This window comes from Sander lucioperca, chromosome 10, assembly GCF_008315115.2.
Source record: "Sander lucioperca isolate FBNREF2018 chromosome 10, SLUC_FBN_1.2, whole genome shotgun sequence".
NCBI classification, from domain to species: Eukaryota; Metazoa; Chordata; class Actinopteri; order Perciformes; family Percidae; genus Sander; species Sander lucioperca.
In genome coordinates this window covers 7,844,637-7,958,441 of record NC_050182.1, presented here as the reverse complement: position 1 = coordinate 7,958,441, position 113,805 = coordinate 7,844,637, and the positions used below count along the sequence as shown (strand labels likewise).

General features: G+C 40.9%; 4 protein-coding genes and 2 long non-coding RNA genes across 8 annotated transcripts; 1 reads left to right on the top strand and 5 right to left on the bottom strand.

The window, feature by feature from the left end:
• Positions 1 to 5,516: 5,516 nt before the first annotated feature.
• On the bottom strand, positions 5,517 to 23,005 carry bves (blood vessel epicardial substance). Of its 2 annotated transcripts, none has more exons than XM_031313066.2 (8): positions 22,877 to 23,005; positions 19,242 to 19,494; positions 14,730 to 14,854; positions 11,640 to 11,827; positions 11,024 to 11,132; positions 9,649 to 9,816; positions 9,376 to 9,517; positions 5,517 to 6,331 (listed from the first exon to the last, which is right to left on the bottom strand). In XM_031313066.2, exons 2-8 carry the CDS (start codon positions 19,468 to 19,470, stop codon positions 6,207 to 6,209), a joined length of 1,086 nt encoding a protein of 361 aa, XP_031168926.1. In that variant the 5' UTR covers positions 19,471 to 19,494; positions 22,877 to 23,005; the 3' UTR covers positions 5,517 to 6,206. The 2 variants fall into 2 exon arrangements, with proteins under 2 accessions (XP_031168926.1, XP_031168927.1); XM_031313067.2 differs by lacking the exon at positions 5,517 to 6,331 and adding an exon at positions 6,938 to 7,312.
• LOC118496089 lies at positions 18,471 to 18,985 on the bottom strand. The gene is made up of 2 exons (XR_004898564.1): positions 18,874 to 18,985; positions 18,471 to 18,823 (listed from the first exon to the last, which is right to left on the bottom strand). It is a non-coding gene; the product is annotated as an uncharacterized LOC118496089 (long non-coding RNA).
• Positions 23,006 to 24,573: 1,568 nt separating the features above from the next.
• popdc3 (popeye domain containing 3) lies at positions 24,574 to 34,208 on the bottom strand. Its single transcript, XM_031313075.2, has 3 exons — positions 33,529 to 34,208; positions 28,893 to 29,001; positions 24,574 to 25,788 (listed from the first exon to the last, which is right to left on the bottom strand). Exons 1-3 carry the CDS (start codon positions 34,032 to 34,034, stop codon positions 25,516 to 25,518), a joined length of 888 nt encoding a protein of 295 aa, XP_031168935.1. The 5' UTR covers positions 34,035 to 34,208; the 3' UTR covers positions 24,574 to 25,515.
• Positions 34,209 to 40,281: 6,073 nt separating this feature from the next.
• LOC118496088 lies at positions 40,282 to 50,820 on the bottom strand. The gene is made up of 3 exons (XR_004898563.1): positions 50,810 to 50,820; positions 43,219 to 43,223; positions 40,282 to 40,373 (listed from the first exon to the last, which is right to left on the bottom strand). It is a non-coding gene; the product is annotated as an uncharacterized LOC118496088 (long non-coding RNA).
• A 7,851-nt stretch (positions 50,821 to 58,671) lies between these two features.
• LOC116059812 (syntaxin-12-like) lies at positions 58,672 to 80,224 on the bottom strand. 2 transcript variants are annotated; one of them, XM_036006312.1, is made up of 11 exons: positions 79,937 to 80,224; positions 75,966 to 76,124; positions 75,381 to 75,450; positions 75,155 to 75,254; positions 65,380 to 65,517; positions 65,161 to 65,204; positions 62,433 to 62,538; positions 62,265 to 62,337; positions 62,094 to 62,176; positions 59,407 to 59,548; positions 58,672 to 59,372 (listed from the first exon to the last, which is right to left on the bottom strand). In XM_036006312.1, the coding sequence occupies exons 2-10, from the start codon at positions 76,063 to 76,065 to the stop codon at positions 59,456 to 59,458; spliced, it is 807 nt and encodes a 268-aa protein (XP_035862205.1). In that variant the 5' UTR covers positions 76,066 to 76,124; positions 79,937 to 80,224; the 3' UTR covers positions 58,672 to 59,372; positions 59,407 to 59,455. The 2 variants fall into 2 exon arrangements, with proteins under 2 accessions (XP_035862205.1, XP_035862206.1); XM_036006313.1 differs by having other exon boundaries at positions 58,672 to 59,548; positions 75,966 to 76,123.
• A 25,128-nt stretch (positions 80,225 to 105,352) lies between these two features.
• LOC118496109 (retrovirus-related Pol polyprotein from transposon opus) lies at positions 105,353 to 111,596 on the top strand. Its single transcript, XM_036006372.1, has one exon. It carries the CDS (start codon positions 107,724 to 107,726, stop codon positions 111,594 to 111,596), a length of 3,873 nt encoding a protein of 1,290 aa, XP_035862265.1. The 5' UTR covers positions 105,353 to 107,723.
• The last annotated feature ends 2,209 nt before the right edge of the window (positions 111,597 to 113,805 follow it).

Here is a 113,805-nt window from a genome sequence, read left to right as displayed (position 1 = left end):
AGTCTTAATACATCCATGGGTCCACCGTGATACAGGGTTCTCTTAATAATTAAGAGAACATCTAAATCTATTATGCGGATCGACTTTTGACCTATTCATGTCAAACCACTTTTGGTGAACTCAACTAACTCCCCTACACGTTGCACAAAGCTTCTTTTCTCAAAAAAACATCCTTTGATTTTTTTTAAATATTTTTTTTAATTATTTTTATTATTTATTTTATCTTTGTAGACCCAATTTGACTCATGCAGAAGATGGTTCCAAGATCTCTACACTCCAGCAACCGGAATGGTACATGTTCCAGAAGAATTGTTTCAATGTACACTGTGTGAAAAACAATAAATAACTAGAACTGCGAGCAGTTATGACAGGGTCGTGAGTAGCCCCCGACGACCCGGGGAGCGCGCGAAAGTGGGACCCAAAGCGTAACGGTGAGGAGGCAAACGTCAGTAAATATCGACATGTGTGAGCCGCAAGGTCTGTGGTACGTTGCCGTTGCAAATATCCCATTAACATTGATTGAGTAGAGGGGCCGAAAATGGTCTACGTTGTAAGGCCTGGATACCCGACCCGAGCCCGACGGGTCCCGACGGGTCCCGACGGTACCCGATGGGCCGGACCGGGTTCGGACAGATATTTAGAAATGATGGTCGGGTTCGGGCCGGGCTCGGTCACATCAGCGTGATAAGGCATTTGTTGTAAAATGGTGCTGCGGCTCCTTTAAGAGAGCTCAATGTGTGTGTAAAGTGGGCAGAAGAGAGATAGAGAAAGAGGAAGCAGACGTGTAGATGTGACCGGAGCAGAGTTGGTGGAATAAGTTTAAGTTTTGTACACAGTGTGTGCGGTGTCCGAAATAAACCCCAGACTGAAAACCAAGTTCATTCATCTGCTCACCAGAAACGGGATTTTAACCCGTTATATAACGTCGGCCCTGGAGGTAACGAGTCTCCCCTGGTTTTCTGATCACGGTCGGAATCGAAGCGATCAGGAAAGGTTAACACATTGAACATTTGAAATTAAACAGCTTATTAACGTGAGCTTGTTGCCCCGTGTGCGCTGATGCGCTCATCTGTTGACATTTCCGAATGCCTTCCAGTTGCTTAATAAAAGCTTTCCACACAAACAAACGTACATGTGTCATTAGTATGAGAAAAAAAACAACGAGATTTTAACTGTGTCGGGCTCGGGCCGGGCTCGGACATAAATATCATAATGCCTGACGGGCTCGGGTCGGGTTCGGTCACGGCTCTGTCGGGCTCGGGCCAGGTTCGGACGGAAAAATTCGGCCCGATCCAGGCTCTACTACGTTGGCTACAGCGCCCCTTAATGGCAGATCTTCTTAAAATGTGTGGGGGACCCCCAGAGGGTCATGGCAAACTAGGATCTAAAGTTTCGTGTTGGTAGCATTTATTTTGGTTGAGATATGTTAGAGTTGGTGTTTTCATAGTTACCTACACAAATTTGTTTGTGCGTAATTTGCGCAATTTTTGTCTAATAAAAGTTCTACATAATTGAAGGATGGGTTTTTTGAGAAAAGAAGCTTTGTGCAATGTGTAGCTGAGTTCACCTGAGTTAGCTGAGTTCACCAAAAGTGGTTTGACATGAATAGGTGAAAAGGTCAATCCGCATAATAGATTTATAGCATTTTTTTACATAAAAAAATATTTATAAAATCAAAGGATGGGTTTTTTGAAAAAAGAAGCTTTGTGTTATGTGTAGGGGAGTTAGCTGAGTTCATCAGAAGTATTTTGACATGAATAGGTCAAAATGGCAAGCTGCATAATAGATTTATAGCATTTTTTTACATTAAAAAATATTAAAAAAAAATTAAAGGATGAGTTTTTGGAGAAAAGAAGCTTTGTGTTATGTGTAGGGGGGTTAGCTGAGTTCATCAGAAGTATTTTGACATGAATAGGTTAATATGGCAAGCCGCCTAATAGATTTTTCGAATGTGTCGAATATCCAATGTCCAATATAAAACCAACTTTACCACGGTGCTGATACTCAGGATGGAGAACATGTTGGCTCAGAGATGAAGACTGGGTGTTGAAGAACTCCCATTATCTTCATGGGCAGGCTGTCTGTATAAGTCAGGTCATCTGGGCCTTTGACTGTACTGTGAAGTTACCAAACTATGCAGACTCAGAGATACCATAGTGCAGGAGGCTCTCCACTACCGCAGGATAGAACAGAAGCTGGGTGAAGTTCTCTTTTTTCTTTATAACCCAAGCAAAAAAAAAAAAAAAGGTTGAGAGCATATTTCTCTCACTGCAATCAAAAACCAAGATTCTCTTTTTGCATCTCAAAAAGATTTGATTTTGAATCAAAAAGTTTTGCTTGTAAGTCAAAAAGTTGTTTTTTTAAGATTGTTTTTTGGGGCATTTTTAGGCTTTTGTTTTCACAGGACAGATGAAGACATGAAAGGGGAGAGATAGAGGGGGAATGACATGCAGCAAAGGCCCGCAGGTCAGAGTCGAACCCGCGGGCGCTGGGTCAAGGAGTAGGCCTAAACCCTCCTCTACATATGTGTGCCCGCTCTACCAACTGAGCTATCCCTGCCACAAATGAAAAAGTTTTGAGTGAAAAAGTTTTGTTTGCAAGTCCAAACGTTTTGAGTCTAAAGTTTTGCTAGTCAAAAACATAGACTGTATATAGAATGGACCAACAGATCCCGTGTCTCTGGACGGAGACCATTGAAGGCCTTTAGAAGCACTTTTCCGGTGATGGCTGAGCGTTACTGCGCAGCCTCCAACTGAGAGAGACGACTTAAAAGTGACGTGAGCAACGTGTCTGAAAGTTGGAAGTCTTCTGGTAGCTGTGCCAAGAGAAATCTCAATCATTCCCAATCTTGCAGAGACGGAGAGTGTAGCTATATGTAAGGAGATAACATAGGCACAGGCTAATTATTGCTAACTAAAATGCTAGTTAACATTAGTAATTAAACTTAAACAGCGAATGTAAGTCGAAACTGCCTGTGAGCTTCTCCTGTACCATACGGTATTCCTCTACTATGCGACAGTAAGTCGCGTGGTTATGACACAATCGTTAGCCTATTTTTATAAAAACGTCTGCTACGGAGCCATAACGTGAAGTACAAGGTAATGGAGCCTTTTACACATTGTCGTGTTTCTTTAGAAATAAACAATGGACAAATAAAGTCTTTAACGCTTCAGATGTAAAGTTATTCGCTGTCAAAGTGACGTCAAAATGAATGGCAGTCAATGGGATGCTAACATCGGGTGATCACTTTGTAGCATCAAAATGGCGCCATAGGAGGTTCGAGCTCTGAAGCGAAGCTTACCCCCTTGGTCAAAAATGGCTTGGATCAGAGTTTCTATTGGTGGGTTTGACTGGGCATGGCCACACCCACGTTCAAGCGCTGCAACCAATACATACTGTACATGGCTGCAGCTCTGGTAGGCGGCATCCAGTATCTTCACCCAAAGCTACACTTGACCTCCCGGCCTTCTTGGTAAAGACCGGGGATCAGACATATTCTGTCTTGTGTCTGATTCTGATTCCAGATACTGACACATATTTTTCATAAATGTGTAGTACTAAAGAAACTGACCTGGGGACTAGTTTGTCATCCATTTGGCTGAATGTTTTCTAAAACAAGTCTTCTAGGCTGAATAAGAGATACATTACCTATTATTTAAAATGGATGCCTTCACACTGGATCTCTGGGTCGATGTTAATAAGCAACAACTTTACTGTAATAAACCAAGCTTGGATGGCACATTATGGCCACAGGGGGGCACTCCACTCCTACAAATACAGGAAACATCACACCCTAACTCACTAACAATTCAGTTCTAACTCAAAGGTTAGACTAATCTGGACAGGCAAAAAACTGAGTGAGATAACCACTGGTAACATATATTTAATGGGTTACAACAGCAAAGTCACAATAATAACTGAATCCAAAGCTTAAACATACAGCATTTCATATTACATTTCACAGACATTTCACTCAAAATCTTTATTTAACAACCAAAGTGCACTAATTCTGTTCAAATCCCCACTAACTAAGATTCAATTGTGAAAGTTGTTACACGTATTGTTGCTAAAACAGGAAAAATGCTTGATGGATGTGGGTTTGCATCAATGCTGAACAGTTACCGGTATGTTTTACCGAAACACATTCAAGAATTTGTATCATTCTCTTTTGAGAGTTAAGTGGAAGTAAAGTGAAATACAGGATTTCTAGACAAATTTTGCTATAGATATTTGAGTATTTAAAGCTGCACTAATCAATATTTTTACACTACCAATAAATGTAATGTGAACAGTGTTACTCTTTATGATGAACCCGCAGAAAAATTATTCCAACCCTGCAGTTCCTCTCAGCTCTACAGAGCTCTCCAGCCCCCAATTTTATTGTTTGGTTCAGTCTTAAGCCGCTTTCCGACCGGAGGGATTTTTGCAGTTCCTAGAACATAAAATTCCTAGAACCCTTTTTTTCTCGTGTTCCGACTGGACCAATTTGGGGATTTTTAAGTCCCTCTGGCCGCAGTTCCTGTAACTCTTTCAGCTCCTACTTCAGGGCAGGGTCTTTTCTCTTTTCCCTTTTCAGCATAGGAACCTAGGTCAACGAGGGTCAGGTGTCCGGTACAGACAGACCAACAACGGGACAATTTTAACATTTTCACCATCTTATTCATCACTAATTTCACTTCTGACAACGTTTTAGGCGAGAAATTAACTGTTTAGATTTCGATAGGCAGTCTTGCGAAAATTGATGCCAAATTGACAATTTGCTTCAAAGTTTTCGGAGTTGAGAAGCTCCATGTAGTGAGGCGACAGCCAGCAGGCGCCTGGCCCGGCCGCTAGCTCGTCGCTCGGCCAGTCATGCTCAGAGACTTCGCTGTAAGCTGGAGGTCTCTCAGACCGCTCTCGTAAATAAGAGGCTTTTATTTCGCCGTTGACGGTTCGTTTGTTTAAATATCACAACACAGGTCCGTCATAAGATTAACGGGAACCTGTGGTTAACTGTCTTTTTGGAGTTAAACTCCACAAGCGTGTCCTGTGGGCTTGACCAAACTTGCAGGCCAGCCATCACTCACACACACAGTCACACACACACACACACACACAAACACAGTCACACACACACACACACACACACACACACACACACACAGTCACACACACACACAGCAGGCAGAGGCGGGGGAGAGAGAGATACCCGTTTCTCTTCGGGATACTTGTTTAAATTATGACAAATATGCTATATACGTTAGATTTAGTATTTAGTTCATACTTTTTTTGGTGTATTTGTTTTCTGATTTTAACACTATAACGCTATAAATATAAATATATTATTGCGTCACTCCCTTACCCCTCCTACCAGTCCCTATGGCCACTTGGCTAGTGCGAATGCAAATGGAAAAAACGGTTTTGGGGGAGAGTAGCTAGTAGATCTGTTTAGAAGTTTACTTTTCCTATAACTATGTTCTTGTAACTACTTGGTCGGAAAACGGCTTTAGCTTTGTTTTTAACAGGCACCTGATTTAAGTTCAAACGCTCTAAAAACACACTAGACTGCTGCTGTACCTCCTAAGACCGAAACAGCAGAAAGACACAGTTAGCAACTACTTGGTATAAATAACATTACTGGAACATTTAGCATCCAAAAAGCCGGATAATGTTCTCAGGGGTTGGTGGAGACCAAAACAGAGCTAAATGAGAGTGAATTCTAGACTATCAGACATTCATATGTTGAACACAAACACCACGTCATTTTGATAATGTTGCTATGTGTCTGTTGGATGGGCAAGTGTTTTACATGTTCGTTATAACAACTTTGTAAGAGGGTAATATGTCAGTTATGTGTGTTAACAACCTGTTCTGCTTCTCACAAGTGGTCAAACAAATCGATTAGTACCGCTTTTAAAATAAATGTTAATAACATATCAACCAATATTTCTTTTTTTTATAATTTTTTTTAAAGAATTGTGACCAAGATATGTAACATTTTACAGTGTAAAACTAAACTTGTCAGTGCTGTCTGGTGGGCAAACTATGTAATGGAGACACTGTTTCTAAATGACAGCATATAGACAGACATTATTTACCTAGGAAAACGGCACAGCTGATAATGTCGGCCATGCCAATGTATCAATCAGGCTCTGGACGTTAGGTTGCTAAACAGACCTACTGTGCATAATATGCATTTGATCTTGTGTATTCTCTTCCCATGCTGGCTACACTTCCTTAGTGGAAGTGCTGGACATACGGCGAGACTTGGAGGGCGCAGGTTCTTCAAAAACGTCATCCTCCATGCCTTCTTCTATGGGCTTCATCTTTGAGGTTTTAGTGCCAGGGGATTCTAAAAAAAAATGAAAGAATCTGAACTGAATCAATTCAAAAATTTGAATGAACTCTATCTCACAGGTGTCCACTATTGTTAATTCATCAATAATTTTCTCCATTTTTTAATTCTTTGTTCACCGTAGACTAGAGGCAAGACAAACACATTTTCTTCAAGAATTCAAGAAAACATGGGGTGAGTAATTGATATAAAAATGATCATTTTTGAGTATTTCTTCAAGTTCATTGTGCCAGGACTACTTTTATTTAGACACAGTTCAATGTGTCTGTATGTTAAAAGTATCCTGCTTTGAAAAAAATGTAGTTTGATGATATGGAAATGTACGTTGTGGTTTCTATTTGATGACACAATTTAGACATTATGAGGTTCGGAACTTTGCTGGGAGAACATTTTAGTAACTGTACAAAAGTAACTTGATAGGAGTTTAACACTGATAAACCGAGAAACTGCAAAGCAGAAGCAAGTGGAAATAATTAGTGAATGAAAACAGTATAGTAGAGAAAGTGAGAGCGGCAGAGTGCAGATGAAATTAGTGCTGTGGAAATGTACATTAAAATAAAACAAGACAACAGGTAAGCATGGAGGGCGTTATATTATTATATCATAATATAATATTTTGTTTGTCCTGCATTTTGGTAATCAGTATTGGTTGATTAGGATGGGAGCACTGTAATTTCCATGTTTTTATGGATGAATAAATTGAACCTCTGAAGTAATAGGCCACATTCATGATACAATAAAACGCACAAATGGGATGGGTGCTGGATCAACACAATAGCATAGAAAGGACAAACTGATCTGCACACCAAATAGCTCCATTTAACTGCTAGTGACGTTTCGAGCCCACGTCTTCTGTTTGTTCTTTTTACACATTCTTGGTACACCAACATGTCTAATCATTTTGAGGTTAGGGAAATAAACCAATGGAATACTCTCCTGTAAACTGGTCTGCTGAAAGGCACTCATGGTTACAGTAACCTGGAAACACATTAAAACATCCTATTACATGGCTTAGTTGAATACTTGATTCTGATTTGTCAATCATCTGTCATATATGTGTGTGTGTATCCTTGTATGAATGAGTGTCTAGAGTTGCATGTATTCTAATGTGCCTAAGCAGCTGCTGAACTGTTTGGTGGGTTTATGAGGACTATGGTTAACTGCTCCTCAGATCTCTGCAGGGTAAATCCAGACAGCTAGCTAGACTATCTGTCCAATCTGAGTTTTCTGTTGCACGACTACAACGATCTTTGAATGTACACGTTCCACCAAAACAAGTTCCTTCCCTAAGCTATTTTGGAGCGGCACCGCCCAAGACGATTATGATTGGTTTAAAGAAATGCCAATAAATAACAGCATGTTTTTCTCCCATCCCGGAGTGCTGTGTGGACTCACCAGACCCTTCTCCGCAGCGCTGTGGAGGAAGGTCTGGCAATGAGAGACTATTCCAACAATAACATGTCTTTTAAAAGATCTTATGTGTAGATCTCACACCTACACATTACAAAATAACGTTAATAAACGTATATTCTATACCGTGATATTTAATATAGGACCGTAATAGACCTCTCTCTCTCTGCACCACTAAACAATTAGCCCCTTAGCAAGCAAGAAAGCTAGCTTACCAGCCAGCCGGCCAGCCTCTAAATTAGTAAAATGTAAAAACGTAATGTTTAATTCACACGCTCTTGTCACATCGTAGGAAAGCACATTGCTATCTCCAGATGAGAATTTTGTTTGGCTAATTTTCTGTAACCAGTGTATGATGAAGGCATATTGGGTGGGTGAAATTAGCAAGCTAAAGTTAGCTAACAAGGCAGCAGCCGGCCGTTCGGTCTCTCCGCTCCTCTCCCACTGTAGGGAGACGGATCTGACGGTCTGGTTAGCCATCTCCCTGTGTCCGCTGTCTTCCCGGCAGAGAGTGAAGCAGAAGGACCGTAGGCTCTGTTCAGTTCTGCTGCTGATCGAGCAAACGCTGTTTGTTGTGAGTAGCATAGCAACGTTATCCGGTTTCCCTTATTGAATGGCAAAAAGATTACCGCCGCCTGTTGGAGAGTTATTTGCTCTCACGCAGGCGCAGAACGTACGAGGTACTTGGCCGTCGGCTGTAGTCTCTGCGGTGTGTTACAGGGCTAATTTTTGATCAAGATAAAGGTGATGTCTGGCGTCGTCGCCACTAGTCCCCGGCCTTTGGCTTGGTGTGTCAGGGCCTTTAGACTTTGGTGGACTATTTTTTAAATCAATAAAATTGTTTTTAAATCAATATTTGTGCTCATATGGCGCTCCTATCGCTGATCAGTGAATCACAAAGGGAGAGAGAGGGCAGATGAAACAGGGAGCGCTAACAGCGCTAATGGCAACAGTGCTAATAGAGCATTAGTTAGCTCCATGGTTAGCTCACTCACGGGGGCAACTTGGCCTCCGCCAGAGAGCTTTGCTCATCAGCGGCAAAGTTAACCGTCCCGCCCGGGACGCAGGCTTCATCAGTGGGTAACTTGTGTATGAGTAGACGTGTAATAAGCGGGATAATGTAGAGTGAGACAATCATTGATTTATCAGTTACTTGTGCAATATATGTTATTTATTCACTGATGCAACTTATATTCACACTGTGCTTTATGTTCATACTGCACTTTATTTATGTTGACACTGTACTTTATGTTCACACTACAATTGCATTTGTACAATCAATTCTTTTAGCAACATAATCTTTTAACCCAATCTTACTTTTTAACCTAATCTTACTTTACTTCTACTTAACATTTTTATTTCTTGCACTGTAGCTATGTTACTTTACATTACCTTATACACTTATTGACTAGCACTTTTCTTACTCTTACTTTTACCTTGAATCTGATGTGAGCAACTGCAACTAAACAATTTCCCTGAGGGGATCAATAAAGTATTCTGATTCTGACTATTGCAAATGGTCCCCTTCAGGCTGATTCAAGTCCTGCATCACCCTGTCTGTGTTCTAATTTGCAATAATTACCGGCTCACTCTGCATTATCCCTTACTTGTTGGGTGATAATGTGACTTACGGAGCGATGATCCAGCCGATCCTCCTCGTAGGATCTGGTTCAGGACATCATCAGTGTCGCTAGTGCTCGCCATGCTGTTCCTCATCTGTGTCATCGACAGTTGAGAGCACAGGCTGGGCTGACGTTCCATCTTCTTCACTGCCTGGAACACATCCACCAATAAGCATTGTTGTAGTTGTCATGCATTAAGGTATTGATGTGTTGATACTTCCAGTGTTTGTGCCACTAAAAAGCTTTTTTTTTATTATAGTTTGACAGCAGAACTGGACCCACCTTGTCACTGAGTGTGGGATCATTCAGAGAATACAGTTTGTTGGTGATGTCTTTGCCAATAAGGTACCGGAACACCTCATTGAGGAAAGTATCTGACTCCAGGAAGTAGGTGAGCCTCTCTCGAGACCAACACAGGAACTTACAGTTCTCCTCTGCCACGATAGTCACCTGTCAATCAAACACAACATTTGTTTTTCAGGAAATAAGGATCGTATGATCTATCCATTAAACAGAAGGAACAGCTGGTCCAAACTCTCACCCATTATTCATTTCACCACTGCAGTCATTAAGGAGATGACAAGGCAGGTAGGTTTTTATTTATTTACGTTTCTATTTATTTAAAGCTAGAGTGTGCAACTATTTCATATTAATGAGCGTCCATTACATTCATACAAATTAGTTTATACAAAGCTAATTTTCATCCGTTACTGCAAAACCTCAGACGACGACAGACGGAAGCCGGCTTATTATCTGAAGTTTATACGCAACCATGGCAATGGTACACATAAAAATGGCTGCTGCTCTGACTACTGCTACGTTAATTTGAATGGAAATGGCCTTTCTATCCATTTTATTTCTATAGACGCGGTTCATGTCACTGCTGAGAAGTGACAGCAGCAGCATTCCGTTTTGGAGACAAAGAGGACATAAAAACTACAAGATAAATGACCTCTTCTGACGAGTCCACCATGTTTTTAAATCCACCGTTTTCTCCTTGAGCTACTAGCAACTGGTGGGGGAGGGGTGGTGTGCGTTCAGGCTTGAGTCATGTGGACAGTGTGGTTGTCATTAACTTTGAATTCCTCATGGGAGCGACAGAAACTACGCACTATAGAGTGTTTAATCCCCAAGGCAATTTAGCTACGAAGGCACAAAAGGGGTTCGTTTCAAAGTCAAAGTATCTTTATTAGTCTCCCTAAGGAGAAAGTTGTTTTGGACACTGGGAAAAATTGCTGCAAGAGTTACAACAGAGACACACAACAAGCACAGGGTTGAAACAATTAAAGGACAAGTGTACAGTAAACATATTGGCTACTCAAAGAGCTGTAAAAATTGCAAATTACAAATTACCATTTTCTATACTGCAAAAAAAAAGCCATCCTTCCTACATTCTTCTGTTCTCCCATACATGCCTTACAAACACTCATTCCTACTTCCATAAGCATCCATGCATTCAGTCATAAAAAACATTCATTTATCCATTCATAAATATCCATACATTCAGTTAAAAATGTGCATTCATTCCTCCATTCATATCCATACATACATTCAGTCACAGATATACATTAAAGAATTCATAGTCATAAGTTCATCGCTGCTCATTAATGAGCTTGACATTGTTTATTTCTTTTATCTATCTGATTTTCCTTGTTACCTGAAACTTCTCTCCTCTGTGCATCTCAGTGGATCTGAACTCTGGAGAGTCAATAAATGAATTGGTATAGATGTTGTGGAGGAAATGGCCTCGGTATGATACCTTCATCCTGTCACACAGAAACATCAAAGTCAAAACTCTGATTAATCTTAAAAAACACAAAAAAATGCAGTCTCTTTTATGTGATTTTAAGCCTTCTTCTTTTGTTAAAAAAGTGGCAGCCACTTGTATTGATTGGTGAAGCCCAGTTCCTCTTACAGCCATCTAGCCTAAGCCCTCAGTTACTCTCAGAATTACCCTAAAAGTCCCAAATTCACTATCAAAATTATTTGAAAAATAAATAAATAATACTACACTCTCAAATCCATCCAAGTCCATCTTAAATTCCAACATAACTGTCAAGATTATTCAAAATGTTCAAAATCCAGTCTTAACATTATTCAAATAGTTACAAATTCACTCTCAACATTAAAAGAATGACTGAAAGGATTCAGCTTTCACTGTGATTAGGTATTAGGGTATATTAAATGTAAACCTAGATGAATATTTGTAGGTTGATGTCAGAACTGATATTTTAGATTAAATCAGACAGTAGAGTCAAACAGACAGCACATACTTTCCTTTGAGGAGAATGCTGAGGCGTTCGTCCACAGACGTCTTGTCCTCGGCAGCGTAGGCCTGGCCTTTCTTCAGTGTCTGGATGGTGCAGAACTGTCCCGTGAGCCTCTGAAACAGAGCCTCCCGCACATGGAGGGGCTCAAACATCCGCTTGTAGACGGACCGCAGCTCCCTGTCGATCTTAATCTGACAGAGCAAAATCACAGCTTTAACTCATCTTTCAAATGAAACTCTAACATAAAAGGTCCTATGACATGCTGCTTTTTGGATGCTTTTATATAAGCCTTAGTGGTCCCCTAATACTGTATCTGAAGTCTCTTTTATATAGGCCTTAGGGGTCCCCTAATACTGTATCTGAAGTCTCTTTTATATAAGCTAGAGTCCCCTATAGTCAGAGTCTCTTTTATAGACCTTAGAGGTCCCCTAATACTGTATCTGAAGTCTCTTTTATATAGGCCTTAGTGGTCCCCTAATACTGTATCTGAAGTCTCTTTTATATAGACCTTAGAGGTCCCCTAATACTGTACAAGAAGTCTCTTTTATATAGACCTTAGAGGTCCCCTAATACTGTATCTGAAGTCTCTTTTATATAGACCTTAGAGGTCCCCTAATACTGGATCTGAAGTCTCTTTTATATAGACCTTAGTGGTCCCCTAATACTGGATCTGAAGTATCTTTTATATAGGCCTTAGTGGTCCCCTAATACTGTATCTGAAGTCTCTTTCCCGAAATTCAGCCTTGGTGCAGAATTACAATTACAATTGAATTGAATTGAATTGAATTGAATTGAATTGAATAGTGGTGGTTAGGCAAACAACTAGTGACAAACGGCAACATTAGAAAATTGACAAGCACATTCTTCAAATGGTAAGTTTCAAGATTAAAGGCTCATTTTGTTTTTTTCTTTTTAACCTGGACCCTATATTCCTGTGTTTTTGTTTCTGATGGGAACAACAATCTTTGACATTGGTCCAGTATTAAGCAAGACCGCTGCAGTCGGCAGTGGCGAAACAAGCTGCGATGTAATGTAAATGGTCAATCGCGCACCTTTCATTTACATCCACTAAAAGGGCTTGTTTTGCCACTAACAGGCTCAGATTGTCATTCTAAGTGTCAACATTATGGAAAGGATCCCTACAGAGGTTGACCTTTATGTTAAAGAGTAAGATCCTTTTTGTTTAACATTAAACTGCCCCAAAATCGCTATCGCCAAACCCACCAGACTCCATTTAAATAAACATGTAATTTTATTACCGTAAAACACACTACATTCAAAGTAGTCAAAGAAACAAAATAAAAAAATAAAAAAACGCCATCTTGGTTTATCCTTCCACTATTCCAACAATCACCACCCTTAATTTACCCATTTTAATGTGAAAATATGCTGGCTCTATACACGCTCAAAGAATTGTTAATTTACATGGAGTCTGATAGGCAATGGCAATTTCGCGGCTGTTCCTGGTTAAACAAAAACAAAATAGTCTATCTCTGTAGGGATCCTTTCCATAACAGGATCAGACTGAATACATCAGAATAAAAACAATCTAAGCTTGTCAGTGGCAAAATCAGCTACTTTTAGTGGACGGACATTGGCGATGCGCATTTGCCCCATATGAATACATTTCAACCCAGTTTGTGGCTGCCAACGTTCTCGTTCAGTACTAGACCAATTTCAGATATTTTTGTTCACATTAGTCACTTAGACATCATTGCGTGTGAAAATGGAGTCCAGGTTGAAAACTACAGAAATTACCCTTTAATGATTACTTACAGGTATGTCATTTATGCGCACAATCAGCCAACTCAACTGGAGAAACTAACCACTAGTTGTGGCAATGACTGATTGACTCTGACCTAATTACCAATAAGGGGTGCTGCAGCACAGGCTTTCCTACAGTAATGCTGTTGAATTGAGTTGGTGAATTGCAGTGACTCCTGTCTCATTATGAAAAGTCCTGGTCTGATTCTGTCAGCTCACTAGAAGCCCCTTACTTTCAGTAAATCCCCTGATGGCACCCATGGATTTTTTCTGCTTCTCATTACCATAAAGCAGGACCAAACCCAGGATATGCTGCTTGCTGCCTCAGACAGCCTTGAGAAACACTGAGGCTCATTAAGGAACACACTGTTCCCCCAGCACCTGGCGCAACTATTTCAGTTTATGCCAGGATCAGACTACACAAATTTAGCCCAATTTTGACCCGACAGACAAACGTTCAAAGTCGTGCCCGATAATGAGGGACGGGACCGACAAACGTGTGCCTTTACCTCTTGCAGTGTGACATAATCAAAGATAAGCGATCTAACGTCTGGGACGCAGAAAGTCTAGCATGTCAGAATTTTTTGTCTTTTTTTCCACCTAGTGTGACATGTTCTACGACGTGTTCCTTGGCATTGACCAATAGGAAGAGAGAGTGCTCTCTAGCGCACATACAGTATGTAAACATGGGGAAAAAGGAGAGACGCTACTGCTGCTGTCTGGTGGAGGAAAGATACACACAGTGCACAGTGCACTGCACGCTAGTGGGCTAGCCACTAGCAGTTATCTGTTTCTCTTCACTTTGACCACTGACAAGCAGAGAAAACAGGCTACACCCTCCTACAACCACGATGACTGCACCTGATTGGATGAACGCTACACGTGGGGCTCCCGGATTTCAAAACAGACCATAATGGCGGCTCGTTTGGAAAACAATCTTTTATTTTATGAACATTGTTCACTGAAACGTGTTTCTGAAAACATTTGAGCGAGAAATAGGCCATGCAGTTGCTCAATCTGTAGTTATTTCAGATCGACAACGGTCAGTTTAAAAGATTTTCGTGAGTTTTTGAGAGGCTGCTGCTCCTCCAAAGCGCCAACCTATGAACTTGCGTCGACCTATGAACTCGCGTGTGATCTTCACGACAGCATGCGATAATCGGTGTCATACACAGAATTTTTGGCAATATGTCTGTCTAGTCTGACATAGTGACTGTTGTTAAAGACAAACAAATGGTGTAGTCTGATCCTGGCAGTGAAACACTCCAACGGCCTGAATGTTAAGCGACGGTTAGAATGTGGATGAGGGCGTTCTGACGTAGAACTCACCGGCCTGCGCTTGTACAGGAGGAAGAACAAGTGCATGAAGTTGACCACCAGAAACACCACATTCCAAACCATCACATCCAGGTTGCACCTGTACAGAGTCGCCCACACAATGAAGAAACCACATCCTGTCAGGGTTCAAGACACAGAAAAAAAAGTGGATTTAGGTGAAGACATGTCTAGCACCATTGGAGATTTTAGACCCTTTTTAGGGGGGCTCAGGCCAATCGGAGGTGGTTGTGCCAGACTCCCGCCTTTGGCTGAGTCTCTGTCTAGTCTGTCAGAGGGAGAGCAGGAGTGCGGTTGTGAAGTTTAATGGTGGTAGTCCCCAGAGAAGAAGGTGGTAATTTCATGGCGCAGATTAGAAACCTAATTGAAACGTAAGCAACCGAAATGGCTGAATGTTAGAACATTGTGTCAAATTGGTCTTTATTACTGTGACTTTATAAAGTGTCAGGTTTAGTTCCATCATAGTGTTAATAGGGTCGGCTAATGGAATTACTGATTAAGCAGCCTTTTGCAAGGCAGTGTATCCATGTCTACATTCTCATTAGGGGCTGAGCCCCCTTAAAGGTCTGATCCTAGAATCGCCCCTGGGTAGCACTTGAAAGTCTAAAATTTAAAGTTGTATACTTCAGTCTAGTTTAATATCCATTCATAAAGACAGCATTTATAGCTACCGTGGTTGTAATTTCAAGAAGTTCAATTATCCTGCTGTGGGTTATTACTGCTTGCTTGTCCTATTGACCTAAAAACCATCAATAACCACAATTAAAAAAGATTCAATCCAGCATGGAGCACTGACATGAAAACAGACTACAACTACATAGACTTCGGTCACGGAAGGCTTGTATCATGTGGACGTGCCGACAGTTTTGTTGTCATTACTTAGAATTCCTCATGGGGGAGAGAGAAACTACGCACTATAGCTTTAAGCTCAACCTGCAAAAGTGCCTTTCATATACAACTTTCCAAGGTGAAAACACATCAAGTTAGATATGAATGTGTTCTCATGTCAATATGATTGTGACAAAACATTTTTTTTAATTGTTGAGAAGTTATCGACATGTGTTTTTTTTTACATATTAAATGGCAATAGAATAAAATACAAGTTGTGCACTGACAGGAAAATAAATCCAAATTTAGTTAGAGATACTATTAGCAAATGGGATTAATTCAAAAATTCATTCTGAATGTTATTCAACACTTTCTCCACACGGCTAAACTGGAAGAAAGGATTGTTGGGAAAATACTGAAGCCTAATTTATTTATTAATTTGTTGGCTTTTATTTCTCACATTGTAGAGTCATTCAGCTCCAGCTTATCATATGAACAGATATATTTGTCTATTTTATTAAAGGTGCTGTAGGTAGGATTGCGAAGATCCAGGACTTAGTCAAAACATTTCAACATCGACAACTTCTCAGTCCCTCCCCCCTTTCCGCTAAATCCCAAAACGGTCTCCTAAGCCCCTCCCCCCACAAGGGAGAATGAATGCATGTGCATGAGCAGTGATTGACATGCAGTTAGACACAGCCCCTCTGGCCCTGATTGGTGCATCTGAACAGGGAGCGGTGGATTTTTGCAAATCTCACTACAGGCTGTAGGTGGTGGCAGAGGAGCTGGATTTTTTTTTTATAACCTGCTATAAGTAGTTCTACTGGAACATAGGGTCAGTTTCAGCAAATATGACAGAAAGTTAGTTTTATAAGTCTTACCTACTGCACCTTTAATATAATTATGACCCATCTAGTCTTCGATAATGAATCACCCAAGATGTGTTTAAAGTTACCTTACAGGATAAACTATTGTAGCTCTGTTAGTTTACTTTTCCTCTTTCCTCTATCTGGTTATGTTTCTCTGTAAAACCCTCTGAGACGGTGCCAAAGTGTGATATAACCAAATGAACTGTCAAAATGTCCCATAAATCCGGCTGCTTCCTGTCTCTACTCTCCTTCCAAGCAGAAGATAAACATGTTGGAAGTGCTTTTTCCATCCCCCCCCCCGCCCCCCCCCATTCTCTCCTTCCTTTATCTTTCATTGTCAGAGCATTTTAGGGCCCCAGCACTGTTGAAGAGATCCTGCTTTGTGCAGGAGAGCTTTAAAAAAAAATTTTTTAAATGTCAACTAAACCAAATCCTTAACAAGCTTTACCAATACTTCTGATTCACTTCTCATTCAGTGGTGGAAGAAGTATTTAGATCCTTTACTAAAGTAAAAGTACTAATACCACACTGTAAAAATACTGATGCAAGTAAAAGTCCTGCACTGAAATTGTAACTCAAGCAAAAGTACGAGTTTCATCAGGAAAATGTACTTAAAAGTATTATAAGTAAAAGAAATACCCTCACATTTTAGAGCATCTGTGTGTTTAATGGTCTTATCCTTTCAGCTGGACTTGTAGGCCGTTATATTGTTGGCCAGTTTAATTTATAATAAAACATTAGATTTTATAAACTACATCTTAATTTGCAAAGTAACTAAAGCTGTCAGATTGAGCTAGTGGAGTAAAAAGTACAATATTTCTCTCTGAAATGTAGCGGAGTAGAAGTAGAAAGTGGCATGAAAAGAAAAGACTCAACTAAAGTACAAGTACCTCAACATTTGGACTTAAGTACAGTACTTGAGTAAATGTACTTAGTTACATTCCACCACTGTTGTGATTAGAGTATAGATCCGGGCCATATTTATTAAGCATCTCAAAGTGCTTCTCAAAGTTTAGTCTTAAGTGCTGAGAATTCATGAAATTACTATCAAACTTAAGTATAAAAGCAAGTTATCAAATTTCTTAACCCTTGTGTTGTCTTCCCGTCGACCAGGAAATTTTCTGTTTCTCTGGGTCAAAGTACAAACTTTTTTTTCAACGTTTTGGTCATCTTTTTTGACACGTTTGCAGCTTTTCCTGATATTTTTGTCACTTTTTTCGTCGTTTTGTCACTTTTCTCGATGTTTTTGAAGCTTTTGTCGATTCTTTCTGAGCTTTTTTTTTTTTTTATCTTTTCCTGACATTTTTGTCACGTTTTTCAACGTTCTTTTATCGTTTTTCTTCTTCAAATGTTATAAAATTGAAAAAAAAAAAAAAAGTGAACTGATCATTTATTTTACTCGTGAAGAGCGTTGTAGGGAACCATCCAAGTTATTTTTTTTCTGACAATTTGGTTGAAAGAAGCTTTTTGAAAATGGGTCAAATTTGACCCGAGGACAAGAATCACTCGTACTCTCCCAGTTATTTAAGGCAGCTCTAGAGGTCTCTCCAATGGTTAGGAGTTGCCAGTAGGAGCTTGTGATGGCACTGAGACAGAGACGTGCGCCAATCTTTCAGGAGAGGAAGAATGTTTTTGAAATGTTTGACGACGAGCAGTTAATCAAACGGTATGGTTTGGACAGAGCAGGCATAAAATATCATAACATCTAGGCTATGTATAGGCAGGTCAGTTAACAGCACACCAGTTTAAAATGTGGAATTAAGACCTGGTGGAAAACGTGTTTATCTTACACTTCCAATGTGTATATCATAATGTATTCTCTTGAAAAAAATGTATTGTTAAATGTGTGTTGAATGTAAACTCCTCTTAGGAATTCCACCAGCCAATGAGAATTTATCTGAGAACATTCTTAAATAAGGAACTCTGTTCAGTGATTGGTCCATGGCTATGGCGTCATCCAAAATCCCGTTTGTGGCACGGCAACGTGTCCTGAATCATCTCTAAGACTGACACTTAAGATATAGTCCCAAACTTCACCTAACCCTTGTGTTGTCTTCCCGTCAAAATTGAAAATCAACACTTTTGTTGACGCTTTTTATCGATGTTTTTAACTTTTTCTTACGTTTTTGTCCCTTTTTTCAACACTTTTGACACTTTTTTCAATGTTCGTCACTTTTTTTTTTACGTTTTCAACACTACGTAACAGTAACTTATTAACTTTAGTTTTACGCTTATTTTTGGAATTTATGGTCAATAAACCTCATTTATAGGCAAGTACACCTTTATTTTTGAATTAGAAAAGCAGAAATTAATTATTATTTAGACTAAAATTAAAGGAATGTATGTTGATGGATAATCACAGACTGGAATATGTCAACTTTTACTCTACTACTAAATTACTTCAATTTTGTTTTTTCAAATGCTATAAAAGTGAATAAAACACCCCAAGATTTGTACTTGCCAAAGAGCGTTGTGTGGAATCATCCATGTTATTTTGGGTAATTAAAATTGGGCAGTTAAAAAGAAAATTGATATAAGAATTTAGAAAACGGGTCAAATTTGTCCCTTGGACAACATGAGGGTTAAATTACGACTGAGATGCTTGATAACTAAGTTTTAAACGCAGCTTTGAGCCGAGAATTGTTTTTACTCTTAAGTCAATTCTTTGCAGTGATCTTGTGAGTCATTCTCGGAGGCTTGATCCATACGGGCCCTGTTGAGGCTGTGATAAATTTAGTTTTAGCCAATATTTCCAGCTACAGTGTTATCAGCACAGGAATGGCATCAGCAGGGGGCACTGTGGATAGACCTGTCATCAGGAGGAGGCGCAGCAGGATCATGTGCAGACCCAGGGTGGTAGGGATGACCAGACCAAGCAGCAGGGACAGGCTCCCCAGATGGAAGAGGAGGTGGTGGGCATGCTCCCACTCCTGGCACGTGGTGGCATTGAACTCCACCGTCGGGACTCCTGGAGTGGCCGAGGGGAAGGAGGGCAGCGTGGTGAAGAGGAGGGGGGGCAGCTCTGGGGTAGAAGACATCCTGCAGCACGGTCACCTTGAAAACTAGGGCACAGTTGGAGAAAATGTGAGTGGAGGATGATGAATTGCCCGGGGTGTATCGTTAACATGCTGGTCACAATGTATTTCTGCTCCTTTTGGAGAGAAAAAATACCTTCTTTTTTTGTTGCTCTATTAGGCTTATTCTCCCGTTAGCAAAGATGTTTGAAATAAAATGATACATGCTTATCAATTATGATATTTGCTACATTGGACAGCAAAGTAAGCCGAAAAAAACAACATCAGAGATATAAAGTTGTTATGGTAAACATGGTAGCAAACAGTTGCTTTGTAACCAGGGGTTGATGCATAGACTGTATAGGGCCTGACACGCCAAGCCGACGGCCAGAAACTAGTGGCGAAAAAGGCTGACTGTGGCGTCGCTTCTCGTTGGCCCTCGTCACCCTTGTCCTGGTCAAAACAATAGCACAGGAACACACCACACAGACTACAGCCGACGGCCAAGTACCTCGTACGTTTTGCGCCTGCGGGAGAGGAAATAACTCTATACCAGCAGGCAGCGGTAATCTATTCTTCATTCAAAAAGGGAAACTGGATAAAAACATTTGCTCAAATCTGCCGCAGCAGAACCGAACAGAGCCTTACGCTCCCTCTGTTTCACTACCCGCTGGGAAGACAGTGGACACCGGGAGAGGGCTAACCAGACTGTCCTTCTCCCGGTCAGTTCTCTCGGCAAAGAAGTCTCCCTACAGTGGGAGCGGAGTAGAGGGACCGACCGAACGTCCCGCTGCTGGCTCGTTAGCTAACATTAGCTTGATAATTCAAAAATGTCATCACTCATCTGGCGTTAGCAATGTGCTTTCCTACGATGTGACAAGCACGTGTGAATAAAACATTAATTTGTTACATTTGACTAATTTAGAGGCTGGCCGCCTGGCTGGTAAGCTAGCTTTCTTGCTAGCGGGCTAATTGTTTAGCGGTGCAGAGGGTGCAGAAAGAGAATTCTATTACGTTCTTTATATTAAATATCACAGTATAGGATATACGTTTATTAACGTTATTTTGTAATGTGTAGGTATGAGATCTACACATAAGATCTTTTAAAAGACATGTTATCTTTCGGGCCGATTCTTCGACTTTGAATCGGCCCAAAAAAAAGGCCAACAAAGGCAGCCCAACTTGGACTGATGGCCGGCGGTCGCCTTGGCGTCTCAAGCATAGACATTATATAAACTGGACCAACAGATCCCGTTGCTCTGGACGGAGACCAGTGAAGGATATTAGAAGCACTTTTCCGGTGAGCGCTGAGCGTTACTGCGCAGCCTCCAACTGAGAGAGACGATGTAAATGTGACGTGAGCAACGTGTCTGAAAGTTGTAAGTCTTCTGGTAGCTGTGCCAAGAGAAATCTCAATCATTCCCAATCTTGCAGAGACAGAGAGCGTAGGTATATGTAAGGAGATAACATAGGCACAGGGTAATTATTGCTAACTAAAATGCTAGTTAACATTAGTAATTAAACTTAAACAGCGAATGTAAGTCAAAGCTGCCTGCGAGCTTCTCCTGTACTATGTGGTAATTCCTCCACTATGCGACAGTAAGTCGCGTGGTTATGACACAATCATTTTTATAAAAACGTCTGCTACGGAGCCATAACGTGAGGTACAAGGTAATGGAGCCTTTTATACATTGTCGTGTTTCTTTAGAAATAAACAATGAACAAATAAAGTCTTTAAACGCTTCAGATGTAAAGTTATTCGCTCTCAAAGTGACGTCAAAATGAATGGCAGTCAATGGGATGCTAACGGCGGGTGAGTGCTTGTTAGCATCAAAATGGCGCCATAGGAGCTATGTGTTGTGAGGAGAGGCTTACCCCCTTGGTCTCAGGGCCTTCTAAGTGAAGCCAAAACATCTTGTTCGCCCCCTGGTGGCTAGCTGCTGTATATGTCATAAGCCCCCCTCCATGTTAGCGGATGGGACATGGGCCAAACTAAAAAAAATCAAGGTACGTGTCAAATGTTTTTTTTTTCCAAACATGTTTAAATGTCAAGTTAGGTAGTCATGTATGCCAATGTGTTTATTTTTCTGATAAGTTTGGTTTCAGTTATTTGAACGGTGTGAAACGTCATGATTGACAGCTGTGATTGGTCATGCAAGTGGATAAAAACATGGGCAAAGACGGTCAGGAAGATCCGCGCTGCTTTTGCTTAACGCTAAAGGGTTAGTCCGGATTCACCGAAGTCACACAACAACACACTCAAACCAACCGATTGAGGCAGCATTAAGACCAGCAACTAGCCGATCGAGGCAACAGTTAGACCAGCAACTCTCATGTTCTGCAAGGTAAAATGACTGTTTTTGTCAATGGAGTCTGGTTGCTTTGAAGAGAGCATAGATAATGGCTTCAGTTCCCTGTTGAAAAGGGCTGTATGACGGCAAGGTAAAGCGGTGAATATATTCTAAATAACTTAAATTGAAGGGATACTTGTCCGATTTGAAACCAGCTCTGTGTCCTGGCAGTGTGTAAGGCTTCCCTCTGTGGCACCAGCTATCAGTTCGCTAGTCTCACGTCTTATCTGAGATGCAGAGGTATACTTACTGTGCAAAGGAATAAGACGTCATAGTCCGTGGTATGTAATTCTTAAACCACAGCTATGAAACAATCACATTGCTTGATTTGAGCTACCCGTTTTATAAAAGAATATTGATTAGTGCAGCTTTAAGGAGTCTTCCTGCCCAAATACAATTGCTCTTTGTTGAGTGCATCTCAAGTTTTACCCACTGGACAACCACTATCTTTGTGGACAAGAACTCTACTTTACTCTTCTGTATTTATTCATTTAGCTGGTTTTCTTTATTTGATATATTTCATATTTTGTTGCCTTTGCCTTATTCATTTTTATGCAATTTGAATCGAATATACAGTACTTATTTTCTACTTGAATGTGTTTTGTGTCTGTCGGATTGCAGATACAAAAACAGTTATGTTGGCTTACATTTTTTAAAAACACTGTATTGAACAAAGAACAGTTCATGTCACAATGTCACATTACATCCTGTGATAATCTCACAATAGGCATGCACAAAAAAGCTCCTTTATAAAAATGGCTTTATCTGTTCTACTCTTAGATGAACTAAAGTAGGCTACAGGTGCTCACAGAATACAATCATTCATATTTTGTTATACAATGAAATAGTTTTACTTTCTTACTATAGCCTAAACAACATCACATTCTCCCAGTGTAACAGAATCAGCTGCTGTGTTTCTTCTCTGTCAGACTGATGTGCTCTTGCCCTGGGAGGGCTCTCATATAAAAATAGATGTGGGGGATAAACATGCAGTCTCCTCACGGGGATTTCTCACAGCAACAACTTTCCAACTGCGCGTCAAAGTAGCCTACCAAGAGGAAAAGGTTCTCATTACTTACCGATTCAGCAGCAGCCGGTGGTACAGCCTAGGAGGAGGAATGGGTTTTTGTGAAAGAGTTGAGACACTGCTGGTGACTGGAGGCTGGACACTCAGATGAGGTGGTGTGGGAAGGAGGAGGGCTCTACAACATGCGCCGCACATTCCACACAGCTGACAGGGAGAGACTAAAATGGGCAGGAAGGGGAGAGAAGTGCACTTGCAGGGACTGAGAGTTCCGAGAGGGGGAGACAGAGCACATATTCACCCCGTTTTCTTTAATGGGAAAATAGTGTCACAATACTCCACTAGCAAATCAGTCAATTTAATGATCCACCAATATAAGGAAAGGATTCTTTTGAAGTGCTTTTTTTCTCCCAAGTGGATATAAACATAGCACCGCCCTGATAGCATTAAAGAGAATCTACAAGAAAGAACATGGCCAGAATTACCCATGATTCTCTTAGCTTTGTGGACTAGTTGTTTCTTCCAGAGGGAGATCAGGTCCAGTGATCTTAGAGCAGGTGAGTAATGAGGCTATTCTTGCTTCTCACAGGCAACCCATAAAAGCTACATAAAATGTCCTCAGACATTAAAAGAGTTCAGCTTAGTGAACTCTTTTAATGTCTCTGAGGAAATTTGATGTAGCGTTTATCATTCCTTTATTGGAAGTCTTTTAACTTCCATCCTCGTCTTATGCAACATTTATTGACTTTTTTTTTTTTATTTTATTTTTTTATTTTTTACATATGTGGAGACTATTAAAGAAAGAAAGAGACAAGCATGTTTTTTTTGTTTTTTTAAAGAAGTCAATGTTTAAACTTTTTGGAGTGAATCAACCCAACTTCAGTTTTTTTTAACTCAAGATAGGAATGCAAACAAATCAACTGGATTATTTATTGGTTATATTTTTTATAGTCTTTGCATTTGAAGTTGTGCTAAAATGTTATGTACTTTAAACGCCTCAAATTTCTATAATTTAAAAAAAATGTATTATTATAGATTATTTTGTATGCAGCCTAAAATCCAAACCTTTTAAAATGTGTACTTTTGTTAACTCATAATATATCATATTTAATATATTCATAATAGGGCTGGGCGATATGGAGAAAATCAAATACCTCGATATCGATACCGCAATGATATTGTAGTGTTGACTACTGGTGCTTTCACAAAATATTTACACAATGAGACTTTTGATAAATAATCATCAGTAATGTGGATATAATGACTAAGTGGGTAAAGGCAAATAATAGAACAGTTACAACAGTCTGGTAAGTTCAGGAAATGACATCACTTATGTTATATTACGATATCCAAAATCTAAGACGATATCTAGTCTCACATCACGATATCGATATAATATCGATATATTACGCAGCTCTAATTCATAATGAATTATTGTATTCATATTTTAACAGACCTTTTAGTATATAAGGATTTAATCAATTTATAGTATTTTGACAAAATAAACAACTCAAGACCCACTTACTGAGCCATCTCCATGACAACTCAGCAAACTCCATCCAAAACAAAAAGAAAGAAAAAACTAGTGAATGAACTACTGTTGTCAAGAATGAACTTCCATGGTTAATTTCATGTATACTTTCTATGCCAGCCTGTAATATATTATTTATATTTTTCTGGGGGGGGGGGGCACACAACACACGTAGCATGTGGTTAAATTACTGACACTCCAAATAAGAAAAATCTACACAGTAAAATAAAGTATAATTTATTTGTACAGTCCAATATAGACACAATAAGCCTATTTACACATCTCCGTTTCACATCTGCACAATGTTACATTAACAATAGGCACTGATCTAATCTGTCAATAATACACACTACAGGACATCTGCAGCCTCCTGTTCATTTGACAAGGTTATACATTCATAATGTACTTAAACATCAAAAGTAGCTGCTTTTAATTGAAGCTTTTAATGGTTCTCTAAAAAACATAAAGTTGACAAAGCGTGGATGTTTAACAGGATAATCTGAGCCTAAAACCATTTCAATACACACAAACACTCACAAACTCTCCTCAGTTAAATTCTCTACGTTTTCTGTGGATAATGACGAATCAGCTCCTCAGTCAAAGCCTTAGGCGTTTTATTTTATTGTTGCGTGGCTGAGACTGACAACGCCAAAATGCGAGACGCCTGTCTGTGAAGTAGTAAAGATCTGTTGTGTTCTGCTCCAGTATATGATTGAAACCACACAGAGTCAAACAACAAATGAACTAAGCACACTATCATTTTTTGGGGTAAAAGTGCCTATAGGTGATTCAACCCACTTCCCTTTGCTGCGTGTCATCCCCTCCCCTTTCCTATCTATATACACTATCTAATAACAAAAAGCCCACAAAAAATAATCTTAAACAGCATTCTGGGCGCCCGGATAGCTCAGTTGGTAGAGCCGGCGCCCATATACAGTATAGAGGTTTAATCCTCGACGCAGCGGACCTCCTCGACGCAGCGGACCTGACATGCAGCAAATGACCTGCGGCCATTTGCTGCGTTTTTAATTGCACTGAAGTGACACTTAAATGCAAGATGCAAGCTAGGGCTCTTCATGTTTATGGCTTGGAGCAGTGTGTGCGTGTGCGTGTGCGTGTGCGTGTGCGTGTGCGTGTGTGTGTGCGTGTGTGTGTGCGTGCGTTCAGGCAGTCTTTGCCCCCTGCACCGGCACTTGCAGGAAGACATCTGCCTTTTCTAATTCGGTCCCTGGTATGTAACTCGGTAAGCGGAGATCATAGCGGTGCCCGGACTCGTCGTAAGCCTTGTCGTTGAGGGAGTACAGCTTCTCTGCAATGTCATTGCGCACAACCAGGGCAAAGATCTTAGCTATGTAGCGATGCTTGGCGAAAAGCAGATAGAGTTTCTTCCTCCTCCACGCCACGTATCGACAGGGGTTGTCAGCATGCAGGGTCACCTGTGGGGAATAACAACAGAAAGAATGAATGATAAAAGACAAGCTGGCATTTACAACGTGGAAGGTTGTAATAAACTGGAGGAATGTTTGAACCCAAAGTCAAAATGTATGACAAATACAGTTTGCCTTTAACTTTAAATTGCCATTTTAATAATCTACCTGCTGCTGATATAGAATTATTTGGCAGATGTATTGATATTCAATATATAGTGTTAATGGAATCAGGTTTTAAATATATCACAATTCATCAGGTAGGGCTGCTGCGATAACAGCAATATTGCTATACTGTTTACTGACAAGCCAACCACAGGGGATGGCAACTGCCACAGCCACTTTTGGTCATGTTTTTTGATGAGACCAGGCCCTTCTTGTTCTATTTTACACTCCAATGCGTGTGTAGAATGTTAAAATACATTTAAAACGAAAACAAGAGTTAGGGGTGTCATTTTCCCCCGAGTTGGGCTCTGTATTTGTTCTCCCGTCCCAGTGATCGGCATATCGGGTGATGTGATTGAACGTGCCCTATAACCGTGGAGCAACACTGACACACCCTCCTCGTCTTATGCACAGCTCTCTCTCTCTCTCTCTCTCTCTCTCTCTATTGCCAGACCTTCCTCCACAGCACTGCGGAGGAGGGTCTCGCAAGTCCACACAGATGGGAGAAAAACGTGCTCTGGTTTATTGGCATTTCTTTAAACCAATCGCAATCGTCTTGGGCGGTGCTAAGCACCGGACACACTGACGGTGCCTCTGCAAAATAGCCTCTGGAAGGAACTTGTTTTGGTGGAACGTGTACGTTCAAAAGTTGTTTTAGTCGTCCAACAGAAAACTCAGATTGGACAGATAGTCTAGTTAGCTGTCTGGATTTACCCTGCAGAGATCTGAGGAGCAGTTAACCATAGTCCTCAGAAATCCACCGGAGTTTAGATCACCATAGTGTAACTAACACGCAAATCCGCTTGTTTTGCTTACCTCATGTAGCACATGTTGCTAACGGTGTACAGCTAAAGGTTTTCTGGCAGACGCTTGTTTAGTTCAACATTACATGCATCAATCTGCATACCATATGGTAGATGGAGACAGCTTAGAGCCCAAAAAGACGCCGAGTTGGCTAATCTCCTCCTGAACAGGTAAGCATTAGCTTCAGGCTAATTTATCACGGCTACAAGGGACGGGCATTTTATGTCATTTCAACATTCGTGTACTCACATTGAATTATATAGCTAGAGTACCCGAGTTGGTTACTCGCAAAAACAAATTGAGACACAGCCAGTAAAGTGATCCCTAACCCTGCTAACTGCTAACGTTAGCAGAGGACCAGGCAAGCAGGCCACGGCTGTTTACAACGTGTAGCCTGTCAACGGTGAGTTATTTTAAGCCAAGAGAGGGGGGCTGTAAATCGGGAGGACCGTGACTTTGCAATGTGTTTAGTAGGGGTGTGCAAACTTGCGCGATTCAAAATCAATTTTTAAATTGTATGTCTACTGCAATCACATGGGAAAAGTAACTACATTTACATACTGTGAAATGTTTTTTTGAATCGAGAATCGTTTTTGAATCGAAAATCAATTTTGAATCGTAAGCCTAGAAATCAATTGAATCGTGACATTTTCTGAATCGTGCACCCCTAGTGCTTAGCGATTGTTGCCGTAATTCTAAGCCAATAAAGTGTGTTCAGTCGGGTGGAGAGGACGGGGAGGTTGTTGTGTTTTTAGCGCTTCCTGTAAATCTACGCCGAAAAAGTGTGTCTGTCAGTTGGGTACAGAGCTCCGCGTGAGCACGGGCTTTTATGTTAATGTCCGGACATTAACATAAAAGCACATATTTATGTCCACTGTGCTGTGGAGTAATGTCTGGCTATATGAGCGTCTAGAAAACATTGCTGTGGATGCTCCGGTCTCAGCCTGGCAACCAACGCGAACTTCGAGTCTGGGGAGGATGGGGCGGGGGAGACGACTCTCTCCAGTATTTTGAATTTGTACTAGGGATGTCCCGATCAGGTTTTTTTGTCCTCGAGTCCGAGTCCGAGTCATTTGATTTTGAGTATCTACCGATACCGAGTCCCGATCCGATACTTCTATAAAATATAAAAAAAAGAATAAAGAAGAGCGAAAAAACAGATCCAGGATGTTCCTTATTTTTTATTTAATTCACCTTATTTTAACATTCAACAACTCTGTTAACAAACAGAGCACTTCTGTTACATATCTCACAGTTTGCTATGGCAATGTTGTTGTCATCAACTTTATAATACCTCCAGACCGCAGACATACTCGCGCTTTCCGCTTCAAGCTGCTTCTGTGTTCTACTTTGCCGGCATTTAACCAATAGCGTCTCTGCAACAAAGTGATGTCATGCCGCACGCGTTGCTGTTTCTGTGTGGAGTCAAAAGGGTCTAACTCTGTGCCACCGCATAACTATAGATGTGTTAAAAAATAATGAGAATATATACATATATATCCGAGTCCTGATCGGGAGGTAACGTCCGATTCCGATTGAGTCTGAAACCACGTGATCGGGCCCGATTTCCGATCACGTGATCGGATCTGGACATCCCTAATTTGTACTGCAGTAACTATTTTAAACACTAGCTGTCAGTATTACATATTGCACCTTTAATACTGGACCAATTTTAAAGACTGTTGTTACCATAAGTCACGTAGACACAAATATTCGGAAAATAGGTTACAGGTTACCCTTTAAGTGCCCCAGCAGTGAGCCATTCCAGTGACCCACCATTCACAATACCAGGACCCTGGAAGTGGCTCACCTAAATAGAATACAACGTCATTATAAATGCTGTTAGTTTATGAAGTAAATAAATATCTATGAAGGTGTATGGCACAAAGAAATAAACTGAAAATATACTTGTTTTGGGTCTTTTCATGGAATTTGTTGTCAACAAGATGAATATAGAATGTGCTGTCCGAGCCTTATCTTTTAACTGCACATGATGATGGTCGTGATGATTTATGAACCTAAAATTGGGGTTACAGGCAGACAATCTTGAGCTTGTTGACACATGGTTCAGTGAATTGACATTCCTGAGTTATTAATGGATGACATGTTGTATTGCACATGCACATGACTTAAAAAAAAGGGACCTGGAATACACCCTCCTCTGATGGTCTGAGAGAGTCCCACTCAGGTGAATCCAGAAACTGGAAAGGGTAGATGTAGTGCAGAAACTCTCCATTAACTGTCACACGGATTCTGTAGGAGAATAGACGGACATTTTATATTAACTAATCCACTTCCCAATGGGAAACACTACAACATAGAGGGCAAATCAACTCACAGGACACAAACACTGCTGCTAAAACATTAAATCAGTGATACTGTATTACAGCAGGTGTCCTGCTTTTAACAGCTGAGGGAAAGCTGCTGTGACATCAGTGTGTGGGGTGTGTCTTATGGTACGTGTCCATATGGGCGTCGTTTTCACGGATGGGATCGCCCCGCTTCCTAGCATTGCACGCTAGTGGGCTTACCAGCAGTTTCTCTTCACTGACCTCTGACAAGCAACGAAAACAGCCTACACCCTCCTGCAACCGCGATGGCTGCACCTGATTGGACGAACGCGTCACGTGGGGCTGGCTGCTCCCGAATTTCAAAACAGAGCATAATGGCGGCTCGTTTGGAATATGATCTCTTATTTTGCGAAAACACATCGCCGGAACGTGTTTCTGAAAACATTTCAAGCGAGAAATCGGCAATTGCTCAATCTGTCTTTATTTCAGATCGACAAAGGTCAGTTTAAAAGATTTTCGTCAGCTTTTGAGAGGCGTCGAGCCGAGCTGGCCGCTTCTCATTTGCATAAAGTCGGCAGGATTCAACTTTATGCAAATGAGGAGCGGGAAGCATTGAAATGACGCTGACAATGGACACTAGAGCTGTCAAGCTCCCTCTATAATACCATTCGAATTCCATTTGATTTTTTTTTTTTATATTTCAATCATATTTGAATATTTAATGCTCAATTGCAGCCTGTTAAATAATATGTACTACATTACTCTGGCTTATGCATTGTCAATGCCACTATATACTATAAGCATGTGGTTGTTGTTACACATTCCGTCCACTAGAGGGACTTCTAACATCAGCCTGGCCTTGAGGGGACCTGCACGCAACTTTGTTTACATTCATTTTCCACCACGCACACAGCGACAAACACAAATCAACAGAGAACTCTGTAATGAAGCATTATCTAACAAGTGTATTGAAGCGGCTCTGTTGTAAAGGCTAACGGTTGCTCGGCTAGCACATGACACATGACATCATGATAGAAAGTACAGCCGAAACAATTTGTCATAAACTAGGTAAGTTACAAACGATGCTAACTGCATTAATAACCAAGCCAAACCGTGCTGTCACTACTAGGGAGTGTCAATAAAACGGCCCATTTCTGTGACGTCCTTTTGTGTTCTTTAACCCCCCAATATAGCACAAGTAGACTTTATAATTCACAACTACTTTTTTCCGTCAGATTGTTTATAGATCTCAACGTTTCCGACCGCACTTGAAGGCAGCTTCATTTCACGGAGAAAGAAAAGAGACGAGCGAAACAGATCGACGGTGCTTTGTTGTTTGGCAACATTCAGCTGTGATAAACTCCCGAGGGCTATTTCACAAAACCTAGATAGCGGATTAAGCCGGGATTTCCCTGTTATCCTGGATCACTTACATCCAGAAAGCAGAGGCACCTAAATTACCATGGAGATTTATTCTGTACAGCTAGCCTGCTCCTGATCAGGCTAACAGCCAGGATTTATTAATCCTGGAGCCTTTTCCGTTCACTCAGCAGTGCTTTTACCTTATTATTAGCCTGCATTAAAATAGGTAGGCCTTACATATTTCTGTTCAGTTAAATACTGTTATTATTTTAACATTGTGACCATTATTTTTTTTTTTAAATATTCATGTGACAGTCATTGGTGCTGTTATATTGCTGTATGAAGACTGCTGTTCATATTGCTGTTAGAACTTTGGTGAATATATTAGGCTACGGCAGTTGTTGAGATAATTAGAAAAGGCTGATCAAGTTGCAAATGTGTTTGAAATAAAGTCAGTGATGAAGGGCAGTAGGCCTATATACAGTCCTATGCACGTGTTTCTATAATGGTTCTAACAAAGGCAGACTGATCAGACACCAATCCATCTTTTAAGATGATTTCTTTCTTTTTTTTTTATTCTTCAACAATAAAGGATCATGTATATTACTCTTCCATGTGCATTTTATTTGCCATTCTTAGCACACAATGTGCGTTCTGTCCAGTGAACTGGGACTATAACTTGACCTATAACAACTGTAGGCTACTGTACATTCATGAAACAGGGAGAGGACACCTTAATGGTGTTGTCCTTTTGCTGGGGGAAGAATAACTGATGAATACTCTGTGTTACAGTCAGGGCCGGCGATTGCTATAGGCGAACTAGGCGATTGCCTAGGGCGTCAAATGTGTTGGTGGCGCCGTGTCGCCCTTAGGTCTACTTCTCATTAATAATAGAATTAGAACGACAAGCGAAATAAAACATGTTTATTAAACATGATCATCCTAGGGCGCCCCCTCAGCCACACGGAGCTCTGAAGCAGACCTGTGCGTCGCTTAGCATCCACTCTCGCTGTAAACATAGAGACAAGCAGCGGCACAGACCACGGAGCTGCTGCAGCGCGCCTTCCGTGGTCTGTGCAGCTTCAGCTTTATAAAGGACGCGCTCTGCTGTGGGCATGCTGCGGCAGATGTGTCCCGTTTGTGCTCTGTGTATTTCTGCAGTAGGTCTAGTTTCGGTTTCCCACCTCCGATGTAGAGCAGCGTACAGCCACTTCCCTAAACTTTGTCTCATTCAGAGACCAGAGACACAAACGGGGCTCTGTGTCTGTCAGACGGTCTGAGATCTACCGTATCAGCAGAGCAATCACGTAATGCACAGCAGACTATGATGCAGGTAGATTATTTTCTGAAATATCGTGATTTCATTCTTGTAATAGCCTATTATCACTTTATTTTTTCTCAAAATATCACGACTCCTCCAAATCACAGAGAGCACAGATGAGATATATTTTGAATGTGCACAAAGTTTAGAACATGAGCAGAAATCTTGCTCAAACACATCTAAAATATTACAGTCCATGGGTTTATTAATTCATTATAATGAATTCATGTATCACTAAGGTGAATAATTGTCATATGCACATTAAAGGAGGTTAATTCCCCAACAACAGATGTAAAAGAGGAGGGAAGAGTAAATGATGCTAGGCTACATGTGTGGTGACTCAGATATAATTAGAAAAGTCGATCTACAGGAGAATAAATAGATGAAAGCAATACAGAATGCCTGAGAGCCTTATTGTAATATATTCCATTATGTTTTTATATTTGAATTGTAATATATGTTTCTCTTTACATAAAGATATTTCCAGCATACATTGATTCAGAAAAATGTAATAATAGGTGCATAAAAATTCACCAGAATGCAGGAAAAGTGTTTAATGTTCAAAATTTTTAGGGGGAGGACCCCCAGACCCCCCCCCAATCATAGTCACCATGCACACAAATCTGGAAACAAAACACTGGCCTTTGGGTTGCCAGACCAGTTATGATTAGACCAAATGTTGGTGCCATCTAACTTACATGCAAGTAAAATCAACATACATTGGTACTCTAGCGCTGACACAGCACTGTGGAGATCTGGCACTGTGAGACTGGGGGGCGCAAAACTCAATCTCGCCTAGGGCAACCAAAGGGCTAGAGCCGGCCCTGGTTACCAGACGCGTAACTATCGGTAAAGCGGTGCTTACGGGCCCGGACCAATCAGGGGCCCGCATCACTGGAAGATATTGATTGACAGCCGGGGCCCCCTATCGCATTTTCATTACTCGTGACAATCCCAGCAGTCCCACGTGCAGCCACTGACCAAGCGGGAGTGAGAACGGGTCAAATTAATTTCCTTGTTTCTGATATGTGACTCGAACATCTCACATTTACCAACAAAACGTACAGCGAAAGACCGTGCAAAACATTTCGGACCGTCCTGCCAACCTGTAGACATTTTAACATCACTGTACGCTGTAACGATTTTTTCACTCTAAAGTCACTGAAAGCTGCTGTTTCAATATTGTCGGCTCTCTGCAGCTTTACTTTTTGTCTTAAATCCACCAGCCATTTTCATATTATACCAACATTTGCAGCATCCTGAGTCTTTTTGGTAAGGTTCCTAGAAAAGCTCAGCCCAGAGTAATGAATTAATTAATAGTAATAATTATTATTCTCCCCAAAACAAGTTTCCTGCCCTTGTGTGTTTTTTCATGTGTTACGGTGCGCATTAACCAGTGTTTTTTTGTTGTTGTTGTGGTGGTGCGCGTAGGCTACTCCTGATTTTGTCAGTCATCTCATCTCTTACATGCTGTGTCTCTATGATCCTATCCTGTCCTATTCATGGTAGCCTACTGGTGGACATTGCCCCATCATCACGTGCTGTAGTAGGGGGGCCCGCCTTGATAATCCTGCTTAGGGGCCCGGTGTTGGCTCGTTACGCCACTGCTGGTTACAGTCATGTTTACAGTGTGCATTTAGTTTATCACTTAATTATCTTCATAGTTACTAGATTTTAGAGTCCAATTTCTTCAGCGTCTCTCTTTTCTATGTCCATCTTTGTTAGGCCTATACCTTACAGGATGTGTAGGCTAAATGCAGTTTGGCCTAAGACACTATCAGGGGAGATGGAAGTTAAAGTTATCACCTGCCAGACAGGAGCACCGACAGCTTGTCAATAGCGGTTTTTCCCTCTATGGCGAAGCAGTGGTCCCTCTCTATGGTCTGGATGTCTCCGTCACAGCACGCCACTATCTTCCCAAAAAGTGTGAGCGACACTCCCAGTTTTTTAAACATACAGTTGTAAATCTCCTGGAATTCATTATCGAAGGAGACGCTTCTCAGACGATAGGAAACATGCAGGACTTGTCCCAAACACACCCCGAAGAGTGCGAAACTCCACAGGAAAGAGTCCGTTGTGCAGGAGTCCGACCATGCCCAAATAGTGGAGCAGAAGAAGCCCAGAGTCAGAAAGGTGAACAGGTAGAGGAGTCCATAAAAGCCGCTGCCGCCCATGAAGCCAAGGAAAAGGAAAATATTGGCGAGGTGGAACACGGAGCCCTCCGGGGTGCCTCTCCATTCCTCACATATCGGGTGCGCTGCCGCTACTGGTTCCGCCGTGAAATTCAGGGCTTCGAAATCCGGAGGCTCCATGTCTAACGTTACAAAAGTGAATAAAACTACCAGCACATTTCACACAAAGTCGTCCAGGGTCTCTCAGAGCCTATGGAGAGCTCCGAAAAATACTGCAAATACAGGGTAACGTTAACTCAAAGGCAACATGTCATCGAGCACCTGCTTGTGCGGGGAGGCAGCACTGTACTGTTAGTTAGCGGAGTTACGACCGGAAATAGCCTCAATAGAAAAAATAAAATGATACGGAGTTTTGTCGTCGGGGGAAAAGCTCGGACAGACTAGCTACATCTTGTGTAACCCGTGTTTCCCTAAATGCTTTGATGGATATTGTAATACTATTTATGGCTAAAATGCGAATAAAAATGTCTCTAGATTCCAAACTTAGGAATCGTTATTTAATTAAGGGGCCACAGGAGGAGTTTTGTGGCCCCTAACCTGAAAAGACGTGACCCTCCCCTCATCAGTAATAATTTTCCTTTGACCCTCCATAACAATATGAAAAAGAATACTGACCCTCCCCTCGCGTATAAGTTTGCACTTAGCAAAGCACTACAGATACCATTTGATTTTTACAGCCATGACATACAGGAGTTAACCTCTGCATTCTCATCTTACACATCACACTCCTCTGTTAGACGCTTAAATTCAACTAAAATGTAACGATGAACAATCAGTGTTGGACGTACAGTCTGTTGAGATGCCTCTCCAAACGCAGAAACCAAGCGCAGTCACACCATAAAACGTTAAGACACGTTGAGAAAAAAAGATCCCTATTTTGCCGTAATCCAATGACACGAAAAAAAAGTAATCCACAGCGATCAGTAGATCCACAAACAGAGTCACGGTGTATCCAGCAAGGCCGATACGAGCGTCACATTCACCAGCCAGCTCCAAACAGGTGAACGAGGCCTCTCCACTTCACCGTTTAAACAAAGTGGAATAAACGTATAAAAGTCCAAATCTACACAAAACATCAATTAGTAAGCTGACATCACATTTATATACATGGCATTTAGGAAACCTTTATTGCAAGGTTGGCACGGCAAGATGTCCAGACTAGTGCAACAGTAACTTTAGTTTTTTTGCGTCCTGCTGCTCCCATCGTCAGCCAGGTAATAATTTTCTTACCAAAGCAGTATATGAACTCTGATGTATTACCTATCACCATTTAGTTGTTTTGTGTTATTTAAGATATTTATAAAATATCTGGTCATGCCAGATGTAATTATTCCACTAATTTTTTAAACAATGCAATTACCTGTTTGAGCCACCAGGGGGCAGTGCTCCTCCTGCCCCCCCCAGCAAACTCCGCGTATGCGGTCAGACCATCTGCTAGGGGGCCGAGACTGAGAGCTACATGGATAAATATGCACCAAACAAGCCCCTTTGAAATTTTGCTCTTTTCATGAATAAAAAAGTCCAGACTAAAAAAAGTTGGATGACCCTCCCCTCAGCAGAAAATAAAAAGACATGACCCTCCCCTATTTTCCTCCGGTGGTCCATTCCATAAATACCGAACGGTCCCTTAAATGTAAAGCCTTTTTATTGCATTTAATCCAGACATTTGCTAAACACAGTCCATTGGCCAGTAGTAGTAGGCTATATAGCCTACAGAATATCTATTTTTGCTAGACGTAATGCTGGTTCTATTCAGAAGAAGGTCAGTACAGAAAAATGTTGGAGGGGCTCTATTCTATCTATTCCATCTATCTAATCTGTTTACGATACTCAAAATAACAACACTTTCATTTTGACAGTCCAAACGTCTCATTTCCGATACGTCTGTCTCTGTGTAGCTTGACACAGTAATAGCCTAAAACATGATCTAAATATGATAGCAGTAGTCCTCTTGGTCCTGGTGTCCAACTGATTCTAAATATGAAATGAGGAATGTGATGTGTGGTGAACAATAAAATTAAATGCCAATAAAATACATTTAGCCTATACTATTAATGTATTAATAGTCTACGTATTGAGTGGGTAGCAGTGCATCTGAGTCAGAGAGCAAGTGAACTGATTTCTCTTCATTATTCAGAATTGTGTTGTGTTATGTTAGAACGATGCTATTGTAGGTGTTATGAAAATGATCTTTTGTTTGATATTCTTGGACCAGAATAGCAGCAGCCCTCCCTCTGTGTGCCTGGTTAAGGTGAATTTGAGGATTTGCTGGATGGGGAGTGTAGGTGATATATTTGGGGCAGCAGAGAAGGAGAGAGAACCCCTGGGTGCATTTCACATCATGTCAGACACAAGGAGCTATTGCAGAGACATTTTGCATCAGGTCTTACACACTGCCTGCGTGACACTGCTAGAAATAGGACCGATGCCTATTTTTCATGCGACACGCAAGCGTGTCGGAAGCGTTTCCAGGCAAAATAGAATAGGAAAAGATGTTTATGTCATTTTGACACAAATACATATTAATAAATGACATGTTGATGTTTGAAAGTCTTAGGTTTTGACATAAATACAGATATAAATGTATTGAAAAAAAAAAAAAAACTTATATAGAAATATTCTGTAGCCTATTTTGCCGTCAATACTGCCAACGTTGTCTTTGCTGTAATCAAATCAGTCTATATTTATGTTTAACATGAAGTATACTGCTTGAGTGCAGTAAATCAATTGGAAACGTACATGTGTACAGACAAGGCTAGCAGCGTCAGACACGTTTCTGGTGTGTAAAGACAGAAAAATCCACACAGCTGCAACTGATACGCAACAGAAACGCCACACAGCCAGTGTGTAGCCGGCCTAAGGCTCATACAAAGGGATTCATCCTCATACATATCACCTGACACCTAACACCACTTTTTTTTTTTAGAGCAATTCCAACCTGGATAGTCTGTGTGTGTACAGTATGTGTGATTGTGTGCACAAATTTGTGTGCATTCGCGCTTTTACGTGTGGGTAAGCAGCCTGAGAGCTCAGATATAGCCACATATGACAAAGTGCCAATCAGCACCAATGTTGGTGTCTAGGGAATATGGCTATATTGTCATCTGCTGTTGGGAAGCAGATGTGTCCAATCACACACCACCTTCCCCAAAACACACTCCTGAGAGACAAACGGCAATAATTAATCTCCTTCAGAAGATGACCCGTTGTGTTATCTGCCAGTGCTCTTATTTTTAGCCGTCCCTGGATAGAACACTTACTCTTTTGGCAGGGATCCATTCTGGTGCCAAAAGGTCTCAGGTTCCAGCTCACAACTCACAGCTATCAGTGTGTGTTGAACTGTCCTGAACGACACACTAGAACCAGACTGACTAATTTCCAGCACTCCATTATTTTCAGCCCAGGAACAGTTAATCCAAATTTAATCCATGTGGATTAAGTAAAAAACCTGCGTTTAAACCAATAATTAGTTGTACACATTTTTTTTGCAATATAAAATAGTGCACCCACACTTTATCTCACCTATATGTGTTGAGTTTCATAACATTAACAATTAGATGTAAAGAGATTTGATGTTGCTATTTGGTGCTACAACAAAAATCAGGGAACACACCTTCAAAATACTACCTGCTCAACTGTGTTCCAAGATGGCGCCCTATTCATTTCAATGAAAGTTGGCCCCCGGGCTCATACACATACACCCCCAAATGTTCCCAACGATGTTCAAACCCAGAGAAATCTGTCATTTCAATAAATGACACGGACCATATCGTTTGGTTGCCTGTCAATAGCGTCAGTTTAACCTTTGACCCCTCTAGTTACTCCTGTTCTTTGTGAACAGATATATTTTAATCAGCAATGGTGGTTAACAATGAAAACAACAACTCCCATGATCCCACGTAACTTCATGACATCATGAAAACTACATGTTTATACCTATGGTTTTGATTGAGAGACCCCCAGCGTCACATAATTATATATTGTCCGTTTAAGGTATGTTTAAGGCGGGGGTTATCATGGGTTGGCCGCGGTCGGCGAGACAACACCACAGGGGCGAGTTTTGGACCTACTCTGGAAAAGGCCCATCTCGGATACCGCTCGATGCGGCTCCACGCGCGAAAACTAGTAAAGGAAATGCAACTCAGCGCAACATGGTTTGGCTCTGAAAGCGTGACATACATGGTGGCTGAAGAGGGACTTCAGTTGGGATTGAGGTGTGGGAAAATAAGATATGAAGTTGAAATCAGAGAGAAGTAGGCAGGAGTGGTGTTGAACTACTTATTATTCTGTCTTTTAAAGTTTTTTGAAAGTGTGAGGAAAAGGCAAACAGCTTAGGATAGGTGCACAGAAAGATGCTGTTTGTGAGGGTAATATCCTAAGCCGTTCCTCTTCTAACCAACCCCAACAAACATCCATCAAGAGGCATGACATGTACACCATAGAGGAGAATAGAAGCTCATTTACTCTTCATTTCCCACAATCAAGAGAGCCTCTGTTGTCTCTCGTCATACATTGAGGGGAAATCATTGTCACTTGCTGGCTGTCTGTTCATCAGCGATGCAGCGATCAATGCCAATAATGTGTGTGTGAGTCTTTATAACAGGACTTTAAAGACAGATAGACAGACGATGGGTTCAACCTTCCACAAAAGAGAAATGGAAAGTGGATTCACCCTCCTTTTATCCTCCCTGCATAATGAGAGAAGAGCAGACAGGCGATTTCTATCTGACCTTTTTTCTGTGTTACCCTAGAGATGTCTATTCTTTCAGGGAACAGACTTTCTCTACTCTAAAGGCCAGGGAAATAGATGAAGAAAAGGCTAACATTGTTACATGGACCTCAATGTGCTATTCAAACCACAAAAATTTCACAAGCTCAACATGTAAGAGACTATATTAAAGTTGTAATCATGTTTTGAGACAAACCAATGACTATGACTAAAACACATCTCTCTGGCAAAATAATAAATGAATGAAAGATTTGTGCCCCTAAGGGAATTTGATATACATGTATATTTATATAATTACTCTATTTGTTATTTTTTAGTTTAGCAGCCAGGTATTTATTTTTTTTATGGTACAGGTATATACTGAATCCACTATATAAAATTATTTGGTGCCAGTTGTGTGATTCTTTAACTTTTATAATCATCAAACATCATTTTTCATTTGTAAGATTTCTGGATCTTCTGATGAGTTAAAAAAGCAGAATATTTTATTTTAAATATAGTGGAGATGTAGGAAGTGACATGAGAAGAAAATACTCAATTAAAGTACAAGTATACCTCAAATGTGTACTATACACAGGGTTCATACGCATTGAAAACCAATACTTTTCCATGACCTTTTCATGACTTTTTGGCAAATTTCTATGACTATATATTCCTGAAAATGTCAGTCGACATTATACCATGGATGTATTAAGAGAACTGGATACAGTGTTCGGCGGGAAGCCCCGTACATTCCAATGAGAGTGCTCAAAAGCGCATAAAGCAAACATGGAGCTCAGATCTTCCGCATTGTTGGCAAGCCCCCAGGAAGAGCGTCAAGTCTAAAAGCCACCATGGTCCTAGTGGATAATGGTGGTACTGCACCCCATGGCCCAGAAAGACTTTTCACATAGACTTTGCATGGCGAAAGAAACGTCTATATTTCAGCGGATAATTTGTTTCTGGGTATATCAACTTACCAGCCCGAACACTGAAAGGGTCCTTGTTTAAAACGTTACGTTTTTAACATTTTTAACATTCACTAGAAGCAAATCCAGAATTATTAAATTTGTCATGATGAACGCGCATAGTGGACGCAAGCAGAGCCGCGGGACTGCGCCCGCCCGCTCACATGTCTGTTCTCCCGAGCTCATGTAGCTAGCTGTAATAATGGATATAGCTAATGGTTGTAATTCACCATGTGTTCTATTAATACGTCCATGGTATTATCTTATGAAGTGTAACGTCATTAGCGTTTCCCAAACTGGCGGGCTATCGGCTAGCTAGCTAGTTGCTAACATCAGGGGTAGCTAGCATGGCTGTATTAAGATCTATACATAGCTAGTTATATGCCTACATAACGTTACTATAGACATAGTGATTACATCGCCTTGGTTCTCTCTTATGATACATCCGAGGGTTGTATGCTGTAAAGTGTTGATTATAAAAAAGTTCAAACCATGCTTAATGTTATGAAAACAATGTCCCCTTGGTTTAAATGTACATAATGTACTCTGCAGCCAGATCTAATCAAATAACTACACTAATCAACATTTGACATGCCTCACCCCAACCAAACCTTCTAAAAATTGATTAAGTCACGACTGTCAATTTGCATACTGGAGAAAGACTTATTGTCCTCACAGGCAAGATAACTGTTGTCTTGGCATTTTGGGGAGCCACTCCCTGCTGGGCCAGACTGATTAGAACAAAGAAAATGCATATCTCTGTAAACTTGAATAGAATTGGCACTACCTTTGTCTGCATGAGAGTAAACCTGAATTCAGAGGTGTGTCCTAAATCCTGGGAGAGATGTCATTTGAGGAACCACCCTCAGCTCCTTAGGATACATTTGGAAACTTCACAATGATTCAAGACTGTTTGAATGTGTCTCCCGAAGGGGAGGCATGTTTTGCAGTCCACTGCTGGCAGTGTTTTATTGATGTATTGTTTTGTCATGTCACAAGTATGGGGTGCCGAATGTAAAAGTTCGGTTACAATTTTTTAGCTGATGAATTTTCAACATTTAGCTCACTTTCCTCACATTTAGTGCATTTTCCTCACATTTGAGACAGAAATCATATATATATATATATATATATATATATATATATATCTAAATCTAAATGTTAAATTTATATCCAAATGTTATATCTAAATCTAAATGTTAAATTTATATCTAAACGTTAAATCTAAATATTATATCTAAATCTTAAATATATATCTAAATATTATATCTAAATCTAAATCTTAAATATATATCTAAATGTTAAATGTTAAATCTAAATCTTAAATATATATCTAAATATTATATCTAAATCTAAATCTTAAATATATATCTAAATGTTAAATCTAAATGTTATATCTAAATGTGTCGCCAAGTGTAAAGCTAAATACTGCAGTGGCTTCAAATCGCGCTGCACCGCAAGTTTCAGTCAACACCAGTAGCTAAATACTGACTACAGTGGAGCTGTTCGACTAATGTTACTGGATTAAAACACATTTTGGTCAGTATTTTGTATTATTGACTTATATCACAGATATGTCTTAATATTTGTGTGTACTATAATGCGGTTGTTTTATTTGACTCATATCTCCTTGTGTGTTTAACGTTAGTTTGACTCATCCTTCACAAACAATCTAGCTAGCTCACACACTGCAGCCGACATGTCATCTGAACAGGCCTCGCAGCACTGTAACTAGCTAAGTTAGCTAGGTTTTGTAATGCGAGACTGAACAGCAGTACGCCTGTCACACTATAGCCACATGTAAGTAGTTTTCAATACTTTGGTGACATTACCGTATTTTATTAACCTGAATTATGTTGCTGTATTAGCTTGTGTAGGAGCTATCCGTTGCTAACGCTAATTTATCTTAAAAAGCAGAAACGTTAGCTAACTACTGCCAAGATATGATTTCACTAGAGACCAGAGAGGTGTTGTAAGACTCATCAAGTGTTGTCATGTGTTTACACTGTCTTAATGAAACCATATCTTGGCAGTAACATTAGTTAGCTACTGCTTTTTGACATAAATTAGCTAGCTAATGTTAGCGTTAGCAACGGATAGCTACTTTGCAAGCCAATAAAATATAGCCTTGGCAAACAGAATTAAGGTTAATAAAACACGATAACTATGTAACCAGTATTACAAACTTCTTACAAGTGGCTGGATTGTGACATTTTAGTTTTGTTCAGATGAATATGTTGGATGCATAGCTGGACTTTATCCATGCTGGGCTAATGTTAGATTGCTTGGGAAGGATGACGTTAGTCACACACGAGATATGTAATTCAAACAACGGTATTGTGATTAACACAACTATTAAGGCATGTCTGTAATATACCGGTCGGTCAATAATATAAAATACTGTAGATCAGTGCTTTCCAACCCTTCTGGTCTGAGGTTCCACCACAACCCTGTCATATAAACTCACATTCCCCGCCTATCAATTCCCAATGTGTTCACACTATTTATCATATTAAAGTGAATATTCTTACATTTTCATGCAATTGAACTGTAAACATTTAGGTTGGTTTGGTCAGAAATTCTACTAACTAGACCTTTTACTTGAAGTGTGGTTAATGTTTCAAAAGTCATCCATTACTTTTAGCTAATCATTTCAACTGTTAGCTAAGTCAGTAGGCCACTTTTAGCTATTATTTTTCTACCATTGATTACTTCGCTATATGTTTTAACATATGTGTTGAGCTGTTTTAGCTGATATATTGTTTTAAATCAATCATAATTCAATTATTATTTTGATTAGTTAAGCTGCTCCACAATCTTTCCAAGTACCCACTGGCTACAGCAGAGATACCCCTTGCTGGGGCATCATGGCAGGTGTTGTGTCAAAGACTGTTTCCCTGTAGATGTGTTTCCTGCTACTTGCGATCTAATTGGAGACAAACAGCCAATCAGAATTGACCTTTTGTGCAGCGCGATTTGAAGCCACTGCAGTGGGCGTGGTTTCCTTGGGGATTTGAATATTTTCTAAATATTTAGCTTTACACTTGGCGACACATTTAGATGATACATTTAGATTTAACATTTAACATTTAGATATATATTTAAGATTTAGATTTAGATATAATATTTAGATATATATTTAAAGTGCCCATATTATGAAAAAATCACTTTTTCTGGGATTTGGGGTGTTATGTTGTGTCTCTGGTGCTTCCACACACATACAAACTTTGAAAAAAATCCATCCATGCTGTTTAGAGTGAGATACAGTTTCTGAATGTGTCCTGCCTTCAGTCTCTGGGTGAGCTGTTCAAAATCGGCACGGCTTGTGACGTCACAAGCCGAAACGAGCAGGCTAACCGCAACCATTAGCTCGTAGCGTTAGCATGCTAACGCTAATGCTAACGCTAGCATGCTACCTCGTTCTCAATAGCAAAGCACTGCTACAACACACACAAGTTCATCATAATCTACAATCTACAATCAAAGATAGTACAGAAGAAGAAGAAGAAAAGAGGTCTCACTCTGTAGCTAAAACAGAGACCAGCTGAAAAGAGGATCTGCAGCAGTGAGAGAGAGCGGTGCAGTACAACAAAAATATGGTGTTTTTTGAAAATTAAACCATGTAAACCTATTCTGGAACAACCTTAAAATACAATTATGAACCTGAAAATGAGCATAATATGGCTGCTTTAAGATTTAGATTTAACATTTAGATATATATTTAAGATTTAGATATAATATTTAGATATATATTTAAGATTTAGATTTAGATAAAATATTTAGATTTAACATTTAACATTTAGATATAAATTTAACATTTAGATTTAGGTATAACATTTAGATTTAACATTTAACATTTAGATATATATTTAACATTTAGATTTAGCATTTAGATTTAGATATAATATTTAGATTTAACATTTAGATATATATTTAACATTTAGATTTAACATTTAGATTTAGATATAACATTTAGATTTAGATATAATATTTAGAAAATTAAATTAAACATTTAACATTTATATATATATATATATAATTTCTGTCTCAAATGTGAGGAAAATGCGCTAAATGTGAGGAAAGTGAGCTAAATGTTGAAAATTCATCAGCTAAAAAATTGTAACCAAACTTTTACATTCGGCACCCCATACACAAGACTGGTCTGATGTAATTCCTGAAGAGGAGGCATGTCATTCAGTCCGCTGTCAGCTGCAGTGCAACATTTGTTTTTGTCTTGTCATTTTCATCATGCTGTTTATTAAACCTTTTGCTTAAATCTTCATTTGGACCAAAGCCTCTTCTTCTTCAGAGATTTCAGTTATACGTAATTTCTCTACAAAAGCTTGTAACGTGGATGAGAGCTGAAGCCATGGATGAGCTCTGTTCACGAAACTGCAGGCTAACTGCTAGCGCTAGTTATTAGCTAGCTAGTAGCACAACATAATTATTAAATCTCCTTGGTTGTCTAGCTAAATACATCTATCGTTTATTTAGCTAAGCATGTCACTTGTACGAGACACGAGAGAGGAGCTCATGAACGCGCATGTTGCTACCGGTTGCTACGACAACACAAACATAGTTGCTAGTGGTGAACTCATGAACTCGTTGTTTTCATTGTCTAAAATATTCACTAACGTTAAACATTGTGTTTTCGTTGTTTCCGATCGTTTACATGCTTAGCTAAATAAACGATAGATGTATTTAGCTAGACAACCAAGGAGATTTAATAATTATGTCATGCTACTTGCTAGCTACTAACTAGCGCTAGCAGTTAGCCTGCAGTTTCGTGAACAAAGCTCATCCATGGCTTCATCCTTCATCGTAGAAGATTTAGTGAAACAATTTGTATCTTCTGAGGGTTCTGATCAACACGTTCCTATTCTTTCTGAAAATGTGCAGTCTAAATTTACATTCGAGAAATCAGAGAACTAGAAGTTATTGATATCATTATGACTCTGAACAATTTCAAAGCCAAGGATATTTATGGGCTCGATACTAGCTTTATAAAATCAAATAAGGAGGCGTTAGCACATCCAATCATGCATTTGGTTAATTTGTCTATCAAAAATTCAGTTGTCCCTAAGGCGTGGAAATTGGCCTCAGTTACCCCAGTATTCAAAGCTGGGGATAAATCTGACATAAATAATTACAGACCAATTAGCATTCCACCTATAATTTCTAAAGTCATTGAAAAATGGGTTACTAAACAAATTATTGAATTCCTTAGCAATAGCCAAACACCTTTACATTCTATGCAGTTTGGATTTCGGCTGCGACATTCAACCGAGACTGCATTGGCTATGTTTATGGAAAAAATCAAATGTTACTTAGATAAAAATGGATGTGTTGGTGCCGTATTCCTAGATTTAAAAAGAGCTTTTGACACCGTCAATCACAATGTCCTGCTATCTAAATTGTCCCATTTAGATTTTTCGGTTCAAGCTATTAATTGGTTTCATTCGTACCTGTCTCATAGAGAGCAATGTACTGTGGTGGGCGGGGTTAGTTCTGCTTATATGGGTTGTCCAGTAGGAGTCCCTCAAGGGTCCATACTGGGGCCCATTTTATTTTCATTATATATTAATGATTTACCTAAATACTGTTTACATGTTGATGTCCAGCTTTACGCCGACGATGCTGTAATTTTTACAAAAGCAAAAAATCCTGAGGAGGCAGCACGCGTCCTTTCACAGCTCTTACACATATACAAACATGGCTCAATAGATCTTGTCTTATTTTAAATGCAAAAAAGACTGTTTGTTTATATTTGTCGAAGCAACCTTATACTACTACACCATCTCAATCGGGGGTGTTTTTAGGCACAGAGGAGTTGGAAGTTGTTAATGAGTTTAAATATTTGGGGGTGATTATAGACTCCAAACTCTCTTTTAAAAATCATGTTAAAATGATATCCAAAAGAATTAAATTCAATCTTTTTAATTTTAAGCAAATTAGAGGATCTCTGTCAGATGCAGCTGCTCTGATGTTCCTTCACTCGATGATATTTTCACACATGAACTATTGCATCTCCAGCTGGTCTATGACGGGTTCTACTATCCTAAAACCAATTGAGCTTTTGTATAAAAAGGCACTCAAAACTCTAGATAAAAAACCTTATTCTTATCATCATTGCAAGATCTTAGAAAAATACAACTTATTAAGTTTTGATAATTTCTGTAAATTTTCCTCAATATGCTTAATTTATAAAGTACTACATGGCTTGGCGCCACCACCACTTCAAGAGTTTATTAAATACAGACAGACTCGGATTACTAGAGCTGTTGTAAACAAGGACTGTGAGGTTCCTTTTAAAAAAACCTCTTATAGCCATAATGCACTATCTATTAAAGGTAGTGCATTATGGAACACACTACCCCGAACTATAAGGGAATGTCCCACTCTGGCCACCTTTAAGAGCCAGGTAAAGGTGTGGCTCAGAGCTAACCAATTGTGCATCCACCTCTGACTGCATGCTGTACCGTATCAGCCCAGTAGAGCGTATTGGTGAATCGTGTCTCCGTTTTAACACTTACTAATGAATTGTTTAGTTTTCTTTCTGTTTTAACATCTATTAATGTGTTATCCTGTTTTTCTTCTCTTTTGTCCTGCTTTACCTAGTTTGATATAGCAAATGTTGCTGCTGTGTATTTATTGTTCTTTTTATTGTAATGGACTACAGATGGAAATTAGCTTTTGGGCTATAATCTGGCACTTTTTACGTGTACTTCTGTATATGTTCATCAAATGTGCATTGTCCTGAAATAATAAACAAACAAACAAATGAATCCACGTTACAGGCTTTGCAGCATACAGCCCTTGGATGTATCATAAGAGGGAACCAAGGCAATGTAATCACTATGTCTGTAGTAGCGTTATGTAGGCATATAGCTAGCTATGTAGCTATAGATCTTAATACAGCCATGCTAGCTACCCCTGATGTTAGCAACTAGCTAGCTAGCCGATAGCCCGCCAGTTTGGGAAATGCTAATGACGTTACATCCACGTAGCTAACAGGCTTTACAGCATACATACATCCCTCGGATGTATCATAACTTCATAAGATAATACCATGGACATATTAATAGAACACAATGGTTAATTACAACCATTAGCTATAGCCATTATTACAGCTAGCTACATGACCTCGGGAGAACAGTCATGTGAGCGGGCGGGCGCAGTCCCGCAGCTCTGCTCACGTCCATTATGCGCGTTCATCATGCCTAATTTAATAATTCTGGATTCGCTACTAGTGAATGTTAAAAATGTTAAAAACGTGACGTTTTAAACAAGGACCCTTTAATTGTTCAGGCTGGTAAGTTGATGTACCCCGAAACAAATGATCCGCTGAAATATAGACGTTTCTTTCGTCATGCAAAGTCTATGTGAAAAGTCTTTCTGGGCCACGGGGTGCAGTACCACCGTTATCCGCTAAGCCCATGGTAGCTTTTAGACATGGCGCTCTTCCTGGGGGCTTGCATTATACAATAAGAATAAAAATCTGTGTTAAAGTTTACCCTTAGAGGTTTAACAATAAAATTAATGACAACTTATGTGGTTCATAGTGGAAGTCGTAATATCGCGCCCCGAATAGAACGGTGAGGTTAGGACGACGTGAAATACATTTATTAATCACATATTATTATACTGTGTTAAAAAAAAAATTCCATGACTTTTCCAAAACTTTCTGGGTCTTTTTATGTTTCCCTACCCTATATACAGTAGTTAAGTCAGTCAGCGCCATCTAGGGTCCTGGCCAGGGCTAGTGGAGTATTATGGTAGATGCTAGATCGGATCCATAAGACGTGTCGACGTCACAGGACGTGCCTCGTGGCCCGCCTTTTTACAGTCGCCACAGCCAACCTGTCGCGCGCCAATGTGACGTCAAAATGACGTAGATCTCGCTGGCAGGTTGAATGCGCGACCAGAAGTCGTGCACCACTCTATTTCTTTCAGCGGCACACAACAAAGCGGAAACAGGATGGCATGGACGAGTTTGACGGCAACCGGATGCCAGGACTCACAGAGTGACTGCAAGTCTCTCTTGTAAACTTACTGGGTTAAGATGAGTTCTTTTATGGTGAATGAAAGGCTTGATCCGACCAAGTAGGTCATTGAATCAAATCGAAACATAGAGTATAAATAGTTACGGTGCTCCCATGACGTCACATTTGCGCGCGACAGGTTGGCTGCGGTGAGGATACTGGACGCCTTATTCTGCCTCTGATTGGCTTACCCTGGTATTCTTACCCCTACCCTAACCAATCCTCACTCAACATATTAATAATCTTTTTCATACAGAACGATGACTAAATAGCTGTTCAGATGGATTTATCGCTTCGGAATTGTTTGTGCAAAGTCTCCGAAAAGTCTTCCAGGCCAGATTACTTTACTTCTGGAAGGGCTACAAAGACACTTTGATGATGTGTTATAGTCCTTTATCTATCTATCTGAGTATGAGAGAGAGGATAGTGGATGCAAGAAACAATGAGGAGGCAGAAAGACAGGAGAAAGAAAAATGGGAGAGAAAAACACGGGCGTATGAAGAGCAATACAGAAAGCTGTGTGCGAGAGAGAGGAAGCGCGGGTTGAAAGGGAAAAGGAAGCGACAGAAAGACAGGAGCAGGAGAAGTGACTGAGGAAGGAGAGGGAGATAATTGAAAGAGAAAAGCAGCGTTTGGAGGAGTATTTAAAAAGAGAAAGAGAGAGGTGTGAAAAGATGGAGAGAAAGAACCAGGAGAAGGAGAGGAAAAGTTTTGGCCTGCTTTCAAGAATATACATTTGGTGGCTCAATTGCAAGATAGACCGCATTGCCAGAGAAATCCAATCAACTGTTGTGGATGAGCGCTACCTCCTCGTCCTCAATATCCACTTACAGCTGGTCATGGAATACATAAAGCCCATCCTGTCCGTCGCCTCAACGATCTACAACCTGGTTGAGAAAGTGAAGGCCAATAAGAATCAGTGCTACAGTGTTCGTGACCGGGTCAAAGCCCTGGAGCATGTGGTGAATTCCATCAGAACCCAGAAACAGGGACAATCCTCTTCTGACGTAGAAAGAACCCTCTAGGAACTCTCCACTAATCTGGAATCGGCAAAGCATCTCATCGAGAAATTCACTTCGTCCAACTGGGTGAAGCGCGTCCTGAAATCCGGCAGCAACAAAGACAGAACGATCTTCTTAATGATACCTCTCAGGTCCTGTCTTTAAATCTGGCCGTAGAACAGAGAGAAATGGTGTTTGACCAAAAGGTCCAGAGAGAAAGAAGACGAGGCGGGCAGGAAGGAGGACAAAACCGAGCTGGAGAGATAAGGAGCATCATAAGGTGATGCTTGAGAAACAAGAAGCCATGCAGAAAAAAAGTTGAATTAATCGGAGTCAACGTGGAAAAGGTTCTAGCGATCTTGATAAAGCCATGCATCACGTAAAGTAAAATCTAAAAAATCAAGTTAGCAGGTCTTCACTGTTTTTATTCAAGGACTACTAATAATGAAACATATATAACTTTTCAGTGAAAGCTTTTTTATTATCCTTTCTTTCCTCCTCCCCCTTCTCGTCTTCACTCCTATTCCCTCAGCCCCTTTCCCCACCTACTACCCTCTACCGCCAGACTTTACTCCTCTAAAATCAGGGTTAAAGTCTTGTGTGAACTGGGCATTATCTTCTGCCATCTATCTCCCATCCATCCTCTCTCCCTCCTCTTCTGAGGCAACATGGCAGCTTAGTGATTGGTACTGCAGCCTCACAAAAAGGAGAAGCAATGCTGGCTATGCTCCGGGTGATCCGGTTTCCTGCCTCACTTCAAAGACTTGCAGGTTCAACTAATGAAGTGTAGGGTTACTCCGGGTGATCCGGTTTTCCTGACACAACAGAAAAATGATTGAAATAAAACAAAAAAAAATCCCTTATCTGTCTATTTGTCTTTTAAAAATAGGATGTTTTTAAACTAACACAGTCCTCGACAGCAAAGGTTTTATATATTTACCTTTTTTTTCTGTAAAGCTGGTCTCTCATTTTCAACTTAACACTATGAAGTGGTTCTGGAGTCTGAAGGCTTTATTGCACTTTAGCTTGACTTTAGCTTATTCACCGTATCCTCCAGAGTTAGATAAGTCCATACATACCCTTCTCATCTCCGTGCGTGTCGTAACTCTGTAGGGCGAACTCACCACGGGGCTTCTCAGGTGCTGCGAGCAAATCACTCCGCCGGTTACCTCCAGCATATGTGCTAAGCGAGGCTAGCGGTGGTGGGTGCGTTCGACAGAGTTACGACACGCACGTAGATGAGAAGGGTATGTATGGACTTATCTAACTCTGGGGGATACAGTGAATAAGCTAAAGTCCCAATAAGTCGGCGTGTTCCTTTAAATAAACTTTAGACATTGGAATAGTTCAGCTTGTCAATGAAAAGATATGTATTTTAAGAAATATGTATTTAACTGAAATCGTTTGTCAAGATAAATCTTTGTCAATTTTAACTTTGATTCCATGATTTAAAGGTTAAACATTTCAATGAATAAAACGCCAACGCTAAAAAGCACTCAGGGCACATATTAATCAAGGCTGCGCAATTCTACTACTGTCTGTATCACTTTTTCTTTTTGTAAGGCAACTTACAAATATTAGGTCCGTTGAATGAATGTGAATTTTGTGATGTTTAATGTTTACAAGTAATGTTTACAGACCTAATAGTGTTTTTGAGAACTTCCTGTGTCTCAATCAGTGACCGCTCAAGAAGATGCATCAGCCATAAGTTTCGCTTTGTTTATGCTGTAGCAGCCCAGTCTCATGGCAGTTCGTTATTTCCGTGTGGTGAGCACGAATTTTAAAGTAATGTATTTCAATGGGAAGCATATTTCGTGATCACAGAACAGAACGATTATGGTAGCGAGTAGTATTGATAAGGCGAAAATCCGCGCAGGGAGGTTGCTCGGGGTGGTGGAACACAGGACTTTCACCCCCGGAGACCGGGGATCGTGTCCTGCGTGTTGCAGTTCCTTTCCCAGTTCTGTGGCCGGCGTGTGGCGTTTCATGTCCCCGTTGTTGCGTGCCACAGAGACTGCGGATCGTATCCCTGCACCCGGGGATCGCGTCCCGCGTGTGGCAGTCCCATTGTTGTCACTGGAGTGTGGCGTTTCACTTCCCCGCTGTGGCATTTCATTTCCCCGTTGTTGCATCCCCCAGAGCAACCCAGTGTCATGGCAGTTCGTGAAATGTACACAAAATAAATGAGAAAACCGTGACCTGTTCACAAATCAATAAATCAAAATAACGTGACCATTTTCACGAAATGGCATGAGACCGGGTTGGCTGTAGCCTAGCTACACGCTTGTCTCATTAGCCCGTTTGCTTAAAAAACATGTCTGGAGGACTAAAGAAGGGTCTAAAAGTTTTTGGATTATAGTGACACAATCGAGGCAGCTGATAAGGTAGGCCAATCTGTTGAACTTTTTGGGGTATGATCGATTGTGAGCTCTATGTGCGAGGAAGATAATAAGTGTAGGCTAGGTTCTTTCCGTGCATAATAATGTATACAATTTCCAGCCTGGTCGCTCAGAATCCCGTGAAATGATCACGAATTGTTAACAGCGCATTATGTGGTGGTGGCACGGAATGTGTGAAAAATCTGTGTGGCCACCACGGAAAACAATGCCAATGTAAACTCAATGAGAAGATGACGTAGCATTAAGAGCGACAACGGTAGCGAGTACTATCTAAGGCCGAAATTCCACGTAAGGAGGTTGGTTGGGGTGGTTGGTGGATGGGTCAAACACAGGACTTTCACCCAGGAGAGCGGGGTTCGAGACCGGGGTTTGTGTTCCGCATGTCAAGTTTCCTGAAGTTGCTTTCTTCTTTTCCGTCCCGTTCTTCCCACGTGTCACGGAACCATAAGCCCACCCACATCCTTTTCCTGAACCCAACCGTCCCGTTCTTCCTGCGTGTCACGGAACCGTAAACCCACCCATAACCTTTTCCTTAATTTAAGGGGCCGTGTTTATTTAACGGAATTCTTCCGTGGGCCCATCAAGGAATTTTCGGCGATCTGTGTTCATTTCACGGAATTCTTCCGTGGGCCCATCACGGAATGTTTTGCGATTCCGTGAAACTGCCACGGATTTTGAGTTAAGGAGCCGTGTTCATTTCACGGAATTCTGTGAGATCAGGTTGACAATTTCTTACTATTGCGAACTCTTGTTAGGGGAGGTCATTCATTTGGGTGCCACCTATGGCTTGAACAGATAGCCTGCTATGCCACCCGATGTAGCCTATTATTGTTAACAGTTTTTAATCAATGCAACTAACGTTATGTGTAAAGCGATGCACTATGAACCGTACCAAATTCAATTTATTATCCCGTCTGTTAAGACATGTCCACAATCTTTGACAATTCACGACGGAAGGTTTTGACTGAGTGTGTTAACATAAAATAATAAAAATAATAATAATAGTAATAATAATAATAATAATACAATCATGCAATAGACTATTTGTCCTTATCGCGAACCGTTGTGTAAGAGGGTCAATCGTGTTTGTGCTATGACGAACAGACCGCCTTATAGACTATTTTGGTACGGAAGGCACAGATGTGTCTGAGATAGACAAAAAAGTGAAAAATAAATGGAGATGGGCTTGGCTGTTGGAACTGGGGGAGAACGGCAAGCCATACAGCTCATGGTGTGAAAAAATGAAAATGCCAGGGGTTTGCTGCAAAAAAAATTGTAATATGGAAGCAATGGGAAAAAAGTTTTAGCACACCACCAGTCTGAAGATTGCTGCAGTAGAAAAGAACAGCAATGGTTAGTCGTGGGACGGTACTGAAATATTGTTTTGTTCATCAGAAAAAGAGAACACTCGCAATACTCCCTTTACTTTGCTGTTTGCATGTTGTTGTACATTAAAAACCAATAGGGTGTGATCGCAAAAGGGGTGCTATCTGTATAAGTAGATGTGAACACCTTATGACTTGGCCTGAAAAAAAGTTTACTCGAAAGATTTTTTTTCACTTTAATCCCTGAGATTACTCTTACTGTACGTACACACCGCTGCCGACTTGAGCTTCTAAAGATACCAGAAGTCATTCATTTTCAATGGAAGCTGCTTCTCTCAGCTGCAAGGAGCGTCAAATCTGTCGGCGTCGCGTTTTGGCCGTTTTGAGCGACCAGAGCGTCAATCAGAAAGTTGAAAGTAGGTCAACTTTATGGTAATGAGCTATGACGCAGTTCAGCGGCAAGCAGCAGCAACCAATCGGAATATAGACGTCCTTCGCGCTGGCTGATTCCAGAGAAACATACCATGTAAACTTTCGTTCCTACAAAAACATTAGTTCCGAGAAAAAGGAGGAAAAGCTCATCATCGCCGTTGCTGGGTTCCCTATCATTTATGATATTTGCGTATAGGGACCAGTTAACGTTACCTGCTGGTCACATCGTCTCTAAACAGTCCGCTCACGGTGAAGTCCTGCACGGATCAACAGCTGGCGGCTGCTCGCTCTGCCTGCATTCTGCTGCGGTTCAGTGGCTAATGAGCGAGTCAACTGCTAACAGACACCGCTGCGACCAACAACCAATACAAATTCTGTCATTATATATGTAATTTATAAAATGTTTCTAGTGTCAGTGTATTGGCCGTGCAGTGGCTGCTTGTGCTTTTTCCATGATCGAACATAGAATGCTACTACGTCAGAGCGGCCAAAGTGTCAAACAGCTTCCCCGTATTTTTTGACAAGCGTCCTTGACAGGGCGGCCAGAGCTTCTTTGCAGCTCGAGTCGGCGGCGGTGTGTACGTACAGTTACTGTTCTGGGCGGATCAAATATACAAATAATACAATGTTAGCTAACGTTATGCAGATTTTTAACCGGTGTTTGTGTCATTGCAGTGTGGGTTAGTAGTGTGCCATGCTGCCACTGCCATGCTTTATCACATCAGTGTTTCCCATACATTAACTTGACTATGGCGCCCCGCTAATTTGTCCTGCCACAGTTTGATAATGAACCAAAAATATTTTTAGGCTTCTCATAAAACCATTAGATATCGCTCATGTTTTGTGCCGTTGTTTCAGCAAAGTATCTCTCAGTCTAATCAGTAATATCACCCCAAATAAACACCAAAGAAGAAGTCTCCACGCCCGCCCGATGTTTGCATCGCAAGCACGCCATGCTTTCACACACACACACACACACACACACACACACACACACACACACACACACACACACACGGCGGAGGTTCACGGTTCCATCCAAAACACGATTCAAGTAAAAGCAAAACCTATTTGTCCGAAACTCACTGGCAACATCGTTTGTGGTAAGTAATGTTAACGTTAACTAACGTCACAGCATCCACTGCAGTTATTTACAAGTCAAGACACTATTTTATCAATGTACGTTACAACACAACAGCAAACAAATAACGTTAGCGTTACTGCAAGTTAATGTACTGTTGATAATTAATGTTAATGTTAACTGTGTTAGCTAACGACGTTAGCTGTCAGTCTCCTCTCCCCGTTTGTGTTGACTGACATTTCTGGTTGCTTGTCGTAAAAAACAATGTATGCGTTAACGTATGTTATGTTTAGTGTAACGTTATACAATGTTAGCTAATGTTAAAGGGAAGCTATGCCAATTTTTAACCGGTGTTTGTGTCATTGCAGTGTGGGTTAGTAGAGTGCCATGCTGCCCCTGCCACGCTTCATCACATCATTGTTTCCCATACATTAACCTGACTATGGCGCTCTGCTAATTTGTCCCGCCAGTTTTGATAATGAACCGAAAATATTTTTACGCTTCTCATAATACCATTAGAGATCACTCATTGTGTTTTGTGCTGTTGTTTCAGCAAAGTATCTCTCAGTCTAATCAGTAATGTCACCCCGAATAAACACCAAAGAAATCTCCACCCCTGCCCCAATGTACACAACGCAAGCACGCCACACACACACACACACACACACACACGCTGGAGGTTCACAGCTCCATTCAAGACAAGATTCAAGTAAAAGCAAAACCTATTTGTCCGAAACTCACTGCCAACATCGTTTGTGGTAAGTAAAGTAACGTTAACGTTAACTAACGTCACAGCATCCACTGCAGTTATTCATAAGTCAAGACAGTAATTTATCAATGTAACGGTACAACAGATAACGTTAGCGTTACTGCAAGTTAACGTACTGTTGATAATTAATGTTAATGTTAGTTGACGTGTTAGCTAACAACGTTAGCTGTCAGTCTCCTCTCCCCGTTTGTGTTGACTGACATTTCTGGTTGCTTGTCGTAAAAAACAATGTATGCGTTAATGTATGTTATGTTTAGCGTAACGTTATACAATGTTAGCTAACGTTAAAGGGAAGCTATGCCGATTTAACCGTTGTTTGTGTCATTGCAGTGTGGGTTAGTTGTGTTTAGCCTCCCTCCATTGCACTTAACGTTAACTAAGCTTCAAAGCTTCAAAAAAGTCTAAAAGTCGGGAGTTAGGACGAAGTGCATTGTGCAAAGAGTGGTTGCTATGGAGACTAAACACCGTCTCGCTGTTGCAGTCAAAGGGGTAAGCCTCTCCTCGGACCCATAGACTGTATATAAGAATGGACCAACAGATCCCGTTGCTCTGGACGGAGACCAGTGAAGGCCGTTAGAAGCACTTTTCCGGTGAACGCTGAGCGTTACTGCGCAGCCTCCAACTGAGAGAGACGATGTAAATGTGACGTGAGCAACGTGTTTGAAAGTTGGAAGTCTTCTGGTAGCTGTGCCAAGAGAAATCTCAATCATTCCCAATCTTGCAGAGACGGAGAGCGTAGGTATATGTAAGGAGATAACATAGGCACAGGCTAATTATTGCTCACTAAAATGCTAGTTAACATTAGTAATTGCACTTAAACAGCTAATGTGAGACGAAACTGCCTGCGCGTTTCTCCTGTACTATACGGTAATTCCTCTACTATGCGACAGTAAGTCGCGTGGTTATGACACAATCGTTAGCCTATTTTTACAAAAACGTCTGCTACGGAGCCATAACGTGAAGTACAAGGTAATGGAGCCTTTTATACATTGTCGTGTTTCTTTAGAAATAAACAATGGACAAATAAAGTCTTTAAACGCTTCAGATGTAAAGTTATTCGCTGTCAAAGTGGCTCCAAAATGAATGGCAGTCAATGGAATGCTAACGGGGGGTGATCGCTTTGTAGCATTAAAATGGCGCCATAGGAGGTTTGCGGTCCGAGGAGAAGCTTACCCCCTTGCTCGGACCGCGAACCTCCTATGGCGCCATTTTAATGCTACCAAGCCATCACCTCCCGTTAGCATCCTATTGACTGCCATTCATTTTGGCGCCGTTTAAAGACTCTATTTGTCCATTGTTTATTTCTAAAGAAACACGACAATGTATAAAAGGCTCCATTACCTTGTACCTCACGTTATGGCTCCGTAGCAGGCGTTTTTGTAAAAATAGGCTAACGACTGTGTCATAACCACGCGACTTACTGTCGCACAGTAGATAAATTACCGTACAGTACAGGAGAAGCGCTCAGGCAGTTTCGTCTCACATTAGCTGTTTAAGTGTAATTACTAATGTTACAAAAATTAGCCTGTGCCTATGTTATCTCCTTACATATACCTACGCTCTCCGTCCCTGCAAGATTGGGAATGATTGACATTTCTCTTGGCACAGCTACCAGAAGACTTACAACTTTCAGACACGTTGCTCACGTCACATTTACGTCGTCTCTCTCAGTTGGAGAGACTGCGCAGTAACGCTAAGCCATCACCGGAAAAGTGCTTCTAATATCCTTCACTGGTCTCCGTCCAGAGCAACGGGATCTGTTGGTCCATTCTATATACAGTCTATGGGCATTACCTTTAAAGGGGTCCTTTAACTAAACAAAGTTGTCCGTGAAGTTGCCCAATAAATATCTTGAATTAAATTGGGCAACTCCACAGACAACTTTGTAAGATACAGCATTTCAGTGACAAAATGTATCAAGTTTCTACGAAATTGTTTCTTAGAAATATATGGATGAAATAAATGATTGCCATTTACTAAAATAGACACATTTGGCCAAGGTATTTATGAACATTTTTATGCTCTTTTTTTATTATATAAAAGTTGTAATTTATTGAACCACGCTCGAGACAGTCACACCATAGGACAATTTTAAAATGTGGCTAAGAAATTAAAAAAATCTAATGACAAAGCAGTTTGTATAACAACAGGTCCTTGAAAAACAAAGAAATGGTTGACCATGTACTGAATTTTAAATCATGAAAACACTAATTATATTAATTTTTTTAAATCATGTGTGACAGTTAAATTGCCATGCCACTTCAACAACTCAGGTACGAATGGTTCATGAGAACAACCTGGTCAATTCTATCACCAAAAATATTCTGCATTGCCTGTATTACCTCCTGCCAATGGAAATGATTTGCCAACTCCATCAAATTGTTTTTACAGATATTTCTGTTTGGACCCAAGTGTTGGATCGACCAACTCACATTGTCATCTTTAGAACAATGGCGATAATAGAGTGGCTAAAATACTGACATGGGCATAATTGTGTGGATACGTCTTATCAGAATCAGTGCCGGATTAGTGTCCTGTAGGCCAAGTTTTATAAATGATCAAACAAAATGTGTCCTTTACCTTTCCAAAGCTGGATGGTTGTGATTGGCTGACACTAATAAAAGGCCCATGTGAGCGTGCTCAAAGTTCACGGCATCATGTTAAGTGATGAGTCATGGCAGCGGGGGTGCAGCAGAGCCGCTGGGACCTGATGACCTTACAGAGATGTTGAGGCCCACTCAGTGCTCCTCCACAGCCACAAGACGGCGTGTAACCAAGACAACCCCAATGTTAGCTTATTACATCCCACCACGCTCTCATCACTTGCTTATTTATTCTGTCCACACTCATGATGCTTAAGTGTCTCATTCAGACATTTTAGTGCCATATGCCATTTGAACATCTTGACGTTAACTCTGATGACTCCAGCACTGATGTAAATAGTTGCTAAATACCTACAGTACAATTTTTTTTTTAAAAGACACTGAAACCACTGCAGAGTGCAGTTTACAGTTGGTTACTTTTGAGTACACCCATATTACAATTACTGTAGAAGTATTTTTTATTACATCAATTCAAGCTCCACTTGGCCACATGTGCAATTCAGGACTGATTTAATTGGCACTTAAATAATCCAAGTGATTAGCTGAACTAAAGTACAAGAGGTGATGTAGACAAAATATGACTCACAAGTCTTTAAAACTTTCCTTTTTCATGGAAGAGGTAGACAAGAGCCAGACATATTTAATGTTGTGTAGCCTACAGTACAGAGCTTTACCTTCTGTAGATAATGCAGTAATCCTTCCTGTAAAAAAACTATTTTTTTTATCTACTGATGACATTTGTGTTTGAGCATTATTAAAGGGTTACTGTAGTTATTATGATACGACACATTAGTTTGCGGGGCTCAAAGAATTACAAAATAACTTTAAAAATCCAACAACATCCCAGTCTGTGATTAATGTGAATCACAGACGTTTTCCATGGAACTACTTTCTACTACAATCCCGATGAAAGCTGTTGACAGTTGTTAGCTTCCAGATCAAACAATTATGTTAATGTTGCATTATGTTTAAGTCCCTAGCAGCGTATGGTGCATACAATCCACAACAAATTACACTTTGTACAGGTTTACGAATCACTAAATATGGGAGCTTGACTTCTGATACTTTGATACTTGGTAGATTTTGATGGTAAAAATTCTGTACTTTTATGGGAGTACAAGTCTAAGCTGTATATTTCAATGTTTTTATCAGGTTTTACATCTTGGTGCTTCTTTGTACAGCACTTTGGTCAGCTTAAGCTATCTTTAAATGTGCTCAAGAAATAAACTTTACTGACTTATTTACTTACTTGCTATATTTCTGCTATAGTACTGCTACATGTACTAAAGAAGATGATGGCTTGGAGAACTTCTTCCAGTACTGGTCATTTCTAATCTCAGGTGAGCTGGTGCCTCTGTTGAACAGATCCTGCCGACTCTCAACATGCTTAGCTCGCCTCTGGTGGAAAAAACGAGACATGACACCTGCAGCACTTTATCAGGTGGAACTGTATTAAATTCTCTTTCAGGTGGGCAGATCCAGTGAAACAAACAGTTTACTAAGGACAGACATTCTGATCTGATAGGTGATATTTGTCTTTTAACATTCTTATAGGTAAGACACTCTTTATATCAGGAACACACTTCATATTTAAACAAGACAGGGTTACTTACTGTATATAAAATTGTGCAAGATTGCATTTGATGAGACAGTCCTAAAGAAGTGACAAAGGTTACATTGAAGAAAATTGTACTTTTTCTGCATTGGAATGTAGGGTTTATTTATCATACTCGGACTAATGCAACCCTAACCAGCACACACACACACACACACACACACACAATCATCCAAACATTCATAAGTTAGTGTTATTAGTAGCAGTAGTGGTAGCAGTAGTCATACATTGTCTCAGTGGAGTTTTAATGTCCCAAACTACAAGCAGAAATGCTGAATACTTGTCAATTTTAGACTAAAGAAATAAAAAAATCTTGATTATGAACACAAAATATTGGCAGATCTGTTATGTTGTTAGCCTTTAAAAACCCAAAACATATTCATGTTCCCACCATTTACCCCCAAATAAATACAGTACAATCCACATTCAGTTAAGCACAGTAACTGAGTAAAGGAAAGTCAAATTTTGCATTTTCTCTCTCTCTCTCTCTCTGTCTCTCTCTCTCTCTCTCACACCAACACCCACACAAACACACACACCTACACCTACACACACACACATACATACATGCTGGATGTCATGTGAAGGTGTGCTTTTCTTATTTGAGGGCTTGCCAGATGATGATGATGAGGATGATGAGCACCAGCGACAGCACCATGGCCAGCATGCACATCCTCTTACGGGACTTCCTCTGCACACAACAAAGTATCATGTCAGAGTTAACAGACAAAAAAGGAACTAAATCTTATCAGCGTTTTACATGACAGTGGTGTAGCACTGGCTGAGGACAGGATATCATATTGAACGTATTAATCCTCATATACCACATGAATCAATAAGGCTGATGTTATTCTACAGTATGAAATTATGAAGGAGAAGAGAGTCGGGTAGGAAAGAGCAACTCCTTCCCCCCGCAGCGTTTACAGCCTTTTCCATATCGATTCATAACTTTAGCATTAGGGCGAGTTTATAGTGAAAGCTATGCAGTCGTGGAGGACGTGAGGTTTCGGCATATGATTAAAGTAACGTTACTTGAGCAGCACTATAATATTCCCTGACATTTCAGCAACACAGTTAATCCCATAAACAAAACAGTATTTTTTAGAGATGGTCCGATACCATTTTTTGCTTCCCGATACTGATTCTGATACCTTGAACTTGCGTATCGGCCGATACCGAGTACCGATCCGATACCAGTGTGTCATATATTTTATTATGTTTAATAAAATATATGTTTTAGTGTATACTACTATCCCTGTATGGATGTGATATTATTTATCTTTGTTGTCAGCCTGGCTCAGGTTAAACATGAACAAACACAAACAATGAACGCCACAGAACTTTCTTTTATTATGCAGTTTGACAGTCCATTATAACGGAAAAAGAATATAAATAAACTACTTTAACGTAGATTTTCTTTAGGGCTTTATTACGTGGTATTGGATCGGTGCATAAACTCCAGTACTTCCCGATACCGATACCAGTGTTTTAGGCAGTATCGGAGCCGATAGCGATACTGGTATCGGTATCGGAACATCTTTAGTATTTTTCTTGCAGTGGAAAATGAAAATAGAATAAACAGAACAGTGTTGCTTGGAAAACAGTGTACAGTGTGTGTGTGTAGGTTACAGTCGCACTTTTCCTTTTCATTTAAAATCCAGCCATATTCCTTTCATTGTATTTAAAACACCATGTGAATATGTCCACTAAGAACAGACATGTTATAGGCTAAGGTTGTTTAAAAAAAGGTTGATGGTTGAGCCTACGCTTCAATTTATGTTGATGGCCTTGGTCTATAATGTGTCCATTTTTGAATAACAATAACAAAGCTGCATTCTTTTTTTTTTAAAGATTATTTTGTTTGGGGGCTTTTCCCTTTATTGTGTAGAGACAGTGGAAAGACATGAAAGGGGGAGAGAGATGGGGGATGACATGCAGCAAAGGGCAGCAGGTGGGATTCGAACCCCCACCGCTGCAGGACTCAACCAACATGGGGCGAATGCTCTTATTGGGTGAGCTAGCATAAAATTTGCAAACACTTAACTTTTTTACCAAATAAGTAAATGAAAAGCATGTTGAAATTGGCAATGTTATTTTTTTAAAAAGGCTACGTAATTTCCTTAAACAGCTGGACCCTGTAGTTTCTATAAAACGTTACATAAACAGTATGAAAGTGCATTTGTTGGGGACTATTTTCAGTGACGGATGAATTCACATTTGGTGCTCTAGTGAGTCTTTCCCATAGCAGGATGGTGTATGTGGAATTGAGTCAAAATAAACTACAGTGTGTGTGTTCATAGTAATGAAGGAACACGTCACCCAGCACATCAGTTAAGAGTTCTTGGACAACACACGTTTTCATCTAATTGTCAAGCGAATTTTAAGCTAGAATTTGAATTTGAGTTAGAAGCGTTTCCATCAACTGGTTTAGAGCGAATAAACTACATGTCACAAGTTGAAGTTACGAATGGTTGTAGATTGCAAACCGGCTTGCTAATTCAAAGAGTTTAGAAGCTAAGTTCTTTGGCTAAATGGAGAGAGGTAGCATTGTACAAGTTGGCCACCTGTGCAGAATACAGGGTTGTGGCAGAGACATTTGGTGTCAGCGAGACAACCGTTAAAGCTGTAGAACCAATTCGTCAATTTACCCGACGTGGCTGAGGCACAGGCGATAGTGCACCGCAACTCCACTACGCACCTTGTGCCACAAGCGTACGGCACACTGGATGGGACCCGTATCCCAATCCTTCACCCATCCGATAGATACCGGGACTATAGTCATGTGAGTTACATGTTCGCTGCGTCACAACTTACGCGGCAAAGCTGTTTCCATCTCCCATTTTGCGCGTTAACTCTTTTTCGAAAAAGGCAAAAACCACCTCAAGCGTAAAAACTTTTTTTCCAAATTTGAGGAAGTTTTTCCGAATTTTGTCGTTTCTATCAACATTTTATAATGCGATACTTCAAAATGCGCTTAAAAATACGTTGATGGAAACATGACGAGCTCTATGGCACAGAGAAATAAGATATATGAGGCTTTAACTGACACAATACTTGTTAGTATCAACTCATTGTTGGCATTTTCATGGAATGTAGAATATTGCCAGACTTTTTCTATAACATGCTTGAAAATATTGTGGATTCTTTATTATATTATGACTTGCATCTTTAGCTGGCTTTGCAAATGTATTCTCATGTTAGTGTTTCCATTATTTTGCACAGCCCTTCTATCTTACCTTGTAATGGGCTGCCTTCTGCAGCTGGACGGCCCCTCTGTCTACATGAACCTCAGCACTCTCCACATTGGCCTCAATGGTGTCTGTTAATCAGAACACACATGCACTCTCACATCTAAATGACGTGTAAAGGATCAACTCAATGTTAACCTTAAGTTTCTTGGGACTTACCAATCATCTCTCCTTGATCGTGGATCATCATAGCCAGGTCCTTGAAGATCTGGTTCACATCCATAATGTTGGCCTGGAGAGGACAGGAGCAGGAGAGTGAACTCGTGGACAGAACTTAACTTGACAGTGTGTTACAGTGTCCCTGCTTCTGTGGGATGGGGTTGGTACCTCCAGCTGTTTGATGTTAGTCTCTCTCTCCCTGATGATATCCAGGTCCTCCTCTGTGATGGTGGGCTCCTCAGTCTGAGTCTGGCTCTGGCCCCACTCATCTTCCCTACACAATCAAACAGTTCCAACTTTTATACTTTAACATTTAAAAGGCCAAGGTTAAAGTAAAACAAAAACACACACAAAAAAGTAACTCTACTCTGTTAAAGTAACAGAAGAAAAGACGCAATCAGTTGTTTTAGTTTTAGTAAAATAAGCAGGATAGCAGTTTTAAAATACATTTAAAAATGAGAATGAGAATGACATACTGTAGCCGAGGGTTATGAGTTGTTCCTATACTTACGAGGGTAATAAAATAATAACACAGAGGCTCCGTAGCCTGAACCAAGCCGACAAAACATCTTCCCCCCTTCTGCTCTTACCTTTCACATTAAAAGCCCTTTACTATAGATATCTCAATAACTATCTCATCAAGTATTTGGCAAAATCCAAAGTTATGTATTGGTTAGTCTGGCATTCCCAGACTTTCTTCACAGCGCTGCGGAGGAGGGTCTGACTAGTCCACACAGCATTCCGGGATGGGAGAAAAACGTGCTCTGGTTAATTGGCATTTCTTTAAACCAATCACAATCGTCTTGGGCGCCACTAGGCGCCGGACGGAGCAATGGTGCCTCTGCAAAATAGTCTCAGGAAGGAACTTGTTTTGGTGGAACATGTGTACGTTCAAAGGTTGTTTTAGTCGTGCAACAGAAAACTCAGATTGGACAGATAGTCTAGCTAGCTGTCTGGGTTTACCCTGCAAAGATCTGAGGAGCAGTTAACATAGTCCTCATAAATCCACCAGTTTAAAATGCCAACACGTCGTCAATATAGACTATGCATTGGTAGATGTCCCCTTTTTTGGAAATATTGGTTGGAAAAGGGAATTTTGGGGGATCAGTATCTCTGTGGCATATTGAAATCCTTTGAGGATGTGGTACAGCAATTTGGAATCCCTAGGTCTCAATTCTTCAGATATTTGCAACTTTGCCATCTGTTAGTGGGGACTTTTGGATCCAGTTCTTCAGCCCCGAAGGCACCAGAATGTTTAGATAAGGTGTTGATAAAATATGGAAAAGGCCATGAGGCTTCTGGGTATTATTCTATGCTTATGCAGAACCTGGGGAATGGAGCCTGGACAGTCCTTAAAAAGACATGGTAAAGGGATCTGAGTATGAACTGGATGATGAGGATTGGAACAGAATCTGTAGGAATATTAAAACTATGTCACGCAATGTGAGGGTGTGCCTCATTCAGTTCAAGATGATGCATCGCTTCTATTGGACTCCCTCCAGATTGTTTAGACTTGTTTTGAAAGTCACACCAAATTGTTGGTAAGACAGAAGACGGCCAATTACTTTATGTCCTTTTGACCTGTGATAAGGTCCAGGTATGTTTATGTTGCGAATTGTATGTTTTGTCATACAGCCTAAAATTGGCTAAATTACGTTTTTCTCTAAAAGAGACACTGAGCAGAGTACACATTTTGGTGCTAAAAATCTTTGTTTGCCCATTTTCTTTTCTTAGGTTACACTGTACTGTTGTCCGACAGACTACACAAGTGTGTATTGATATTTTATTTCTTTTTTTCTCGTCTTTATTGCATATTTAGTATTGAGATAATCCAAAAGCAACAGCAAGTATTGTTACGTTACTTTAATATTGTGATACTTGATTAGGTTAGTGACTACATTAATTTTTAACAAGTAATTAGTAATATAATAACACACCTTAACCTGACTTTTACTGTTTACCTGTGAAAGTACGTATTAAGATTCAATCAATCAATCAATCCTGAAGCCAGGTAGTTTTTTTCCAGCATACAGTAAGAGTACAGGTTGTACATGCCAAATGACAAAGCTGCCACATGTAGGGCGCTTTATGGGAGTTTGGGCGAGACAAGGTGCGAACTTTACTGTATCATACCATACCATACCATACCATACCATACTATACCATACCATACCATACCATACCATACCATACTATACCATACCATACCATACCATACCATACACAGAGAGTTGGGGGATCAATAGGGGCCCAACAGCAAAGCTTTGCCCTGAAGCCCACTAACAGGTTAATTCTGCAATGGTTGGTGCTAGAAATTAGAGCCTGAGCAATACTGTTGTTGTTTTTTTAAATACATTTGTTGTTACTAATGAATATTTAACAGTTTAAAATCCTCCATTTAAAGTTCAGTTTAAAAAGAGATCTTAAATTTGGTTAATAAAACATGGCAACTGAGACATATACAGTTCTGGCATTTTATAGTTATAGTAGTATATGGTGTCAGTGCTCTCTGGTGGACAGACTATGTAATGGACACACTGTTACTAAATGACCTCAAACATATCGTTGGCTTTCTGTACTGGCATTTATCATCACTTAGGTTGGCCAGTATATAGCTTATATTTCTACAACAGTCTAAAAGCTGATAATATTGGCAGAGCCAATGTATTGGTCTACTGGAAATGTCTCAGTGTAATGTGACATTTTATTTTTGGATACACAGAAAATATACCAGCAACGGTCCATGTGGTTGTTTGGTGGGGTCCATCCCAACAAAAGAGGAACATACTTTGGCCTTACTGTGGCTTTTTCACACCAAATTGCGTAAAGAACAGAATGGCGGATAGAGAATGGCCTGAAGGTATCATATTTCAAAAAACACTCTGAAGAAACTTACTTTTCGAATGTAACCAGCTGTTCATTCACATTGCCACCATCTCCCTGTAGACAATGACACAAAAAAGTTCAATCAACATCAGCTCTCTACTTACATCACTTTTCCATCAGGTGTGCAATAATATTAGAAGTAATTGAATGAATCACTATGTGTTTAATAGAAATGTTATTGGTTGTAAAGGCTCTACAGCCCTCGCCCAATGAAAAGCCTGGTAATCACCATGACTCTGGATCCAGCTCTAACTCTGGCCACTGACTCCTTCTCTTTCTCAGCGGCCCTCCGCTGCACCACCTGGAAGTTGTTGAGGGCTGCGGAGAAATCGCTCATCAGACGCTCCTTCTGCAGCTTTTGCTGCCTCTGGAGGAAAGAAGACAGGAGAGAATAAAAACCATTTAAATGTTTCTTGAATGTTGAATGTCGCAGACACCCAAATAGAAAAGGGCATTACGAATAATTTTCTGTGCGCATAGAAATCATTCTTCTCAACTTCTGTTTTTAAGATCGGGCATCCTCACTGTTTATTAAGTCATTCAACTACAGATTGCTTTATTTGTATACAGACCTCTAAACAAGATACTTCTGTGTTTCCCATACATACGTAGGTTCTACTTGGGCGCACCGCCCAGGTAAATTGAGACCCGCCCAGGTAGATACAATCCAAATTCAATTTTCTTTCCAAACAACGGTGTATTTTTTTTTTACAGCGCACACAGACCAGCTGCCTCCAGCCCCTCCCCCTCGTGCCACGTGCATGACAGCGTCAACGTTGCACTTGCTCAGAGTAGTGCTGTGCGATACTGCAATATTTGGTATCGATTAGAGCTGAAGATCTTTGCCTGAACCTGACGGGACCCGACGGGTCGAGTTCGGTTTTAATTTCTATAATTTTACACAGGCTCGGGCTTGCGCTCCGGGTTGCACGCGCGGTAAATGAGAGGTCAGGTGATAAGTTTCGATTAGCGCGAAAAATGGATGTTGAGGAAGTGAAAACGGAGGCTGGCCTCTGGCGATTACATCTTACATCGGTTTGGAAAACTTTTGACCACGTGCATAATGAGAATAATGAGCCAGTGGGTTAAGTGAAATGCAAAAGATGCGACATTCTGTTAAAGTACGACAGCAAAACGACGGGGAATTCGTCGCCGATAAAGCATGTTGATCGAAGCTGTTCAACACCTGCCAGTGCCCAGGATCAACCTACAATCACATCGTTTGTTACAGCATCAAAACCCATCCCTGCAAAGGTGAAACAAACGGTGACGGAGAAGTGTGTCAGCTTTTGCTGTAAAGACATTAGGCCTTTCAATGTCGTAAATGGCGAGGGGTTTGAAGAGCTGGCGCAAGAACTAATTAATGTCGGAGCTGCGTATGGGAGGGTTCCCATAAACTCTGTTATTCCCCGCCATGTGACAATTGCGAAGAGGTGCACTGACATGGCAGAAGAAAAGTACAGAAACTTAACACTTTGTTGAAGGATGGCACAGTCGCAATGACCACAGACATGTGGACAGAGGATTATCGGAAAACTATCATCACATGCATCAACAAAATCACATGCCATTTCATAAGTGAGGATATGGAACTGGTGAATAAAACCCTGACAACTACAATGTTCCCTTTGGAAGAGGCAAAGACGGGAGAAAATATCAGACAGGAGATACTGAAACTACTGTTGACAAAGTTTGGCCTTGACGCTTCCTCTCTCAGCATAATGGTATGTGTAGCTTTGCGGCCATACCAGAGATTGGACTGCATTGACCATGTCATTAATACAGTACTACGCCATGGACTCGACACTGCCGAGTTATCCAAAGCCGACGGTGCTCCGGACATAGGAGATAACATTTCTGCTGCTAAATCATTAGTGAGGTACGTTAAACAGTCGGGATTGTCTGTCAACAACATTGCTGCAAATGGGAGACACTCGGTTCAGTACGGTGTACCTCACACTGACTTCTATACAGGCCATTTATCACAAGCTCCATGAAAAGCTGGAGGCACAAGGGGAGAGCGCGCGCATTGAAAAAGTAGCACCGGACACACTGGGCTTTTTGATATACTTTCTGAAGCCGTTCTATGAAGCACAGCGGGAACTTGAGGGAGACATGTATCCAACACTTAATAGTGTGTGTCTCTGGTGTGAGAAACTGAAATGCCACTGTCAGCCCAATCCCCTGGACTCCCCTCCGCAAGGTGTCGTGCGTAAACGGCACGGAGACCGGCTCGCGCGTAAAGTGATAATACAGGACCTCCACAAGATCGCAACATTCCTCTGGCCAAAATTTAACCAGCTGAGAATGTTGTCACACTCAGACAGGAATGCCGTACATGCTCATGCCCGCACTCTTCTGCAAGCCATGGCTGCAGGTGCAGTCAAACACACTCCTCCGGCAAAAAGGGCGAATTTTGCGGAGTGGGAAAATATGTGAGGCAAGCTGACGGGGAAGATGATGAGGTCACTCGCTACATTGAAACGGCTGTCATGGAAAATGAAATGGATGTTCTTGGCTGGTGGAAGACCAACAAACCATCCTACCCAAAACTTGCAAAACTAGCCAGATCAGTACTATGCATCCCGGCCAGTAGCAGCAGCAGTGAAAGGGTGTTCAGTACTGCTGGACGCACCATCAGTGAGCACAGGACCGCGCTGAAGCCATCTACAGTGGATTCAATACTTTTCCTCCACAAAAACATGTAGCCTAAACTTGGTGAGTAAAGGTTTTTCAAATTATAACTAAATATAGTCTTAAATGCATAATGTAGGCTAATGTTGGCATTATTCTTTTATTAAATTTCAGCTACTGTTCCCCATCGCGCTGAGGCCGGATTGTGGATAGAAGTGGCGAAGCAAATCCCGCGGAGCCTTTATCTTAATTTCTTTATAGCCATCTTAATTTAGAATTTATATTAATTTAATTTGTTAAGAAAGACTCCTTTTTATAGGTCCATAGGCCTATTTATAGGCTAAGTGAGTAAGTGTATGCCTAGGCCTATTTAGAGTGCTGAGATGTTACGATGTTACAGAGGACTTATTTTATTTCTTTGTTCCAACTTCCAAGTGGCCTATAGCCTACGTTAGTCATGAATAAAAGATGTTAAACAGTTTATAAATGACTCATTCTTGACAAAAGGCAAAAGAGCTGTGTGCATGCGCATAATGTCAGGCTGTAAACGGGTTCGGGCTTTTCAAAAGCTGTCAATCAAAATGTACTTGTCGGGCTCGGGCCGAATTCTGTCGGGCCTAACTTTTAAGGCCTGATTACAGCTCTAGTATCGATCCGATACCAAGTGAATACAGGGCCAGTATCGCCGATCCCGATACAATACCGATACTTTTTAATAATTAAGGTGGATGCATCATCAAATTGCTAAATCTGAATGAATTTTCATGACATTTAAGTGGTTTTGTGATTTTTCCTTTGGATTATTATTAAGTTAAAACCCAGGACAGAATTTTCATATGCTTGTATAAATTTACTTTGTTGCACTTACACAGACACAGATAAGCCAGGTCGCCTTTTTGATGAAATTGCAGCAGTGCATGCTGGAGAGAAACTAAAACTAAAGTATCAATCTCATTACACTGGTATTGATCAATATCAATACCAACGTTGGTATCGATATTATCGATATTTGGATCGATCCGCCCACCACTAGCTCAGAGAGGCTATCGTTAGCTTAGTAGTAGCATGCTGCTGATGGTCTTGCAATGAGATTAACTGTACTAATAAAACCGTAGAAACATCGCGGCCACGCTGCTGTGAAAGCTCCCCGAACGTCATTTTTCAGAGTCTGGTTGTTACCCCTCTCCGCGGCAGTCTAGCTAGCTAGCTAACCGGAGCTAAACCGTCTCTGACTGGAGCTAACCGCTACCCAGAGCTAACGGTTGCTAACCGAGCCTTCAGTTCTCCGTGCCTGTATCCATTAACTGTATTTGTGGACCCGAGCCTGAATAAAACCCTTAATTTTATTAAACTGTTTTAAAGTTTTAAACTACACATTCAGTGTTTGAATGACAGAAATCTGCTCAGGTGAGATCTAAATGAGTGCCACAGGACATGTACAGTACAGAACAGAGTATTTAGGACCCCAAAATCACAGATTAATACACTTCAAAAAACGAACAATGATCTAACCAACAAAATTAATAAGAATTAACTTTAGATAGCCCTAGTCTTATATGATGTAACAGGAGTTAGGAGGGAACAGTGTTGAGATTAATAATAACATGTAACTTTCTGTATGGATCATAGTACAGTATTACAGGTGTTTGAACCGTTAACATTTGGTCAAAAAAAAGAAACACAAAAAAAGGATTTAATTGACAAAGCACAACATGGCTACACTTTTGTCATTTGTTTAAAATTTAACGAGCAATTTGTTGTATTTTAGCACAATACTGAAAGCAGCAGAAATGCAGAACTGGGTAGGCTACATTGTAGTATCAGTTTATTTATCACAAGTGACATCATTATCGCGATAGTCAACAACGTTAGGGCATATCGCATATTTTCCTCATATCATGCAGCCTTAATAACTACCCTGAAATTGGGTCAGATGCTGCATAGTGTCGCAATATCTTCATCTATATCATCTTTCAGTATAATTTGTGTAAAATCTAAATATTTTTTTGCTTTCTAAATGATCTGATAATGTTGTGTAGTCATTGTTTTCACCTTCGTTTGAGTAGTTTATAACTGAACCCATTATTACTGAACCCAGCCGTTACGCGCAGCGCCGTCACATCCTGCGCCACACACCACCGCAAGTAAATTCTCCTTCATTCTACAGTATAATTAACTATTGGCCTATTAACTATTAATTATTTTTTTTTACTGTTACCAACTTCATAATTATGCCACTCGAAATAATTACAAACTCAAACCTCCGATCTGTTGGACATCTCAACTTCAGTTTGGTTTAAATGACAGAGGTTCAGTGCTATGGAATGCTTTATCATCAGATTTTTCAAAGCTAACGCTTGTACAATTTAAGAAAGCTGTTAAAAGTTTGTTTTTGTCTGTGCAATGTTCTCCCTGTGGAATGTCTTGTAAACAACCCATGTAACTCCTAATATTATTTTACCTTTCATATATATTCTGTTGATTTGATATAGTGTGTAATTTTAGTAAATATTATTTTCTTTACTATTTTAGTTTCTTTCTATTTTAATTGGATTATGCATTGGAGAGTGCCCAGATTAAGCCCCTCTGAGGGTTTTTTGCATCTCTCCATCACATATTTTATTGATTATGTGTATATTCATCTGTAGTATTTGTATATGTGTAAACTAATAAACTAAACTAAAGCAAATGGACACATATTAAACCTGTAATTCCCTGGGCACAGTGCTGCAAAAACTAGGAAAGAGGCTGGAGCAGGATGAAAACATGACTCCCTACGACTCTCTAAGACTCCCATGTGACTCAATGACCCTCATGTGACTAACGACCCTCAGGTGACACAACCCACCAGAGCTTACATTTCTTGAGCTCCCCACTAGGGCTGGACAATACATGATATTATATCGATATTGTTATATGATGCTGCATTCCAGGCAACCCGTAACCTTCTACCCGTGAAAGTGCCCTGGAACGGCAGTCAAACCCTTAACTTACTACCCGTTAACTCGTACCAGATCATTGTACTCCCAGTTACAGTTTTGACGTCACACACACATAAACAACAAGGGCGACCCCTGTTGATGCTGTACAGACGCCGGGCATTAACGGTGAGAAATAGAAATAAATAGACATAAATAGGCAATGTAAAGTAATTCCGCACATTGTAATCAAAACAACACACGTACAAGTGTGTTATGTTTATTAAATGAAGCCCAAAATATGTCACCGACTAGAAATCGCTAGTATCAGCTAGCGCTAGCTAACGTCAACGTTAGGTAGCCGCTAGTTAACGTTAGGTAGCCTAACCTGAACCCTGCCAACGGCACAATGTTTAGCTAGCCAGCTCGTGACTTTGCCTGGACCAAGTCGTGAGTCGTGACTTGAAGTCGTAACTTACAGGCTTAAAAATTGTGTCTGGAACGCAGCATGATGCTAGATACATTTTGAATATCGTAATATGACAAGTGTTTCCTGGTTTGAAAGCCTGCATTACAGTAAAGGGATGTCATTTTCCGAACTTACCAAACTGTTCCAGCTGTTCCATTATTTGTCATTATATCCACATTACTGATGATTAGTGTAAATATTTTGTGAAAGTACCCTCAACCCTACAATACCGCCACAATATCGTTATCAACAGAGGCGATGGCAGGATTCTATTTCAAAGTACACACAAGAACTGCCCGCCCGCTGAAGCGCTTTGCTGTGCCAGAAATCAGCTTTTCTGATAATATTTAATGTGTATGAGAGTGTGCTCCTAGCATACTTTTATCATATCATGATGACCAAATCATGAAACTATTTTACTTTTTTATTTTACTATTTTGTGAGAGAGAGAGAGAGAGAGAGAGAGAGAGAGAGAGAGAGAGAGGTGAATGTGCTCAGAGCAGACAGCTGTCAGTCAGCCTGTACAGAGATATCTGATAACATGATTTCTCTGTGTGCAGGGTTTCTGCAGGTATCTCCACATCAATTTTAAGACTTTTTAACAGCTTTTTTAGGCCATTATGTATGACATTTAAGACCTATATCACAACATAAAAAACAAAAAAAAACATCAGATATCTGGAAATAGAGCTGGGCAATATATCGATATTATATCGATATCGTGATATGAGACTAGATATCGTCTTAGATTTTGGATATTGTAATATAACAAGTGTTGTCTTTTCCTGGTTTTAAAGGCTGCATTTCAGTAAAGTGATGTACTTTTCTGAACTTACCAGACTGTTGTAACTGTTCTATTATTTGCCTTAACCCACATAGTCATTATATCCACATTACTGATGATGATTTATCAAAAATCTCATTGTGTAAATATTTTGTGAAAGCACCAATAATCAACACTACAATATCATTGGGGATAAGTTACATAGTATGCCTTTAACCGTATTTAAGCAGCTACTGGCTAACTGCGATCTGCTGCGAAGTGTAATATATGTTACCTAGCGTTACATGCAGCGATGCTTCGGTTGCCTCTGATGTCCGTTTCAGAGCACCAGAGAGCAGCGCAGTCATTTAAGTGGCACTGTAATGGGACAACGAAATCCGCGTCGCTATTCGGCTCGGTAGAATCATATTGGCACCGGGTTTCGGTACCCAACCCGGAGCACCTCCACTCTGTTGGCTCTGATCCAAAAGCGACACGGAGGTCATTTACGGCAGTTGCGGAGCTGCTGTCTTGGTCTCGCCTAGGCAGTGTGGAGGTAGTTCTGGGGCCAGGGCTGGAGCCACCACCAGATACTCAGCAGAACTGGCTGATGGCTGTTGTTTGCTGGAGACCCTTCACAGCACAGTTGGATGTTTCTCACTTTTTGCATGAGACTCCAGCGCTGTACACCCGTTACCTGTTTAATAGCTTTCTTGCTCGCATAAGGCTTGCCCTAAATTGTATTCATTATTAGTAGTAGAAGTATTAGTATCTCACAGTATCAACAGCTGCAGCTGACCTCTGGTCTTTCTCTTCAGCAGAGTCATACGGCGCAAATACACAGCAACCCAAATATTGAAATTCAAAATATCAATATACAGCAACACAAATATGCTTTCACAGAAGCTGTCACAGATATGTGATTATCCCTAATATGATGATGAGTTTACTGAATGTGTTTGGGTTCTGGACTGTTGGTATGACAAAACAAGTCATTTGAGGACCTCACCTTGTGATGGGCATTTTTCACTATTTCCTCACATGTTATGGACTAAATGCATTCTCCTACCGAGCCCCTCATCTGTAGCCTGACATCGTCATACTCATATTCTAGTCAGAATATGAGTCTGATACTGCTCCATTGAGCTGTGATTACGGGGCGTGTTTCAACCGAACCAGGAAAGAAAATGACTCTGCACTCAATTGGATAGACCTACAACCAATCAGAGCAACGGAGACAGCTGTCACAGATACTGCAAGTCAAAGGCGGGCTTTCGACAGAGCAAAGGCGGAGGCTGCAGTTTCCGTGTCGTGCGGGCGGGTGTGCCAATGTGTATACATACGTGATCGCGTTCTCTGTTCCTCTTTTAAAACCAATGCGCTGTCGATATCTTTTATAACAGACGCGATGGCGGAATCTACACATCTCAATTCTCCAGCGGCAGCCACCTTTGTTATAAACGAATTCAGTTGATTATGTTACTGTTGATCATCTGTCCATCATCGTATAAAGCCCGCCCTGACAATCTGATTGGTCCGAACAGCTCTGGTTCGAGCATAGCTGCTCCACAGCGGATCAAGTCCAGACCGAACTTCCCAACCTCAAATGTTGTGGGCGGGGCTAAGTTCAGCTGGCTACCTCATCTGTGGAATCAGTTGACATTTTAAAATCTAGATTGACAACCCACCTCTACTAATTATATTATAGCCAACCATAACACACCATCTTTTCTGCGTCCTACACAAATTAACTATTGTCTGAATCAAGGTTGCGTTCATGTAAAACTGGTGGACCTCGTGGTGCATTCAATGTTATTGTAAAATACCCTTTTCTCATCTGTTTTTGTTGTTTAACAGCAATGTACTGGTTAAAGGAGTAATTACTGTTAAAAGTTATTGTTATTACATTTTTTAATAATCATTTAAATTCCCCTCCTTTTTTGTGCTGATCCAAAAATGGATCCGATCCGTGACTCAAAACAGTGATCCGAACCGTGAGTTTTGTGATCCGCTGCACCCCTATCTGAGAGGGATTGGAAATTATATTGCAAGCCCTTCTCTCATTGTTTCATTATTAAAATGTGTGGTATAGTAACATAAGAAATGAAATGCTCCAAATATAGGCAGTTTAAAACATGGCAACCGCATTGTCAATTTCGGCAACCAAAAACTGATGCCTGGTTGCCAAGCCGGCAACCACTTTAAAAAGTTAGCGTTGAGCCCTGCCAGCGTATTGCAAGTAGTTGCAAGTTTCAACTCGTCTGGGCTTAACATGACTGCATGATTGATTTGGACATTGGTGCTGGGTGGCGTTAATGTGTCATGTGTTGTTTGGTATGCCTATATGTAATTATTGTGCATGGATTAGGTGTCATATTAATAACTCTCAACAACTGGGCTGCGATGGCCTAATGAAATGTCTCTCTCTCTCTTTCTTTTCTCCCTCCCTTCCATCCTGAAGCTGACTATGGTTCTGGTTTTAATGACAGATGCATCGCCTCCAAAACACTGATCTGACCACGGAATAAGCTAACCATGCTGTATTTAAGCTATATCGGCCTCTGAGCCTATGAACACTACCTTACTTTGATTCCAATGAAGGAAAAATCATAATGCAACAGCATCAGAATCACAATTTGCCTTTGTGGTTGGTGATAAAAGCATCTACAGTATAGCAACGCATTCTCACTCGCAGCGTATCAAAGGGCGATGCTTGGTCAGGTGCCTTTGGCGTTTGTTACTGACGCAAAAAGTCTCCTTTAGCGTCATTTTTAGACGCGCTGGGTCGGGACTCCTGGCATCCCTTTTTAAAGTGCTGGGTCGGCACTTACGTTTAACTGACATGCAGCACAAGAACGGGACAGTTAGGTTCAGGAAATGATCGTGGGTGGGGTTACAAAATGTACTTTTCGGCGACAAGTGGGACAAGAACGGGACACAAACCCCAGTCTCCTGGGTGAAAGTCCTGTGTTGTTTGACCCATCCATCACCCCCAACTCCTCACGCGGATTTTCGCTCTTTCATACTACTGGCTACCGTTGTCGCTCTTAATGCTACGTCATCTTACAGCACCGCGCCCCATCGAGCTGCTGCTCTTCCCGGTGCGTTCCATACAGACGCTACAGGGTGATTTTCGCGTCGGTATCCTACGCTGAGATCCACTGACCAAGCGTCAGTATTTGACGAGTTGGGAATGAGGAGGGATTGTCTATAGACTGACCTGTTCTGATGGAGACAGCGGTGGGGGCAGTGACCCCAACTCCTTCAGGTGTCTGTTGGTTTCTTTAGCCAGCTGGTTGGTGTAGTGCTGGAGCTGTTGGCTGCAGGGGAACACAAACACTGCTAAGATCCACGTAAACGTTCAACTTCTCACATGCTTGCTCAAATAATGACAATATGTGAGATTACCTGGGACACTAATCATCCCAGGCCAGTACTGTACTTACAGCCTGTCCTGGAGCTCTGAGGTTTTCTGCCTCGTCCCCAGCTGCTGGAGGAGATTTTTGATCTGACCAGCTGCGGGGAAAATAGAACCACTTAACATGCAGCTCTTTTGGAGAAGTAATTCATGCGTAAAGGTGTTAACTATTGATCTTGTCTTAACCAGGGTTTCTACAGGTTTCACCAAGTTAAATTAAAGACTTTTAAAGACATTTTTAACACCATTATGAACGAAATTTAAGACCTATAGCATCAACAAAAAAGTCAGATGTCAATTCCCCGATTTCCTCCTTGGCATTATAGGACCGGTGTCTAGATTGGCTGCAAAATAAGTTGCATGTTGGTCTCATTTGTAGACGTAAATCAGCAAATTATAATTGGACTAGTGACAGAAAGAACTACAACACCACAGAAACATTATAAAGCGCTGCGGGAACATTTCAATGAGCATTAAAATAAGCGTTACATTGACGTTTTAATTATTTAAGACCTAGAACACGATACTTCAGCGAATTTAAGACTTTTTAAGACCCCGCGGAAACCCTGTAAACAGGTCGTTTTCTGCTGTTTGTGACACAGTAGGCACTCACAGTTTTGACTGATCTTCTGGATGTTGGAGCTGCATGTCTGGATAAGGCTGCCAAAGTCCCTTGGCTGGGACCAGCTGCTGTCGGCGCTCATATAGGACATCCTGGCTGTAGACCACCAGCCCGTCACACAGCTAAGGAACACACTCTGAGGAACACAAACTAAACACAGTTGCAATGAAGAGAATAGTGCACATTTGGTCGCATCAAATTATTTTTCTATTTCAATGAATTTCAGTTCTTGTATTGAAATAGTTTCAACTATTTATAGTGTTATGTAGTCTCGCCTCAACAATATCAGTGGATCATATTTCACAGAGATAAAAAAAAAGCATAAATACGTAGTCACGAGCCTATAACATCTTGTTATAAATCTTAAAGGGGGGCTATGCAGTTTTGGCCATTTCTTAGCTGTTTTCTGGCTTTTTGCTCGCAGGTTTCTCTATAGAGCTCCCCCTACAGCTTGGGAATAGCTATTTGGCAGCTCCTATGTTTACTCATGTCTGACTCCTCGCTCGGTCAGTCTGCCGTTTCCTCTTTCTCTGTTCCTCCAACATGCTTTCCTAGCTTTCTGCTTCTTTTTCGAAGTGACGATAGTGTGAAAAACTCCATCGCTACCTTGTTAGCTGGTTCCTGGATGGGGGCGTGTATGTGTGCAATGCATAGACTGTATATAAGAGTGGACCAACAGATCCTGTGTCTCTGGACGGAGACCAGTGAAGGCCGTTAGAAGCACTTTTCCGGTGATGGCTGAGCGTTACTGCGCAGCCTCCAACTGAGAGAGACGACGTAAATGCGCCGTGAGCAACGTGTCTGAAAGTTGGAAGTCTTCTGGTAGCTGTGCCAAGAGAAATCTCAATCATTCCCAATCTTGCAGAGACGGAGAGCGTAGGTATATGTAAGGAGATAATATAGACACAGGCTAATTATTGCTAACTAAAATGCTAGTTAACATTAGTAATTACACTTAAACAGCTAATGTGAGACGAAACTGCCTGCGAGCTTCTCCTGTACTATACGGTAATTCCTCTACTATGCGACAGTAAGTAGCGTGGTTATGATACAATCGTTAGCCTATTTTTACAAAAACGTCTGCTACGGAGCTATAACGTGAGGTACAAGGTAATGGAGCCTTTTATACATTGTCGTGTTTCTTTAGAAATAAACAATGGACAAATAAAGTCTTTAAACGCTTCAGATGTAAAGTTATTCTCTGTCAAAGTGGCGCCAAAATGAATGGCAGTCAATGGGATGCTAACGGCAGGTGATGGCTTGGTAGCATCAAAATGGCGCCATAGGAGGTTCCAAGGGGGTAAGCTTCGCTTCAGAGCTCGAATCTGAACAACTGTGTCATAACCACGCGACTTACTGTCGCATAGTAGAGGAATTACCGTATAGTACAGGAGAAGCTCGCAGGCAGTTTAGACTTACATTAGCTGTTTAAGTTGAATTACTAATGTTAACTAGCATTTTAGTTAGCAATAATTAGCCTGTGTCCATGTTATCTCCTTACATATACCTACACTCTCTGTCTCTGAAAGATTGGGAATGATTGAGATTTCTCTTGGCACAGCTACCAGAAGACTTCCAACTTTCAGACACGTTGCTCACGGCACATTTACGTCGTCTCTCTCAGTTGGAGGCTGCGCAGTAACGCTCAGCGCTCACCGGAAAAGTGCTTCTAAAGGCCTTCACTGGTCTCCGTCCAGAGACACGGGATCTGTTGGTCCATTCTTATATACAGTCTATGGGAGGTTCGCGGTCCGAGGAGAAGATTACCCCCTTGGTGCAATGCATGGATGTATTAAGAGAACTGGATACAGTGTTCGGCGGGAAGCCCCGTACGTTCCAATGAGAGTGCTCAAAAGCGCATAAAGCAAACATGGAGCTCGGCTCTTCCGCATTGTTGGCCCATAACGCTGGTTGGCTCACGATGGGCATGCGCACTAGCAACAATTTGTTTGCGTTGTCGTAGCAACAGGTAGCAACATGCGTGTTCATGAGCTTCTCTGTCGTGTCTCTTACTGGCGAACTCATGAACTCGCCGTTTTCATTGTCTAAAATATTCACTAACGTTAAACATTGTTTTCGTTGTTCCCTATCGTTTACATGCTTAGCTAAATAAACGATAGATGTATTTAGCTAGACAACTATGAGATTTAATAATTATGTTGTGCTACTAGCTAGCTGTTAGCCTGCAGTTTCGTGAACAGAGCTCATCCATGGCTTCAGCTCTCATCCACGTTACAAGCTTTACAGCATACAGCCCTCGGATGTATTATAAGAGAACCAAGGCGATGTAATCTCTATGTCTGTAGTAACGTTATGTAGGCATATAGCTAGCTATGTATAGATCTTAATACAGCCATGCTAGCTACCCCTGATGTTAGCAACTAGCTAGCTAGCCGATAGCCCGCCAGTTTGGGAAACGCTAATGACGTTACATCCACGTAGCTAACAGGCTTTACAGCAGCTACATACATCCCTGGAATGTATCATGACTTCATAAGATAATACCATGGACGTATTAATAGAACACATGGTGAACTACAACCATTAGCTATATCCATTATTACAGCTAGCTACATGAGCTCGGGAGAACAGTCATGTGAGCGGGCGGGCGCAGTCCCGCGGCTCTGCTCGCGTCCACTATGCGCGTTCATCATGTCAAATTTAATAATTCTGGATTCGCTTCTAGTGAATGTTAAAAATGTTAAAAACGTAACGTTTTAAACAAGGACCCTTTCAGTGTTCGGGCTGGTAAGTTGATATACCCAGAAACAAATTATCCGCTGAAATATAGACGTTTCTTTCGCCATGCAAAGTCTATGTGAAAAGGCTTTCTGGGCCATGGGGTGCAGTACCACCGTTATCCGCTAAACCCATGGTGGCTTTTAGACTCGGCGCTCTTCCTGGGGGCTTGGTGCAATGCCGTGAAGCAATTTGTTACGTTGCGAGACCTGATATCACGCGATACTTCCTGACGACAAAGGGGACAAAGTTGCAAGGGTGGTTTTTCCGCTCACAGGCGCTAGGGGGAAGCGAGACGACCACCATTCAACTCGAAAAAAGTCATATAACCATTCCAATGACTCCGAAGCTGTTCAGTTAAGGTAAATTAAGCTAAAATAAACTGCATAGTTCCCCTTTAAATGTTCAACATTTGGTGAAAAACTTCCATTCAGGAGAGGTTTATCTGTGTTTTAAGCCCCCAACGCATCCAGGCAGCGCTGCCTGGAAGGCACTAGGATTAGGCAATGGTTATGGTTATGGTTATGGTTAGGTGCCTTGATGTCAACGGTCGCAGCGCTGCCTGGAAGGAGACGTTGGGGGCTTAAAACACCATCGAGCTCACGAGAGACAACTTTATATTTGTTTTATTTTATAACTCTTATCGACTTCTACTGAGCCTATAATGACCCTAAATGTAACCAACATGTAAATGTAATTTTTTTCCATTTATTCATTCATCTAATATGATGGTACAGAGCCAAAAAACAACAAACGTTATAACGGCAGGTGTCACTGCCCTTCTCTCCGTCTTTTTCACAGTAAGAGAACGACGTAGGCCCTTGCCTGTACAGTTATCTTTCAATAAAAGAGGCTCGCACAAAAAAACAAACAGAAAAACAGAGGCAGGCGTGAGCTAAACCCAAGTCATCACGTGGATTAACCTTATTACAGGCAATTCTGAAAATAAAATACATCTACTGCGTACTAATACAAGGTTTAAACCGCCTTTCTTTGGGGTACTTAGTCACAAAAACTACTGTAACGTAGGCTAGATAACATTTTAAAACTGGATAACCCTTATATCCACAGTCGTTATTCATCGTTAATAACATGTCGCAGTGTGTCTCGTGCATCAATTTCAGCCTAGATTCGGGTTCTAGTGTTTTATATAGCAGGTTAAACTATATCCCTGTCGGTTAATAGCCTACTAATGTTAGCAATGTCCACAGTTATTCTCTTACTTTGCAGTGAAGCTGACGCTGACAGTGTCTGTTGCTCCAAATGCCTCAGATAAGTATTTCTAGTCTACATCAGAGCCCGTCTGCGACGTCACACGTTCAAAGCACTAATCCGACGTTATGTTGACGCTGCATTCACTGTCAATAGCAAATAGTGGTCAACACAAATTTTGCGTGAGGTATAGTTCAACTTCATGTGATAATTACTGCTAGCAAAAAAACGTCCGATAAAGCATACATTTAATCTACAAGAACCTCAAATGTCCAATCAATGATATTCTACGTTGACGCAGTGTGATGGGCCAGTAGGCCTATCTCTTGGAATAATCCCGTGCCTGTCCCATGACTTTCACACTGACTCTAATAATAATCGTAAATGCAGCAGCGTGCAGTCGTGCATGTGACAGCAGAAAAAAAAGTCAAAAGAACTATAATTGCAATTACCAGCAGGGCTTCAATGCAGAAATGTTGGGGACAGGAGTCAAATTCTTCTAACCCATAGGCCTACATAAGATTTATTCTTTTTATATATAAAATTATTATATAAAATATATATTTTTTATATTTTTGTGATTGGTGATCTTTGATTGTTGCAATTATTTTGAGCTCTGATTATTGTTGTTCTACTGTACATTCAGATGTTTAGGCAATGTTGGCCTGTGTTTAGTATGATTTTTACTTATAGAATAGACTTTAATTGTCATTATGCAGTAGAACCATACAACGAAATTTGCTTGTCCAGCCTCTAAAACAATATTCACTTTCATATACACACTCACACTCAGTACTTATAAGTTAACAAATAAGTTACGTCATATTGATTTGAGATACTTTAGATACATTTGTCTTTAGTTAATTAATTAAAATGCTCCCTTGTATGATATAATAACTATAAGGGCTTGACAGTAAAAAGAAAGAATAAAAAAGTAAATAAAATCCGAAACTAAATAATAATAAAATAATTATTTGTAACAACTCATTGTAACAAAATATGCATGTTTGGTTCAGCCTTCTATTGCTCTATTGAATAATATGTAGCCTATTTACTTTCTTTTACATTTCTAAACTTTTTCACAGTTCTCTTTACTTTTTACACAGTTTACATAGAAAGTACAGTCTGCAGAACATTTAACAAAAATGTAGGTGGCCGACTATGGATTTCACCTGAGAGTCTTCTGCTCACGGTATTCTCAAGCTTTTTTTTTCAGATAAAGAAAAAAATGTTGCAGCTGTAGGCTCATTCAGATAATCATTCTAAGTTGACCATAGAGAGGCCCACCAGATTGATCGAAGAAAAAAATCCAAGCAGAGAGAATATGAGACGCAAATGAGAGAAGGGAGAGACTATTAAAGAAGAACCGAGTCTCAAATGAAATAATAGCACCAATTGTGAATAATTTCATCCATCTTGGCCTAGACTAGCCAGACATGAGGGTTCAACCTAATGTGGGCAGATAAACAGTAGCATCAAATAGGAATGTCTTCCAAAGGGAGAGCAGGTACTGTGACTACAGAGCAGTACCCATCCTGTGCTGCATACATCAACAGCTGACTGACGTCACTGACATTGCATGAAAACAAAGAAAAAAAAGTTTTGTGGTGATCACATACAGGTGCTCTTTGGATACTTCAGGTGCTTATTGCACTTATTTGTATACTTATACTGTGCCAATTCCATCTTGTGAAGGGCTCATTGAATTGGTAGAGTCTGGTCTCAAATTCAAGTCTCCTTCAAAAACAATCCAAGGCCCACTGGGGTTTGTGACAACATTTAAAATGCCTTTATTTTACATGGCAATATGCATTTAAAGGGATCAACGTGTTGCGACTGACAGGTCTTCCTCAGCGTCATTGTCAGCAGTAACTTACAAGTTAAGTTTCTTTCAAAACGGTCTTGAGCCATGTAGAAAATGTAGGAGTAGGCAAGCAACAAGGGAGTTGTGAAGGTTGTAAGTATGGAATGCTATTTGATTCAATATTAATTAAACTAATTAATAAATACATAAATAAATAAATATACCTATGAAATACATCCTGACATTTGAAAATAAATGGAAATAAATAGAGGCAAATAAATAAATGTGACATTATGAAATAAAAGCCCCCTGAAATAAATAAATGTGGACTTATTTATTTAACCTATTTATTTATTGAACTATATTGACTCATTTAGATATTTATATTTACATTTATTTATATATTTATTGCATCATTTATTTATTTTAGGATGTATTTCATAGGCATATTTATTTATTTATTTATGTATTTATTTACTTATTTAATATTGAATCAAATGGCATTCCATATATAAGTAGGTGGATGTCTGGAAAGAAATCAGAACATTCAAGTGATTTAAGCCGTTTCCCGTGCATGCATAAAATATATTGTTAAAACAAATTTAAATTCAAGTATAAGTTGCATGTCAAAATTGCAGTCTACTGTTGATGCTAATAACCTGATAATAGCACTATAGAGTAACTGTTAGTAACTGGGAATTGGCAGGAAAGTTACTCATACAAACTTACACTCAATTCAAATCACACAACATTTCTAGATGTGGTCCCAGAAGTACCACAGGCTCTACCATGAGAAGTCTGGAGAATGCACTGTATAATTTATGTAGTTACTAAACTTCAACCCACACGTCAAAAGACCATAGCAAAAAGCTAAACAAAGAGCAATAGCAAGGCTCTATCCACTAGAGGTCGCTATTGGATGGCATTACAGATTATACCTTTAAGCTTCAAAAACTGTCAACAAAGCTGAGTGGCACTTGGCAAAATGTAGCTGAGACAATAAGTTATACAAGTGCAAGTTCACAGTTTATATAATCACTGTTTTACAGTTTTCACCTCTATACATTACTTTATTTAACTTATAAAATAAATATAAACACTAAACCCCATTCTCTGAACCAAATGCTCAGTGGCCTAAACCCATTTGTCGAATCAATCACTCCTCTTGCAAAACTCTAAACACATTCTCACTCGCTAAAACACATTTCACACTGTGACGCACTTGTGTTGCAAAATGGTTAACACGGGCAGCAAACGTTAAACAGAACTACACAGTTGTCATCGTTCACACACAGCGACTCTAAATTGTACACCCGTTTCTATTGAGGTGATCAGACCAATTGTAGAGAATATAAGCCAGTTCAGAGTGCACAGGTGGCACACATTAAATGTTGATGTCTGATATTGCGGTTTCACAATATTTTTTAGTGTACTGTCATGTGCTTTTCATTTTGTTTTCTTTGTTCTTTGGCCTTTTGCAGTTGGACTACTGTATTGTTCTAGAAGTGCCTAATATACAGACACTCAATATTGTAGTACTTGCACTACTTTCAGTGAACAAGATCTTCACTGTACAAGTTGTGATATACTTTTTGCTTTCATTGCAAATCTGTTTACTGTATCAAAAAAGAGAAGTTACTGTCTAATATAAATTACTTTATTTTATATTTTATTTTGTTATATTTTATTCCCTATCTTAACTTGCAGTATTTTGTGTTTGGATTCTCATTTTGTTGTTACTATACATAAGTAAGTAGGCTAAGTAAGGAAGTAATTAAGTAACGTTTTATTTCTATAGCACCTTTCCAAAAATGTTCCAATTAAAATTCAGATTGTATTGTGAATTTTGAGAATTGTGACACCCCTACTTCAGTCTCACTTTTAAAATTGAGGAAAAATTGTATTGCTCATGCTGTAAAACTACAAAGTGAAATCAACATGGACATGGTCAAGTTGAGACCTGCAGAAACCCTGTATGACTGTATGTGTTCATTATTATAATGTTCATATTATGAATATGTATGTTGAGAAAATGTTTCATCCCTCCTTTGAAGTGAAGTTATTATTGGACGTTTTAACGCTTTCAGTGTAGTAACTCTTAAAGTATGTATATATATATATATATATGTAAACCGTGTTGTATTTGTCACATTTCTGGAAGTTAATTATATAACAAATGACTGAATTTCTAGGGCCTTCATGTTAGGAGGGCTCAAAAAGATGCTAGAATGAATAGCTGTAGATGTGGGGAGGCGCCCATAGAGAATGCCTTTCTACAGGGCCAAGAATTTGGTGCTACGCCCCTGTCTCTAGCCTCCGCCATGCAGGTGCACAGGTGTATAAATAGACAATGATTATTGTCAGACCAACCCCCGTTATGTCCTACGTAATAGGTGAAAAACTATAAACAAACATAATATCAGGGTTCATACGTCACATGTAGCTTGTCACATGGTAGGCCACAGAGCATGGTGAGCTGTAGGTCGTTTTAGAGGCCGTAGCTTGAGTTTAGCTGACAAAAAGTGAGCGTAATACGCCAATGACAGTTAAGTTTAGGCACCAAAAGGACTAGTTAAGATTAGAAAAATAGATCGTGGTTTAGATTAAAACACTCCCGGGACACGATCACACATTTCCTGGGAGGTCTTGTGTTTTCACCGGGACACAAACTCCCCGGCCTGTGTTTAATGACCCAAGCATCCACCCTGACCTCCTCCCTACGCGGAACGGTTTTACATGGACACCTATGTGGAAATATATATATGTATGAATGGTTCATGAAAACAGCCTGAAATGGAATATAGAAACCGCTTCTAATTTTCACAATAACCCCAATAGGGGATGGTAAAGGTACTTTGTCAGATACACATGCATGTAGCGAAATTCATTCTCTGCATTTTAACCCATCCTTTAAGGGCACAGACTGGAGAACCTACTCCACATGTTTTTGATGGTGGGGAAAACCGGAGCACCCAGAGGAAACCCACACATACATGGGGAGAACATGCAAACTCCACACAGAAGGGCCCGGGACGGCCGGGATTCAAACCCGGCCACAGTGCTTGCTATCCACTGGGCCACCACGCCGCAGGTGGTATCAATAGAACTGCTCCAGTTTGTACCATCTGGTGAGGTACCTAGCACACTTATTCAATACTAAAAGGTAAAGCTAGAAACTGTAGATGCGTTACTCTGCATCGACAGTAAAGAGAAAATATAGCGAGTGAGACATGGTTTTTCAGCGCATGGCTGTCCATGGCTATTACCATCCAGTAACAAACCCTTGACAGCTGCACTTATGCATTTGTTATGATTACATTGACTTATGATTACAACTTTGCTTACACAGCCAAACATCTAGCAAGTGCAATAACACAAGACAGAGCCAGCTAACATTACTTAGTAGTCCAACAGCAAGATGGCCAGCTTTCCGTTTATCTTGCAGACTTTTATTTCGCAAAGTTCTCGCCAACAAGATTTACTTTTGTCCGGGCGACCTCTTGCTCGGCCACTCTCTCCTTTAATCTCCTTAGCTTCCTCCTTCAACATCATCTTCAGTCTCCTTAGCCTCTGTCAGTAGCAGCTGATGAACCCAGTTCTGTTGCCTGCTCGAAACAAGCTTTAGAGGTGCTGAGTATGAATGATGGAGGCATCATTCTCCCTATTACAAGTCAGTGTAGCATTAAACTTATAAAGAAAGGTCTGGAGTGCTCGGAAGTTCAAAACAAATCATGAAGGTGGTCTTTTGAAAGGGAACACAAACCTTCAAAAGCGTAAAAGGTCCAAGGCACTTTTCCTTGTGAAAACAATTAAAATGCCTTTAATTGAATGGCTATAGAACTGGCCAGCAACCCACGCATATCGGAACAAAGCGGCCTTCTTTAGGGTGGTTGAAGAAGGCCACTTTGTGCCGATTTTTCACAAGAAGAGTGCCTTGGACCTTTTCTCTCTTTTGAAGCATAACACTTATTTTGAAGCTGTTATTTTAATGTAAAATTGTTACAAAAAGTTACTTTAAAGCAGCCATATTATGCTCATTTTCAGGTTCATAATTGTATTTTAAGGTTGTACCAGAATAGGTTTACATGGTTTAATTTTCAAAAAACACCATATTTTTGTTGTACTGCACCGCTCTCTCTCACTGCTGCAGATCCTCTTTTCAACTGGTCTCTGTTTTAGCTACAGAGTGAGACCTCTTTTCTTCTTCTTCTTCTGTACTATCTTTGATTGCACTCGCACATGCACAGTAGCTCAGATGTAGATCATGTCAGCTAGCTAGCTCCATAGACAGTAAAAGAAAGGCTGTTTCTACAACTTCAGTCAGTTACAAGGCAGGATTAGCTGGGAGACTTCTAAATGAGGCTGCACATGTAAGTAGTTCTTTTGTAGATTATGGTGAACTTGTGTGTGTTGTAGCAGTGCTTTGCTACTGAGAATGAGGTAGCATGCTAGCGTTAGCATTAGCGTTGCTACCTCGTAACTAATGGTTGCGGTTAGCCTACTCGTTTCAGCTTGTGACGTCACAAGCCGTGCCGATTCTGAACAGCTCACCCAGAGACTGAAGGCAGGACACATTCAGAAACCGTATCTCACTCTTAACAGCATGGATGGATTTTTTTCAAAGTTTGTATGTGTGTGGAAGCACCAGAGACACAACATAACACCCCAAATCCCAGAAAAAGTGTTTTTTTCATAATATGGGCACTTTAAAGATGCACTTTCTGATTTTGTTAGAGCACTGTGTTCTGAAACCATTAACAGTGAGCATCTTATCCAAAGATTCTCAATGGCACATACAGTGTTGAGTTGTAATGGTATAGGCTCAATATTAAGGTCATACTGTAGTACATCAGGTTACAGAATTCTACCACTAACAATTCTACTGCCATAAGCAATACTAATATGGCAAGCGGGGGCAGCATTGCTTGCAAAATGAAAAGAGTTGGAGTAGCAGCCTGAGGAAAAGCCAGCACCTGATTCCCATTAATCCTCTTAAATGGAGCCATTGTTGTTGTAAAGGGTGGTGAAGCCTCAGGAGAGGAGATTAAATAAAAGCAATCTGTAAAGACAGAAAAGAGTAATTGCATGACTTTCAAATGTTAATAAATGAAACTGAAAGAGAATCGTAGCAGTGATCTGGGTTGAACTCGCCCCTGTCGTCAAATGTAATTAGATACAACACAAGCATTTAATTGGAAATTAAACATACTGCTGATCAAATGATGATTATTCACCAGGGATAGTCCCTAAAAAAAATTCTGAAAACCATTTCCAGCGGTCAGCTCTTTCACTTCTGCTGGTGGAGGATAGAACTTCAGGCAAAAAGGCAGCATTTTGCCAAAAATGTATTCATTTGAGAGGGGCTTGAAGATTTGATTAGGGCTGTCATGGCCATAACCCTAACCCTCTGGCCACCAGATGGAGGTCTTGCTAGCAAGCAAGTGATCATTTCTATCAGTAATAATAGTATTGTATTAAAGCTATAGTGCATAGTTTCTGTCGCCCCCATGAGGAATTCTGAACTGTCGGTGCGTCAACATGATACAAGCCTTCCGTGATCGTGCACCGCCCCCACCCCTCCTCCACGCAGTTGCCTGTAGCCAAGGAGGACATGGAGGATTAAAACACATGATGGACTCTTCAGAAGAGGTCAGAAGAGGAATTATCTTCTTCTTTCTGTGCGCAAAGTCGCCGGACGACACAATGTTCTGAACGTAGCCATACTGAGAAATACAGAGAGTTGTGTGGAGCTGATAGTCTTAATTAGCTTTGTAGCAACTCATTTGGCAAAGGCTTGAATGTAACGGATGTTCATTAATATCAAAAGGTTACACACTAAAGCTTTTAAGGAGAATTTCGGTATTCTTTAACCTGGACCCTATTTGCCCATGCATTTGTGTTTAATGTGACTAATGTGAACAATAATCTTTGAAATTGGTCGAGTATTGAGCAAAAACGCTGTAACTGGCAGCCGGTGATTGGAAACATCGGCTAGCAAAGTATTTTCTAGCTATAGCAAGCTAACAATAATGTCTACCGTTAAGTGTAATTGTAATTAGAAGTAACGTTAATTAACTTTACAGATAATTTGGTCAGTTTCAAGTCAGCTTAAAGTAAATTTCCTCTGAAACGTAGCTATAGCATTAACGTTTCGTTTGCTGAAGTTTACTTTAGTTACTGTTAGCCTATTAGCTAAAACCAATGTCTTTGATAAGTGTGTATTTAGTATACAATGGGCACTTAATTAGTCCATTATCCATTACTAAATGACACCTTTTCCATGTCCTTTTCTTCTTTTTTTTGCAGGTGAATGTGCTTGAAAACATTCAAAATGAAAGCCGTTCTGTTGTTAAAGAGCAAAGTGCCTCTCAAGCCAAAAAGGGTGAGGACATCATGCTATGACAGCTAGTCCTAATAATTACCTTAGCCTCTTATATGGAACAAAAATCAATATCTGACTATAGTGTTTTGTTGCAATGACCTCAGCTCAGCAATTTTAGGCGTTTTCTTCTTGGCTTCTTGTGTCTGTACTAAGAGTAGTTGACAAGAATAGGAAGTAGCCTACTTTACTTAGATTTTTTTTCTGGCCCAAGTGAGGTCCACATAAAACTTTCCTTACAGTTGTTTTTTTGATTTGCACTTTAATGAAAGATCATTTATAATCATTTAACAAACCTTGTTTTGCTCATTGTCTGCGTAATAACAAAACCGAAGCAAATGCATTGACTAAACAATTAAGTAATAGCATTAATTAATATCTTAAATATTTCTCAGTCACTATAGTAGTCCTCTTTACTTCTATGTCTATTGCTAAACGTAATTTAGAAAAACTATATAAATATGATCCGCCTACGTAACATTTGTAAATTAAGCAGTGAAACAATTACACAGCACAATGGCCAAAGTTCTGTTGGCTTATGCCTGAATTTTCTCAACACCAGATGATTACATTTTAGGAGAAGTCACCATCTAAACAGTAGCTACATTATTTCACAACTTGCCTTTTTAAAGAATAGTGTTTATTCAAGCAACTTGTTGTCTCTGAATAATAGAACAGAGTGTATTATGAATGCACACCTAACTGGCAGCTATTGAATATTGCATATACAATAACCCCCTCTGCTACATTATTAATTCAGATTCTAAATCTTTCTGACCTAACCTTGAAATAGTGCAGTTAGATGTTTCTTTGCTTCTGGTGCACTGATAACAGGTGCCAGAGGGTTGTGTGGAGAGGATATTAACCACAAAATGTTGCAGATAGACTGAATTGGATACTACTTCATGGAAATGTTCCTAATACAGGCGTCTGCGCATATGTGTCATGGTTGACAGCTTTTAGATGACAGTCTACAGCTCTTTTGCTCATTATCTTCTTGTCCTTTTTTTCTATCAGTCTTGTACTAAATAAAAGCCAGACGAAAGGAATTGTGATTCAAAGCATTAACCATGGATGATCTATCGGTAATATGACCAGATACTTGTTTGATTTGAGGTGGGAGGTGTGACCATAAGAAATTCTTAAGAGATGCTATAGTGTTCCAAAATTTGGTGGAATGCTCAAAGGCAGAGAAAGCTTACTAATAACTAGATTTAGCCTTCCTGATCATGCTGGTGCAGATGTTCCTTTGACCCTGTTCTGACCTGGTACTAAAATCCGATCGGAGTGATTGGATCACAAGTGGACAACTCTACAAGTGAAAACACTCTGCATTGAGATCCGATCACTCAAACCACATTCAGAGGTGGTCTGAGCCACAGTCGACAGGGTGATTGGAAACATCGGCTTCTTATAACAGTGAGAACAGGTGCGTGTCCTAGGCCACATTAAAGGTGCACCATGAGTTCTGTTGACGTTCCAAGTAAATTTCAAACAAAACAGAGCAAGCTCGCCCCTCCCCCCATGTTTCCGTAACTGTCAAAAAGTTACGCACTAAAGCTTTTAAGGAGAATTTCGGTATTCCATACATTTGTGTTTAATGTGACTAATGTGAACAACAATCTTTGAAATTGGTCGAGTATTGAGCGAAAACGCTGTAACTGGCAGCCGCAAACGTAACACAATGCATATATAGGACAGATTGGGCAAATGCGCACTGTCAATTTCTGTCCACTGAAAGTGCCACTGACGGACTCAGATTGTCATTTACTTTACGTCTGTTCAAGGTGGAACTTTCAACTCTAATTTAATGCTGGATAGTTTCATGAATAATAATGAATCATATTTTAATTGTGACATTTAGTGAGTAAAATCTGAATCTCCAACGTAACCAGTAACATTTCCGTTTGTCATGACTAACTGACTAACTGTCCTAAGAATCATGCGTTTCGGATGTTGATGGCATACTGTCTCTTTTTTATTTATTTATACTTTTTATTGATCCCCAGTGGGAAAATTCCAATTTTACACCCCTTTTTGTTAGAACACATTACACACAGGCATGGACATACACACACATGCTCAAGCCCTATACATGCACAACTGGAGAGATGTCAGAGTGAGTGAGCTGCGACTGCTGTACAGGCGCCCTGAGCGGTTGGGGATGTACGGTGCCTTTCTCAAGAGCACCTTGGCAGTGCCTCCGGTTCCAAACTCCCTACGGACTGAGCTACTGCCACCCGTGTGCAGTTCCTGTGCTGCCTGCTTTTAAGCCCAGTTTAGAATAAAGATTCGGGACAAGGCAAGTTGAAACTTGCAACTACTTGCAACGCGCCGGTCTGCAATGTTCTAAAACCTGACAGTTCACACCAATGCGAAGAGACAAGGCAGTGTATCATCTCCATAGCAATGACTCTTTGTACGTCCGTTCTAACTTCCAACTTTCAGGCTTTTTTGTAGCTGAATATATCATATGTTGCATCTAAAGATGAATGTGGAAAAAGTCAGTGATAGTGAGATACTTGGTACAGTTGTAATGCAGCCTGCAGGGAGTGTAGAGGGGAAGTAAAATAAACTAGTAAAATGTCAATGCGGGTCTCTAAATCAGAGAAAATAATTCATTTGGTGGGTGGAGGGATGATTTTAAGCCTACACGGATGAAGAGCCGATCTTATCAATAATAGAGTGAGTTTGTGTGTATTAATATACATATTTGTTTACTTCTTTTCATTCACACATTTGTAATGTTTACATAATAAAATAGCCGATAAGGCTACTTGATTTGCTGTGTATGTATATTAGCCTATATATATAAATAGCCTATGTGTGTGTGTTAAATACGACAAATTATTTTTGTTAACATCAAAGAGTCCACCTAGGGATGTGCATTTCAATTAGGCTTAGGCTATAAATGCTGTGGTGTATGGCATAGGTCTATGCTACATACTTGTCCCTATACAAAAATAAAAGAAATAAAAAAAATAATGTATTGACATATAATATAATATAATATATAATGTAGTATGACATCTGTATATTCTTATCACATTATGCCACATTGTGAATTGAATTCAAATTGTCATGAACCCTGTTCTGCTCATCTGACAGAGATCATAGAGTGAAGCGTATGACAAAACAATGGTCAGCTGATGCAGCGGCGCCGCACGCCATATTTAATTGACGTCGCTTTTAACGACGGCTCCGAAGCAAAGATGTCTCATGTTTGTTAAATGGCTGTTGCCTCTTCTCCTCTCTCCTTGAGTCTCTTCCTCGATTCGAATCTCCTGCGAATCTCCTACGAATCCTGGAATCGAAGAGAGGAATCGAAGAGAGGAATCAGGGATGCGCAATTTGGGAAATGGGAAAGGGCTACTTACAGGGAGGCTAACAGGATACACAATGTCAATGTCAAATGTATTTATATAGCACATTTAAACAACTGTGGTCGACCAAAGTGCTGAACAAGACAGAATATCAAATACAAAAATGATCACGTAAAAATACATAGCTACAAATAACATGAAACAACAAAACACATTAAAAGACATTTGACGCCCGCACTCAGCTAGGACCAAAGGCCAGAGTAAGAAGGTGTGTCTGTTAGCTAGGACTTAAAAGTATATATAGTCTGCGCCTCTCGAATATACAATGGAAGGCTATTCCAGAGGATGGGAGCACCGACCACAAAAGCTCGATCACCTCTACTTTTTAGGCTAGCTTTTGGGACATCCAAAAGCAAGTGGTTGGTTGACCTCAGTATTCTGACTGGTGTATAGCAATGTAGGAGTTCAGCAAGATACAAAGGGGCCAAACAATTTAAAGCCTTGAAGACAAGCAATAAGATCTTAAAATTGATCCTGAAACGTACAGGAAGCCAATGAAGGGAGGCCAGGACAGGTGTTATATGTTCCCGTTTTCTTGTACCAGTTAAAAGGCGAGCGGCTGCATTCTGTACTAACTGGTGCCAATTTAGTAATGAGTGATCGATCCCCAAGTATAAAGAGTTGCAGTAGTCTAACTGAGACGTAATAAAAGCATGAATAACATTTTCGAAGTCTTTAGGAACACAGGGAAAGTGAAAACAATATGGGCCTTTCCCAATTCCTGATGTTGTACCTCCTCAACTCGTCGCTTCTTGATCCTCCGGCTTGTGACCTGGAAATGGCTTAACTAAAGAACCAAGACAGTGAGGATGGGAGGCGAGGAGAGGAATCAGGGATGCACAAACGGAATTGTGAAAGGCCCTTAGATAGCGCAAGGGATGAAGATGAGAAGATGAGACACTGCAGAACCACAACAAGATCATAGCAAATCTGTGTATTTTGCCCAAAAATTGATCCAAAATGGAACCAGCTATGGGAACCTCCACATAGCTGAAGGGAAGTGCAGAGTTTGTGATAAATTTGTGTATGTTTGTCATGATGAGCGACACCTTTCACATTAAACATAGTTATTTGATCTATTGTTGATATAAGTCCAAGCTTTGGAGGACCCGGAGAGATTGACAGCTTTTGTGGACCGCTTCCAGTTCACTGAGTGTGGAGGGAGAGGAGACAGACGGAGGAAAATAGTATTATTACTGAGAAAAACGTTGTACTATTTGCTTAGTTTTTTGTTTATTTTAACCCCCTGGTAGCCTTTAGTCTCTAGAAAAAGCCAGCATCTACGCAAATCCACGTACCTGCGCGTGGAGGACTACACCTTTTCTACGAGTAGCTAGTAAACATTAGCTTCAGGCTAACGCCAGCTCCATGGCTACATCTACACCTGGCGAGTCCCCACCTCCCCACAATATTTCCTCGTTGCTTGAAAAAGCAAACAAAGAAATTGCTGACCTTAGGGAAGAAGTTCGTCGGCTCTCCGAGGACTTAAAAAGCAAAGATGCCTTGCTAACCGGCTACCTAGACGTTGCTCAAAGTCAATCGCTCCAAATCACAACCCTCTTGGCGGCACTCCAAGATACTGTGCTTTAGGACCCATCTACCTGCCCACACCCATCTTCCAGCTCGACTCCGACCGTCAAGCCATCCTGGACTACAGTGGTTCGCACCCGAAAGAGAGCATCAGGTAGGGTAGGGAACCGGCCAACGACAACGCTCCGCAAATACAATCTCCCCCACCAAACGGTAAGCAATATTCCTCTTCTTTTCCTTGTCCATCTCAAACCGACACTGGCTGCCTGCCACCGGCCATTATGTCCGCCCACTCCTCGCCCGCTTTTCGCCCCAACCACATTGATTATTAGTGACTCCGTCACCCGGGATATAAGGTTTTTTAATGCTGTCACACACTGCTTTCCTGGAGCAAAAGTTGCAGACATCCTGGCTAAAGCTGTGGCCCTAATACCCTCACTCCCCACCTCTGTTATCCGCATCGTGGTCCATTGTGGACATAACGACATGTCCTATCAGCAGAGTGAACACACAAAGAAAGACTTTGGCATTCTGATTGAAGCTCTAAAAAGCACTGGGAAAAAGATTTTTATTTCAGGCCCACTTCCATCTCTACGTCGCGGAGCATGCCTTTTTAGTAGACTATTCGACCTTAACGCCTGGCTCCAGCTTACATGCAACAAGCACAAGATTTTTTTGACAATTTTAATCTGTTCTGGAAACGTGGCTCCCTGTTTAGCAGGGATGGGATTCATCCCAATAGACGCGGCAGCCAGATGCTATGCGAGAATCTGCGGCTCGCCGTGCAGACGCAAACCTTCAAATGACTGTTTGTACCCCGTAAACACATGCACAAGCGCACTTCCCAGTCATATTCTCCCATAAGCTCTCACTCCTTTACAAATAACCCTGCTAACCCAGAGACCAGCTATATCATTCCAGTAAGAACCAATAATATCAGTAATCAGAGGCACAGCGCTACATGCTCCTCTGCACTTCATTTTGAGCAACCATCCACTTATAACCCCATAGTCACGGTGTCTGTCCCCTGGCTGAGACCGATTAAATCAAACGCTAACAAAAGAGGTGCTGTACTCAACAACCTAATCGGAATTAAAACAACCACTGCAAGGATAGAACAGAATAGGAAAATCAAATGTGGACTATTAAATATTAGATCTCTCTCGTCTAAAGCAATATTGGTAAATTAATTGATATCAGATAACCAAATTGATTTACTCTGCCTCACCGAAACCTGGCTGGGCCATGAAGAATATGTTAGTTTAAATGAAGCCACCCCTCCCAGTCACAATAATACTCAAATTTCGCGAGGCTCAGGCCGAGGAGGGGGAGTTGCAGCCATATTTGACACAAGCCTGTTAATTAATCCTTAACCTAAACTAAATTATAACTCGTTCGAAAGCCTTGTTCTTAATCTTCAACATCCAACATGGAAAACTTATTATTATTATTATTTACTAATTATATTTGTTGTTGTTTACCGAGCCCCAGGTCCATATTCTGAATTTTTATCTGAATTCTCAGAGTTTTTATCATGTGTAGTCCTTCAATCAGACAAAGTACTTATTGTAGGTGATTTTAATATCCATGTGGACGTTGACAGCAATAGCCTTAGTACTGCTTTCAATTCACTGCTAGATTCAATTGGCTTTAGTCAGAGTGTGCATGAGGCCACGCACTGTTTTAACCACACCCTCGACCTTGTGCTAGAATATGGCATCAAAATTGACAATTTAATAGTATTTCCGCAGAATCCTCTATTATCTGACCACTTCTTAATAACTTTTGAATTCCTACTACCAGACTATACGAAATTAAATAAAAGTTTCTACACTAGATGCCTATCTGACAGTGCTATAGCTAAATTTAAGGAAGACATTCCGACAGCACTTAATTCAATGTCATGCCTTAATATAACAGAGGACCGTTATGTTGGCTTTAGTCCCTCCCAAATTGATAATTTTGTAGACGGTGCTACAGCCTGCCTACGGACTACTTTAGACTTGGTTGCTCCTATCAAAAAGAAGATAATGAAGCAAAGGAAACTAGCACCTTGGTATAACTCCCAAACTCGCAAATTAAAACAAATCTCACGAAAACTTGAAAGTCAATGGCGCTCCACCAAACTGGAAGAATCTCGAGTAGACTGGCAAGATAGTCTGAAAAATTACAGGAGGGCCCTTAGAAATGATCAGACTATTACTCAATACTAATAGAAGAAAATAAGAACAACCCAAGGTTTCTTTTCAGCACTGTAGCCAGGCTGACAGATAGTCACAGCTCTATTGAACCATCTATTCCTATAGCTCTGAGTAGTGATGACTTCATGACCTTCTTTAATGATAAAATTATAACAATTAGAGATTAGAGAAACCGGTTCTATCTCGACATGATTTTGAAATTTTAATCCATGCTTTTATCACCACTCGTTTAGATTATTGCAATGCACTTGACACCGGTATTAGCAAATCAAATATGGCACGATTACAGCTAGTCCAAAATGCAGCTGCTCGTCTTTTAACTGGAACTCGAAAATTTGGCCATATTACACCCATTCTCCAATCTCTCCACTGGCTTCCTGTGCACTTTCGCACTGATTTTAAAATTCTTTTATTTGTTTTTAAATGTCTGCATGGTCTGGCCCCCCAGTACCTGTCTAATCTGCTCGTGCCCTACACCCCCTCTCGTTCGCTCCGGTCGGCTGACCAGGCACTACTGGTCGTCCCCAAGACCAAATGTAAATCCAGAGGTGACCGTGCATTTGCCGTGGCAGCTCCGAGACTCTGGAATGAGCTGCACATCAGACTGACTGAGTCCCTTCCTGTTTTTAAATCTCGTCTTAAAACTCATTTATTTTCTTTGGCTACTTAAAGAAGCACTACCCGTGGTCAACACCACATTATTAGACACAATCAATATGTCTTTATTAACAGGTTATGTGCCACAGTCATTTAAAGTAGCTGTGATAAATCCTATTCTGAAAAAACCCACCCTCGATCCTGAGGTCCTAGCCAACTATAGACCTATATCTAACCTCCCCTTTCTCTCCAAAATACTTGAGAAGGTAGTCGCTAATCAACTGTGTGACTTCCTACATAGTAATAGTCTATTTGAGGACTTTCAGTCAGGATTTAGAATGCATCATAGCACAGAGACGGCACTGGTGAAAATCACTAACGGACTAAAAGGACTTGTTTCCATACTTGTCTTATTGGATCTTAGTGCTGCATTCGATACTATTGACCATACCATCCTCTTACAGAGACTGGAACACCTAGTTGGTATCAAAGGACTCGCACTAAGCTGGCCAAAGTTAGCCATGGCGTTCCTCAAGACTCAGTGCTTGGACCAATCCTATTCTCCTTATATATGCTTTCTCTAGGCAATATTATTAGGAAACACTCAATTAACTTTCACTGTTACGCAGATGACACCCAAGTATACCTGTCAATTAAGCCAGACGAAAGTGGTCAGTTAGCTAAACTTCAAGCGTGCATAAAGGATATAAAATCCTGGATAACCTACAATTTTCTGAAGTTAAACTAAAAAAAAACTGAAGTTATTGTGCTGGGACCCAAACACCTCCGAACTTCGCTATCTAAAGATATAGCTACCCTAGATGGCATTACCCTGGCCTCCAGCACTACTGTCAGAAATCTAGGAGTCATTTTTAATCAGGATTTATCCTTTAACGCCCACTTAAAACAAACCTCAAGAACAGCTTTTTTCCATCTTCGTAACATTGCCAAAATCAGGAACATCCTGTCTCAAAACGATGCTGAAAAACTAGTCCATGCATCCGTTACTTCCCGGCTGGACTACTGTAATTCTTTACTATCAGGCTGCCCAAATAAGTCCCTCAAGACTCTCCAGCTGATCCAGAATGCTGCAGCACGTGTTCTGACAAGAACTAAGAAAAAAGATCATATTTCTCCTGTATTAGTTTCTCTGCATTGGCTTCCTGTAAAATTCAGGATTGAATTTAAAATCCTTCTCCTGACCTACAAAGCTCTAAATGGTCAAGCACCATCATATCTAGAAGAGCTCTTAGTACCTTATTGTCCCACTAGAGCACTGCGCTCCCAGAACTCAGAGTTACTTGTGGTTCCTAGAGTCTCTAAAAGTAGGATGGGAGCCAGAGCCTTCAGCTATCAGGCTCCTCTCCTGTGAAACCAGCTCCCAATTTGGGTTCGGGGGGCTGACACCGTCACCACATTTAAGAATAAACTGAAAACCATCATCTTTGCTAAAGCCTATAGTTAGGGAGTGAGGAGTTGCAGCGTAGTAGAGTAGAGGGAGGCAGGAAGTACAGCCCGTTCCGGCAGGGGAGAGTACGAGCACGGTCCGGGCCCTCTCTTTAGCCTGCCTCTCTTAGTTATGCTATTATAACTCCTGACCACTGCTGAGGAACTTCCTTCCTTCCAAGGACATAATGAGTTGCTCTCTCTTCTCTCTTTTCACTTGTTTCCTTTTGTGTGCATCTTAGTCCCAGAAATGCTTGTTACTAACCTAGCTCTGGGGAGTTTTCTCCCCAGAGTCCCTATGTTTGTTCTTCACCCAGAATATCGCCTTGGAATAGGGTGGCACCTAGACCAGGGTCTTGGGTGCAGCTGTCGCTATGGACCTACTACACCCTGCTACGCTCTGCGATTCTCCGCAGTGTCCGACTGCGTCCTGCTGCGTCCAACCGCGTCCACCCAGGCTGCTGTGCCACACTACACCCCGTAACGCCCTGCTGTGCCCTACTATGACATGAACTACTACGACTACCACTGTGGCCACTGTTCCACTATCTTTATTATGACTATTATTGCCACTGTTCATCACACACCAACCGGTGCTGTCAGACACCACCTACCAAGAGTCTGGGTCTGTCCGAGGTTTCTTCCTAACAAAAAAGGGAGTTTTTCCTTGCCACTGTCGCAATAGCTACTGCTAATGCTTGCTCTTGAGGCAACCACTGTAATAGTTGGGGCTTCGTAAACTACAGAGTGTGGTCTAGGACTACTCTGTTTGTAAAGTGTCTCGAGATAACTCTTGTTGTGATTTGATACTATAAATAAAATTGAATTGAATTGAATAAGAAAACTTGATTAGTGCTACTTTAATGGTCTGTTAAGATAAAGGTGTGTTGTGTATATCACTTCACTATATATATATATATATATATATATATATATATATAGTGAAGTGATGCTCTGCAAGATAGCAAACCCTTTCATCCAAAGGAGAAACCTAAATTCTGCCTCCCCTCTGACAAAGCGTGCATTGTTTGGCCAACTGCTCCTGCACCAACAGTCACATTTCACTGTATGTAAAGCCAAGAGATGTGATTTGAGATTGTCTGGCCACCTTCTTACAATCTTTGATATTCAAATGATACACGTTGCTGCACAAACGAGGCCTGTGACTGGGGGGGACCGAGGAGAAATCAAAAGGAATTTCTGTCACATGAACAGAGGCCGCCTGACATTTCACAGAGAGCGGTGGGGAACAATGCACGTTGGTTCGAATGTCACGGTAGCTGCAACAATGACAGGAATCTGTGGGAGAGGAGATGACTGGCCCCACCCCACTGGATGTGGCATGGCGGTGCCAGGCCAAAACTACTTTTGATGACACAGAGTGGTAAATCTCCTGACTCTGAACCTGAGTCCCAGATATGTCTCACTGCAAGTATAATGAAGTCCAACATGGCTCCGGAGCTGTGATTGTGGTTGCATATGATTAGCTTTTAGTAAACCATGAGGGAACCCAGACAAGCTTGTAAGTGTTCTGACTGGAGATAATAGCTGAATTCCTGTTTATCAAGAGGCATTACATTTAGTTTTGGGCTTGCAGGATATCGACAGGACACCTATCACTTTATATCCCTTTCAATGAGTCCAGGATGAATTCGTAAACCACACCTGGCTGTGAGAGATCGACTTCCCTGACCAGAAAAGGTCCTTTTTCAGCATTGCCCTCCCTTTTCCTCATCAGCTCAAATTCAGCTCGGCTCAAATTGAAGACGACATGAATGATTACATTCATCATATCCCACAATGACCATTCATGTCCGCTCTGTGACGTGATCCGTTCAGATCGCTGTGTGCCAGCAAGCGACGTGAGACTTCACCCGATCAGATCTCTGCCAACCGGAGCCCAGGCTGGTACCCCCCCCCTTTTCACCACTCTGCACACCCTCCCCCTTCTCCGGCGGCCTACGTGCGGACTGGCAGCATCTCAGCTCCAGCCTCTTTCTCCTCTTAATTAGATTCTGCCCTCCCCCCAACCCCCCACCCCTCACTGTGTGAGTTAACATCACCCCATATTACCCGATTTTCACCGTCACACGCGCACAGGCACAATTGCATTACAAATTCACACACAAACCAATGTTGGAGTATGCACACACACATTCACATTGTTGGAGAGCTTCAGCCACATTAATGGTAATTGTATGCAGGCTCCATCATTGGCAGCAGAATAGTCTCCAGTTTTTTAGAGTAACCATTCAAATGTGTTTGAGAACAGTGCAGCTTCCCATTGAAGCCCTTACCTCTTTTCTATTGGATTCCTTTTTTCTTAAAGTTCACCTGATTCACCAATAACTATCTACTACTATTACTACTACAACTATTACCACTTAATAATAATAATAGGAACTTAGCTATCTGTCTGTTTTGTTGTCACTCAATAATGCTCCTTTCTCTTAATATTCTTTTAATAATATAGTTATTTGATCCTTTTTACTTCATATGTAACTACCTAGTCCTAGAGGTGTAACATCAGTTTACCCTTTTTTTAAATTAAATAAACTAAACTAATAATAATAATAAACTAAATTAAATATAGATAGATAGATAGATAGATAGATGATCCTCTTCAACTTTATATTATGTGATATTTACAAAAATACCACATGGGCACATGATATTTGATTACTCACTGGTAAATCTCTCATCCTTACTGGGAATACCGTAATGTTTTTAGGAGTACCAGCAAGGTCTCTCACCTGGCATTTAAGATTTTCAGAAGTATTTTTTTATCTCCTATTGAATAGATTTTAGTCAACCTCACAAAGTATACAGGCTTATTAAGCAACAACACTTAACATACACCCAACACACTGAATGAACCCAGTATTAACCAAAACACAAACAACAAAAAGGCAATAATAATGTATTGTGCAAAACAGTATAATCCCCCAAATCCCACAGGCTTTGAAAACATACAGCAGTCTAACTGAGTTCAGTTCAGTTAGGCTATGTTCAGACTGCAGGCCAAAGTGACCCATTGTACATGTACAACAAAACTGAATGCAGTCCTATTGGTGCAAAACACCAGTAAAAGTGCAAAGCAGGTAAATATATATATAGTATTAGTGAGGTTAGTGAGTATGCTCTGGGCTTTTTTTGAGAGGGCAGCCAATGATCTTCTGGGCGGTGGTGACGACCCTCTGGAGTGCTTTCCTCTCTGCTGCTGTGCAGCTGGCAAACCACACACAGATGCACTAGGTCAGTATACTCTCAATGGAGCAGCGGTATAAGGACAATAACAGTTTTTGGCTGAGGTGGTTCCTCCTGAGTATCCTCAGGAAGTAAAGTCTCGGCTGTACCTTTTTAACCAGCGCTCCAGATCAGGTTGTCCTCTAAGTGCACGCCCAATAACTGGAAGTCCGAGACCCTCTCCACACATTCTCTGTTGATGGTAAGGGGCTGAATGTCGGTTTTATTCCTCCTGTAGTCAATTATTAGCTCCATGGTTTTGGTGGTGTTAAGGACCAGGTTGTTGTCCGTGCACCACTCTGACAGCTGCTCCACCTCATCCCGATAGGCGATTGAGATGCTGTAAGTCCGGACGAGTTCCTCAAAGCACCTCATGATTATAGGCGTAAGTGCCACTTATGTCTAAGGCTGCTGATGCTGGTCTTTTTTGGCAGAGGAACTATGGTAGAGGACTTCAGGAAGGGTAGGACAGTGGACTCGGACAGGGACTCGTTAAAGATCTTGGTGAAGCTGGTGATGGGCTCAACCCCCTGCGACACCTGCCTTGTGTCGTTGCTGAGGAAGTAGTCCTCAATCCTCCTCTTATACAGTAAGCAGCCTTGGCCTTTCTGAAGCCTCTTTTCAGGTTGGCTCTGGCAGCACTATATTGAACCCCATCACCAGACCTGAAAGCAATGTTTCTGTCTCTGAGCAGGCGCCGGACTTCTTTTGTCTTCCAGGGCTTCTGGTTGGGATAGACCTGGGTACACTTGTCTACAGCGACAGTGGCCCTCATTTATCAACCTAACGTAGAAACCAGCGCAGATATGACCGCAGAAATCATCTTATGACGAGGCTTCACGTGTGCTTCATGAAACGTTCGTATCACACCAATCAGAGCGTAAGAATGGTCGTACATTGATAAATGCAGCGGCTGGAAACGATCGTAAGGTAGACGTTGCTACAGTAACACATTCTGATGGGTCACAGATTTCTTTGTAACACCGGAAAAGCCAGTGTTATTGTATTTAGCTAGGTAAAAGGTAGCAGGAGATTTCTTTATATAGGCCTAATTGTATTTTTATTTTATTTTAGAAGTTATCTATAGTAGTTATGGCTGATACTGGGGCAGGACCATCACAGGAAAGAAGGAAATTAAACGAAGAACTAAAAGCTAAAAGGGAAAGACGATTGGCGAAAACGTGAGTCAACTTTGGTTGGGCTTTTAACAGATGGAGACAATTACGGGATTGTAAATGATTCAAAACCCACCCCAGATTGGCCCTCAGGTATGTAATATGTCTATTTCATTCATAAAATAACTTTACAAAGCGTGACGTGATTGTACGTCAGTAAATTACATCCCCATTACGTAAATTACGTCCCCATTCAGGGATCTCTATTCAGCGCGGATGCTTTATTGCTTTTACTCTGTTTGTGTTGGCTTACTATTTTCTTTTCCCGTGTCCCCCTGTAACGTTACTTGTGTAAAGCTGATTCACAGCTGGGGAGACGTTTCATCCAGGGCTGATGTTCTTTTGGGGGTAACACCCTTTACTTCACTGACAGAATTAACAGACAGACGGAATTCAACGCAGACTCAACCTTGACGCAATGGCGGATATCAATTGTGACGCAATGGTGGAATGGGGAAATGACAGCTCGGCAGGTACTGCCGTTTCACCTCTCCTTATACTATCTGGGAGACCGCCTGATGTTCAAACTGTTTATGAAATATGGGGGACATGGCGAGGGTGTTTCAAAGGTCCCATGACATGGTGCTCTTTGGATGCTTTTATATAGGCCTTAGTGGTTCCCTAATACTGTATCTGAAGTCTCTTTATATAGGCCTTAGTGGTTCCCTAATACTGTATCTGAAGTCTCTTTATATAGGCCTTAGTGGTTCCCTAATACTGTATCTGAAGTCTCTTTATATAGGCCTTAGTGGTTCCCTAATACTGTATCTGAAGTCTCTTTTATATAGGCCTTAGTGGTCCCCTAATACTGTATCTGAAGTCTCTTTTATATAGACCTTAGTGGTCCCCTAATACTGTATCTGAAGTCTCTTTTATATAGACCTTAGTGGTCCCCTAATACTGTATCTGAAGTCTCTTTTATATAGACCTTAGTGGTCCCCTAATACTGTATCTGAAGTCTCTTTTATATAGACCTTAGTGGTCCCCTAATACTGTATCTGAAGTCTCTTTTATATAGACCTTAGTGGTCCCCTAATACTGTATCTGAAGTCTCTTTTATATAGGCCTTAGTGGTCCCCTAATACTGTATCTGAAGTCTCTTTCCCGAAATTCAGCCTTGGTGCAGAATTACAGCCACTAGAGCCAGTCCCACAATGAGCTTTCCTTAGAATGTGCCATTTCTGTGTCTGTAGCTATTGAGGAGGAGAGGGGGGGGGCAAGGTGGAGAGTGGGGGTGTGGCCTTGACCAACTGCCACTTATCTCGTTTGAAAGCCATGATGCCTCTCTCTCATGGGTGGGCCAAATTCTCTGGGCAGGCAAAGCAGAGAAAGGGGAGGTAACCTTGCTCCTTATGACATCATAAGGAGGAGATTCCAGACCGGCCCATCTGAGCTTTCATTTTCTCAAAGGCAGAGCAGGATACCCAGGGCTCGGTTTACACCTATCACCATTTCTAGCCACTGGGGGACCATAGGCAGGCTGGGGGGAGGGGGAACGCACATTCATGTTAAAAGACCTCATAAAGTAAAAATGTCATACCATGGGACCTTTCAAAAACATCAAATTTGAGGATCTTTCACGGCTTATCGTCTTGATCCTATATCTAACGTTTATCACAGTTTCACAAATGTGGGGGCATTGGTCTGGTTGTGATCGCTCATCACCGCTTGCTACCGGCCTACTGGGAAACCTCGCCGTAGGCCTACCGCTTGGATCGTGGAGTCACTATATACTCCAAAATTCTGGCTGACGGACGAGCTCGATACAGGCAGTGTGAACAACGTGGGCAGAAAAACACCCATGTACCAACAAAACAGGGATATTCCATCGTCTGGACGATCATATTGCTTTGTGGAGACGTTCATCTACACCCCCGGATCACCAGGCAAACACACGCAGATGTTTGGCAAACAGCTGATTCCCAGAGGCTCGTTACTCGACCTACAAACTTTCCTGGTGATGTTTTCTGATGATCCGTTTCAGACCCAAAACAATGCGTGCATTCTATGGAGTCCGAAAAACAAACCGAAAGGCATCTTCGGTGAACATCTAAATATACGTAGCGTCATTTCAAAGACTGAAGAAATTGAACATTTACGGAAACGTGGCTGACTCCTACAACCCATTCATCTATATTTAATGTACCAGGTTATAATGTGTATAGACCAGACCGAAGTAAAGGGAAAGGGGGCGGGGTTCTGATTTATGTGAAAGAAAGCATTCAAAGCAAACAACTTTATATTAATGAAAACATCTTGGAGTGCGTAGGGGTTACTATCACCCTATCCCCTGAAATGTCTTTTGTTGTGCTTGCAGTTTATCAACCTCCCTCTGCTACTACTGTTTTCTTTGACTGTTTATCTGTAATTCTCAAACAATACCAAGGAAAATAAGTTATACTTATGGGTGACTTCAACCTAAATTGGCTTGACAAAACAACTTGAAAAAAGTCAAGAACATTACAAAAAAACGACTCAGATGATACAAATGATAAATAAACCCACAAGAATAACAAAACATCTCAATTTCTGCTAGATTTAATCTTTTCTAATAAACTGGAAAGGATAACCAAAATGTACAACTTGATCACTGGTTTATCAGATCATAGTCTTACACTGGCGGCTAGGAAAATCATCAAATCACGATTTAAAAACCCAAATCCAATAAGAGACATCTCCAACTTTTCCTTCATCCCAAAAAAAGATTTGGCACTCATTGAGAATGAAATAAAGCATACAAACTGGAAAACTATTACTGAAAATAAAACCTGTTATCAATCATGCAATGATCTAGTAACTGCATTTAAAGCTATCTTGTTGAAATATACAAAATCAAATGCCAGGATATCAAATACAAAACCTACTCTGCCTTGGTTCACTGGTGCTCTCTGGGACCTAATGAGAAAAAGAGATGCTTCTCTAAAGAAGTTACTTAAATCAAGACTGACCACTGATCATTTTTGTTACAGACTGAAACTGTGTCACTGTGTTTAAGGGTACGGCACCCCGGAACCTTTATTAATTAACCCAGGTTCCCTCAGGGACGTGAAGAGGGGTACCCTGCCCTGTTGATGTAACCCACTCGAAAATAGCCTACAAACAGGATTAGGTTATTTCTAGTTTAATATTATATTATATTAATGTATTCTTGATTACTTGTAGTTATTTTTTCTTTGCACACCATATTTGTCCAGTAGGTGGCAGTGGTGGCGCTGCATAGGGGGGAAAACTGCTACATTGATTTTTAGAGAGAAGAAGGAAAAAAAGCAACGGAACGATAGTGAGCTGAAGCCATGTTTGGATTTTCCACACTGAGTGAAAAAAAGTTAGAAATAACACTTAAGAGCTAGTTAAAAAAACGTTTTTCCCACCAAATCTACTTCTAAGGAAGGAAAAGCAGAGAAAAAGGGTCGAACTTATGACAAATTTATTTACTTCTATTCTCTTTCTCCGGTGAGTGTTTTACACGTGTTCGTCATTTGTGTTACTAGCAGACATAGCGTGATAGATGTGAGTCAAGCACGCAAAGTTATCTCTATTTTTCTATTTTTTGCTGTTAATTCAGTTGTTTAATGCATTGTGTGAAAATGTATTGATAAGTGTACTGCGTAAGTTAAGAAACCAATCGGGGTTGAACATGAGTTTAATGATTTGAAGTATTATTCCATGCTATGTTGAAGCTATGTTACTACTTGGTATGCTAGTGCTTGAGTTTCATGTGTGTAGTGAAAATAAGAATTTAAGCTACTACAATTCATGAATAAGAGTTATATTCCCAGATCTGGTAGTTATTGAGTAATTGAATATTGCCCTGCCCTGCAGGTTGGTTTTTTTTATGCATGATTTGAGAGAGAGAGAGAGAGAGAGAGAGAGAGAGAGAGAGTTCCATTGGACGTGTTCGCCATTGGACACCTGAGGCAGAGGAGCAGAGGGCGTGGATGATCATATTGCCTGCAACACGGACTGCTTCTACTCATCGTTTCTTCTTTGCATCGTACAGATAAGCGTGAGATCTCACCACACTTTAAAAAAAAACATACTACCCGGGTAGATGGACTTTGGTTTATTATTTTGGGGTTATTTCATCAGAGCTCTGAGGACATTTTATTTTTTTGTGTTTTTTTTCTCAACTGATGTGGAAAAAGGGTTGAAAACTAAGAGAAATACTGATTTTCACAACTAAAAGGACATTACAAAAGAAAAGAGAAACAAGGTCATACTGTTGGATAATTGATGTTTAATAAATGCCGGCTATATGTTCTGAGTAAACTATTTTGGTATCTTCTCTTTTGAAAAGTTCCTTAGAAAGGCAGCACTTTACTCTACTTTATAAGTGCCCCTTACAAAATTTGGCGAGCCAGCCAGGAGGAGAAATTAGATTAAATCAGTATTTCTTTACATTGCCAGTTAAACCTGATTATTGACACACTGTAATTTTTTTTTTTCCTTAACATTTTCCAGCTTGCTTTTGTAAATTGTGTCAAATCCTATGCAGTTATGGATACTGAACAAGAGTATGGTGTGAATTTGAAAATGGCTGTGTACGTTGAGGGTATTACCTCAACTGATACTGATGAACAGATAACTAAATTATGTTCAGCTTTTGGGCCTGTGAACAAAGTTATTAGGGTAAGGCAGACAGGGCAAGAGAATGGAGTAAAAGCTCTAGTTGAGTTTAAGTCTGAGGAATCAGTCATAGGCCTAGCTCCTAACCTCCCACAATATCGTCCTAGTGTTGGAGATCCTAACATTATGTGGCGTATAGATAGGGCTTATAAAGTAGCTCCTACTCCTGAGAAATCCTACCCACAGGGCGAGCAGAGCTCTTGGACTCAAGTAACAGCTCAAACTCTGATAGTGAGCCAGATTCTGATGACAGTAGGACCCCTCTAGTCCGTAAAACACACACAAAATTTTACCCAACCCAACATTCTTCCCCTACAGTCACTACTAAAACAAGAAAACAGACAACTGTAACACAGTCAGCTCAAATCCACCAAGGAGCCTCAGACAATGACATACTCAATCCACCTGACGTTCAGAGGATCATCGTAGAGCATGTTATTAAAAATGACAACTTCCATGCCTCAGGCCAGGAATCTAAGCGACTTCGTCCTTTTTCAGGCAAACTTCCTAAACCCCCTAATGAAGCTGACTTTCAGACATGGTCTCTCCATGTGGAGCTTATGATTCAGGACAAAACCCCTGTTGACATACAGCGACGTAAAATCCTAGAAAGCCTGCTTCCACCAGCCTCTGATTTAATCAGGCAGCTAGGCCCAGACGCAGCTCCACGTAATTACGTGAAACTTCTTGACTCAGCATATGGGTTAATTGAGGATGGGGAAGAAATCTTTGCAAGGTTCCTTAGCACTCATCAAAACACAGGAGAGAAAGCCTCAGAATACCTGCAGCGATTACAGGTGCTGATCACTACAGCTATAAAGAGGGGCGGCATTGCGAAAGCTGATGCCAATAAACAGCTGTTGCGACAGTTTTGGCGTGGATGCTGGGATCAGTCCCTTATTCTGGCACTGCAGTTAGGGCTTAAAACAGAAAACCCACCTGATTTCACTGATTTCCTGCTACAAGTTAGAACAGAGGAAGACCAGAGAGCTGCAAAGCAAGATCGCATGCAACGCCATTTAGGGAGCACAAAGCCCAGGTCCTCTTTGAATATGCAACTCACACATGAACCGCCTTTCTCTGATGATGCAAGTGCAAATGTCCTCCAGACATATGTCACAGAAACTGAAGCTTTACGGAAACAAGTCGCTGAACTAAAAATGGAACTTACCAAAAAGAAAGATCAAAGGAGGCAAAAACATGCTAACAAAATCCAGAATTCAGCTCAAGGAACCCCCTTAGCTAGGGTAGCTGAAATTCAAGCCCAACAAACAGCACCAAAACCCAGGCCAAAGGCTTGGTTCTATTTCAAATGTGGCAATGATGGCCATCTAGCAAGACAGTGTGAAAATCCCCCAAATAAGCTATTGGTGGATCAGAAATATAAAGAACTCAAAGCAAGACAAAATGAATGGGAAACCAAATATGGCCATTTAAACTGGACAGGGTCGCAGTGGAGGGACTAACTGCACCCGGAAGTAAAATGAAATGTCCCACACAAAGCCAAGACACACAAACAGTCATCTGTGAAACACATTCCCCAGCTCAGTCATTGGGTGGTGCTCTCCCAAGAGGGTTGATAGGGCCAAAATGTACATCAACTGTTGTAGTTGAAGGAGTTCAGTGTGATAGCCTTCTAAATTCAGGTTCCCAGGTTACCACAATTTCAAAGTCTTTCCATGAGAGTCACCTTTCACATCAGCCCATTTCCCCCATTCAAGATCTTTTAGACATAGAAGGTGCTGGCGGTCAGGAAGTACCCTATCTAGGTTACATCCAAGTCAACATAGACTTTCCAGAGAATATCATGGGAAAACCTGTAAAGATTCACACCCTTGCACTTGTTGTGCCTGACCACAGAACAAACATGGATGTCCCCTTGTTGATAGGCACCAACACACTGGATCCTCTGTATGAAAAGTGTGCACTTATTCAGGATGATCGTGTAACACATGGGACCAATGGTGGTCACTGTTCCCCACTTGTGAAACATTTGTATCACAGATTCAAAATAAATCAACAAAATGGCAGAGTTGGGACTGTGAAGCTGCAGAGCAAAAAGAGTGTCACCATTCCTGCAGGAGAAAGAGTGGCTTTAACTGGATACGCAAGGCGTGTCCCAGTAGCAACCAATATGCCCCTTTTAGTGGAGCCCCCTCAATCCAGTTTACCTGCTGGACTCTTGTTTTGTAGCTACATCATGACAATCCCCCCATCCCCATCCTTCAAGATGCCTGTTTTGGTGAAGAATGAGACCGCACATGACATCAAAGTGTCAGCAGGTCGTAGCATTGCAGAGCTATCTTTTCCTAAAGCTGTGTCATCCTTACCAGCTTATGACAACAAAGTCACATTGAGTGAGCCATCCCACTTTACTCCATCTCTCGCGACGTGCAACTCCATGCATGTGTCTGATTCTGGTGAACTCACCTTTGATTTTGCAGACTCTCCCTTGTCTGAAGAGTGGAAGGGGAGAATCACCAGGAAGTTAAATTCAATGTCAGACGTTTTTGCATTCAACGACCTTGATTTTGGTCATACCACTGAAATCAAACACAGGATACGCTTGTCAGACCCATCTCCATTTAAACAGAGGCCCAGACCGATCCATCCATCTGACTATGAGGCTGTCAGATGTCATCTAAAGGAGCTTCAAGATGCGAATATCATACGTGAATCAGAAAGCCCCTTCGCTTCTCCAATTGTTGTAGTAAAGAAAAAGAATGGTGACATCAGGCTATGCATCGATTACCGAAAACTGAACAGACAAACCATCAAAGATGCATATGCCTTACCCAACATCGAAGAAGCCTTCTCAGCCTTGAACGGGTCCAAGTGGTTTTCTATTATGGATCTCAAGTCTGGCTACTATCAAGTAGAAATGGAGGAGAAGGACAAGTGTAAAACAGCTTTTGTGACACCTATGGGGTTCTGGGAGTTTAACAGGATGCCACAGGGAGTTACAAATGCCCCCAGTACTTTTCAGAGAGTAATGGAGAAGTGCATGGGTGGAATGAATTTGAGAGAGGTCTTGGTCTTTCTTGATGATGTCATTGTTTTCTCGGCTACACTTGAGGAACATGAAGATCGATTACTCAGAGTTCTCCAGAGGTTGAAGGAATTTGGCTTAAAGCTTTCACCTGAGAAATGTCAATTCTTCAAAACATCTGTTAAATATCTCGGTCATGTTGTGTCTGCTAATGGGGTAGAGATCGACCCAGCCAAGATAGCTGCTTTGACGACGTGGCCTAGGCCTAATAACATCAAAGAGCTTAAGTCTTTCCTTGGATTCGCCGGTTATTATAGGAGGTTCATAAAGGACTACTCCAAAATCGCAAGGCCTCTGAACGACTTAACAGCTGGCTATCTGCCACCAAAAAGGAAGTCTGACTCACATAGCAGCTCAACACGTCTCTCAGGTGTGGATTTCAGAAGACCGTTTAATGAGAAATGGACATTGGCCTGCGAAGACGCATTCAAGACGCTCATTCAAAAGCTCACAACTGCTCCGATTCTTGGGTTTGCCGACCCGAAGAAGCCTTATGTTGTACATACGGACGCAAGTACTCATGGCCTTGGTGCGGCCTTATATCAAGAGCAGGAAGGCAAATTGAGAGTAATAGCCTATGCGAGCAGGGGACTCAACCGCTGTGAACGAAGATACCCTGCACACAAGCTTGAATATCTCTCTTTAAAGTGGGCTGTCACAGAGAAATTTTTTGATTATCTTTACGGCGCGAAATTCACTGTTGTGACAGACAACAACCCACTGACATATGTACTGACGTCTGCCAAGCTTGATGCTGCAGGTCACCGCTGGCTGGCTGCCCTTTCCACCTTTGATTTTAACATCCAGTATAGAGCTGGAAAGAAGAACCAAGACGCAGACGCTCTCTCAAGGCGTCCACATTATCATGACGAATACCAACCTGACTTCACTTCTCAGGATGAGGATAATCGCATTCAACGCTTCCTTGCCCAGTTCCTACAGGACGACAGAGGAGTCGATTTTCCATCTGATGCTGTGAAGGCAGTGTGTCGGAGGCACCAGCACATCTCGGCAGCAAGTACAGAACCGGACTTCCAAACGCCGGTACCAGTTGAATGCTTGGCAATTGAGGCCTCTGCCATCCCCGTAGGATTCTGTCAAGCTGATGTACTCGGGTCATGTACGTTGCCGCAGATGTCACTTCAAGATTGGGCACGTGAGCAACGGCAAGATCCAGTCATCAGTAGAGTAATAGAGCTTGTCAAAGCAGGAAAGCGACTTTCATACAGGTTGAGGCGTCAGGAAGACAGAGAGGTCCAGTTGATGTTGAGAATAATGGAGCAGCTGGTCTTCTCCAATGAGGTCCTATATCGAAAGCGCATAAGCCAAGGTGAGCCTTTCCATCAACTTGTCCTTCCAACGAAATACAGAAAGACAGCTCTAGAGAACCTCCATGATGCTGTCGGACACCTGGGTACTGACAGAACTTTGGACTTGGTTCGTGCCCGGTTCTATTGGCCTCGTATGGCCATGGACGTGACTGAGAAAATCAGGACCTGTGAGAGATGTATACGGAGAAAGGCACGGGCTGAGAGAAGCGCTCCCCTGGTGAATATAAAAACAAGCCGTCCTTTGGAGTTGGTCTGTATGGACTATCTTTCACTGGAGCCTGATGGAAAAGGAACAAAGAACATCTTGGTCATTACCGACCATTTCACTAAATATGCGGTAGCGGTTCCAACAGCAGATCAAAAGTCAAGAACAGTGGCGAAAGCTCTATGGAACAACTTTTTCATTCATTACGGATTTCCAGAGCGGTTGCACAGCGACCAAGGTCGCGACTTTGAGTCAGCCCTGATCAAAGACCTCTGTATGCTACTTGGCATTAAAAAAACGAGGACAACACCTTACCACCCACGTGGAAATCCCGTGGAGCGGTTTAACAGAACACTTCTTGAGATGCTGGGTACACTTGAAGAGGGAGACAAAGTGAGGTGGAGGGATTTTGTGCAGCCCCTTGTCCATGCATATAATTGCACTAAAAATGATACTACTGGCTATTCCCCTTATCAGCTGATGTTCGGTCACCAGCCAAGACTCCCAGTCGACATAGCTTTTGGGCTGAACCCTGAGGGAAGCGGTAAACTATCCCATTCTGAATACGTCAAGAAGCTGACGGAGAGTCTAACTGAAAGCTATCGACTGGCCACTGAACATAGTTTGAAGAATGCTTCACAGAACAAACAGAGGTTTGACAGCAAAGTAAGAGAGTCCACACTAGTAGCAGGAGACTGAGTCCTTCTGCGGAATGTCCTGTTGATGATGGAGCTGAAGAAGATGGAGAACGATCTGAAGAGGAGGATGGGGTTGAGTATTACTCACTTTATGACCAACCTTCGACCTTGATTATTGCTGAGCAGGATAGAGGGATTCTACAAGAAGAAACCAGACTCAAGCAAAGGTCTCATGCTGTAGAATCCACTGAAGAGGATACCCAGATGGAAAATGAGCCTGTCTCTGCAAGTCAGGAAGCTAATGTGAGTTTTGATGTGTCCACACTGAACCCTGCAGCTCCAGCATTTGAACCTAAGGATGTTGGAGGTGGTGGAAATAATGAAGCAAGTCAAGTTCAATACTCACGTGCACCTGAGATTGTACGAGCCAAAATAACTCCTCCTAATGTTCCTGCAACGGACCTGAGTGAGCATTGTAGTCCTAGAGATGGATCAGAAAATGGATTGGAAATGACAGAGGAAAGTGGAAATGTAGAACACACAGAGTCAGAAAAGACTGAAGTTTTACCTGAAGATGAGGTGGTATTGAGAAGATCCCTTAGGGATAAAACAGCTCCCAAAAAGCTGACCTACCCAACTTTAGGGAACCCATTAGTCACAGTTATGCACTCCATTTTAACTGGGTTAGACCAAGCTTTCTCCCAAACCCTTTCTCTTGACACTGTACCTTACATATGTCACTTAACACCCTTAACATCTGAAATAGTGTAGTGTGCAACATGCAAGGATGCATGCAGATTAAGGAGGGGAGGATGTAACCCACTCGAAAATAGCCTACAAACAGGATTAGGTTATTTCTAGTTTAATATTATATTATATTAATGTATTCTTGATTACTTGTAGTTATTTTTTATTTGCACACCATATTTGTCCAGTAGGTGGCAGTGGTGGCGCTGCATAGGGGGGAAAACTGCTACATTGATTTTTAGAGAGAAGAAGGAAAAAAAGCAACGGAATGATAGTGAGCTGAAGCCATGTTTGGATTTTCCACACTGAGTGAAAAAAAGTTAGAAATAACACTTAAGAGCTAGTTAAAAAAACGTTTTTCCCACCAAATCTACTTCTAAGGAAGGAAAAGCAGAGAAAAAGGGTCGAACTTATGACAAATTTATTTACTTCTATTCTCTTTCTCCGGTGAGTGTTTTACACGTGTTCGTCATTTGTGTTACTAGCAGACATAGCGTGATAGATGTGAGTCAAGCACGCAAAGTTATCTCTATTTTTCTATTTTTTGCTGTTAATTCAGTTGTTTAATGCATTGTGTGAAAATGTATTGATAAGTGTACTGCGTAAGTTAAGAAACCAATCGGGGTTGAACATGAGTTTAATGATTTGAAGTATTATTCCATGCTATGTTGAAGCTATGTTACTACTTGGTATGCTAGTGCTTGAGTTTCATGTGTGTAGTGAAAATAAGAATTTAAGCTACTACAATTCATGAATAAGAGTTATATTCCCAGATCTGGTAGTTATTGAGTAATTGAATATTGCCCTGCCCTGCAGGTTGGTTTTTTTTGGACACCTGAGGCAGAGGAGCAGAGGGCGTGGATGATCATATTGCCTGCAACACGGACTGCTTCTACTCATCGTTTCTTCTTTGCATCGTACAGATAAGCGTGAGATCTCACCACACTTTAAAAAAAAACATACTACCCGGGTAGATGGACTTTGGTTTATTATTTTGGGGTTATTTCATCAGAGCTCTGAGGACATTTTATTTTTTTGTGTTTTTTTCTCAACTGATGTGGAAAAAGGGTTGAAAACTAAGAGAAATACTGATTTTCACAACTAAAAGGACATTACAAAAGAAAAGAGAAACAAGGTCATACTGTTGGATAATTGATGTTTAATAAATGCCGGCTATATGTTCTGAGTAAACTATTTTGGTATCTTCTCTTTTGAAAAGTTCCTTAGAAAGGCAGCACTTTACTCTACTTTATAAGTGCCCCTTACATTGACATGTGCTGCTACCTGCGTGTTTTTCTCATAGACAGTATATAAGAATGGACCAACAGATCCTGTTGCTCTGGACGGAGACCAGTGAAGGCCTATAGAAGCACTTTTCCGGTGAGCGCTGAGCGTTACTGAGCAGCCTCCAACTGAGAGAGACGACTTAAAAGTGACGTGAGCAACGTGTCTGAAAGTTGTAAGTCTTCTGGTAGCTGTGCCAAGAGAAATCTCAATCATTCCCAATCTTGCAGAGACGGAGA

Coding starts and splice junctions, on each gene's coding strand:
- LOC116059812 (XM_036006312.1), bottom strand. CDS start 76,065: ATGTCCTATATGAGCGCCGACAGCAGCTGGTCCCAGCCAAGGGACTTT. Junction 75,451..75,965: donor CCAGAAGATCAGTCAAAACT/GTGAGTGCCTAC, acceptor TTTTCCCCGCAG/CTGGTCAGATCAAAAATCTC. Junction 62,338..62,432: donor CTAACATCAAACAGCTGGAG/GTACCAACCCCA, acceptor TGTCCTCTCCAG/GCCAACATTATGGATGTGAA.
- popdc3 (XM_031313075.2), bottom strand. CDS start 34,034: ATGGAGCCTCCGGATTTCGAAGCCCTGAATTTCACGGCGGAACCAGTA. Junction 29,002..33,528: donor TCGGTGCTCCTGTCTGGCAG/GTGATAACTTTA, acceptor ATTCTCCTACAG/AATCCGTGTGACAGTTAATG. Junction 25,789..28,892: donor CAGAGGAGGGTGTATTCCAG/GTCCCTTTTTTT, acceptor TATTCCCCACAG/GTGACCCTGCATGCTGACAA.
- LOC118496109 (XM_036006372.1), top strand. CDS start 107,724: ATGGGAAACCAAATATGGCCATTTAAACTGGACAGGGTCGCAGTGGAG.
- bves (XM_031313066.2), bottom strand. CDS start 19,470: ATGTCTTCTACCCCAGAGCTGCCCCCCCTCCTCTTCACCACGCTGCCC. Junction 9,817..11,023: donor ACAGAGGAGAGAAGTTTCAG/GTAACAAGGAAA, acceptor TTTGATTGACAG/GTGACTATCGTGGCAGAGGA. Junction 9,518..9,648: donor ATCCCACACTCAGTGACAAG/GTGGGTCCAGTT, acceptor GATGTGTTCCAG/GCAGTGAAGAAGATGGAACG.